This window comes from Mastigoproctus giganteus, chromosome 8 (assembly GCF_048544385.1).
Source record: "Mastigoproctus giganteus isolate SK-2022 chromosome 8, ASM4854438v1, whole genome shotgun sequence".
NCBI lineage: Eukaryota > Metazoa > Arthropoda > Arachnida > Uropygi > Thelyphonidae > Mastigoproctus > Mastigoproctus giganteus.
Window position 1 is genome coordinate 222,478,307 of NC_143582.1, and position 144,179 is coordinate 222,622,485.

The 144,179-nt window shown below is 35.8% G+C and overlaps 1 protein-coding gene, 2 non-coding genes and 1 pseudogene across 3 annotated transcripts; 1 reads left to right on the forward strand and 3 right to left on the reverse strand.

Annotated features, from left to right (window-relative positions):
• Positions 1 to 231: 231 nt before the first annotated feature.
• On the forward strand, positions 232 to 105,231 carry LOC150082356 (protein CIP2A-like). Its single transcript, XM_090380494.1, has 23 exons — positions 232 to 299; positions 8,293 to 8,394; positions 15,335 to 15,494; positions 17,592 to 17,704; positions 20,897 to 20,991; positions 25,011 to 25,104; positions 28,416 to 28,538; positions 33,154 to 33,296; positions 33,583 to 33,661; positions 36,051 to 36,263; positions 47,847 to 48,000; positions 60,763 to 60,889; positions 67,398 to 67,497; positions 72,272 to 72,390; positions 74,100 to 74,307; positions 78,202 to 78,264; positions 85,382 to 85,492; positions 89,318 to 89,389; positions 92,633 to 92,748; positions 93,184 to 93,297; positions 99,343 to 99,425; positions 102,053 to 102,192; positions 105,061 to 105,231. Exons 2-23 carry the CDS (start codon positions 8,293 to 8,295, stop codon positions 105,229 to 105,231), a joined length of 2,700 nt encoding a protein of 899 aa, XP_090236620.1. The 5' UTR covers positions 232 to 299.
• Positions 105,232 to 115,980: 10,749 nt separating this feature from the next.
• Positions 115,981 to 116,188, reverse strand: LOC150082357 (U2 spliceosomal RNA; annotated as a pseudogene).
• Positions 116,189 to 116,480: 292 nt separating this feature from the next.
• Positions 116,481 to 116,672, reverse strand: LOC150082358 (U2 spliceosomal RNA). The gene has a single exon (XR_016547349.1). It is a non-coding gene; the product is annotated as a U2 spliceosomal RNA (small nuclear RNA).
• A 17,260-nt stretch (positions 116,673 to 133,932) lies between these two features.
• Positions 133,933 to 134,124, reverse strand: LOC150082359 (U2 spliceosomal RNA). The gene has a single exon (XR_016547350.1). It is a non-coding gene; the product is annotated as a U2 spliceosomal RNA (small nuclear RNA).
• Between the last annotated feature and the right edge of the window lie 10,055 nt (positions 134,125 to 144,179).

Below are 144,179 nucleotides of genomic sequence, written 5' to 3' on the forward strand. Positions count from 1 at the left end.
TTTGTTTAGGTGAAAGGTAGTCAATAACGAATTTGTGAGACTTTTAATTTTTTATTTTGAGTCTACTTTAATAAGATATTATTGTTATGTATATTGTGATCGTGTAATATTTATGTCCTTGTCTGCATAGATCACGAGTATAATTATTTGAAATTTCTTTTTTTAAATTGCGTTGGCCTAAACAACAAATGTAAAGGATTCAAATTGATGAATTAAAGAATTCTTATTTTCCAAGTATAAGAGGAAGTTAAAATCGCCCATAATAGAACCATCATATATCTGAAAAGTTGTCTATCAAGGTGATTATTATTTACGTTCCTTTATTGTTGCACCTTGATTTCATGGGGCACTGCAGTTGGACATTATTATTATTACTATTATTTAAATTACTTGGTTAGTTATTTTTAACGTATATAAATTTTAATGTAAGCGCTAAAACATACAAGTGTTCTAGAGAATTTGATAAAGCAACACAATAATAAAAATAAAATAACACAAAATAAAGTACATGTAAATTGAAATTAGGACCACGTTCTTGATATGTATTTTACATGGAAAGAGAATGAACTTTAGAATGAACAGCATGTGACGCAGCAGTGAGGCACAGGTCTGGAGACAGGAGCGGATTAAGGTCGGTTGAGGCCCCGGGCGCAGAAGAAAATATTGGGCCCTTAAAAAAAAAGAGAGAGAGACAGGGAAAATAGAAATACATGTTAACCATTTTTTTAAATAAATAAAAAATATTATATACTATTAATGTTTTATTTCCAATAAAATTTGAATATAATATATGTATAATATAATTAATAATAGCATAATAATAATCACAAAGTTTTGAACTAATATGTTCAACTAATTTGTTGGGGTTTTGCATGGGCCCTTCAGAAGTCGGGGCCCAGGGCGTGCGCCCACCGTTAAATCCGCCTCTGTCTGGAGACCTCATTTTAGGAAGTGTGTAGATTTTCTTGAGCGTGTAGAGAAGGGCAACAAGATTGGTGAGGAGAATGAAGGGATCCCCTTACCAATAGAGAGTTAAGTTCTGCAAATTGCAGCGGCTGGAGACTAGGCACCTGCGAGGTGATCTGATTGAGATGTATAAGGCCTTGAATGGTTGAGCACGCTGAATCCTGATGGGATTCTTTCACTTCTCAGATTATGAACCTAAGGGGGCATAAATTCAAATTGAGAAAAGACAGTTGTAGAATAGATGTGTGGAAATTTGCCTTTAGCCAGCAGGTGGTTAATTGCTGGACAAACATTTAGAGGGAATGGTTGTGTGAATGTTTTTTTTTTTTTTTGGCTGATTCTACATAAGCTCGTACACTTGCTTTCTTGCATCACATGCTTCTATTACTATTACTATCTCACATGTATAAAAAAATTTCATAAGTATTAACTGGATCAATTTATTACATATGAATAGATCATTATTATTATCCATGTGATGCAAGGAAGCCTGAGGCATATGCCGCACCACCCAAAAATATTTCCTAGTTACCCTGAGAGAGAGAGAGAGACAGAGAGAGTAAAAATAGAAAGGAATCACCAAGAAAGAGAAGAATGATGATTTACATTTCCAAGGCCCATACTCACTGGATGTGAGCTCCTGCTTGATACTAGCATTGTAAAAAGAAAGAAAAAGAAAATTTTAAGGACTTTGTACTTTTTTACTAAAATACATTTTAGCAATGTATTTTATACATCATTGTGAATAGAATTTTACAAAAATTCTATTTCTGTAAAATTCTGTATACAATTCCAACTTTCTAGTGCGGAGAGAAGTCATTCCCACTCCTTTCTGCCCTCTGAAATGCAGATTTGTATTTGTTCTACATATTCATTTCAACTTAATTTATCTGAAAAGACCTGTTATTTGCATTTCTGTGCTGCTGAGGTTCAGAACTTATATTAAAATTCCCATTTATAGAAGGTTACAATGTGTAAAATAACATATGCAAGAGGTATTTGGGATAATTTCTGGCCTACTATAGAAAGAATGAAGCAGTCTGGAAATGAATTGACCTTTATTCAACACAGAAGGCTACACGTGTGGTGCAATATTTTTATTACATCCCTACTGGCTTGGTTCTCTGGCCACCACTTCTTGCAATGCAATCCTTCATTCTGCGGTACTACACTGACAGTGGTGGAGAATGAAAAGGACCTGGGGGTAATTGTGCAGGCAGATATGAAGTTCTCTGAGCAGTGCAGACGAGCTGCAAGAGTAGCTCATGGTGTCTTGTCAATGATATACAGGAATTTTTCTAGCAGGGATAAGGAGGTGATTATTCCATTGTATAAGGCAATGGTTAGGCCACATCTTGAGTACTGTATACAGGTCTGGAGGCCTCATTTCAAGAAGGATGTAGAGCTGCTGGAACGGGTACAGAGAAGGGCAACAAGATTAGTGAATGGAACAAAGGGTTGCTCTTACGAAGAAAGGCTTAAGTTTTGCAAATTACAGTCTGGAGACTAGGCACCGGCGAGGTGATCTGATAGAGGTGTATAAGGCTTTGAATGGTTTGAGCATGCTCAATGCCAATGGGATTCTTCATCTTGCTCAGAATAATCATCTCAGAGGGCATAAATTCAAATTGAAGGACGAATGTCGGATAGATGTGCGGAAATTTGCCTTTGGCCAGCGGGTGGTTGGTTGGTGGAACCGACTTCCATCACTTGTTGTTGAAGTTGATAGCCTAAACAAATTTAAAGCTCAACTGGACAGGTATTTCGAACGAACGGAGGGGTGAAATGGGAGTGGGGTTTTTTTTTTTTTTTTTTTTTTGGCTGATGCTGAATAAGCTTGCTTTCTTGCATCATCATCAGCCATTCTCAATCCACTGCAGGATGAAGGCCTCTCCAGCAACTTTCCAGTTCCTTCTGTTTTGAGCACTGGCCATCCATTTACTACTCAAAAACTCATGAATTTCATCTATCCATCTCCGCCTTTGTCTTCCAGGTTTTCTTCTAGCTCCTCTTGGGTACCATTCTGTTATTTTCTTAGTCCATCTGTCATCATGTCTTCGAGCTATGTGTCCTGCCCAGGACCATTTTAGTTCTTTAGTTTTGATAAGAATGTCCTTTACTTGAGTTTGCTGCCTAATCCATGTGTTTCTCTTCTTATCTAACAGTCTGATTCCCAATATAATTCGTTCCATTCTTCGCTGTGTAGTTCTTAGCTTCTCTTCCATTCTTTTGGTGAGTGCCCAAGTTTCACTTCCATAAGTCATGGTGGGGAGTATACATTGGTTCATTATTTTACGTTTCAGTTTCAGACTTGCATCATATGCCTCTACTAATGCTAATGCCACACCATGGACTGTTGTTTGATCTCTGGCTCATAGCAATGAATCTAAGTTTCACTCATGTCACCAGCTGTCTGGAAAACTTTGGCAATTGCTCCCTCTTCTGATCTGCATTTAAATCTTTTGGTACTAATTTTTTTGAAAATTTTTTTTGTGCTCAATTCTTTGTGGGCTAATTTGGACTCATTTACTTGCATATCATTATTATTTTCCCCAAAATATCATCTTTTCAAATGTTTCTTTACAATGTAGGAATAATCTGAAGGCAGGAGGACACAGGTTGAATAGGACGAGCGTGACAGCAAATCATAATCTAAATCATTGATTATCTGCATGGTTATGTAAGCCTTGTGACTGAGAGCAGAGGGACCTTCTAGAGAATTTTCTACTGATTATTTGCCTTTATTTTCTCATGAAATTTCAGCATACAGATTTTAATTTAAACCTATTCTTTCTTATTAAGAATGAATAATATTAAATAAAAATTGTATGCTTTAGCTGTAGTTGATGTTGATTACATAGATTTCTATTCTCACTTAGAGCTGAGTATTCAACTTTGTGGCTTGGGCTTATGTTCAACTTGGATACAAATACCATTATCCATGGTTCTGCCTATTGAAAGTAGGATAACCAGAAATGCAAACCACTCTAGATTTAAAAATCTTTGACTCCTCCAAGGCAGCTGTTTCAAAACTTACTGGCATCTCATTGACTGGGTGGTGTTCTCTATTAGCAAACATGTAAACTGTGAATAATGTATGTTGTCTAACTCAGGGGTCCCCAACCTTTTTTTTACTTGCCGATCCCTCTAAAAAATGCATTTTTCCCTTATTGACTCCTCATCTAAAAAATACATTTTAATTTTAATGGATGGATTATAAGAAAAATCCATTAATAAAAATATAATGTAAAATAATACAATTAATTATTTAATAAAAATATAAAATAATTGTAATAAATAGGTAAGTAACAATCAGTTCATGTTTATTTACCAGTTACTGTAATTTAGTGACAAAAAAAAAAAAAACAGTAAAAATTATTATTTGGTTTTTGTTTTTCTCAGTAAAATTATTAATGTGGCTGAACAACTAGATAAGAACTTGGGAAAGTTCTGCTGTAGTTTTTGTAATTTAGGATAGTTATTTTTATTATTATATAATTTGCCTATTGACCCTGTGGCATGTATTGACTCCTCTTTCAAGACAACTGATCTCCAGGAGTCAATATTGACCTCGTTAGAAATCCCAAGTCTAAATGAACAGCCAAACAGTGTATGGAAATGAAACCTCCATTTAAAGACATCACTGTATGTATACCTTTAACCTTTAGAATTGGGCCACATTTGGCCTACACTGTACAGTACTATAGGATTTCTTGGGTAGCTGAAGTAGTTGAAATCAAATCAAAATTTGTACTTTTCCAGCATTTGATTTCAGTCATAGAGAGATCTTCACTTTCTGCTGATGAGTAGAATTTCCACATCACGGATAAAGTGAATTTTGATTTGATTTCAAGTAAAAATAGAAATATTCCTGCAATCTTCTGTAGAATAATATCTGCCCATAATAGATTTACTCTTTTGATGGTAATCAATGAATATTGTCTTTTTTGTCTTGATAAACTGACCCCATTACCTTCTTAGCTGATAGCATCCTTTGAAATTTCTTGTGGTGAGGTCATTTATGATGCCACACCATGGACTATTTATTGTTTGATCTCTGGATCATAGTAATGATTCCAAGTTTCAGCCATCACCACCAATTATTTGAACTGTGAAAATTTTGAGAATTGTTTTTGCACAATTTGCCTGTTCTCTCCTCAGGACTGTATTTAAATCGTTTGCTACCCATTTTGCTGAAATGTGTTCTTTCTCAATTGTTTTGTGGGCTAATGAATAAATTAGTCTTTTTTATGTATTGAAAATAAATTAGATTATTAATGGCCATAAATGACATTAGTATTTTCTGTAGTTGACATATTCATGGGTTATTTGGAGGGGGAGTTGATCTTTCATGATTCTATTTTCTCATTTGAATTTGGCAACCCATTTCTCGGTGGTGCTATGCAATGGACAATTATTATACATTGTCTCCATCGAATTTGCTTCCTTTCCTTTCAATGAAAAAAAAAAAAAGAAAAAAAGTATTTCATTACTGCATGGCTCCCTTTTTTGAAATTATTGTTTGAGTGGACACATGGCTTTTTTTTAAACCTTAAAAAATAATAATATTTAAGATTATACTATGAAAATTGGATTGCACTTGTATAAATGTTTGCAGTTTAATATTATCGTGCTTGTTTTATTTTCAAATGATGAAATGTATCAAGTAAAGGACTCTAATATATGGTAGGCCAGAAACTTTTAAAATACACTTTGCATAATAGAATGGATATATTTTGTATTGTGGTGAGGAAGTGAAGTGAGACATGCTGCTAGTGCCTATACTGTAGCAAAACACTAGAAACTGATTAAAAGTTGCATGAATGGAATTGATGACACATCCAGTTTACATGGAGAATATAATAAAAATTATCAAGCACACATGATATCCATTTCCCATATTTGGAAGGGAACACAGACACTTCATTTTCTGTTCCACATCATATGGCAAATGGTATTTAGAGAATCCATGAAGTGCAGTACATGATAAATGTCAGTTTGTTTATTGATAGATGGATACTGTGTGCATAAGAGGAAGTATTACATTATTTTTTAATTTCCATGACAGTTATGTACTTTGTCCTGCCAGTTGATCAGGTTGTGAATATCTGCTGTAAAGTAATCTGAGTCATTTGAAGTTGAGTAGTAACTGCTGTAAAATCTTCATTTACAGATTTCTTCCTCTAGCAGATGTCCTTTCAGTGTATTAAAGAGGTAATCCAATAGGGCAAGGTCTGTAAAATGTAGGATGTGCAAAATCTTCTGCCCATACCACCTGAACCATTTCAGTGTGTGTGAGCGAGCTCCTCTATAAATAGTAACCAACAAATTAGGGAAGCCACAAGGGGAAATATTCTTGACTTGTTCTCCACTAAGCACTCTAGACCTGACATAAAACATTTTAAAGTGAGAAAATCACAACCTCTTGGTACAGGAATTTTCAAAGAAGTTGCTTTATCTAAAGAAGATCAGCTTTCTTAAGGGGGATTTGTGATGCTATTAAGAGCTCTTTGAAATCTGTTTGGTGGAATCATTGGAATAGTTGGAACGTGTGTAATAAATGGGAAATGTTTAAGAACATATTCACTTTCACACCTATTTATACCAATGAAAAGGTATAGTTCAAGGCAGTAGTTTTTAACCAGGGTGAAGCGGCACACTAGGGTGCCGCAACAACATTCTTGGGGTGCCGTGTAATTTGGGTTTAAGTTACTTAAAGTTATTATTTTTTAAAATTTGTATGTTTATTTCATTATAAAAAGGTGTATGGTATCTATTGTACCGTATCTTTTTAATTTTGTGGTGATCTTTATTTAGTACCTCTATATAAAGAATAAAATTATTATATAGGTATATATTAAAAGGTCGAAAACCACTGTTAGGTATTTCTTTTGGCCTAGGGGTGCCATGAAAAAATTATTGGGACACTAAGGGTGCTGTGAACCGAGAAAGTTTGGGAACCTCTGGTTCAAGGCAATGTCCTAAATGGCTGACCAATAAACTTTTGAATATAGTGGCAGAAAAGAAAGTAAAAAGGAATGCTGACCAATATAACAAGTATTAATGCCACTAGTGTAGTTCTTAATTTGGAAGAAATTTACTGGAATTGCATTCCGTTACATTCTGGCTTAAATGCAGATCTGTATTAAAAGTTTTATAAATTCAAATTTCTGAAAATTAGCAGGTATGGTAATGTGGCGCCTCCGTAGCCAGGTAGACAGGAGCAGCAGTGCGTAGCACACGCTTCTTGATTAGACCGGGGTTCGAGCCCATGCCCACCAAATACAGAGGATGCGGAAAGGTCAGAGAATGACCACCGCATATCCCCGGAGCAATATGGCCTTAGTTGCTAATGCTCCTAAAAACCAGATAACAACATAACAAACATATGGTAATGTCATTTATTACCCCTCCCCATCTTTTGTATCATCAGAAAAATTTGATATCTAACTTGTTATATCTTCGTCAGTGTCTGAAAATATTAGGAGCATACAGTAGTAGGGAATTAGAAACTGATTAACAGTTGTGTGAATGGAGATAGTTGATGAAGCTTCCTGTTCTACATGGAGAATATAGTAGAAATTATAAACATAACAAAGTTTGGCATATTCATCTTTGAAGTACTGTTGCTCTTGCATTTTATTAAATATTCCCATTTTTACTCTCAGTAAAATTGGCTATGAGATATCACTTATGTGAAAAACAATTATTTTTTTAAGGAAACCAAATGAAAATTAGAAGTCAGCATACTACCCATAATGGAGTTTCACACCTGAAACTCCATTATGGGTATTATGCTCGAACATGAAAGCTGATGTTTGATATTCTCCCACCCCACACACTTTTCTGGCTTCATTATGTGCATTGTGTAACCTTTCAACCTATACACTACTGGCTGAAAATACACTTTAAGGATGCAACCTTTACTACAAAAATGTTGTGTGCATGAGTTGGGTACTGAAGTAGGATGGCCTCACAACAAGATGATTTTTCCATCAGTTCTTTAGTCTTTGTTTATTCTATAACAAGTTTCATGCTAATACTGTTTAGAAAATTTCAGTATGATCCATAACCAAGAAATTTTTAATTTTATTATTGCTTTAGCTACCTTACACATGTTGCATTACTGAAATGATTATTATAACAGTTTTAGAATAAGTGCCATGCATACGATTTGTAATTATCATATGTATGGTTTATTAAAATTTATTTATTAAATGTTAATAAACCATGATGATTTATTAAAATTTACTTATCAGTTGTATAAATAAAATAATTGAGAATAATTGTTTTATAGAAATTCTTTCACGGGTCTTATTTCTGCAGATGGAAACTACTAGTATCTTAAGGGCTTTTGTAATAGCCGCTAATCAGTACATAAACAGTCCATCTGAACATAACGTACTACATTTGCAGAGGAATCTAGATGTAAGTTTCATTATTATGATTTATAGATTTCTCTATTTTCTTAATTTATTTTATTTTAAATTATTCATATGCTACGGAGTTTAGTTTAATTTTGTAATTTAAGGATTTTTTTAGACAAACCGGAAATACCAATTTCCAAAAGAAAATGTATTACGCACTTGATGATAGGTATTCATATGAGTATTTTCCATCATCAAGTAATCCTGAGACATATACCTAGCATTATTATTGTTATGACTTTTTCTACCTGTGGGATTTTTTTCCACCCCATGACAGATACTGGTACCTGGTGCATAGGACAGTTGGTTGTGTCTGGTTACTATTGTTATTATTATTACTGTTGTCAAGGAACTCTCTGACTACCCTATAGATATTCAGGATCATGGCTTTCTGGAGTTGCATGTAAGTGTTCTCTAGGAGGACAATTGATGCTAGGTTCTTATGAAGGCTCATTTGCACCCAATGGTTGACACAGTGATTGGATGGCCATTACTTGTTCCATATGCCACATTTCTTTGACTTTGGTCACCATATCATTCTGCTGTTATGCCACAGTCCCAGTATAGTTTGTGAGTAGGGTCTCTAGTACAGTCTGGGGTTCATACTTGTAATACAGTACACTTTCTTTGATCAACTGGTATCTGATATATTTTGTGAGTACCTATAAATGTATTCCATCTAAGTGATCACCCTGCATCCTGTGATGATGTGCTGGATTGTTTCTGTGGCCAGGTTGCATCGTCAGTGTGAGTTATCTGTGACTCTGGGGTCCTTAGCAATGTATTTCCTGTAGTTCCTGGTGTTCATTACCTGGTCTTGGATGTCAGGCATAAATCCTCCAGTCTTGAGGAAGAGTCTCCTGCTCATGAGCCATGCATTGGAAGCCATCTTATTCACATAAAAAAAAAAAGTAAAGTGCAGCCATTATCAACCCACTGCAGGATGGAAGCCTCCTCAACAATTCATGCTGAGGGAAATGGACCATAATCTGCCACGCTGTTCCAGTGCGGGTTGGCAGATCAACCGTATTCAGCAGTCAGGGGCTTGAACCCCGGTCTACTCAAAGAGCGTGTGCTACTTATTCACGTAATCTGATTAAGGTCATTGTAGTGTCTGCCTTGGAGTGCATTCTTTGATCATCTTTTTCTTTGTTTCTTCTGTCTGTGAGCAGAGTCACCTTGTTGAGGTTGAGCAGTGTATGCCATTTGCCTGTCTTCCTTATGGCTTGATAGATTGGCACTGTGTTTTCGGCACCTCCATAGCCAGGTGGGCAAGAGCAGCAGTGCGTAGCACATGCTTCTTGATTAGACACGGGATTTGAGCCTGTGACCACCAAATACGGAGGATGCGAAAGGTCGGGGAATGACCACTGCATATCCCCGGAGCAATATGGCCTTAGTTGCTAATGCTCCTAAAAACCAAATAACAAACAAAAAACTTGTGTTTTCTTGGAAGAAATCCCTCAGGTCTTAATCACCTTCTTCTGTTGTTCAGTGAGGTCTGTCAAACTCCTCCTTCCTTCTTTCCAGGTTATGGTTGGTCTCTTTATGTCAGACTTCGGGTGGTGTTGATATCTCTTGGTCATTATCTTGGTTTATCTCATAATCTTCGTGAGCTTGGTATTGGTCCAATCTATGATCTCAAAAGGGAGTATTTTTTAGTATTGAGCATATATAGGTGTTTATAGCTGTGACCATGTTCCTACCATTCATCTTTCATTTTAGCAGACTTCTCAGTCTCTGATGGTATTTCTCAGTGAGACAGGCCTTGATCTCTTTGTGTTCTAGTTGTTGAGCTTGCATCATTCCCAGATATTTGTATATCTTTCCTTCTGTCATGGCTTTGATCTCTTCACCCGTCTTCAGCTGGTAGTTTCGGCCAACTGAGTTTTCTTGATACATTCCATGGGTCTTGCATTTCTCTTGATCAAATTTCATCCTGATATCAATGCTAAGCTCTTTGGTGGTCCAGAGTAGCTGTTGGAGTTGATTCTCAGTTGCCACATAGTTTGATGCCATCTGTGTATATCAGGTGTGAGAAGGTGTACAGGTTCTACCTACCTTTTTTTAGGATATATCTGTACTTGCTGTTGTTGAGCAGGGTGGACAGTGGGTTTAGTGCTGGTGGGCTCAGGGCATCTCTCTGGTAGATTTCTCTTCTGTGGGGATCAGTCTGGTCGTGATCTTGACCTTGATAGTGGTCCTCCATTTCACTATCGTTGTTTCTAGGAAGTGTGCTTGGGCATGGTGTTCTGGCCCTCCAACATAGGCGGACTGGGTCAACAATTCTTACTGGGGAAAACTTGCAGCAGCCTCATACTAGTGTTTATGGTCAAAATCACACTGGCCTCCGGCACACCAGGGTTTCCCCAGTAAGTCTTATGGCCAGTCAGTGCCGGATTAAGGCATGGGCTAGTAGAGCCCTTACCCAAGGTGGCAATCTTTAAGGGCACCAAAAAACAGAAGAACAATGAGGCAAGAAATATATATATTCTTAGTAAGAGGGTGCTGAAAAATCTTTCTTCCCCAGGCACGGAAATACCTTGGTCCAGCTCTGTGGCCAGTTCGCCTCTACTCTCTAATCAGTTTGATATCTTCTTGGTTATATAGCATAGCATTCCATGGCCAACCATTTGTCAAGTTCTTCGATTTATCATTCATTAATACCTGTACAAGATCATGTGATATAATAACTAATGTAACTGACCCATCATCAACACAACAGCTTTGCTGTATGGTTTCTGGAAAGAATGGAGACCTATGACATGTGGACAGGAAACGTCTTGTGAACCAGTGAGGTTCATTTCCAGTTAAATAGCAGTTTGAACTCATAATTGTCAAGGTTTTTTAGCAAATATCATAATTGGGCATTTTTCTACAAGAAGGTTTGAGCTAGTGGTCTAGTGATGTATTGTGGCAGCCAAGTGTCACTTTGGTCTTTTCTATCATCGTGTGATTCTTGCTCTTCAGGTGAGAGAGAGAGAGAGAGAGAGTTTAAAAAAAAAAAACAGTTATTTTTATGAGAATTAGTAATACATTTAATGTTAACCATATCATTTCTTGTTCAACATTTGGCCACCTCTGTCTGCAGATCTGTCTTTCTGACTTTTGGTTTTATTGATATCTTAAGGGCACATTAAATACGACCAAGATACATAGTGTATCTTGGTCATATTTAATCTCTAGCTCAGTTGGAGGAAAGAAATATATGCCATGTGATGCTTTTCTTAAAATCATCTAATGTTCCTCGTTATGTGCTTTGGTAATAGTTGACCATGCAATGCTGCACATTCAGCATATAATGGACACAGATGATTACCATAGTGACATCTCAATCTTTGTGCCTACTCTATTAGTTGCATACAGTGCAAATTTCCTCCTGGTGGCAGTTTCGGAACTTTTTTCTTATATCAATAAATCATAAAGATGTTCCAATAATTGTATGGGAAAACATTGGAAGTAATATTAATTTTGGGGGATTAACTTGGGGATGATACAAGGACTAATAGATTAACAGTAGCCACTGGCAGAGGTGAAAGTGATTCTTGCACTGCTACTGGAATAGCAGTGCAATTTCAGAGATTGCTGGGAGTCATTGCGGTACAAGTAAACACATGAGTTGTGTTAGGGTAGCTAAGAATAGGAACAGGTGCATGTATACTTGCGTGCACACCAATACTAGGAGTTTGGTAAATAAATTTGATGAATTTGAGGTATTCCTCAAAACTTCAAAGGCATATATTGTTGGGATATCAGAGACGTGGTGTCACACAGATATAAGGAATGTAGAACTGGAATTTGGGGAGTACAAGGTGTACAGAAAGGATACACAGGATAGGAAGGGAGGAGAGGTTATGCTATTAGTTAAGAAACACAAAATCCAAGGAAGTGAAGCCAGTCGACATCACTGGACAGTGCAGTGTCGAGCCAGTTTGGTGTGACGTAAACATTGGGAGATCAAAATTGAGAGTAGGAGTGTGCTATAAGCTTAATGACTCTGATGAGTATAATAAGAAACTACAGGGAAATAGAGTTGGCCAGTAAACCAGAGAGTCTTATAATGGGGGATTTTAATTTCTCAGATATTGACTGGAATTTGTAGGTTGGTCACTCACACACTAACAAGGCTTTTGTGGATTTATTGGATGATTTTTTCTACATCAGCATGTTTGGGAGGCAACTAGAGGGAGTAATACTCTTCATCTGATTATTAGTAGTGATTCTTCATGCATTAAGAATCTGCAGATAAAGGAACCGCTAGGTGGCAGTGATCACAGTGTGCTGAAGTAGGATTTATTCAAAGAGATAACTACCATCAGGGGTAAAGGGAAGGGTTTTTGCTTTCGTAAAGGTGACTACGATGGTCCGAGACAGTATTTAAATTCTATACAGTGGGACCATCTGATGATGTTACCAACAGCAAATCAAAATGGGAAGCATTCAAAGAACTTATCTTGGAAGCTACTAGATTACATACCAACTAAGAAATATTGTTCAAGGTTTAGGCCTAAATAGATGTCAGATGAACTAATGAGACATATGGCAGAGATGAAAAATGCATGGGATACATATAAATTAATGGGTGACATGGAAGCCTATGATAGATATAAGCTGGTCTGTAACCAAGTCACAAAGGAGATTAGGCAGGCAAAGGCAGATTATGAGAAATCCTTGGCAAAGGATGCAAAGAAAAACAGAAAAGAGTTCTTTACCTATGTAAACTCTAGTAGGAAAGGGATGAATCAGATTGGTCCACTGGATATTGATGGTTCAACAGTTGAGGATCCTGCTCAGGTGGCTAACAAACTAAATGAGTATTTTGCATCTACATTCACACATTCAGCAAGGGGAATGCCAGAGGTGAAGTAAACTCTGGTAGTGAGTTAGATGATTTTGTAATAACTGAGAGGAAAGTGGAGGAGAAATTGTTGAGGGTAAGCATAAAAAAGGCACCTGGGGTAGATGGGATCTATCCAGTTATATTAAAGGAGGCAGCAAAGGAAGTAAGCAAACCCTTAGCCTTAATTATGAGAGCTTGTTTGGACTCAGGGGAGGTACCCATAGACTGGAGATGTGCAAATGAGACCCCAATTCACAAAGGAGCATCAAAGGCTGACACAAGTAATTATAGACCTGTGAGTTTAACTTCCTTTACTGGAAAATTAATGGAGGCACTGGTTAAAGAAGCACTGCAGGATCATCTAGACAAGACTTCAGTTATAGCTCGGACACAGCATGGTTTTGTTAAGGGAAAGTCTTGCCTGACCAATTTAATTGGATACTATGATGCAGGGAATAACTTTGATATTATATATTTGGATCTTAGAAAGGCTTTTGATATTGTTGCACATGGAAGACTGCTGCACAAATTGGAGCAGTGTGGCATTGGAGGCAAATTGCTGCTATGGATAAAGGGATGGTTGAGGGGCCGAAGACAGAGAGTGGTAATCAATGAAGACTGCTCATTGTGGACTAATGTTATTAGTGTAGTCCCTCACGGTTGGGTCCATTGTTCTTTTCTGTTTTTATAAATGATATTGATGATGGTATATCAAGCTTAATGTCCAAGTTTGCAAATGATTCAAAGGTTGGCAGGGTTGTTAAGGACACTACCGATGCTATGCTGCTGCTGCAACAGGATCTGGAAAAGTTGAGTAGATGGGCTGAGAGGTGGCAAATGAAGTTTAACATTGACAAATGTAAAGTACTACATATGGGAATCAGTAACCCCAGAGCAACGTATCAACTCTGTGGTACTACGCTGACAGTAGTAGAGAATGAAAAGGACCTGGGGGTAATTGTGCAGGCATATATGAAGTTTTCTGAGCAGTGCAGACAGGTTGCAAGAGTAGCTCATGTTGTCTTGACAATGATATACAGGAATTTTTCAAGTAGGGATAAGGAGGTGATTATTCCCTTGTATAAGGCAATGGTCAGGCCACACCTTAAGTACTGTATACAGGTCTGGAGGCCTCATTTCAAGAAGGAGCTACTGGAATGAGTGCAGAGAAGGGCGACAAGATTAGTGAATGGAACAAAGGGTTGCTCTTACGATGAAAGGCTTAAGTTTTGCAAATTACAGTGTCTGGAGACTAGGCACCGGTGAGGTGATCTGATAGAGGTGTATAAAGTCTTGAATGGTTTAATCATGCTCAATGCCAATGGGATTCTTCCTCTTGCTCAGAATAATCACCTGAGAGGGCATAAATTCAAATTGAGGAAAGACAGATGTAGGATAGATGTTTGGAAATTTGCCTTTAGCCAGCGGGTAGTTGGTTGGTGGAACAGACTTCCATCCCTTGTTGTGGATGTTGATAGCCTAAATAAATTTAAGGCTCAGCTGGACAGGTATTTTGAATGAACGGAGGGGTGAAATGGGAGTGGTGGTTTTTTTTTTTTTTTTTTTGGCTGATGCTGCATAAGCTTGCTTAAATTAATATAAAAGCATTGTTATCTGCTAACCTGATAAATTTTCATAGTAAAGAAACATTTTTAAAAATTAAATTAATTTTTAATTTTTTAATATGTAAAATTTATAAAATATATAAAATTTGTACATAAAAATAAAGGCAAAAGACTTTAGTTGATCGTGTAAATATTTTCCTTTGCCTACATACGTTATTAAAATAATAGTGTCAGTTGAACATTTTTATGTGTTATTTTCAGGGTTTGATATGCTGAGTAGTAAAATCTTTTGCCATTCTTTTATGGTTTTCAAGGTATTAATTTTTGAGTGAATTAATAGAAGATTTAACATTTAGCAATAGATTTTTCTTGTTCCTGTCATTTTATAACTAACATTTTGTGTATAATTGGTTAGAATAAATAATTATTATCATAATTTATTCAAGGTGTCTGTGTTATATAAAATATTTTTTCTTTCTAACTGTTTTTTTCATTCTATTTGTTAATATAATTGATGGATGTAAAACTTTGCACAGATACTTATTGGCCTAACAGCTGCTACTTCAGATTTTGAGTTCTTTGATCCATGCCAGCTTGCTGTAACAGAATGCATCAATTCCATAGTCAGCATCCTTTTGGAAAGTGATTCAAAGCCCCATTTAATTCAGAAAAGTCTATCCCTTATTCAGAACCTTGGTAAGTGTTGCCATTTAATATTAGCATAATAGTTCAGATAAATACAAGGGGAAGTTGAAAAGTTACTTGCCTCTCATAGAAGGAATGGTGGAAAGTTGCGAAAAACACATTTTTCAACATAGTCTTCCTTAAGTCTACACACTTTCTGGCACAATCCACTAGCTTTTCTAATAACTTTCTCCATCTGTCACTGTGGAAGTTGATAGCTTAAATAAATTCAAAGAAGTCGTCGAGAAACTTTTGGAGCAAATGGATTGAAATGGGAAGGTTTTTTTTTTTTTTTCTGATGCTGTATAAGCTTGCTTTCTTGCATCATATGCCTCTGCTAATGCTAAACAAAATTCAGCAGATTTTGAATCAAACCAGTTGTTAACTGCATCCATCACAGCTTTGTCATTGTTGAATTTCTGCTATTTCAAGACCTTTGAGATTTGGGAATAGAAAATAGTTGGATGGAGCCAAATTTAGTGAATAGAATGGATGCTATAATAGGTGCCTCCGTAGCCAGGTGGGCAGGAGCAGCAGTGCGTAGCACACGCTTCTTGGTTAGACTGGGGTTTGAGCCTGTGACCACCAAATACGGAAAATGTGTGGGAAGGTCAGGGAATGACCACCGCATGTCCCCGGAGCAATATGGCCTTAGTTGCTAATGCTTCTAAAAACCAAATAACAAAACAAACAGATGCTATAATAGCTCAAACACACAGTCACTCAGTGTTGCCTGAGTCAAAAATGCTGTGTGTGCACTGACGCATTGTCTTAATGCAATATGACCTTTGGCCAATTTCCCACCCCCCTCTTGAGCTTATTAGTTTCCTGTGGAAATGTCTGTCAGTTAAAAAATACTCGGCATTGATAGTGGCACCTTGTTTCAGGAAATCCACCTTGGCCACTTCTGCATCTCAGAAGGCGGATGCCATGACTTTCCCAACTGGCTTTGCACTTGAAACGTTTTAGTAACCCTTTTGAAGAAACTGTTTTAGGAGTGAAAAAATTCACCACAATGTCCAACTCCCTCTTGGGAGATGTTGAATATTGTCTCGACGTTATTCAGTGTTATTCTGTAGTCTTGCACTTTCGGGTCATGAATGGCATCCATATTTGCATGTTTCGGCACAGTAACATGCCTTCCACTGTGGGGTGCATCTTCAACACTATCTCATCCACACTTATATTCTGCAACCCACTTTTTTTACCATGGTACATGAAGGACAAGATTCCCCTAATGTTTTCTGCTTGGCTTCATGAATTTCTTTCACTGATATTCCTGTTAAATGAAGGTACTCAGTGACTGCACATGCTTGATTCTCTCAACAATTGAACAATTGACATCTTTATTCACCTTCTGCACTTCAATGCCCTCTGTAAAGGAGAAGAATATAGTTACAAACCTGAAATTTTCTATCAACACACAAGAAGAGGCACAGTATAGATTGACAATATTGTCCTAAAAACTTTGAGCTAAAAACTTTCCAACCTCCCCCATCCGTGTATGTAGTGCATGCATGTGTATATTTCCGTTTTATGCCCACCAGTTGCTTACAGTTATATTTATAGATTGGGGAGATAAGATACTATAATGAAACTCTTTGCTTTCAAAAACTTCTGTGAAAATTTGACTCTTAGTTATAGGTTTTGTTCAATTATAATGTCCTGTAAGGCATTGTAATTGAACAAAACCTATCTAAATTTAATGACCTTGTGATTACATTCTTGGAAATTGTTTGTACCCCCCCTTTTCCTTTCTCATAGGAAACAACTTCAGGAACAGTAATTGTTTTCCCACAATTTTATAACCTTACATTTGAAGAATTTAATATGTAATAAGAATGTAATTTAAGTTGACAATCTAGTTTAAGTTTTTGCATCAGAGTTTTTTTATTTTTAATAACTCCAGGAGTAGAGCAGTGGTGCTTAACAAATAATGATGCATTTGGAATGTTTATTACAAGCAATATTTATTAATTAGAAACTTTTAATAATTATTTGCTTTTAACTTTTACAATCCTTCTTTAAAAATTGATCAGGAAAAACAGTCATATGTGTTAATAATGTAAGGTACATTATTGATTTATTCATTTATATATTTATCCATAGTGAGAAATGGAAACCTGAGAGAGTCCTTGTGTAACACATTTCATCTTTACTCAGCTTTGTCAACTTTTGCTCAGAATTATGGAGTGTTAGAAAAAGACCCTGTGATAATGCAAGTAGGTATTCCTCTTTTTTTTTTTTTCTTACTGATCCATATTTTTAAACAATTGAGAAAATTTCAATAAAGTAATAATTAATACTAATTAATACAGCTGAAATTTATTTGTAAGACATCATAAATTTTTTAAAATGTTAATTTGAAACAGAAACAACACAATATCAAAAAGTAATTTAAACTTTTTCTTCTGTTTTATTAAAATTTGAAATTAAAGAAAATAACAGAAAAATCCTCTCACAAATTCAGGTTAGCTTTACTCCACATCAATCCATTAAATGAAATCCCGCCCAGATTTTTAAAAGAGCAAAACTTCTTATGACATTTTGATGAAAATTCAAAAGATATTTTGTATATCAGCAGACCTGCTCAATTCTAATGCATATACAAACACATTTTTTTAGTCTTTAGTTTTGGATGAGCTAAATATTTGTTCATGATGCATACAATTTTTGTTCATCTCATATGAGTTCTGTATCTTGTTGGTCAATAGCAAAGCTTCTTGTAGTAATCCAAGAATTACAATTGTTGAAATAGTTGATAGGTAGATCTTTCATTGTTGAATCATCTGGGATTTTACCCAGGTGATTCAACTGATGTTGCCGGAATTGTAATAGCAGTCTTCCTCCTTGAGTATTTTGCTGCCATCAATATTTCATTGAAAGAAGATTGTTGGATACATTTGGCAGTATAGTGTGTGTGTGTCTGTGTGTCGTTATATATTATTATTTATCAATTGGGATTAATTATATAATATACAATGGTAAGATGTTGCAATATATTTCTGAAGATTTTTTATACATATTTTTTAACATTGTATTCAGTTGAGAGGCAGTAGTATTTTTACAGGAAATTGATTCTTACAATAAAGCCTATATAACACAATGTATAGGCACAGTGTGCATGAAACATCAGTTGTATTTAAGGTAATCCTCAGCAGAAATAACTGAACGTGGGGTACTTAAATATCATTCATAAATGGGTTGCTAGGAACAAGGAAAAAATTTGCATTGGACTTGAATGTCTTTGGAGGCTGTAATTTCCAGGATATACATAATACAAAGGGTACTAGGAAAGTTTTGCAATATGACGCAACAATGAATCACAGGAAGCTGCTTGTTGCTGCATGTTGAGACACGTTCATACGTGCATAGTAGCCGCCGCGCCAAGTCGATGGGCTCAGTTATTCATTAGTAGTGAGAGTGTAAAGTGCTAGCGATGGCATCGTGGTCACGAAATGAGATAAGGACAGTTTTGCGGTATAATTTTGTGCGTGGTTTAACCATAGACCAGTGCTTAGAAGAAATGACTCTTGCACTAGATGATGATTGTCCACATCGTACAACGATATTCAGGTGGTATAGAGAATTCCAAAGGGGAAATTTCACTCTGGAGGATTCTGAGAGGCCGGAAAGGCCACGAACGTCAGTTATGGAGGAAAACGTTACTGCTGCGAGGAAAATGCTCGACGAAAACAGGCGAGTGACCTACCAACAGATAGAGGATACTTTGGGCCTAAATGCACCAGCAATTCGTTCGATTCTGCAAGATCATTTGCACGTGAAGAAACTTTGTTCTCTCTGGGTGCCGCATCAACTGACTGAAGAGCAGATGACACGACGTGTGACTTGGTGCCGGGAGATGTTAAAAAAGTTTGATAAGGGACAATCTCGGTATGTGAACAACATCGTGACAGGTGACGAGACTTGGCTGTACTATTACGATCTGCCGACCAAGGCTCAAAACAAAGTTTGGGTCTTTGATGATGACGACACACCCGTAATTGTCAGAAAATCCCGATCTGTAAAGAAGAAAATGATAGCTGTATTTTTCAAATCGAGTGGAATTGTGGAACGTGTCGTTTTGGACACGCAGAAGACAGTCACAGCTAAGTGGTATACTGAACAATGCCTGCCTAAAGTCATTGGATCTATGAAGAACCTGCGGCCAAAGTCAAGAATGGACACCTGGTACCTCCATCACGAAAATGCTCCAGCTCACCGCGCCAAAGCCTGCACCAAATATTTGACCACGACAGGACTGAAACTTCTCGAGCACCCTCCCTACAGTCCAGACATTGCTCCCTGCGACTTTGCACTGTTCCCGCATGTGAAAATGAAGCTAAAAGGGAGGCGGTTTTCCAGTGATGAGGACCTTCTACGGGCTTGGGACAACGAGTGTGCTTTACTCCCTAGTGAAACTTGGCAGAACTGGTTTAAAGATTGGTTTCGGAGGATGGAGAGGTGTATTGAATGTAGAGGAAATTACTTTGAAAAAATTAAATAAACAAATGTATTGCAAAACTTTCCTAGTACCCTTTGTAGTGGTTGTTTCAAGGAGTCAAAATATAGGGATGGGAATGAAGATCATGGCCTTGTTTTCTCCTATTCAAAACTAATCAACCAGACAGCCATATAGAACTGATGATGCCTTATAACAGAAAAAGAGATTAAATAAATTGATTAAACTGAAAATACATTACTCTTGCTTTCTGTTAACTGTTTAGTAGGCATCCAAATGTATGGTGCCTTTACTTCACCAATCAGTTTTCTGTGAATAAGGCAAAGTATATTTCAAAATGGGAAACTAAAAATTGATTCTTAATTCTAACATTATAATAAGATCAAATAACATCATTAGTAGCAACAGTATTGTTATCCAAAAACAAAAATACTTCCCAACTGTACAGCATTGGATGATTTTTGACATAAATGATGCTGTAAATAATTTTTTATGACTAAACTTTTCCAATTAAAAAATAACTAATTGTGGAGATCAAAAGTGAATATCACACTGGAGGAATCATACTGATTTAATTCTAATAAATATTTAGATTTATAAGTTTTACTGTTTTTGGTGTAGGAGATATACCATCCACACCAGTTAGAGGGTTAACTGAAAAGTTTGGGGGAGGAGTAAAGCATCTGCTTTGGTACCAAACATTGCTGAATATTTTGGTAATGAGAATTAATCCCTGCTTATTTATAACTTAAGAAGTACTTTTTGATTTTACAATTTCTTTTCTAAATGCTACAGTATAAATTAAAAGAAACTGTGATCACACTTTCTCTTTTATTGAAATATAAACTTTTCTGAAATTAAAATTAAAAGATGAGTGTATAATTACGTTAATATTTGTCTCCCTGATGTTGAGCTCAAAATTGAAATATCAGAATAATTTCATTGTTCTTAGTGTTTCCAGCTGTTAGAAGTTGCAACTTATGGTGTTAAGATACCTCATGCTGAAAGTCATGTGGAAAATTTAATTCTTGCTCTTCTTAGACAGATGTAAGTTGTTAAGAAAAACTTTTTTTCTTCAGATTACTATGTTGGTTTTTGTGTAATATTTGGTTGAAAGAACATCATTTTTCATATTCTAAACTCCTATAATATATATTTTGTATAGCACTTTCAGTAATTTAAATAATTGGTATTATGTTTATTTCCGAATCAAAAATATGTACATAATGGAGTCAAACGCTTCATGGTATTTCCTTACCACTTCTTCAGTAGCAGCTGTTTTTGCAGTATCACTGCCACAAAAGATCACTTCTGTTACAAGAACTTGTGACTGAACCGAACTTTTGTTCTGGAAAGTTCTTGTGACCAAAGCAATCTTTTGTGATGTTGATATTGAAAAGACAGCTGTTACTGAAGAAGTGGTAAGAAACTACCACAAAACGTTTGACTTCATTATGTACATATTTCCAATTTGGAAATAAACTTAATAATACCAACTTATGTTTTGATTGCTTTATTATCTTCAAATAACAAGTTTACCTACACATCCTGCCACTCAAGGAATCCTTAAGATGAAGTTTATTTTGCAATTTAACAGCATATGAAAAATTAGGGACTATTTTACATTCATATAATACAAAATGGACACTACCCGAGTCAGTATTTTTGTATCTATAAGAATACTAGATAGTCAGTGTTTTCTGGATTATCATTGTGGTATTCATTTTTTTCATGAGTAGTTTCACCTCCCTGGCAAAATTGCTAATGTGGTGTCACCTCTTTTATTAGGGTCCATAGTCTAACGAAGGATCCTTATATTGTCACTCGGTTGTCTGTCTGTCACAGCATTGTATCTACGACCTAGATACAGTATTATATAGGACCTAGCAGGGTGCACATAGGGACCTAGCTGTTGACAGCTAGGTCCCCTATGTGCACCCTGCTATGTCACATTAATCTCCAGTGCTGCGGTCTCCTGCCCCAATTAAACGGCATGCTGTCCCAATTAAGTGAAGTAAACCCTGGCTATTTTCTCGATTGGTTTCTGTTTTTTAAGGTTTGCCCCAAATAAACGGCTGCCCCGATTAACCGGTGGCCCAAATAACCAGAATCCACTGTATATATATATTTTTTATATTTTTTTAAACATTTTTAAATATTTAAAATATTAAAAACGACAGCATTTTTTAAATATTTAATTTGTTTTAAAAATTACACAGAATAAGTAATATAATTCATTAAGAAAGAAGAAATATTGATTTACCACAAGCAGAATTAAAAAAAAGAACTTTTTCCGGAAATAAAAAATAAAGTTGAGTACTATCAGGTTCCACACAACTGTGTTTAAAAGAAACTGTGGTGCAACTGCTGATGGGTTAACCTCTTCATAATTACATGCATAGATCTACATGTTTTCAGGTTCATTTCAAGTACATTACAAATAACATGTTTTTTCATATATAAATTGTCTTGAAATTTATGCAGTACATGCTGCCATTTCTTATCTATTTCTGACTGTTAGCAGTCAGAAACAGATAAGAACTGTTGCCATCTATTAAAATTGTGTCTAAATACAGTTTTAATAGATGGAAACATGAAAATTAGCTTTGAAAATCTAATCCAGTTTTGTTTTCAAAAGATAAAATTGAAGACATTATCTGGAATTCTGATCCATAAATTGATTAAATTGAATTCAGTGGTACATAAATAGATGTAGAGGGTATTATTGGTTCTAAAGAAGATAAAAAAGTATCCACTTTCTATGGCATTTAAGCAGCATGGTGCATAGGTAAATTGTGTTGTTTGAAGATAATAAGGCTCTCAAACCTATGTTGGTATCATTATGTTTATTTCCGAATTGGATATATGCACATAGTGAAGTCAAATGTTTTGTGTTGAATCAACAAGGTCTTGTGACCAAAGTGGCCTATTATGAGGGTGACATTGCAAAGACAGTTGTCACTGAACAAGTGGTAAGAAAATACCATGAAACATTTGACTCCATTATGTATATATTTCTAATTCAGAAATAAACATAATTATGCCAGAGTGCTTTATTATTTACAAATTAAATTTTTTCTGTATTTGTTTAATTCTGTTTCTGATTTTTTACTATAATTTTGCTGTAATCAAATCAAATTTGTACAAATATGTACAAATATTTGAATATTAAATATTTTGACCGACATTTGTGCATCTTTTCACTACTGTTTATTATTGATTAGGAAATATCCTATGGCACCGACCGCAACTCACAAATACATATGTTACCTTATGGGAATGTGGTGCTCGCTTAGCACGGATTCACTTAGCGCTCTGTTTTTCCGGAACGGATTGTCAGCATTTAAGCGGGGGTCACCTGTAGTTTTAAAGCTATTTGATTAAGAGATCATGACTTGATCTCTTAATCTGACAAGAAGTGACATCCTCTTAGCATGCATTTTAGTGACAAAAAAAAAAAAAAAAGTCTCAAAGTGTGAAAGCTTTAAAAAAATCATTGTACATGTTCAGGCATAGCTCCTTTTCATACATAGCTATGAGCAAACTGAGTTTTCTGCTTGTTACATCAATTTCATTATTGTGGAAGCACTTCACCATGAATGCTTCCACAATAATATTTTGCCTTGGTATTGCACTACTCTAAATAAAAAGCATGGCACTACTGGAAAAATATATTGCTTTTTATTTAAAGTGTATGTCACTACCAGACCCAGGTTTTGATCCTTTTTGGGATCTCATTGGTGGCCAATTAGGCATTGTGTAGGGCTGAACAACCCAATGACGAGATATTGCACCATCTTGCATCTCAAGATGCAAGATGGTGATATTGTAGATATATCCTGGCTGTTTGTTGTTCAGGTCTTCACATTAGATATCTGTCCACTGATGAAATCCCCAAAAAAGGATTGTAGCCTATGCTTTATATAAAAAGCAATATACGTCTCCATTGGAACAGTGCTTTTTTATTTAGCGTAGTGCAATACTATGGCAGCTCATGGCAAAGTGCCACCACAATATTAGGTTGATGCACTAAGTAACAAACCCACTTTGCTCATAGCTATATACAGAAAGAGGCTGTGCCTGACATGTGCAATGACTATTAGAAATACTTAATAAAGGTAAAAAGTTGCATGAGAGGAGAGTGTATCTATGATCAGTTTATATAGAGTTTTATGTATTCAGTACACTGATTGAGGTGTATAATGCCGTGAATGGGTTCAGCAAGCTGAATGCTGATGGGATTCTTCATCCTGCTCAGACTAAGAACCTGAGGGGGCACAGTTTCAAATTGAAGAAAGATAGTTGTAGAATAGATGTGCGGAAATTTGCCTTTAGCCAGTGGGTAGTTGATTGGTAAAACAGGCTTCCATCTTTTGTTGTGGAAGCTAATAGCCTAAATAAATTTAAGGCTGAGCTGGACAGGCATTTGGAATGAATGGAGGGATGAAATGGGAGGGTTTTTTTTTTTTTTTTTTGGCTGTTGCTGCATAAGCTTGCTTTCTTGCATCATATGCCTCTGCTAATACTATATATAAATCATATTAAGTGGGTATTGTCACAAGCTTAGGCCCTGATGCAACCAGGCCTAAGCTTGTGACTCTCAGCACTAGGATGACATATCAGTGACTATATCTGTAGTATTTCTCTGAAATGTTCTTTAAGTTTAATAAATGCTTAATTATGATCTTAAAATTCATCCCCCTTTTTATTTTATAAAAATTTTTATTTAACCAAAAAATATAACTATGGATTAATTGGCTTTTTTGTTAACTTCCTACTTCTTGGTCCGTCCTAGGCATGCTAATTAAGCAGGAGTCCACTGTATGTATGTGTATGTATAATATATGAAATTTGTAAATAATAGCAATATCAAAAAAAAAAAATATATATATATATATATATATATATTTAAATCACTACTGTTATCATATAAAAAGAAAACTAATTAACAGTTTTATTGTTTTGTTAATTATGTTTTTATATGGTAATAGTAGTTGCAGCAATAACTTTGTATTTTAGAAGAGTGATTAATTCTCTTTCATATGTATCTAAATTTTGTCATTCAGAGAGAAGAGTACTGAACTTCTCCTTCCAAGTTTGAACATTTTGTCCAATGTATGTAGACAGAATCCATCTGTTCAGTCTTATATTAGGAGTTTAGTAAGTGGAGTATTCTATTTTGATGCATATTTTTAAAATTTATTATTAATTTTTTACATTCTATAGTAATTATTATAAATAATATCTGGAAATTTATGATACTGTTTTTTTTTTTAATGTTAACTTTATTTAAATTTGGTGTCATATGATTTGGAAACTTAAATTTTAATAGATATATAAAAATACTCTAGTTATTTAAATATCTTGCACTTTAAATACCTCTCATTACCCTCTATCATTTTTTGATAGAAATAGCTATATTTGGCCATTTCCGCAAAGCCTGTGGCTTCTTGCACTATATGGCTAATATTAATAGAGAGAGAATCCATATTGAAACCTGGAATTAAGATGGTCACAGTACACTTAGTGTTGCAATCTACCTGTCATGGCATGCAGGCCAGGGGTTAACATACTAAGAAACAATGAGGGAAAATTTCATACAAAGTAAAGGGTATTTACAAATAAAAAATCTAAAGTTAATAACAAACAGTAAGAGAGACATTTTTGACAGCTCTGCATACCCCCAGTTTGTAATTTACATGACAGTTAATTCTGTTTTGGGAAGCATCATCACTATACGAGAGTCAAATGTTTGCAAGTCTGACAAAAAAAAAAAAAAGACACATATGCTTGATCCAAGCATATTTGTGTCATTTTTGCTTGATCCAAGCATTGTCGCATGGGTAACACTTCCTTTCTATAGCTTTTTCACATGCAAATTTGTGAAGTTCAGCATCAAGTTTGTAGACCTAAGACAGCATCTGAAAAGGGAGGAAACGATTCATCGGGTAAAGTCTTGTATTCTGTGGGGCCAGCCTTGGAGCAGTCTGCAAGACTGGGAGAGGAACTCTTCAGCAGCATGAGTCCCATATGGATGGTTTAGAAATAAGTCCCCGCAGCCATTTTCACTGTGATGACCAGCAGGAATCAATTAGCAAGGAGAGACGGAGAACCCCCATTGCATTTGCTAATGCTGGCGTTCTGTTTTGCAGTGGCAGAATGGACTTCCAATTGGTCCACTCCAGTAGCCAATATTCAGAGGCAATGAGAGGAATTTTTATGGGATTTTTCACATGATTGTATTAATCGGTCTCAGGCAAGAAATTGCATGGTTTTTTCTCCAAAAACTGGAGTGTTTTAGCTTACCCTAAAAAGTCTGATAGACTTTTTAGGGTACACTTCTGATATTTTCTGGTGAATATTGATAGATATTTCTAGCTCAAATGCAAAAATATGATAATAACACACTGTCCTTTACAAAGAAAAATGATGCACACTTCACAGCCTGTCCCCAATTGGCAAGCTGTACAGTGTGCATAATGCTACCATCTTATGGGAGTCACCTCAAAAAAACAATACACATTATACAAGTAATTCCATTCATATTTACTAAAAAATTGGAGACCACATGACTTCAATGTACCACGTAATTTTAAAATAAAAACACGAATTTGCAATTACACATTACATGATATAATTTGCATACATAGCTAATTTAAAAAAAAAAATACAGTTGATTCTGGTTATTTTTGACATATTGGGTCTAGTGCATTTTGGCCCGATTAAGCAGCTGCTCCAATTATGCGAAGTTTCGTGTAAATAGTTAAAAATACAATGGACCCCCGCTTTAAGATTGATTTTCTGTACAATCAAATCACATTACGATGGACTCACCACAGTAAAGTACTGTTCACTATATGATGCAGTAAAGTGCCGGTCCCCTAAATTGAAGATTGTTCTCATAATTATGACTAAAGGTTTTCTTACTTTTTTTGCTGCTTCTTTCAATATAATCTGATAGATTCCAGGTGCCTTATTTACTTTTAGCTTCAATAAGGAGGGGAAGTGAATTCATATATTTAATTGTGAGTTCTGTATTATGCCTAATGTTTGAGGCAAAATTTGAATGCAAGATTTAATTTGTATATGATACATATTGTGCAAATGATTTAGTAAAATATGTCATTTTATTGTTTTGGTAATATGTTTTTTAAATCAAAATAGAAAACAAATGCAAAACAAATTCAAAAGTTGTGTTTACAATTAAATAATTCAATTTGATACTTTTAAATGTGAAATAGATGGTTGTGCTTCTGCATAGACTGTCCTTTATTAAGATAAGGCATACCCAATTTTTTTTTAGTTTTTGCATGTAATTGTTCCACAAAACTATTAGATTAAGAAATCCTCTGGAGTTTAAAACTCAAGCAAATTAGTGCAAAATCTTCTGACATATTGATAACTATAAAGCATTATTGTATATGATTTGTGAAAGCTTTAGTATGCACACACTAAAGAGCAAACTAAGCTTATGATTTTCTAACTTATTTGAAGTGCATTTGTAATATTTGTAATACATTTCTAGCATACTTAATTTGCTCCCTGCTATATATGCAATTGAGACTTTGCCAGTCCATGAACATTAATATTTTATAGTTCTTTTATGTCTGAAACTTTTGCCCTAAGTTTACTTGAGTTTTAAACTTTTGACTCCATTTAGTCTCTCTCTCTCTCATATTGTGGAAATACTTTATCAGACATGTCATTATAGATGTTATCAACAGCTGTGCCTATTTAGCAACTGATGAGAAGCCAATAAGACTGTAATGGCCACTATGTTATGCGATTAAGGCATTTGCCAACTTATGTATAGAAATCTTCTAGATGGAATTGCACAAAGTATCACATATTTTACCTACAGCATTGTAATGTTTATTTTGACAAAGCACTTCTTGTCAAAAGCTCTTTTTGGCAAGAGAGCTTATACAATAGCAATATAGATAAAAATTCATTGCAAGATGTGCTCATGAAGTCTCTCCTAAACCTCAAAAGAAGGTAACTGTCTTAACTCCAGAATGTTGTCAATAATTATCTTTTGCAACCATCAGAAATCACTACTGCATTGTCTTTCCTGGTTTGTTATATGTGGATCTTGTCAAAGAGCAGCATAAAAAAGTAAAATTTTGCTGCATCAGTACTATCCACTTGAAATCGTGAAAGAACCAGATAAAAGCAAGTAATTAATTTAACGTAGAAATGGTTAAATACAACATAAATGTAAAAATTTTTTGTTACGGTGTCATTATTTTTGTATATTTCTTTATATGGGTTTGTTGCAATATTACCGTTTTGGATAAATAGTTCAAAATTTATTGTGTATGCTGCAATGTTTTTTTTTTTTTTTTTTTTTTCTCCCCCCCCCCCTTTTCAACTGAAATATAAGTATCTAAATATACTATAATTCTCTAATATATCATTGATACCAATGTATATATACATTTTAATAACTTTTTTTTCTCCTCAAAATTTAGAACAACAAAAAACAATTTTATAAGAACTTAGTAACCAAATTGAGCCACACTGATCGCTCCATTGTTGTTTGTGCGCTTTCTATCCTTGCAAGTTTGACAATTAATGAAGAATTAGGCAAAAGGGTAAGTGTGTTTCTGTTATTAAATTTTCCTTCACTGAAATTAGAATTATTTGCTTGAATAGAAGTGAATATTTCAATATCTCAAAAGTCACTAGTTCTAAATAAATGTGCCTTAGAAGTCAAGCACAGTAAAATCCTGTTATAGCAAAAATTTCACTATAATGAAAATATTTCTGTCCTTGTCGACTTCCCTTACCAGTGCCTTTAAGTCTCATTTGAACAAAATAGTTGTGTAGAAACTCAGCATAACAAATTAGTTTCAAAGTCCATATGTGCATCAGATCCATTAGTTTACAATTAAATAAAAACTTTATTGAGAAATTATGAATGAAATCTATGGTAGAATTTGCTTGGAGGAAAAAAAAATTGTAGTTTTAAAAGTTTATAGCAGAAGAATTCAGTTATGTTTTCTACTTTTTTTCAATAAGTATGCATTTCTCCCCCCCCCCCTTCAGTCCTGTTTTATTGCATACCAGCACTGCCTGACATAGCAGAGTGGTCAGGAGTGTGAGTGCAGTAGCATACACTCTTTGAGTGGACCAGGATTCAAGCCTGTGACTGCTAAATACAATTAACGATTGTTTGTATTGATTGATTTATTGTAAACTCCACTGACCTGCTGGCCGTGTTGAAGTATAAAGAACAGTTTTGTTTCATGGAAAAAGAAAAATAATCAGATGATGTCGTGATGACCAATTAAAGTACTGGTAGTTAATAAAAAATGCTCAAATCAAAGAACATAGACAAAAAATAGATATGGGGACGATACTGAAAGAGGCTTTGTTTTCATGATTTGAAGTGTTGTGCTCTAGAAATATTCCCTTAAGCAATTCACTTGAATGGCAAAAACTGAAGTCAGAATAGTAATCAAACTCATAGTGCAACCTGACTCCACGAATTTTCAGTTACACCAAAGATGAATTTTTAAATTGATGCTAGGAAAAAAAAAAGTTAATCATTAAGAAAAAAAAAACTGATGTATTTATATATGAAAGGTAACAATAAGTTGTATCTACCATAATATATTTCTGGATGTGGTAATTCCTAAAAATAAAAAAATTATACTCATGTACAAAATATTTTTACTTTTGTAGTATTTGAATTTCACCATTTTATTATTGATATTATAGTCAATATTTAAGTAAAATGAGTTAGAAATTGCTACTTATATTAGGAGAATTCTGCAGAATTTATTTGAATAAATAACAATTCTTATGAAATAATATACACAAAATTATTTGTGCACCCCTGAGAAGTTCATTGTAGCAGGATTTTATTGTACAAATATCTATAAGTGTTTCCATGCTAATAAGTATCATACAAGATTATAGAACATCACAAGAATATGCATCGAATGTGATGTGGTTAAATCTGATGTATGTATGTAACAGTATTCAGTTTTGTTTCATTCCTTTACTTTCATATATAATATTTCCATTTTAGAATTAATGCATACACTTGCATTTTTATACACTGGTGTGCAAAATTTAAGGACCAGTCAGGTTTTCACCTATAGCTTCTCATAGGAGTGGCCTGGATATGGAAACAGCATACCAAAGGAACCTCGTGAAGTACAGAAATGATGAAGGAAACGACACCGACACAACAATGGAAACAAAATGGTACAGAGGGACTTTATTCAAAAATGGCGACAAAGCACTGGCTGCCATGATACAGATGCATCACTGCAGAAGATGTAACAAAGGGAAGAGGTGGTCCTCAGTAGGAGATATGGAAACCCCTAATGTTGATGCAGACTTTGCACTGCCTGTCCATACTTAGAACAATGTTGTTGATAAGTTCTTGTGGTAACATCATCCATTCCTCTGTCAGCACCATCTTCAGCTGGTGAACATTTTCTGGTGCATGTTGACATGTTGCTAGGTGTCTCCCCAGAGCGTCCCATATGTGTTCGATGGGATTTAGATTGGAGAATGGGCAGGCCAATCCATATGAACAATGTCCTTACTTTCCAAAAGCATTTCAACGGCTGCAATGTAATGGGTTGTGGCGTTATCATGTATGAACATGAACTCAGGGCCAATGGCACCTTGGAACAGATGCACATGGGGAAGGATTACCTCAGTACAGTAGCATGCACCGGTTACAGTACCGCCTTCCAGTATCTGGAGTTGTGTATGCCCATCCAAGATAATGCCTCCCCAGACGAGAACATCTCGACCGCTATATTGATCTCTTTCAGTGATGTTTGCGGGGCGATACCATGTGCCGCCCTTTTGCCAGATTAGCTGACATCCAGAATCACTGTTGAGACTGAATCTACTCTCATCAGTAAAGAATACCTTAAGTAAAGATTTTCTGGTTGTAACCTTTAGAAATAGTGTTGGTCTTTAAGTTTTTAAAAACCAGTGTAGTACCATGATAATAGAAATACTGAATTTTAAAAATGATTTTCTTTCTCGAGGAAAATAATAATCAGGCATGAATAGCAGAATTTCTTGGGTCAGATTGGTTGATGTCTTTTAATATACTATAAAGAAGTATTATAACTTTTTTATGCCTATCATCTTCAATATCAGAAATCCAGAAGAAAAAAAAAAACCAGTATTGGATGGAAATTGAGAAAAATGGATTTAAAACATATTGTGGTGAATCAAAATAACTTGTGATAATGATAATTTACAAACATTTTGTAAATGTTTGTAAATTATCATTATGATTAACATTTTGAAAAAGTTTGTGAACTATCATTACCAACTTTTTCAATAAACTGAAAAAGTTTGCAATGATAGTTTACAAACTTTTTCAATTTATAGCGACTCCACTCATGATCTTTATAAGTTGAAATGTGTGGACTTGAGGAGCCTTTTGATTTGGGCCTAAACTGCTATTATTTCAGATTTATTCCAGTGAAAATTTGGTTGTGCCATGAATTTAAATAAATAAAAATTAATGCATTATTCAGGCCATATTGTGCAGGATATGTTAATTAGTTCATCAGACATTTATTCAAGCTGTACTTTCTGCATATAGAAGCTTAAAAATTTGATAAAAGTAATGTTTCATTGTGATGAAAGTAAGGTGACCATACTACTTTATTTAACTGAAGCAGTCCTAGATTTGGTATACATCTACATCATTGATAGTTCTATACTCCCAATGATACAGCTATTATTCAAGTATGGAGAAAAATGACATTGAGCTTCTTGAAAGGGTCCAAAGATGGGCAACTTGAATGACGAGATTGGCAGAAGGACGACCTTACGAGGAAAGACTCCAGTTGTGTGGGTTACAGAGCTTTGGCAACCAGGCACCTCAGACGTGATCTCATTGAGGTATAAGGCTCTGAGAGGGACTAGTAAAATGAATGAAAGTGGAATTCTCACTTTTAAATGCATATTTACTGTGATCATTATTCCTTGATATATGGAGCAATGTGATGGGTAAATTTGTTAGACAAACTGTTATTAAATCTTCCACTACTCTTTTGGAAGTTGCTATAGTAGAGTAAATCAGAAGGATTAGTTTGACTCAGTCATAGGCAGCTTTCCTGTCAAAGTCATGAAGAGTCTAAAACAAGAAAGAAAGTTGTGATCTTTTTTTTTCGACGAGAAAGTACTTTTTTGCTGCATGGAATTGCATGGTGCACAAGTTTCCACTGAAAAATGTCCTTATAAATGCTGAGGCAGCATAAATTTCATCATTGCATCATTTTAAAATTTAAAATTTTTTTTATATAAGTTTCCATTACTTCTCAGTATCATTAAAGATAATAGATGTTTGGCAGTATCAGTTTTGTTAATTTTAGCATGTGAACCTACCAAAGACTTATGAAGAAAGAAAGAAAGAAAGAAAGAATCGATGTACAGTGGGCCTTGGTTGGGAAATTGGCAAGTGCAGAAGGGAACTTGAAGTATAACACATTATCTCATCATGCCTGGCATTTCAAAAATTCTTTGTGGCATCATAGCTGTGCTTAGCATGAGAGGATATTCATCTAGGTAAAAAAAAAAAAAAAAAAAATCTCAGTTAAGATCTCTTTCTGATGAAAATTTGGTTATTATCTGATGAAAATTTGGGATACTGTAGTTATTCCAGTGACATTACTTCAGCTCTGGTCCTTTAGAAATAATTAAGTTTATCTACAAGACAACTTAAAGTAACTAATATCATTCTTAATCAAATAATATCATCCAATAGGTAAAGCCATTATTTATTAAAAACTCAAAGGCACTGCAGTGACCTGTTTCACAACTATTAGCCTCAATTAGCAATTTTTTTTGTCAAATAGTGAATAAATGTATCAAATCTAGAAAAGCAGCCAGGAGGCATATAGAAGAAAAGTTCTATCCTGGAAATGTAACTTTCATTACATGTACAATAAAAACCTTTATTAGTAGGCTCTGTGGGCCTAATGCAACAATTGAGTGAAGAACTGAAGTACTATTTTGGTGAAGCTAATTAAAACAGTTGTAGAAAATAATGCTATGTTAGTTTCTTTTAGGTTGACTCATGAGTAAACACATTGCTTTTTTAATCATAATTTTAGACTATTTCTATATTTAATAAATGTCACTTTTTCATCAAATTTGTATTTAATTGCATTAATGTCTTTAAAAATTATTTTATAAAAACTAAAATGTTTCTTTTATCAGTTATTTAGCCCAAAGAATATTGATCAGACCTTTGAGCTTGTCATCAATATGATTCTCTCTGGTGATCTGATAGCAAAGCGCCTATCAGCTGACCTCATGCAAGAACTTATGGCATCTTCTTATGTGGCACCCCAGATTATTAAGTAAGTCTCTCTCTCTCTCTCTCTCTCTCTCTCTCTCTCTCTCTCTCTCTCTCTCTCTCTCTCTCTCTCTCTCGTGACTTATGTTTTATGTCTATATTTTGGCAGTTTAAAAGACTGTTTTTATTTGCATTTTATTTAGACTGGAACTGTCCAGTATGATTCAGGATAGTAAAATTGCAATCAGTGACTTTGACAATTCATTTTACTTTAATATGCCATATTACCTTTTAATTTTTCCCTTGTAAGATCACATTTATTAGACTGTCATTTATCGTTATTGCCTTAGATACAAATTTCTGCCTGCTGCACTTCATAAACTAATGAATATGTGGTCTCAGAATGACTGTTCAGAGAGCTCAGCACTGGTAAGAACCTAAAATTCCATTATATATATATATATATATATATTTTTTTTTTTTTTTATTATTTTTTTTTTTTTGTTGTTGTTAAAAAAATTAAGCTGAAATCTGAATAATTTAGAGATAGTGTTTTTTGGTCTAAGTTATGAATTAAAATAAAAATTTAAAGTTATCAAAACATCTATAAATTAGCAAGAAATAAATATGTGGTTAAAGGAAAAATAAAACTAGCTGTTAATAATTGACAATTCTTAATATAGTTCATAGCAATACTATCATTGAACAGGCGCCTCCGTAGCCAGGTGGGCAGGAGCAGCAGTGCATAGCATACGCTTCTTGATTAAACTGGGGTTCGAGCCCATGCCCGCTAGATGCAGAAAGGTCAGGGAATGACCACTGCATATCCCCGGAGTAATATGGCCTTAGTTGCTAATGCTCCTAAAAAAAACCAAATAACAATAATTATCATTGAACATATTTTGCTATGAATGAGTGAGATCTATTAACTGTGGATTGAGTACTATAAACAAGAGTGACTTTTACATTGACTGATATCTGAACATGTGACAGAACAGAAATGCCTTGTGCTTCTTAGAAATTTAGCTTTAACCTTGTAATGTCCTTCACCTTGGGTTCAAACTGAACAGAACTTTGAGTTATATTACAGAGTATCCATAATACACTTCACTTACTGTCCAACATTTTGGTAAGGTAACTAATGATCAGGTCCTTTACTGTTTGCAAAGATTTCATTAATACCTTTCAAAAAGTATAATTGCCATTTATTTTTAACGTTGCTCCTATTGTTAGATAATCTTTTGTTAGATATTGCTTCATGGAATGGCACACATCTAATTGGTGCAGCACTTTACAACCCAGCTATGATTAACTTGCAAGATGAGAAGAGATGATAAACTGTGATCAGAATTTCTAGTTAAAAAGAAAAAAATATATAGTTAAACCTATCCTCTTTCAAAATTGGAATCCTCTTTCAAAATTAAGAATCCAATTTTAAAAAGATCCTCTTTTTAAAATTGGATTCTTAAAATATCTGTGAGCTTTCTGTAGATCATTCTGTATAAAACTCATTGGTTCTTTTTTAGTAAAATGGTCATAAAAGTTAAGAATTTGTTGTTTTCTAATTCACCTCTAAAATTGATATTGGTGTGGCAGTTATTCAGGTACTAGCAGAATTCATATAAACTGTTAAGTCTGTTAACAGTTTTTATATGAATTCTGAAAACAGTTTTTATGAGTTAAGTAACAAGCATATCATGCACAAATCTTGCTCAAAGTTTTGATTTTAGCTGAGCCTAGTGAAATGTAGAAAGCTCAAACTATGATGTGAAAACTCCAAGAAGGGAGTTGAAAAAAGGGTTCCCCACACTGATATTTGGGTATACATTTATACCTGAAAAGTAAAATGAGACTAGTCAAGAAATGTCTTTTATGAACAAAGTTGTTGAAACAACAGAGTGATTGTCATGTTACTTCATCCATATTACATTTCCTCTCTTACTCCTGCAGATTAAAATGTTTGCATTTTATTTTACTCCATAGTGTTTTACTTTGGATTTTATATGCAGTGGTATTGATTTATTAGCTATTTTATACTGTATTTATGGACACATTAGAAGGGCAGGCTCCTACACTTTTGCATGACCCATGTTATCTCTTATATCCTATATGGATAAGACTAAAAAGATTTCATTAATGCCGTGCAAAATTCAGCAGACACAAATGCTGTACAAATGGTCAGCCATCAGAATTCAGTCATCGCCTGAAATGTCAGTAGATTAGGTTATTCATACTAAAAGATCACTAGATTATGTTGCTTTCAGTATTTACTGTTCCAAATGTTTATTCAGCGTGGAAACAAGTTCTCTTCTTATTAGAAGTTTATTCAAGCTGTTCTTATTACTATCTACAGAAGGTGTAACAATACTTTGATCAGGAAGGATCAACGTATTATTGCAGTCTCTGCAGATAGTAATAATGTAGCCACTTTCCAACAAATGTCATTTCCAAGTTTTCTTCTCTGTGAGAAACTGCATTTGCTAGTGGACTAAAAAAGTTTCAGTTGGTGTTGAGGCAAGTGTAATTATTTTGACTATACTTATTTTCAGGCATAATTGGTATATCTTGGACTTTGATATCAAGAATATGACAGTTACTTTGAGCTTTTATTAATTTTTCTATTTGAAATATATATGTAATTAATGAGGAGATAAATAAAACTACATATATTTAATAATATTTTAGAATATCAAAAATGTAGAAGTAAATTGATTTTGGACTCCCAATGTGTGAAAAATGATTTTTAAGAGCATGATGTAGTATTAACAGTTTAAGTAAGTTAACCTTTTTCTTCAATTAAAATGACTTTCTCTTTCAGACATTGAAACTGTTGCTAACATTTGTTGACTATCCTGAGGTTAAGCCATTAATACATTCCTCTCTTATGGAATCTATTACCACAGAAGATTCTAAAGATACATCAAAGAATACCAATATGCTGAATCTCTTGCTTCACTGGGGAAGTCAGACTGTTGATGTTGCTGGAGATACACCAATTTTGGCACTTCAGTTATTGAAATACCATATTCAGGTATACTAAGAAATTAATTTTGTTCATTTCAATGATAAGCTTAATAAATATAACTGAATATCTTTAGCTTAGCTCCAGTGTTTTTGGTAATAAAACTGTATATTTTTGAAAATTACCTTCTGTAAGTAAGTCATACTGCATGACGAAAAGGATTTGGGCACACCTAGGTAGTTGTAAAAGGAGTTTTAATTCAGAAATCTAATGCATAGGGCCATTGAGGCTGTACTGGCCCAACTCTAGCCAGTACAGTCTCAATCTACTTGAATATGCTTTCTACCAATTTCCAGTAGGCATTCACTTCTAGCAGGAATTCATCCCCATTCTCCTACTGAAAAACAGCTGCCAGAGCCAGTTTGGACAAAGGCCATTTTTTATAAAACTTAATATGGTGCTTCGATTTGTCTCATACATATTTAGTGGAGTTGAGGTTCAGGCTCTGAACCAGCCAGCCTGCCCAACTTTTTGGCATCATTGTCCAGAACCCAGTCTAGTATTACATTGATACTTCTCTTGCTGATACTGATGGCCTATTACTGTAGTACTACCACAGTGTAGGTAGTGTGTAATTGTAAAAAATGTCCAGGTCAAGGACTTCATGGTTTCAGATACTATTACCAGTTATCAAGACCATGCTAACTGAAACAGCCAATACTGTCAGATCCCCTGTCACTAAACCTCATGGTTGGGGCCATACCCTCTGGCAGGAAGCACTCTCCAGATAATCTGGATAATCTGATAATCTCCAGAGTGGAGAGACTAATAGAGATGAGTCCTTAATTTGGGGGGGGGGTGCCCAGATGTGAGAACAATATTCCATGGTAGAGCGGAGTTGCGATTTGTACAGAATGAACAGCTGTTTGGAAAAAAAGTAATAGCGAAAGAGAAAACTCAGTTTTTTAGATGCAGAGGAAGAAATATTTTTAATATGCTTATGCCAAGAGAGATTAGAAGTCAGGGTAATCCTCAATAGAAATATATGATTTTTCTTAGAAATCAATATCTAAGAAAAGCATAGGAGCAGAAGAATCCTTTTTGCAAGATGTAACACAGGACTGACTTTTAGAAGGATTGAAATCAACAAAGTTATCTGTACCCAACTGAAGAATTATTTGGTGATCATTTAAGGAATTGGTAGTGGATATTCACTAAGTTGAAAGTTGAAGCTGATGCAGGGCAAGGTTTCTCAAACTGGAAGGTGGAATTCAATGAACTTTCATCAGCAAAACTATGGATAGAATTTCAGTCAATGGAAGAATGTCATTAATATATGAGAGGAAAAGAGTGGGAAAAAGAACTGAACCTTGGGGAACACCAGCATTAGTGGAGAAGTTAAAAGACAGAGCCATCTACCACCACCTGAGAGAAAACTGGATACCCAATTACAAAAACAGTTGGCAAACCATAAAATGGAAGCTTATTTAGAAGACCTTTGTGCCAAACATGATCAGAAGACTTTGAAATGTCAAGAGCAACTGCTTGAGTTTCACCAAACTTTTCCATTGAATTTGTCCATAGATGGGTATCGTAAGTAAGAATATCACCATTGGATTGACACTGATGGAATCCATAGTGGCAATCGTTGATCAGATGGAAGGTTTCTAAATAGTTTAAAAGTTGGGAGTTAATTGATTTCTCCGTTACTTCTACCCTTTCTTTAGAAACTTTTCATTTACTTCATCCCTTTGCACTTATAGTCCCATTACACTTACTTCTACTCTTTCTAAAGAAAGAGTAGAAGTAAGTGTAGTGGGATGATAATGGGATGGGAGGGATTTGTTGCCCTTTTTAGGAACTGACTGGATATTATTAGCAAATTTCCAAGCAGAAGGGAAAACAATTTTGTAATAAAAAAGTGAAAAAAAAGTGACACAGAAGAGGAGTAAATTCAGAAGCATAGGCTTTGAGAAGGGAAGAAATACCATCAGGACCTGAAACTTTTTTAGTACCAAATCCTTCTGACATCCTTTTGACTGAAAACCACAGAAGGCATTGAATGGACTATACTAGGAATGGTAGGAGATGGTTTACCAAGATCATTAATGCACAAGTTGGAAGAAAAAGTAGGGTGCTAGCAGGTCATTTTTATCTTTGGCTGTAGTAGCAATAGACTCATCTGGTTTTGACAGAGATGGGAATAGAAATGGAAAAAAGTTCTGGCCAATAGTTTTGGCAAGAGACCAGAATGCTCAGCTACCATTTGGATAAGAAGCAAGTTTTCTAGTTTTAGCCTATTTGAAATATAGTTTGGACTTCTTTACAATTGTTGCGAGCTTTGGTGTAGGCAGAAAAAAACCTAGAGATTTGGATACAAGCAAATTGTGATATGCAACATTCTTATTTTGAACAGCCTTAGCACATTTATTGGAAAACCAAGATTTAAATAAAGCACGAGATTTTAAGCTGGAATGTGGAGTAAAGGGTTTCATTCCTACAAAAATAATTTTACTGACACAATCTGAGCAAACATTGACATCAGAATATTTGAAACAGTAATCTGACCAAGAAAAAGAAGAAAAGAAATCTTTCTGAACATCCCATTTTGCATTCTTTTAACAACACTAGGTTGAGAATGGCCAGGAGAGAAAGGCTCCATTGTAAAATCACCAAGGAAAATTACCTCACTGTTAGGAAAGTTGGACCGGAAAAAGTCCAGTTTCAATGAGATGAAATCAAAGACTTCCAAGTGATTAGTGTAGTTGAGGGGAACAATAGAGGCAACAGATGAATTTGACATTGTGGTAGAGAGATTTTAAGCCAGAGAAGATTGAAAAGAGGAGATTCCATATTATTAAGTCTCTTACAGGAAATGTCAGAACAGACATATGCACAAGTACCACATTTGAAGTGAAAGGAATCATACAGTGAATAATTCAGACAACTCAGATAGGCAGTCATTGAATCAACAGATAACTGAGATTCTGTCAGAAGAAGTTCATGGGGTTTGGCAGACTAAGTGGAAATAGCATTAGCAGTAGTAGACGCATACATTGCAAGAAAGCAAGCTTATGCAACATCAGCCAAAAAAAAAACCGACTCCCATTTCACCCCTCCATTTGTTCCAATACCTGTCCAGCTGAGCCTTAAAATTTATTTAGGCTATCAACTTCCACAACAAGGGATAGAAGTCTGTTCCACCTGTTAGAAAAATTCCTCGATATCATTGACAAGACACCATGAGCTACTCTTGCAGACAGTCTGTACTGCTCAGAAAACTTCAAATCTGCCTGCACAATTACCCCCAGGTCCTTTTCATTCTCTACCTCTGTCAGTGTAGTACCACAGAGTTGATACGTTACTCTAGGATTACTGCTTCTCATATGTAGTACTTTACATTTGTCAATGTTAAACTTCATTTGCCACCTCTCAGCCCATCTACTCAACTTTTCCAGATCCTGTTGCATCAGTAGTGTCCTTAACAACCCTGCCAACCTTCGTATTGTCTGCAAACATTAAGCCTGATAAACCATCATCAATATCATTATAAATACAGAAAACAACAATGGACCCAATGCTGAACCCTGAGGACTCCACTAATAACATTAGTCAACGAACAGCAGTGTCCATTGATTACCACTCTCTGTCTTCTCCCACTCAACCATCCCTTTATCCATAGCAGCATTTGCCTCAATAGACATCATTGAGATTGGACTGAGACTACGTATATTTTTGAAATGAACAAGGAAGTGCTTTGGAGGGTTAGATCATTTCGCAGATAAGTTTGTTCTTATTAGTTTGACAATTCATGATGTGTTTCAGTAATAAGAAAACGTGGGGAGGACATGCTGTATGAAGTAATGAAATTTTTGGACATGGCGAACATATGGCAAGAATATACCCAACTCCTTGACATAACATGGCCTCAACAATCCCCCATCCCATACGCACGACTCCTCCCAGTCACTATCCGGCAGAGTAGAGGAAATTAGATTATACACCAGCTGATCCAAGAAGCTTCCCAGAGAGTTATAAATAGGTTCAGTCTGGTGAACTATCTAGTGGCTAGCCTGCGACACCATTTAGAGCTGTACCCTCGAAATGTAAGAAAGATTGGATCTTGTCACCATGTCCATCGTAATCATGATGAAAGAGATGGAGTGGTGTTGTCGTAGCTTTGCTCTTGAGACTAAACATGGATTCTACCACTTCAAGCCTGTAAGCAAAGTGGTGGTATAGCACTTCATCTACCACCTAGTATTATCTGGTAACAGAGGGGTGGCATCTCTCCATGTGGTGTGGTCACCACACCTCTAACCCTACTTATGTTGGTTTGCACATGGGTGGTCACCTCCAGTATGCTGGGTGCTGTGTTTCAGAACTTGTAAAGGGATTATACCCTAAGTTACTAACAGTCCCACCAAGAGAGGATTTGGCTGTCACAGACTGACCAGACTTTGCCAAAATTAGGTCCCCTTGTCACCCGAATATCAGTTCCATCAGTGTTTCAGACTCCCAGGTAACAAGCCCAGCTTGGCTTGTTGTTGTTTTTTTTTTTTTTTTTTTGTGGTGTTTTCGGGCACAAGTGCAACTTAGACCATTTTGCACCTCAAAATCAATTGAATTTACATATAAGAATTGCTATTACAGCAGTTAGAAATAGTCATACATTTGAATTTGTTTAAATAGAAAAAGAATCAGAGAGATTTGCTTCTTACCTATGATACTATTGAGAGACAAAAGTTGTAGATCTGAAATAAAACTAAAAGCCGTTCATCGGGCATTGTTAAACAAACTACATTCAAGGAGTATATGTTTTACTGTAAGTGGTTGCAAGCAGTGCACACACTGAGAAGGATCATTCCTTGTAAGCAGATATAGACGTGTAAGGTGAGTGTGACCTATTCGGATTCCCAGCTTGGCATGCCCGAGAGAATGTCTGTGACAGTCTCAAGGACCTGGTTTAATTAAAAAGGGGTACATCAATTGCTAGTCTTAGTCGTGCTTTTCACAATGAAACTAGCACCTAGTATTATCATGATGTGTTCAGTTAAAAGAGATGTGATATACATAAGCTCATTAGTAATCACATAAATATGTCATCAATTAATAAGTTTAGCATAGTAGAGGCATTTGATGCAAGAAAGCAAGCTTATGCAGCATCAGCCAAGAAAAAAAAAAAAAAAAAGTAAAATAAATAAATAAAAAATAACCACTTCCACTTCACCCCTCTGTTCGTTCGAAATACCTGTCCAGCTGAGCTTTAAACTTATTTAGGCTATCAACTTCCACGACAAGGGATGGAAGTCTGTTCCACCTACCAACCACCTGCTGGCTAAAGGCAAATTTCCGCACATCTATCCTACATCTGTCTTTCCTCAATTTGAAACTTATGCCTCTCAGGTGATTATTCTGAGCAAGAGGAAGAATCCCATCAGCATTGAGCATGCTCAAACCATTCAAGGCTTTGTACACCTCTATCAGATCACCTCGCTGGTAGGCGCCTCCGTAGCCAGGTGGGAAGGAGCAGCAGTGCGTAGCACACGCTTCTTGATTAGACCGGGGTTCGAGCCGTCACCACCAAAACGAGGATGCGGAAAGGTCAGGGAATGACCACCGCATATTCACGGAGCAATATGGCCTTAGTTGCTAGTGCTCCTAAAAACCAAATAACTAACTAACTAACCTCGCTGGTGCCTAGTCTCCAGACACTGTAATTCGCAAACGTAAGCCTTTCTTCATAAGAGCACCCCCTTGTTCCATTCACTAATCTTGTTGCTGTTCTCTGTACTCGTTCCAGCAGCTTTACATCCTTCTTGAAATGAGGCCTCCAGGCCTGTATACAGTACTCTAGGTGTGGCCTGACCATTGCCTTATACAAGGGAATAATCACCTCCTTATCCCTGCTAGAAAAATTCCTATATATCATTGACAATACGCCATGAGCTACTCTTGCAGCCCGTCTGCACTGCTCAGGGAACTTCATATCTGCCTGCACAACCACCCCCAGGTCCCTTTCATTCTCTACCACTGTCAGTGTAGTACCACAGAGTTGATACGTTGCTCTGGGGTTGCTGTTTCCCATATGTAGTACTTTATATTTGTCAATGTTAAACTTCATTTGCCACCTCTCAGCCCATCTGCTCAACCTTTCCAGATCCTGTTTGCAGCAGCATAGTGTCAGTAGTGTCCTTGACAACCCTGCCAACCTTCGTATCATCTGCAAACTTGGACATTAAGATTGATATACCATCATCAATATCATTTATGAATACAGAGAACAATAAAGGACCCAATACTGAACCCTGAGGGACTCCACTAATAACATTAGTCCACGATGAGCAGTGTCCATTGATTACCACTCTCTGTCTTCTCCCCCTCAACCACTCCTTTATCCATAGCAGCAATTTGCCTCCAATGCCACACTGCTCCAATTTGTGCAGCAGTCTTCCATGTGCAACAGTATCAAAAGCCTTTCTAAGATCCAAGTATATAATATCAAAGTTATTCCCTGCATCCAGTTCTTTTGTGACTGCATCATAGTATCCAATCAAATTGGGTCAGGCAAGACTTCCCCTTAACAAAATCATGCTGTGTCCGAGCTATAACTGAAGTCCTTGTCTAGATGATCCTGCAGTGCTTCTTTAACCAGTGCCTCCATTAATTTTCCGCGAACAGAAGTTAAACTCACAGGTCTATAATTATGTGTGTCAGCCTTTGATCCTCCCTTGTGAATTGAGGTCACATTTGCACATCTCTGTCCATGGGTACCTCCCCGAGTCCAAGGAAGCTCTCATATTATGGCTAAGGGTTTGTTTACTTCCTTTGCTGCCTCCTTTAATATAACTGGATAGATCCCATCCACCCCAGGTGCCTTTCTTGTGTTTATCTTCAACAATTTCTCCTCCACTTTACTCTCAGTTATTACAAGATTCTCTAGCTTACTGCTAGAGTTGAATACACCTCTGGCATCCCTCGCTGAATAACTCCTCATGTGTGAATGTCGATGCAAAATATTCATTTAGTTTGCTAGCTACCTGAGCAGGGTCATCAACAGTTGACCCATCGATATCAAGTGGACCAATCTGATTCATCCCCTTCCTTCTAGAGTTACATAAGTAAAGAACTCTTTGCTGTTTTTCTTTGCATCCCTTGCCAAGGATCTCTCATAATCTGCCTTCGCCTGCCTAACCTCCTTTGTGACTTGGTTACAGATCAACTTGTATCTATCATAGGCTTCTGTGTCACGTGTTAATTTGTATGTATCCATGCATTTTTCTTCTCTGCCATATGCCTCATTAGTTCATCTAACAATCCATTTAGGCCTAAACCTTGAACAATATTTCTTAGTTGGTATGTAAAGCCTAGTAGCTTGCAAGATAAGTTCTTTGAATGCTTCCCATTTTGAATTTGCTGTTGGTAACATTATCAGTTGATCTCACTGTATAGAATTTAAATAACTGTCTTAGTCCATCGTAGTCGCCTTTACGAAAGCAATACCCCTTCCCTTTACCCCTAATGGTAGTTACCTCTTTGAATAACTCCCACTTCAGAACACTGTGATCACTGCCACCTAGTGGTTCATTTATCTGCAGATTCTTAATGCATGAAGAATCACTACTGATAATCAAATCAAGAGTATTACTCCCTCTAGTTGCCTCCCGAACATGCTGATGTAGAAAAAGTTTATAAGTTCAATAATTGAAAAATAATAAGGGAAGTTTACTTCAGTATAATACATAGAACACTTCTGTATGATTCTCACCAGCAATTAAAACGAAAAATTCAAAAATCTTGCATTACAGTAAAAAATAATTAGAAGAAATTTAATGAAAAAATTGCAAAACAATTTTCCTTCTTGAAGCTGACAACACTTTTAACCGTATGTCGTGATCACAGGAACAAAAATTACCTAATAGTGGTGAGCGTGAAACTTAAATAGGGATTATTTGTCTCTGTGCATGCGTTTTTACACGCATGCACACGCATGTAAAAAGCCCACGAATCGGAGATTAGAAATGGCCGGCGAACATTAACAGAATTTTTGTGTAATTTAATTTCGACCATTTCTGCAATTAACAGTCTGGTATAATTATGTTGGACACTAAGTATTTTGGTCTTGTTAAATAAAAGAGTATGAGGTGACATTTCGTTAACAGCATGAAAGGATAATTCTGACGCTGCTGAACAAAGAAGCACAAACTGAGGCTGCATTTTGATTTACACAAAAATTCAGAGGAAAATGTGTAGAACCTTGGTACAATGAGTTGCAATCCCCACAAGAAATGTTGTATACCAGGTCATTTATTTGTGTTGCAAATGAGGACTGAGCGATTTTTCAGTATGGTGTGTAGTTTCTGTATTGGCCTGGCCACAATTTTAAATTCGATATCTTTTAAAGAAGCTGTTAAAAAGCTGTTTGTGCCACTATTCAACATATGGGACAAAAATAAAGTATTTTTTAATATTATGATTGTTGGTTGATATAATATTTTGTATCCTATCCCTAGCTTGTACCCTAATTCGGTTTATTGTAGCAAGGGGATAACTCCTGTTTAAGAATCTGCTGGTTAATATTTGAATTTCTGATCCCAAAGAAATCTATTATCTTTAATCTATTTCTAAATGCCTATAAATATTCAATGATTCCAACGTTGAATATTTATAGGCATTTAGAAATAGATTAAAGATAATAGATCTCTTGTAGGAGAACGGGTCATAGCTGTTATAATGCAGAAGCATACCGGTGTTTGTAGGTTTTCAATAGATGTTAAATTGGATTTTATTGAAGTCCCAAGTAAACGTGAAATTTAGAAAATTTAATGACTTTGTATCCATTCCCTCCCTTTCCAATGTAATTTTGAGTCTAGAGTGAATATTATTAAATGAATGTAAAATGTCTTGAATAGTACTACTATCAGTAATAACTAGAACATCATCTAAATACCTCCCATAGAATGTGATACAGGGTAGAGAAGGCATCAAATGTATATGCTCAATCGTTGAGAGATAGATCTCTGATATTAAGCCACTCAAGCTTAATCCCATCAGCAAACCAAAAATTTGTTTGTATATTCAAGCAAAATTGCATTCAAGCAAAATTGCATTGATTTCCCCTTCTTTGTAGTTTTGAAATTTAATTAATTTATGAGAATGAATTATTGGAATATAAGATATGGCCAAAGTAATTTTGTTACTACAAGGATGCAAGCAATGCTTTATAAATATTATACATATTTATAAAACATCCATTTTAAGAGCAACTGAAAAGTATTTCATTTAGTTATTTGTTTTATATTATTGTTATAGAATAAGTGCCAATTTTGATTTCATTTCATTATGCATTACAAAGATTTGCTGTCTAACTGTAAATACTTGATTCTTGATTAAATACTTCTCTTGTTATTTATAAAAACATTTCATCTCATAACTAATTACATAGAAATGATTACCATCTAAAAAAAAGTAAAGTGCAGCCATTATCAACCCACTGCAGGGTGGAAGCCTCCTCAACAATTCATGCTGAGGGAAAAGGACCATAATCTGCCACGCTGGTCCAGTGCGGGTTGACAGATCGACCGTATTCAGCAGTCAGGGGCTTGAACCCCGGTCTACTCAAAGAGCGTGTGCTACTGCACTCCCGCTCCTGCCCACTCGGCTACGGAGGACATTTCATCTCATAACTAATTACATAGAAATGATTACCATCTCTCAAGCTGATTATTTTGGAATCTGAGTGGAATCTGAGTGACAAGAAGGAAATTGTAAAGCTGGTCTTAAAAAACATGTTAAAGACAACACAACACATGGTGTGTTCCAAAAGTTTAGAAACTGGAATAATATTTGGTAGATAATGTATTGATAAATTGGATTTTACATTCTCCATTGTATAAAGAATTTTTGTACAGAGTGCTCCTTGGCACTCTGTACATAGATTCCAATGTTTCTGCATCTTCTTGAAGCATTCCTGATTTGTTTCATTTGCTGCTAATAGTTCCTGTATTCTATTCTGAATAATTTCCTTAGCCATTGCAAATCTGTGGCCTTTCAATGGGACTTTAAAGTTGAGAAACAAAAAGTCACAGAGCTAAAGTCATTGAGCATGGCAGATGGGGGACCACAGTGAGTGCTTCACAAGAAATTCTTGAATGGAAAATGGCAAGTGTGTAGGAGCATTGGCATAATGCAAATTCCATGAAGCCTACTTTTTTTGGCATTCTTTTTTCTGAAGTACATTACGTAGTTGTCATAGAACTGTTTTGCAGTATTCATGGTTTGCTGCTTGACCATTTTCACATTTGATCAAGATTATCTTGCTTTTATTTTTGGGCCTTGAAGAAGATAGTCTTCCATTGAGAGAACAAGATCTTTGTTTCTGGGCCATATACTCACAGTTCATCACCAGTAATGATGGAAAAATGAAGTGTGGGTCAGGAGCAGCACACTGACAATGATCTTGATTCTGACTTGTGAGAACTGGCTGCTCTTTGATCTTCAATGAAGATGCAAGGCAAAAACTTGGCTGAAATGCATCACAATTCCCATATCTTGTGTTAAAATTGATTGGCATGTCTGATAAGAAATACCAGTTTCACTAGCAACTTTACAGATAATTAAACTTCAGTTTCTCTTGATCAGCTCATAAACACAAGTGATGAAATCATGGGTTTTTAATTGTGCAGGGTGGCTAAACCAATAAAATCATCTTTTATGGACAATAAATCCTCTTTAAACTTGAAAACCACTGAAAAGTCTTCAAACAATACATAGCATTTTCTCTTGTTATTGTTATTTGGTTTTTTTTAGGAGCATTAGCAACTAAGGCCATATTGCTCCAAGAATATGCGGTGGTCATTCCCCGACCTTTCCGCATCCTCCGTATTTGGTGGTGATGGGCTCGAACCCCGGTCTAATCAAGAAGCGTGTGTTACACACTGCTTCTCCTTCCCACCTGGCTACAGAGGCGCCGCATTTTCTCTTAAAGCTGTTTTTAACATTGTGGGTGATACCGTGTTTCTTAAATTTAAAACAAAATTTGATGCAAATTTGTTGCTCAGTAAAATTTAACATTAAATTTAAAATGCTTTGAAACAAGTAAAACACACCTATTCAATGTACATTGAGACTGACTGCAGATAAAAGACAACATGCTATGACAAGTTAACTTGTTACAGTGCCACAATTTCAAGATACCAAGGTGAATCCTTAAAAACGTTTTGGTCACACCTCATACACCTCTGTATTTCTTTAAAATTAAAATGTATAGTCCAGCAAGTTTGTTCAAACTTTGCAGTTCTCAATCTATCTTTGATATTACCAGCTTCTGTCTTTTTTTTTTTTTTAAATTGAATTTAAAAAATTTCTAAAATTAATAAAAATGTTTGGAAATAAAATAATTAATTTTTAAAAGTAACAGTAACAATTTACCATGATTTTTTGGAGTATTGTATTTCTTTATGACTTTGCTGCCTTCAGGTGAGTATACTACAATTCCTAATGTAGACACCCCATATAATATATGTAGATGAAAAATTTATTACAATTTTTTTCTTTGCTTCTCTTATTCTCTGCATGCTTTCTTAGTCTAATATTGTGTTTTTTTTATCCCTTAAAACACCACTTATCAAATCCTCTTTCCTTAATGTATAGGAACTGGCAAAAGAGAATTGGCATCTTTTGAGCAGACACACAGAAAACATCCTTGTTAACATAAAATCTCATTTAATTAAAAACTTGAATTTTGATACTTACCTTCTGAAGAAGCATCTCCAGAACCAAGTTGCTATACTTGATTTCTTTGTAGGTAGGTGACATGCCTTTTTTGAATTTTGCTAAGAATAGTCTTTATTTATAAATCCGCAGAGGAGCCATTTTTGACAGTCTCCCAGTCACAGTTTTTGTTTATTCAGATGTTTTTCTTTATAGTTTGGCTGTTTGAAAACTGCTGCTGCAGGTGTTGAGGTTCAATAAATTATTTAATGAGTAGAGTTTTTGAAAAGTTCATGTGAACCAGGAGAGAAAAAAAAAAAAAAAACAGTGGGAAATATTGAACAATTACTGCACTATAAGCATTTGATTCAATGAACAACTTAAGTTATACTTTTTTTTGCAAGACAATGGCTCAACTACTTAAGGGTTACAGAGTAGATGCAATTAACCTGGAGGATGTAATTTTAAATACAAATAAAAATCATAGAACCAAATATTCATCATTTTACAATCTCTCTCTGGCCCTGTAAACACAAGTTGTGCACAACAGTAGTGAAATTATAGTAACCTTATAATACCGTGATAAATCTGACTAAAAAATGAATAGCAAATGCTTAGAAAACGGTACTCACCTTTGTACAAATCTGCAATAAAATTTTTTTGGTAGATGGTGGTTAAATTTAGGTTGGAAGAAGCGTTAAAAAGAACTAAGGTGGGGGAATGGGGTGAAAATATTTTAAACAGATTTTAAAATGAGCGCAAGGAAGTAGAAATGCAGGTCTCCAATCCTTGGTTGTCATAAAGAGGTTAAAAAACGTAAATGAAAAAAAAGAGAGAAGACCGGTGGTGCCAATAGTCGTTACGAGGGACTTTCGTGAGTAAACCGTCATCAGTTGGCAAATGGAAGAGAAGTGAGCGCGTGTTGTATTTAAAGTTTATCTAAACTCCCATGATGCTCTTTTTGACACGTGGGAACTTTAGCCGCGAGAGGTTCCAAGCCGGTGAAAGGTTGAAGGGAAGTTTAGCGTTAACAATGTTGAGATCGGAATGGTGTTGGTACCATTCGATGGTGAGGGCTTCATATTGAAGAATTCTGTAGCTCGATCTAAGTTTAATAATAGTGATGGCAGAGTCAACAAGGGGGGGGTGTGGTTGTGGGTTTGAGCATGGGTTGTTAACTCAGTGCAGGATTGACTTGTCTTGAAACTGTTGAAGTAGTAGTATGCGCACATACTACCACTGTTGAAGTGGTAGTATGCGTGGGTATTGGAAGTTGTGGAGGAACCGAATTTGGTGGTAGTGCTGCCGATGTAACAGGTGTCGCAGTTCGGTTGGCATTTTATGAGATATATTAAGTTATTGAGATCATTGATGGGATATTTGTGTGTATCTTTGTAAGAATTAAATAGGGAACCTAGTTTATTGTAAGTGGAGAAGGTGAGGGAGATGTCGGTATCTTTGAATGTACGTCGGAATTGTGATTATTTAAATTTGTGTCTGTTGTATAAATAGTAAGATTAAGAAAATTAATCTGGTTGCCCGTTGCGATTTCGAGGGCAAGGTTTAGCCTGTCATATATTGTATTGAATTTTAAAAAAAGATTGTCTATGGTTGTTCTGTTGCCTATTATTAGGATATCATCAGCGTAGTGGATGTATAATTTAATTTCAGAGGGGAAAGGTTGTAAAATTTGGTTTTCAATAATGGTGAGATAAATTTCAGAAAGGGGGTAGAAATGCCTAAACCCATTGGTAAACCAAATGTTTGTCGATAAATTTTATTGTTGAATCTAAAATATCTAGTGTCTAGTAAAAGAATGGTAAGTTCAAGGATGTGGTCAACAGACACAAATTTAAATACCAAGATTTTCAGAAAAAATACGCACACCGGTAAATATCTACATTTCACTTCACATCATCCCCTTAATACCAAAAAAGCTGTCCTACACAACCAAATCTACAATGCTATCAAATTCACCTCTTCACAAAACGATCTACACAATGAACTTCAATACCTTACTGATAAATTCATAGCCAGGAGCTATCCCCCTCAACTCATCCAACACACAATATCCACCGTTAAAAACAGTATTAATAACCCCACCAGACACAGTCACAAGACAAATACTCGCATAGTTCTCCCTTACCATAGTGAACTCGCAGCACAATTCCGACGTACATTCAAAGATACCGACATCTCCCTCACCTTCTACACTTACAATAAACTAAGGTTCCCTATTTAATTCTTACAAAGATACACACAAATATCCCATCAATGATCTCAATAACTTAATATATCTCATAAAATGCCAACCAAACTGCAACACCTGTTACATCGGCAGCACTACCACCAAATTCGGTTCCTCTACAACTTTCAATACCCGTGCATACTACCACTTCAACAGTTTCAAGACAAGTCAATCCTGCACTGAGTTAACAACCCATGCTCAAACCCACAACCACACCCCCCTTGTTGACTCTGCCATCACTATTATTAAACTTAGATCGAGATACAGAATTCTTCAATATGAAGCCCTCACCATCGAATGGTACCGACACCATTCCGATCTCAACATTATTAACGCTAAACTTCCCTTCAACCTTTCACCGACTTGGAACCTCTCGCGGCTAAAGTTCCCACATGTCAAAAAGAGCATCATGGGAGTTTAGATAAACTTTAAATACAACATGCGCTCGCCTCCCATTCCAGTACAGGTTAAAAGGTATATTATGATCTCACAGAGCTCTCCTAGCGAACTGCTATCTTCTGAGGATACAACAGACCCCCCATCCCCAATCTAATAGAGATCTCTGGATCTACTAGGAATAGAGTTGCAAGTCACCACTCCCTCCCCCACTACCAGAAATCTCACCAAATCTTTATTCCATACTGCTACTTAATACCTCCAACATTACTTAACAGGTGTTTTCTTGGATATGCTTCTGTATTGACTTATTACAGTACACAACCCTCCAAAAGAGTATGTAGACACCTCTGTTTTCATAAACCATTGGACCTTCCCGGATAAACAAATGACTCAGACTTATATATAAGGAAAACATATAAGTCACAGAAGTAAGTTAGTTATTCTGATCATGGAATATAGAGTTGAGCTGACTGATTTTGAGAGGAGTTATTGTTATCTCATAGTGTATTCATGCAGACTCAACTTATGTTTGGTTCTGGATATCTTTTAGAAGGTATTGTTTCCATGGATTATTGGCACACCATATTTGGTCATACATGAACTCTTTCATATGTCTATAATTTCGGATTGAAATGTGTCAAATCTTTGGCATTATTAATACACATTAAAATAATTTCAACTTTTTTTTCAATGTAATTACAGATTTTTTATTTATTTATGTTTATTCCTTAATGTTTGAGCACCAATTTAGTTTACTGTGAACTATGTAATACATAATTCACAGTAAACTTTAATATGCTTTCTACCAATTTCCGGGTGGTTATAAAATAAGTTTCCCCACTCAGGAGATCCTAGTGTTAAAATGGTTAGAGACAGCACTGTGAAAATTGGTGGGTATGTCATTTAGGGTATGGGAAAGCGATTTGTAGAAGAAACAAAATTTGTTAAAATTTCTGCCACCAGGGGAGAAATTGGCACTGTAAACATGAGGTAGAATACTTAACTTCGGATTAGATTTTAATATCAGAACTTATAAATCTACAGATATTGTTCTATGTGCTTTCACTTGATGACATTCTGAAAACGGAGGACTGCGTGTGACCCAGTTTCACGTAGATCTCATTGGGGATGTTGGCTACATGCTGTTTAATGCTTTCTTTCAAATTGACGAGCGTCTGTATGCCGCCACGTTAAACTGTCTTTCAGGTATCCCCATAGCCAGAAATCACAGGGATTGAGGTCTTGTGATTGGGCTGGACAGAACTGCAGAAGGTCTCTAGAAATGATGCTATCATTTCCAAATGTTGAACGGAGCAGTTCCTTCACTTGTCGACCAACGTGGGGAGGGGCACCATCTTGCATGAACACTACTGTCTCCAAGCATAGCCTTTCTTGCAGAGCAGGAATAATACACTCTCTTAGAAGAGCGCAGTACCCTGCACTAGTTACTGTACACCTTACAGGGCCACAAGGTGTAGACTCTTCAAAGAAAAATGGCCCGATTATAAACTCTGCTGTGAATCCACACCATACTGTAACATATGGACTTTGTAGTGGTCTTTCATGCACAGCAGATGGATGAGAAGTTCCCCATATTCGGCAGTTTTGTGCATTTACTGCCCCATGAAGAGTGAAACGTGCCTCACCAGACCACAAGATCATTTGAGCCCATGTATCATCAATTTCCATATGAGCCAGAAATTGTAGAGCAAAGTCTGTTCATTGTTGCTGATCACAAGACTTTAGTTCTTGCACTACGTGAATCTTGCAAGGGAACTAGCGTAAAATTATTTGAAGCACTTTATGTACAGTAGACCAAGGAAGGTTCAAGTCTCTTGACACACCTCTGGCATTACTGACTGTTAGTGTTTCGCATTCTGACCTGGAGGCCATTGCAACTGCCACTTCATCCACTACTTACATCCTGATATGTGGTCATCCCCTGCCTGAAATTACACCTATCTCCCAGGTCGCTTCAAATTTATTTATTTATTAGTTTTCGAAGCCCCACTGACAATGTCAAAGGTCTTTTATGTAAATCTTTAAGTTTCCGATATTCACATAGTGCTGCATTAGCGTTACTATTATTCTGATAGAACAGTTTTACTAAAAGAGCACATTCCTTTTTTGTAAAAGCCATAATGGTTGTTGATGATGGCATTGCCGTTTCTGCTTTTATCTAACAGGATGTCATTTGTGTAATTAGCGTGTCTTGAAGTAAATGACAACTTTTACATATGTGCAGCGCTGTTTTACCCCCGGTGGTGGAATTTTGAACTTTTTTTTTTTTCTTCTACAAATCACTTTCTCAAACCAAAAATGATATGCCCACCAATTTTCACAGCACTGACTAACTGTTTTGACACTAGGGTCTCCTGAATAGGAAAACTTATTTTATAACCACCCGGTATATGCAGGTCAATGTATAATACAATATGCAAACTAATTTACTCTTAAAGAACTTTTCTAGCATCTCTTGGAGATTCTGTCACTGTTCAGGATGTGTAGAACTTCAAATAAAGAGGAGGGCTGTTCGATAAAAAAATGAACATAATTTTGTTTTCGTAACATACCAAAGTAGTCCCCATTTGATGAAATGCGCTTACACAACATTTCTCCTATTCTTCAAAAACATGGTGGAAGCTATTTTTTTCAATGCATTTGAAAATCACCTCCAATGTCTTTACAACCTCTTCTAGTAACTAGAAATGTTTCTTTGCAACTCCTTTAACTTTAGAAATAAATAAAAAAAAATCACAGGATGCAAGGTGTGGGGCAGATGAGGAACACATTTGATATTAATGCTGGGCTAAGCACTCAATGACAGTATGACCAATGTGAGGCCTCACATTGTCGTAATTGCGGAATCCACTCACCTACATACAGTTGCAGCCGTTTGAAATGAATGCGATCCTGCAAAGTGTGCAGTAAAGTTCTGTAATAAGGTCCTGTAGCATTTGTATGACCTGGCACAACATGCTGGTAAACCATTCCTTGAATGTAAAAAAAAAAAAAAAAATGTGACCATAACCTTTCCTGCAGAACTCGCAACTTTTGCTTTTTTTGGTGTTGGTGATGAAATGACTTCCAAACAGAGCTTTGTTGCTTACTGTCTGGGTCGAAATTATGAAGCCATATCTCATCAGCCTTTATTACCTTGTGCAGAAGCTCACCATCTTCAGCAACCATCCATTGCAATTCCTGATAAACCTCTATGCAAACTTGCTGTTGGTTAGGTGTGAGTAGTCTTGGAACCCAGCATGCACAACATGTGTCGTGGAGAATACCATGCATGCTTTCTACTGATATTCTCAACATCTTTTTATTGCTTTACTGTTATACTATGATCTTCTCTCATGATTACAGAAGCAGTGTTTATAGTTTCTGTGGTGACAGCAGTGGTTGGAGCTCCAGGACCAATGATTTTTTGATTGAATCATGTCCATCTTTAAACTTCCTGCAGGTTTGTGAGTTGTGCTGTATGGGAGCATAGATTCACCATACGCCCCTTTTTAACATTTCACATGCTGTAGCTGATGTTTTCTTGAGATGGAAACAGAATTTGAGAGCAGCATACTGTTCCTCACATGTCACGTTCATTGTTATGTATGCAAAACTTAACAGGCATAAACTTTACTGACTGCCAGGGTCAACTGTGCAGTTGCTATGTGATGCAGCTTGGTTTGGTCTTAAATTCTGCAGCTCAGCTAGGAATAGCAAGCAGTATGGTTGTTCATGAAAAATTATGATCATTCTTTATTGTATATCCCTCATAGCACTTCTCTATATTTATTAGCTGTGATAGAAGTTCAAGGGACAATCACTATGATTTCCACAGCTGTTTAATATTTCCTAAAATATAATTAATGTAAATTGTGTTTATGCAGCATTTTGTTTGTTGGATATTGGGTTTATACACCAAAAACTCTGAGTTTTTGAAAAACTCTCATTGAAAACTCTGTTGCGTATGCATGACTACATGACACGATGATGGCATGAAATAGTTGACCAAATAAGCAGAGCGCAGCAGGGAACATATTGAAGCAGCACATGACAAATCTGTACATGAAATCTGCCTATCCTTATGCTTACATACCCCTCTTGATAGACAGTCTCTGTCGCTGAAAACATTTTTACATGGTTAAATCCATGAGAAAACAATGAAAAATATATATTAAAAAAGCTATGCCACAAGTGACCAGAATTATTGAGGGGTGTGGGAAACAACCATTGCAAAAAGATAAAAGACTGACTTGTGATGAGATTGCATGTGTTGTTAGTATCAGTCTTGGTACAGTTTATACCATTTATGCCATTTTAATGAGAAAAAAAAAAATTGCATTTTGTACAGTACTCCACTTTCTGTCCAAAGGTGAAAAGACATCTGTTGGTAAATCGCATCTTTGTTGTTACCCAAGTGGAAAAGAGAAGGGGTCTCTTTTATACAAGAAATCCTTATGATTGGTGACCTATGGTCACGGAATTTTGAACTTGAATTAAAATGAAAATTACTGGTGCTAGTCTTTAGTGTGATATTGAGTATAGACCTAGAGAATTTCCTATGACCATTCCACTCAACTTTGAGTTAGCCATCTTCAAGTGGAGGCATTAATTCCTCCCTCCATGCAGCCAAGCAAATTGGCATTGAAGACCACTATGGCCATAGTTTCTGATGCGCTTAATAAATCTCTAAACCAACAACAACAATGGCATTGAACACACATGGGTACAAACCTATATACATGTACTCAATGACAATTTCCCAGGAGTTAAATGTCTTCAGTAACACTCACAATGGAGTGTTCTGCCTGAAGGCATTAAGGAAAAAATCCAATTAAAGTGGTATGGATGTATAGAAAGGGTGGGAGAAGGAAGATTATCTAAACATATTCGAAGAAAGAACAGATCAATATAAAAACTTGTTGGGCACTGAATATAATTCATTTACAAGGCAAGTTTATGAGATAATTTACAAGATCAACTACTTGACAACTCTGCTCTTCTTAATGACAAATTTCAAGCCCAGATGTTGGTTTATATTCAGCACCCAATAAAGATTTAATTTAATATCAAAATTTATGTGAAGTTCAGTGTCCATTACTTAAAATCATTCTAAATAATACATCTTATGTACATCACATAAAAAAAAGAAAAATGAAGATTATTTTTAACTAATGTGTAATTATATAATTGTTTCTGTGAAGTTTTGAAGTCATATAGTACTTATCCACATAAAAATAAGGAATTTGATATACACGTAAGTTAGTTATAAACCAGTTATACAAATATATTAACAAAAGTCAGTAGCTTTCGGGACGCGTGTCCCTTTGTCAACTGACAAATTAAATACAAAATTAAATACAATACAACGAGCTGAGTGAGGCACGTTAATCATGCGTCATTGTTGTTGCGCGGACGTGTGCTGCTTTCTACGCCACTGATCATCCAGCAATAAAACGGTTGTCTCCAGGATGGGATGTAGACGTATGCCTTTCTGGCAATTTAATGCCTTTGGATTGTTTACTATGTTGAGTGACTCTAGCCATAGGTGGTGGCGAGAGTGCCATGAGTGGTCTACTATTTCAAAGTCATGTTTGGGGTCAAGATCGTGGTTGGTGGCCCAAAAATGTTCCGCGACCGCGGACTGGTCAGTTTCGGCAAGCCGGATTGCTCTGTCGTGTTCCGTGAGGCGATCCTGGAGATGCCTTGATGTTTCTCTTATGTAGCAACTGTTACAGTCTCTACAGGTGATGCGATATACCACATTGCTGCGTAAGACAGGTGTGACAGGGGTCTTCACGCTGGAGACAAGTGAACGTAGGTTCCTGCAGGGTAATTGCACACATTTGATGTTGTAACTTCTAAGGACCTTCGAGATCCGTCCTGACACGCCTGGATAATAGGGAATGTAGGCGGACGATATACCGACTTGGTTCGGTGGTCTTGGGTTGGATGTGAGTTCTTCTGCCTGTAATAGGCATCTGCTTAGTAAACCACATTTGGTTAGGTCCGCCTTCACACGGGAGATCTCATTACGCCTAATTGTGTCTGTGCTGGAATGGCTCCAAGCCCTGGAGAATAGGGTGCGGGCAGTGCTACTGATTTTTGTTAATATATTTGTATAACTGGTTTATAACTAACTTACGTGTATATTAAACTATGGACTCCAGTACTCCAGGCCCATTCGTTACTATAAGGAATTTGTTTTGCTGTAGCATTGGTTCTTTCTGTCACATGAGATACTTAGAGTTAAAAGTGCCATATTCACATCATCCCTTTGTAGTTTTCTTTTAAATTTGCTGAATGGACTAGATGAATGAATGAATGCATATTTGTTTCCAATATGAAGGAAAACTCCTTTGGGGCTTTGCTCTGATGAGTCAATAAATAGCCTCCACTCTGTTGGTTGGTAGAAAATTCCAAAAAATTTCATAACTGCAGGAATATTGTTGCAATATATCATTGAGTGTTCTTCAGAAAAATGAGGGAACCAATTCTTTTTCATAATGTCTATACTATGAAAAGACTTTTTAGGGTCAGCAGATTCTTGGATTTCAGTCTTGACCCTAAAAGCTCTACAAACCCTCGTGTAGATTTAAATCTCTCACAACTTCATTAAATTTACTTTGTGTAAACTGCTGTGGCCCACAGTTGGAAATATCTTTGTTACAATAACTTATTTCATCCTCTGGATCACAAATGTCAGATTCCAGATCTGACACCATACATTCAAGAACAGTGGGCAAAAGTGATACCAGTAGTTTAGGTCCATGGAGTACTGATCTTGCAGCTGAAATACTGTTGTTGAGATAAACAACTTGTTATTTTGCATTATAACCTGCTACATTTATGGAACAAAAGTAGCAGTTATTAATATGATCCGAATGTTGTCTCCACACCATGGGAATGGCAAATGTCATGGCTTTCTTTTTTACCATAATCACAACCACCTCAATGAATGTGTGGCACACTCTGGGGGGGGGGGACAACTTATCTTGGTAACCTAATATAATTCCAAAATGTGCATCACAAATGATGTTATCTCCTGCCTTTGTTTTACCACAACATAGTTACTGCAGATGTAACAAAATATGTTTCACACAACCACAACTTGCTGTTGTCTAAAGCAGATACTGGTTAGCATGGCTGTACCAGAAAACAATGCAGAAGAAATGCTTTGCAGGTTTATATACCTCTGACATGTCTAAACACATCTAGGCACACCTGTACCTGGCAATTACAAAGGAAGTAGAATGCATATCGTGTTGTATGCATGGAATGTGGCGCCTCCGTAGCCAGGTGGGAAGGAGCAGCAGTGTGTAACACACGCTTCTTGATTAGACTGGGGTTCGAGCCCGTCAACACCAAATACGGAGGATGCGGAAAGGTCAGGGAATGACCACCACATATTCTCGGAGCAATATGACCTTCGTTGCTAATGCTCCTAAAAACCAAACAACAACAACAGCATGGAATGTGTGTATCTAATAAAACATTTCTTACTGTTTGTAAAAATATCTGATAGGTAAAAACAATTGGGATTTTTAGAATTAGTATTAAAAATACACCCAAAAACACCATGAATTTTGAAAATATCAAGTGTCCACCCCACCTTCTAGTTCTGATTGTTGAAGGGATGTGTAACATCTGCCACTCTTTATTTATTTTTATATTTTTCTGTAGTGTTTATTAGTTTCATTATATCCATCTATTCACATGCACATAACATAACTGTCCTAACTTTATTTTAATGCCATTTGATATTGGAAAGCCTAAATAAATTTTGTTGACCAAGTCCAGTTTTGGGTAAATTTGACTGCATCTTTACATGAAACACCTTTACCCCAATTCACAAAGGAGGATCAAAGGGCGACACAAGTAATTAGACCTGATAGTTTAACTTCTGTTCCAGGAAAATTAATGGAGGCAATGGTTAAAGAAGAGCTGCAGGATCATCTAGACGAGACTTCAGTTATAGCTCGCACACAGCATGGTGGCGCCTCCGTAGCCAGGTGGGCAGGAGCAGCAGTGCGTAGCATATGCTTCTTGATTAGACCGGGGTTCGAGCCCTTGAGGCACCAAATACGGAGGATGCGGAAAAGTCGGGAATGACCACCGCATATCCCCAGAGCAATATGGCCTTAGTTGCTAATGCTCCTAAAAACCAAATAACAACAACACAGCATGGTTTTGTTAAGGGAAAGTCTTACCTGACCAATTTGATTGGATACTATGATGTGGTCACAAAGGAACTGGATGCAGGAAAAAGCTTTGATATCATATATTTGGATCTTAGAAAGGCTTTTGATACTGTTGCCCATGGAAGACTGCTGAACAAATTGGAGCAATGTGGCATTGAAGGCAAATTGCTGCTATGGATAAAGGGATGGTTGAGTGGGAGAAGACAGAGTGGTAATCAATGGATACTGCTCATCGTGGACTAATGTTATTAGTGGAGTCCCTCAGGGTTCAGTATTGGTCCATTGTTGTTTTCTGTATTTATAAATGATATTGATGATGGTATATCAAGCTTAATGTCCAAGTTTGCAGACGATACAAAGGTTGGCAGGGTTGTTAAGGATGCTAATGACAGTACACTGCTGAAACAGGAGCTAGAAAAGTTGAGCAGATGGGCTGAGAGGTGGCAAATGAAGTTTAGCATTGACAAATGTAAAGTACTACATATGGGAAACAATAACCCCAGAGTGACGTATCAACTATGTGGTACTACACTGACAATGGTAGAGAACGAAAAGGACCTGCGGGTAATTTTGCAGGCAGATATGAAGTTTTCTGAGCAGTGCAGATGGCCTGCAAGAGTAGCTCATAGTGTCTTGTCAACGATATACAGGAATTTTTCTAGCAGCGATAAGGAGGTGATTATCCCCTTGTATAAGGCAATGGTCGGGCCACACCTTGAATACTGTATACAGGTCTGGAGGCCTCATTTTAAGAAGGATGTAGAGCTTTTGGAACGAGTACAGAGAAGGGCAACAAGATTTGTGAATGGAACAAAGGGTTGCTCTCATGAAGAAAGGCTTAAATTTTGCAAATTACGGTGTCTGGTGACTAGGCACCTGTGAGGTGATCTGATTGAGGTGTATAAAGCTTTGAATGGTTTGAGCATGCTCAACGCTGATGGGATTGTTCCTCTTGCTCAGAATAATCACCTGAGAGGGCATAAATTCAAATTGAGGAAAGACAGATGTAGGATAGATGTGCAGATGTAGGATAGATGTGCGGAAGTTTGCCTTTAGCCAGCGGGTAGTTGGTTGGTGGAACAGACTTCCATCCTCTGTTGTGGAAGTTGATAGCCTTTACGGCTGAGCTGGACAGGTATTTGGAACGAATGGAGGGGTGAAATGGGAGCAGTGTTTTTTTTTTTTTTTTTTGCTGATGCTGCATAAGCTTGCTTTCTTGCATCATATGCCTCTATTAATGCTAATGAAATCCCCAAGTTTGGACTTGGGGACTGTAATAGTGCTGTTCTGGCGAAACCAAATTTTGATAAAATTTGGTTACAGTTTGAAAAACTATTATGGTATCTGTATATGAAGTGCACATATATCCATTCTTCTTAGATTAAAAATCGAACAATGCAATGATAGGAATTATATTTAGTATATAAAGTTCTGTTACTGCTTCATTGTTCCCTCATTTGCCATGCCCAAATTCTGTCAGTGGGCCTGTGTTACTCACGTTTGCAGTATCTCTTGTTGAAGACATTCTGTTTAGATTGAGAGAGTGTGCACATAAAAGTGATTGGTGTTATCCATGAAATTATGGTATGGAGCCTAACAGGCTACTGGAGTGGCATATTGGTTAATTTGGAAGTTCTGGTTTTGAATTCATACAAAGTAAATTTAATAATCAGCATAAAGAAGGAATTAAACAGTTAAATCTTAAATTTAATGGAATTCTTTTAGTAAAAAATTTATATTAAAAAATGTTATTATTTTCATCACAAACAAAACTTTAATTCCATACAATAAAAAAATTTCATTTTCATTTTCTGTAATCAATTGAAACAAAAAATAAACAACATTCACTTGTTACTATTTAATTACTAATTAATTATTCTTTGAGCTTTTATTTTAATTCTTTATTGATTTCAGTTGGGCCTGTTAGGCTCCATACCATAATTGCCAAGTTAATAGAAAATTTAAACTTACTTTAATTTATTCAGTTTAAGTTTGTTTCTTTTTCTAGGCATATGCACAGAGGGTGAGATAAAGAAAACTGTTGCAAAATATATAAATGCTGAAGACTGTACAGCAATAATAAAAACCCAGCTAGAAAACAATCCCCTCTCTGTTTATAAAGAATTAGATTGGAGGTAGGATTATTATTTTTACCATTTGGATAAAAGTTTATTTTCAGAAATGTTTTAGAAAACTTACATTTCTTTTAATCAATCAGGATGCTGCTTTGTTTAACCATTAATTGAATAAATTAAGAATTCAAAAATTTAGAGCTTATTAATTAATTCAGATATCCATGAGAAACAACACATTCATCAAATCTGTTTGAAAGCACTTCAAAAAGCCGAAAAACAACTGCAGATCTCTTTGCATCTAGCACACACACAAAGACATCCTCCTTGGTTTGATCATGTCCTGTTCCAGAAAGATCTGAAAACATTTCGCACATTATTTTAGACTGTGATGTGTTGGAGAATTGACCCCTTCTGTTCTCCCCCGAGCTACTGCACTCCCACTACTTTGTGCCCATTGCTTTGCTGCTCTAGTCTGGGTTATAATTCCATTTAAGTCCAATTTAATTAACAATGAAATTTAATAACATTTAATAAATTTTATTGATTAATTGATAATACTATACTAAGCTAACAGATTCCTAATACAGTGCTACGTATTATGCTATCAAGTTTGGGATAAACGTTACGCTATTCTGTATCAATCTAATATACTATAACAATGGAGGCAAGTATCTTATAATTATATTACTCATAATTTTAATATTAGAACCTTTATTGTGTATGTAACAGGTTGCACCAAGAGAAGGTAAGGAGTTGACAATGGCCAGGGTTCTAGTCAGTCCTCCCTCTTCTCCACAAGCTCAGCTTAATTAAGAGGTATGAGAGGTCTCTTCTTGGTTAGAAGAAGAGACCTCTCATACCTCTTAATTAAATAATTACATCTACCCCTTGTATTAAAATTTATGGATAATAAAATGTCTGATATTTATTAATCAGACTCAATGCACATTTAAAACAGAACTTCTGAGTTGCCTTATACATCAGTTCTATCAGCTTCATAATATTCCACTTGGCCAGTAATGGCTGGCTGCAAAGTGCCATTAAACCATAGCATTACCACAGTAATACTGAAAAAATTAAAGTAAATACCTTTCTGTATATTTGCATTTATTACTGATTTATATTTATTTTTTTTTATTACTGATTTATATTCAGTTCATATTTGTAACTGATATTATAAATGATTAAATGTTATATAATGTAGTCATAGTCATAAGTGAACAAAACAAAGCGATGTCAGTTTTAAAACTGACTTGCATTGTTTACATCTGAGGGGCTTTTGAAAAGTTTGTGGCATGAGTATGAAAGGTTTATTTGAGGAGTCTGGTAACGTGTTACTTTTTAGCATACAGTCAGTCCTCATATAACACGTGTTTACACTACACGAATTCGATCATACACGATTTATAAATAGGGGAACGATATCTCATATAACACGAACCGAATTCGTTTATGCACGATTCGCCTTTGTGTTTACAAGAAATGGCAGTCGAACGCGGAATCACCCCAACTGAACGCAACACGATAGGAATGAAGTGGTGATTCTGAAAATATATTTGTTTTTTATATCAGTGAAGGGGAAACACATTTCACCATAATAACGTAAAAAGCAACACAATTCCAGCTATCGGTATAATCGCAAATGCAATTAGATCGAGTTTACTACCAGTTTATAACAGATTCCATTAGCAGAAAGGCAACTGGAAATTGTTTTTATTGTTTTATGGTAGTAACCCCTAGAAATGTGCTTTAGTAAAATGTGAGGTGTTAATAGTATATCTCTGCCTTTACGGTGTTGTTTATTCAGTTGCTTCACGCGCGCAGCTTTGTTTATGTGTATCAAGTGTGCGTCCTCCTTTTGTAATTGTGCTTTATTCCCTAAAAATGAGTAAAATACTTAAAAGGTGTGAAAAGGAAGCGTCCTGGTGAAGACACTGCAGATTCACAGAGAAAAACAAAAGCAATATCGATAAACAGAGGCGGACTGGGTCAAAAATTCTTACCCGCGAAAATTTATAGTGGCCTCATACTATGGTTTATGGCCAAAATCACACTGGCCTCCGGCCCACCGCGGTTTCCCCAGTAAGGCTAATGGCCAGTCTGCCTCTGTTGATAGAGAAAAAATATGAAATTATGAAACGCTTTGAGCGAAATGAAAGACCATGTGATATTGCACGTGCTACAGATCTAAATGAGGCAACGCTGAGAATTACAAAGAATGCAGAGAAAATAAAAACAACTTTCATAGCAGGAACAACTCAAAATGTAATTAAAATCCATTAGATTAAGACACAAAGAATTTTAAGAGATGGAACGGGTATCATCTGTTTGGATAGAAAATCAAACAAAAAACAAGTTTGCTTACAATAGAAGCAAAAGCATTAGCAATATTTTATTATGTAATAGTCGTAATAAAATACTTACGTATTACTTAAAATACTTAAGTAATTAAAATGTTTACGTATTACGTATTTTATTACGTATAATAATAAATAATCGTAATAAAATACTTACGTATTTTATTACGATTATTTGTTGTGTTTGGTAATGTTTTGGTTACAAATGTGTGTTCAATCTTGGGTGGTCGGCACCTAACCCTATTTTTCCCATAGGGCCTGTTGTTTATATTGCACGATTTTGCATTGCACGAGGGTTTCTAGGAACACAACTATCGTGCTATACGAGGACTGACTGTAGTTCCCTTTGTTTGGAGTCAATAGACTTTTGGCACCACTATGGATGCCAGCTCAGTACTTTTTCGGCTTAAGTAATGCATGAAAGTCTGATGCTACTGTTAATCTTTTACTACTGTTAATTGGTGCTAGATCTAGTGAAGATGAGGGATGGTCCAAGATTTGAAAGCTGTAGTCATTCAGTGAAGCTATGGCAGTGACAGACTTGTGAACAGGTGCATTGTCCTGGTGAAACAAGACTCCTTTGCTGAGTTTTCCTTGGCATTTGTCTTTGATGTTTTCACGCAAATGCCTCTCAACATTTGCATAATATGCACTGACTGTCTAGCCCTTCTGAAGGTAATCTGCTAGCAACTCCTTCGACATCCCAAAAAGAAATGATGCCATCACATTGCCAGCAGATGGAATCAGCTTGGCTTTCTTTGGAGGAGGAGGAGGAGAAGTGCTGTGTTTCCACTGTTTAGACTACCTTGTTTATGGCTGAAAATGGTCATGTTTGTGACCCGTGTCACAGACATCATCACAAATCTTGCAAGGAAATTTGCTGGATCTGCTTGAAAATGATACAAATGTTCACTTGACATGACAACTCCTGTGTGTGTTTTTGATCTGCTGTCAATAACTTTGATACCCATCGTGCTGACACCGTTTTCACAGTGAGAACTTTCTGTTATTATGTTTTGCATGCATTCAGATGAGATGCCTAAAACACTGTAATTATACCAAACTGTCTCTCATTGATCACTCATCATGAGATCGTCCACTGTCAAAAAAATCTGGAGTGCTGGACATTGCAGGTCTTCCGCAGTGTGTCATCTTCCATACTCTACTTAACCATTAGATAGTATGAATCAGAGCTGTAATACTTAATACGTTCTACGTTGATATTAATATTTGCAAATAATAAGAGGAGTTTACCTCAATATAGTACGTAGAACGCTTCCGTATGAACCATGGAATAGGAATGGACACCCCCCTCCCCCACTATTATAACCATATCCTCAAATTTTTTTTTGGCATTGGTCCCCTTATCCCAAGTATTGGATGACTGTACAGTGACTGATTTTTTTTCCATCTTTCCTCATTCACATTTGATTGGCTTCAGAACCTGTAATTAAAAAAAATACATTATTGAAACTGCATGAAGTTTGGTGGGGTACTGTTTGAAATGTTATACATTTATTACAGAAATTTTTAACACTGTGCCACTACCCTTTCACACTAAGACCACAAACTTTTTTTGAAACCCATTCATATAGCAAATGATTCTCAAGTGCCACATGTGCATCGTGATGCTTTGAAATTCTTCTCTACTGGATAAGTGAATGTGCCAGAGCAGTACTGACTCCACTTTCTTTCTCTGATGTGCTTTTTTTTTCTTTTTTTTTTTTTTTATATAGAATAAGATAATTCATTCATTAAAATAAAAATCTTTTTGATACTATTATATGATGATAAACTTGAAATTAAATGATTAGGCAAACCTCTAAATAATTTAAATACTGTGGAAAAGTAATGTTCCAATAAAGAAAATATATAAATATATACACTGAGTGATCACTGAATTATGGCCACCCCTATGAAAACTGAATACGACCCATTGACCATGTCTGTTAATATTTGCAGAGAAATCTAGCAGTTTCAATTAGCTGTCATTATGCCTACTTGTCTTTTTTAAAATAACTATTGCCAGTATGAGTTTTGGTATTAGAATGTTTATACAATTCTGGTTTGGGGGGAAGAGAATGATTCAATGAGAAATGTTCATAAATTCCAGTGCTGTGAGCTTTTTTTGATTTTAGGAGTAAAGTAACAGATCACTGTGTAAACAATAACTTTGCAGAACCTAAACTAACTAAACTAAACTATTGGGTTTGTTAAGTTAGTTTAGCATATGCATATGTACATGTGAAATGTATCAAATGATATCAAAAGTATTCTTTGCATCCAGTGGTTTAGTGATATTTTCATAGTAGCTAATTATATTAGCCAGACTTCATCTGCCCCTAAAAAATCCTGTGATTCCTTTATAATTCCATTCCTGTCCATTTGATCCTGTATTACATATTTAACTAAAAACTCCATATTCTTCCCTGACAGAAAAGTCAAACTTACAGGTCTACAGCTTCTCATTAATAAAATAAAAAATCTCTGTTGCTAGTACGCTATGAGTACCTGTATATTGTCAGAAATTAATTAATTAACAAGGAGTCATAGATGTAAAATATGGAAGAGCCTATTCCCATGGAGGCAACTTATTCCAATAATTGGAATAAGTTGCCTCCATGGAAATAGGGGAAGCTTATTCCAGTAATTAACGACTCTTTTAAGCCTGATTGCTTGAAGAAATTCAAAAGTCAGATAGATCAGTATCTACATCAGTGGTTCCCAACCGGTGTGCCTTGGTATGCTGTGACCCTTTTCAAGTGCCCTGAGATTACGAAAAATTCCATTGAGTTCGATGGCAATCACTATTTCGATGTGCTGTTATTATTCGTCTTTTAACTTAAAGTGTGACTTGAATGACAAAAGATTGGGAACCACTGATTTACATGAAGAAGGAATCACATAGATACTTTATTTATTTATTTTTATTTTTTTTTTTTTTGCTAGTGTCAAAAAAGCCTTTTAATTTACGTTAGCTAATGATTTTTTTAATAGTAGCTATTGCCATTATGACCACAGTATTTATATTTATGATAGTCTTCATATGATTAGTGTGCCCCCAACTCAAAAAAGAAAAAAAAATTGCAAATATGAATGTGCCACTGCTGTAAACTTTGAATTTTGAAAATTTATCAGATCCTCACAAACAATAACTTTATGAAATGTAATCCAACTAACTGATTACCAACTCTCTTTTACCTAAGATGAAAATTATATAATTAATACATAATTCTTCAATTATATAATATCGGTGTAAATACACCATAGTTTACCCATAAATTTAACCTAATAAATTAAAGTAGTGCAATACCTGGTATCTCGTTGTGAAGGTAGCCACAATATGAGATAAAATCAAACAGTGCTGTTACACTACTTATGTAGTTAAATTTATGGGTAAACTATGGTGTATTTACACTGATATTATATAGTTAATTTTAACCCATAATGTATAATGCCTTGTGCATTTAGTCTTCAAAGTATTATCATTAACTTCACCATTTAGTATCTCTCATATTGTGGAATTAACTTCGCAACTGTGATGGCATGTCTGCATTATTAGGGTACTTGCCTGCCCACCAATGAGTGAGCCAACAAGCTCCGAAAGACGTCTGGGTGGTGGTGCCCACTGAGAATAAATAACAGTAGTCTCCTCTACTAGAGAAGCATTACTTATTTGAAGTAGTGCAATACCTGGTATCTCGTGAAGGTATCCACAATATGAGATAAAATCAAACGATGCCGTTACACTACTTATGTAGTTAAATTTATGGGTAAACAATGGTGGGTAAAATGTTTTTACCCACCATAGTTTACCCATAATGCATTATTGTCTTGTGCATTTAGTCTTCAAAATAATTCTCAATATATATTTGACCAGATAAAAACAATTCAAACAGAAATCTTTTGGTAAATACTTGCTAAGATATAAGCACTAAATTTAATGTACAAAAATTAAAAGTTTTTTTTTTTTAAAGTTCTGTTAGAAAAAAAAATTTTAAAACAATGATCATTACCATTTTGAATAAGATATTCTAACATTATAGCATCAATATAATTGTTAACAACGGGGAGTGAATCAATGCAGGACATTCGTAAATGCCTTTTTTTTCTCTAAGCTATCAACTTAGGGGCCTACCAGATGCCCGTGTGACTTCTGACATTACAAAATTTTATGTGATTACTAACTGTTTAATTTTTTTATTTCTCAGTGGCTGTGGTGTTAATCTTCTACTCCTAGTTTTGGAATTTATGATACAAATGAAAGATGTAATACCTGAAGTAGATGTAAAACTTCAGCAGATTTTTATGGTAAGTATGAAATTCTTGTTTTTTTTTCTTTTTTTTTTTTAAATGGAAATGCAATTTTTTTCACTGAACTGTAAAATTGTATTTTGTCCTTAAATCTTTGTCAAATCATCTCATTTAGCAAAAGGTAAAAATTTTATTCATATTAACCATTGCTGTGTATTAAATCTTTTTATGCCAGTCTTAGATGAAATTAATATTCAGACTATTTCATTCAAGATAAAGGTTGATGTCAACAAAAATTAAATTTTTTGTTTACATCATCATGCATTGTTGCATATGTAAATACATACTGTGCATTGGTTGTTTAAAAATGTTTCTTTAATGGCACAGTCCACTAACATACAACACATGAACTGTGAACAGATCTTGCCCACAGACTGAGATTGGTGAGCTTTGTCACCCATATTTCATCCAAATAATACCAGATAGATTTGAATTTTAGAACTTTGGCATGTATTTACTTTAATTAGCATTAGCATTAGCATTAGTAGAGGCATTTGATGCAAGAAAGCAAGCTTATGCAGCATCAGCCAAAAAAAAAAAAAAAAAAACACTTCCACTTCACCCCTCCGTTCGTTCAAAATACCTGTCCAGCTGAGCCTTAAACTTATTTAGGCTATCAGCCTCCACCACAAGGGATGGAAGTCTGTTCCACCAACCAACCACCCGCTGGCTAAAGGCAAATTTCCGCACGTCTATCCTACATCTGTCTTTCCTCAATTTGAATTTATGCCCTCTCAGGTGATTATTCTGAGCTAGAGGAAGAATCCCATCAGCATTGAGCATGCTTAAACCATTCAAGGCTTTATACACCTCTATCAGATCACCTCGCTGGTGCCTAGTCTCCAGACACTGTAATTTGCAAAACTTAAGCCGTTCTTCGTAAGAGCACCCCTTTGTTCCATTCACTAATCTTGTTGCCCTTCTCTGTACTCGTTCCAGCAGCTCTACATCCTTCTTGAAATGAGGCCTCCAGACCTGTATACAGTACTCTAGGTGTGGCCTGACCATCGCCTTATACAATGGAATAATCACCTCCTTATCCCTGCTGGAAAAATTCCTGTATATCATTGACAATACTCCATGAGCTACTCTTGCAGCCCGTCTGCACTGCTCAGAGAACTTCATATCTGCCTGCACAACCACCCCCAAGTCCCTTTCATTCTCTACCACTGTCAGTGTTGTACCACAGAGTTGATACGTTGCTCTGGGGTTGCTGTTTCCCATGTGTAGTACTTTACATTTGTCAATGTTAAACTTCATTTGCCACCTCTCAGCCCATCTGCTCAACCTTTCCAGATCCTGTTGCAGCAGCATAGTGTCAGTAGTGTCCTTGACAACCCTGCCAACCTTTGTATCGTCTGCAAACTTGGACATTAATCCCGATATACCATCATCAATATCATTTATAAATACAGAAAACAATAATGGACCCAACACTGAGCCCTGAGGGACTCCACTAATAACATCAGTCCACGATGAGCAGTGTCCATTGATTACCACTCTCTGTCTTCTCCCCCTCAACCACCCCTTTATCCATAGCAGTAATTTGCCTCCAATGTCACACTGCTCCAATTTGTGTAGCAGTCTTCCATGTGCAACAGTATCAAAAGCCTTTCTAAGATCCAAGTATATAATATCAAAGTTATTCCCTGCATCCAGTTCTTTTGTGACTGCATCATAGTATCCAATCAAGTTGGTCAGGCAAGACTTCCCCTTAACAAAACCATGCTGTGTCTGAGCTATAACTGAAGTCTTGTCTAAATGATCCTGCAGTGCTTCTTTAACCAGTGCCTCCATTAATTTTCCTGGAACAGAAGTTAAGCTCACAGGTCTATAATTACTTGTGTCAGCCTTTGATCCTCCTTTGTGAATTGGGGTCACATTTGCACATTTCCAGTCTATGGGTACCTCCCCTGAGTCCAAGGAAGCTCTCATAATTATGGCTAAGGGTTTGCTTACTTCCTTTGCTGCCTCCTTTAATATAACTGGATAGATCCCATCCACCCCGGGTGCCTTTCTTGTGTTTATCTTCAACAGTTTCTCCTCCACTTTACTCCCAGTTATTTCAAGATTCTGTAACTTACTGCTAGAGTTGAATACACCTCTGGCATTCCCCTCGCTGAATAACTCCTCATGTGTGAATGTCGATGCAAAATATTCATTTAGTTTGTTAGCTACCTGAGCAGGATCATCAACACTTGACCCATCAATATCAAGAGGACCAATCTGATTCATCCCTCTCCTTCTAGAGTTTACATAAGTAAAGAACTCTTTGCTGTTTTTCTTTGCATCCCTTGCCAAGGATTTCTCGTAATCTGCCTTCGCCTGCCTAACCTCCTTTGTAACTTGGTTGCATATCAACTTGTATCTATCATAGGCTTCTGTGTCATGTGTTAATTTGTAAGTATCCCATGCATTTTTCTTCTCTGCCATATGCCTCATTAGTTCATCTGACATCCATTTTGGCCTAAACCTTGAACAATATTTCTTAGTTGGTATGTAAAGCCTAGTAGCTTCCAAGATAAGTTCTTTGAATGCTTCCCATTTTGAATTTGCTGTTGGTAACATCATCAGTTGGTCCCACTGTATAGAATTTAAATACTGTCTCAGTCCATCGTAGTCGCCTTTACGGAAGCAATAACCCTTCCCTTTGCCCCTAATGGTAGTTACCTCTTTGAGTAAATCCCACTTCAGCACACTGTGATCACTGCCACCTAGTGGTTCATTTATCTGCAGATTCTTAATGCATGAAGAATCACTGCTGATAATCAAATCAAGAGTATTGCTCCCTCTAGTTGCCTCCCGAACATGCTGATGTAGAAAACAATCATCCAATAAATCCACAAAAGCCCTGCTAGTGTGTGAGTATCCAGTCCCCAAATTCCAGTCAATATCTGGGAAATTAAAATCTCCCATTATAAGACACTCTGATTTACTGGCCCATTCTATTTCCCTGTACAGTTCCTTATTATACTCATCAGAGTCATTAGCCCTATAGCACACTCCTACTCTCAATTTTGATCTCCCAATGTTTATGTCACACCAAACTGACTCCACACTGCACTGTCCAGCGATGTCGACTGGCTTCACTTCCTTGGTTTTTATGTGTTTCTTAACTAATAGCATAACACCTCCCCCCTTCCTATCCTGTCTATCCTTTCTGTAGACGTTGTACTCCCCAAATTGCAGTTCCGCATCCTTTATATCTGTGTGACACCACGTCTCTGATATCCCAACAATATCTGCCTTCGATGTTTTGAGCAATACCTCAAATTCATCAAATTTATTTACTAAACTCCTAGCATTGGTGTACACGCAAGTATACCTGCACCTGTTTCTATTCTTAGCTACCCTAACACAACCCATGTGTTTACTTGTACCACAATGGCTCCCAGCAGTCTCTGAAATACCATGCATCTTGTTTTTCAGGCTTCTGCTCATTCTAATAGAAGCAGTGCAAGAATCTCTTTCACCTCTGCCAGTGGCTACTGTCAATCTATTGGTCTTTGTCTCCCCCCAAGCTAGCAGTTTATCTTAATTGATATGGTATTTCACACCACACTTCTTTTTGAAGTGTGCTTCTCTGCCGTTTGTCTTCTGCTGAGTGAAAAATGTTTAAACTATAACTAAATAACAGCATACCTTTTCAATTATCATAAAATCATTCAATTAGCATTAGCTAGATAACCAGTATCCTCAAGTTTAAAAACTTCCTCACAATGTGAATATGGATGAAAAATATTTATTCAGCTTATCAGCAACCAGTCATCAGTACTGTTACTATAGATGTAAAGTAGACCTTTACATCAATGGTATATTGTTAATTTCTTTGCTTTTACTGCTGTCATGAGCAAAAAAATACTTTGTTATTGTTCTTTGCATTTTTAGCCAAGGACTTTTCATAATCTGTTGTAGCATATTTGTTAAAATTTCCATTTGGTGCCACTCTCGTATACTGAGAATTTTCAAATAAATAAACTACTAGAAAGAAGTGATCATAGTGTATTAATATGGGATCTATTTAAAGAAATAAAAATCCTCCTTTTTGTCAAAGGAAAGGGAAAGGATTTTTGTTTTTAAAGAGACAAATTACAATGATCGTTGAAATCTTCAAAGTTCACCCAAAGTGGTAAAAATATACCATGAAACATCTGATTTCCATCCCATATATAATTTCCAATGTGGATAAACAGTTTGAATTTATATTTGTTAAAATTGCCATTGATATATAGATCTTACATAAGCTAAAAGTGCTTCATTCCTCTTTTTAATATATTTACCTACACACTATGCCACTCGAGCAACATCAAAATGTTTTCTCATTAAGTATCGCTCAATCAAAAAAAAAATAAAAAATACAGAACAGTAGAATAGAATCTCTGTTTTCTTAACTGGAATTTAGAATCTCTGTTTTCTTAACTGGGATTTGTATATATTACTTTAACAGTAAATCAGTGATTTGCTTAGTAATAACTGTTTTTGACATTCTTTTATATTAAAATTAGTCAGAAATCATTAAGCTTTTTCTATCAGTTGGTTGGAATGAAAGCTATAGCAATGAAACCATACATTGAACACTTAGCATATGAAGTTTTGAAAATTTATTAACTTAGCTAGTCATCTTTCCAAAAAAGGAAGTTTTTGCCTTGCCTGTGCTTATGCTGACATGTCTCACCTGTTTTTGAATTCTCATCAGGAGTAAATAGAGGAACTGTCTTCATTTCTTTTCATTCAGCTAAAATAATTTTTTTTAATTTGTTGTTTCTTTCAGGATGATAGGATCCAGCCATTCCTTGCCTTTGCTTTAGTATCTATAATACCAGAATTTGTACAGAGAGGACTAAAAATAATTTCTCTAGTGTCAGACTACCCTGGATTTTCACGCATTTTGTAAGTTTTGCATCATGATAATTAGTCTTTTTATTTTGTAGTATATTTATACAAAAGCAGGTTGTCAGAATAATAATAAAATTTGATTATAAATAAACATTCACTGTGTAATTGATGCTTTACAAAATTGCCTTGAGGTTGCACCCACAGTAAAAGTTCTTTTTGATTATTCAATATAACTGCTTTGTAGAGGCTACCATTGAATATGACAGCACTACAAAAAAGACTTGTTTAATTGAATCATTTAGTCAAATTTCTAATGCATTGTATTATCCTTGGTTTTTTTTTTTTTTTAATAAAAAATGAGGGTTGTTCAAAAAGTTAATGTTTTGACTACTAAGGCAAAATTTGGTATAATTTAATAAATATGATCTTTATTGTAAGGTGCAAAGATGCATGCAGGTACCCAGACTTTACAAAACCCTTCATGGCACTAAGCCATGGGTTAAAAAAATTTGTTCTTTTTTATACTCCAGCACAACCACCAGGTCATTGTAGTTTACAATAAATTATCAATGCAAACATTAATCGTATTTAGCAGTCATGTGCTTGAATCCTGGTCCACTCAAAGAATGCATGCTATTGCACTCTCACTTGTGACTATACCTGCAATAGATGTTTGGAGCCAAAATATAATAGTTTGCATGGCATAGAGGCAAAAAATTAAAATTAGTAAAAATTTTATTAATAATTTGAACAATACTTAAGTTTCTTCATAATTTTTCATATACACAAAAGTAGATATTCACTATTTATGGTTGACTTTGTCCACAAAGACAGTCTGGATAAATTCATTTGCAGCAAGGAATGGAGTGAGGTGCCTCATTGCCACTGTTATAACACTAGAATAGTAACAATTGTAACAACTGTAGAATAGTAATTGCCATCACTGTTCTTACTAATTTCTGTTTCCAAGTTTCAAATAGTAATTTATCAAGATTTAATTACTAAATATTATTCTTCTCTTCATAATCTCACCTTGGCTAAAAGCTCATGGTATGTCAGTTGAGAACAACTGGGTATGGTGTGGTAGTATAAAGTAAACATCTAAGATCTTTTTAATGTGAGAGATTAGTTGTGAACACACACACAAGTTAATTTATGATTATTTGTTTATTTTTTTATATACAATAATATTTGACAAGTTAATGAAGATATTTTGTTTAAAAAAAAAATAGAAAATATGAGATTTCAGTCTAGTACAGTTGAAATAAAGTAAATTCAAAATGTTCATTGTTAAAATATTTTCTTATATTTATGATTTTTTTATTCTAAATAGCTAATCCTTTAGATCAGAGATCTTAGAGGGCATGGTATCCTCTAGTGGGGTATTAAGTGGTGGCATCTCATGGCATGTTAACTGTAATACTGAGGATGGGAGAGGGGGAGCTGAACCTCATTAAGTCTGAAGCACAATGAACACATTAGGTGTATTTAAATGGGCACTTGAGAGAGATTATTGTATCTAATAATGCATAGGAGGTAACAGTATTTCCCTTCAGAGCCACAAGGCCAGGGGTAATATTTGTTGCAACAAACAAAACATATTTAATTTTTGTACATCTCTTGACCATTGATAATATCAAAGATGGCCAGAGGTTGAAGACAGCCTCTGCTATAGATGGTTAAGGAATTTAAGTGGATTTCATTGATACTGATCATTTTCAAATGATTTTTTTTTTTTAACCCAAAAAATTGCCTTCTTACAGATTGGGAAAAAGTCTTGTGGCCACCAATTCAAATCGACAGCAATACCAAAAATCACATGCATTCTCAGATTCTGCTATACCTAATCATTCAGTAGATTATACAGGTACTCCATTATCTTCTTCATCTGACTCTAGCATATATAACAGAAGACAGTCTGTTGATAGAAATGTTCAAACATTGATACAGAGGATAGAAAGTGGATTGGATGTAAGTTTCATAAATGTTTAATCAACTTAATAATGTTTATATTTTATTTTATGCTTTGAAGACTGATATAACACAATAATAAGGCAGAATATTATTATTTTGTGATTTATAAGTTTCTTCCTAATTTTAAACTAATTCCTAAAATTGATTTACCTCCTGAATAGATGGCAGAAAATAAGATATGACTACTTTTTATTGTGTACTAAACCTTTACTGTGTAGGTATGATCACTGCCCTTCCACACCATGTGTTAAAATCTTGGTGAGAACTTTTATGGGCTTCTTTTTTAACACCATGGCCACGATGGTTGGTGTTTGTGAAGGTTGCACAGTTTTTCTGCACACAAACTAGTTTTTCATCAATTAAAACAGGCACACCAAAAATCATTTAATTTTTGGCTAACTAGAATAAACAATTTAGCGGCATAACATGCCAATGTCTTATATCCCTAGTTATTTCTACAAAAAAATAATAATAATAATAATAAATAAAAAATATTGTGTATTAGCTAACTTTTTAATTTTTATCATGTGTTATGTAGTGACTGATCAGTCCTGATTCAAACACAGTAACTGTGGAATTACTGACTCAAAAAAAAAAAGTTTGACTGCATAAGGAAACTAACTACTAGAACAAAATAAAATATTACTAAGAAATATTCATAAATGACTATACTATAAGGCTATGGCTCCATCACAATTTTAACATTTCTTTGGCATTTACAACCAGTCTTTCCTGATAAGAATATTTCTTTGTTGCCCCTCAACTAATCTTGGTGCTCTGTTTTGCCTTTTCAATGGATCTGTGTCCTTCCTAAAGTGATGTTTTCAAACCAACCTGTATGCAGTATTTCATCTACATCTGCCGTTTTTCTATGATATTTGATATTTTCCATGGGGCCTGTTCTACTTCAACAACTGAGATAGCATTCCTCCATTTCACTATTTTCCTCTTCTCCAGTGATGTATTCTTCTCCTTCATTTAACAATTCAAAGCATTTACTCAATATTTCTAAAATATTCTCACCCCACCTCACCTCACCTCACTTTTGATTATTTTAGCTTTGATATTCCCCCTTCCCCCAAATTGTGATACTTTTAACTAAAAGCCAAAACTTTTTCTGGTTTCCTGATACTTGTTTTCCATATGCCAAATCATCCCAATATTCTATTTTAGCCACTTTCGACACATATCTTTGTATTCTTACACTTTTTTTATATTCTAGTAAAGACTTAGACTTGTAAGCTTCATTTGTCAAAAATTTTCTTAAAATATTTTTTATTTTCTCTAACTTCTTGGGTACACCATGGTGTTTTAATTTCCTGTCTACAGATCTTCTTGCATGCTTCCTTTAGAACTTCCATAAAAGTTCTCTTTAAACTTTTGCAACCTTTATCTAAATCAGTGGTCATAAATTTTTTAATTATTTTTTTTAATGACTGGCTCAGTCTGTGGTTTCTGTAACATCTGAGGTGTCAATTTAAAGTTTTGAATGAAAATTTAAAAAAAAAAAAAAATCTTCTGGTCACCTAGACCCACCCACCAGTATTGCACTAACTCCGGTGGGTGCATGATTTTGTGCACATAAGCAAATATAAGATAGTATACCCAGGCAGTTTCATCGTGCCTGGGGATGGGCACCAGGCAGCAGCTGCCCAGGTGTTGGCTGCTCCCTGGTGGCAAAGTGGCCTAGAGTTTCTACGCCATCAAAGAGAACAAAGGTAGAGATGGGCTATTGCCTTGGAGCCACCATGATACATGTACACACATACAAACACACACACAAGTACACATGCCCTGAATGATGTGAATGGAAATGTATATATAATTGTATATAAATCTATGTAAGTTTTGTATATATATGACCATATGTAAACTGTGTGTGTTAATAAATGGAAATGGAATGGAATGGCCACCTAGACCAGAAGTTATACAATTGGTGCTCTATGTTTAACAAATAATTTTCTTTTAATACTCAGTACAGCCATCTGCAGCCAGATGCATTTACAACTCTGTCATAACTGTTTATTGTAGCCAATATACCGGGACCAAAGAAATCCGAAACATGCACATAGCTCATGGATTATGATACATCTGTTTATTTATATACATTCTTAAATAAATTCATACATTCGTAAACTCTGGTGATAACCATAACACTCTCATCAGCTTATGGAGCATCTCAAGTAATCAACAACTTTTCTTTACTGAAAACCATTGTGGGAGATTTAAGAATAGCCTAAATTTTTTGATATCCAAATTCAGTTAAAAATTTATTTGAAGTGTATTTTATTTCTATTATTTATTTTTATTATTATTTATTTTTTTTTTTTTTTGGAGTCTAATTGGTGAGTCAGAACTTGCAGCAGAGATAAAAAGGTTTTTATTATATCACTGTATAAGGCAAGGTTTGGCCACATCTTGAGTACTGCATATAGGTCTGGAAGTTTTAATATCTAATATTAAAACTATTAAATCTAATATTAAGCTATCTAATATTAAATATATTAAAACTCCACATGGTATAAGAGTGGAAATTTAGATATATAATTTATCTGGAAGTTTCATTTTAGGAAGGATCTGGACTTGTTGGAATGAGTGCAAAAAGAGACTATTGAAGGGTATCCTTCCCAAGTAGGACATCAGCTGCAAATTGTAGCACCCTGGAAATTAGACTTGCAAGGAGATCTGATTATAGTGTTTAAGGCTTTGAATGAGTAGGCAAAATTGTGATGGGATCCTTATGCTTGCTCAGACAACATATATAAATTGGGGCTAAATTTAAATTGAGGAAGGATGCCATCTGGTTTTGTTGGAAGTGATTAGTTTGAATAAATTTATTAGACAAATTATTAGAGGGGATGGACAGGTGATGTTGAAAGAAGTGTTGTTGTTTTTTTTTTTTTGTTTTATAAGCTTGCTTCCTTGTATCATTTACCACTACAAATACTAATATTAAATATTTAAAATATACTAGATTAAAAGCACTAAAAATTACCATCTATACATCTGATAGATGAGAGAGTGACTATTACTGAGTAAATAAGGTCTACCAACTGCATACTCTGACTTCCTTTGTTTTTCTCGGCAACGGGGGGGGTCTTACTTGCTCTCTTCCCTAAATGTTTCATGCCTTCCTTTTCCGCTCATCTTAGTGTGATTGGGCAAATGAAATAAACTAAGTGATATAAACAGGATCTCCATTTCCATTGTGGTAGTCTTCTGCTTTCTACTTGTATCTTTCATCTATACTGCTGCCACCCTTCTGCTTTCACCCTTGTCTTTTTTGGCCAAAACTATCAAGTACTTACCGTCCAAGACTCTAAAGTAGTGGAAAGAAGCCTGCAATCAAGCTTTATTTACTAGTAGATGGTCCATCTACTCATAGAAAGGATGGGAATCAGACAACAACCTTCCTGGTGATAGCTGCTCACTTGTTTGTTAAGAAGCAAGCCATGCAAACAACACACAACTGGCTATGTAGTGATGCTCATGGAGACAAAACACAGGTTATAAGGGAATCCTTAACTACTGCCATAAGACTGCATATCATAGTGACAAACCCACACTGGCTATAACAGTTTGTACGATGAGATGATGTTATTGAACTGATGAGCAAACAAGTTATTGAAAAGTTGCAAAAAAAAAAAAATGAAGATAAATCTTTTACATTTAAATTACATTTAATTTTTTTTTCTATTTTCTTTTGTAGAACCTGAATGCTTGATTTTCACTTATCCATATTGTAAATAGTTTTATCTGTGTTTGATGTTGTTTTCCCAATGCTTATTAAAATATTGTGAAAAAAAAAATTAAAGTGTACATCTGAAACAGTTTTTCTACAAAATTAGTTCTTAAATCCTTTGTAATTTTTAAATATGTATAATTTTTCAGATTAAGGAATTGAAGTCCTCAGAAATCATGGATATGTATGAACATAAAATTGCAGCTCTAGGTGTAAGTTACTGGTGATTTAATTTCAGTTTCTAATATATTATTAAGTTTTATTCTTTTAATAACTATCTTAATAGTATATGTTTAGTAATTAGCCTGCCAGCCCAGAATTTCAGGAATATAGTAATTACTGTATTCCAAAAGTCACAGTTATTGTGATATTGATTTTTTGGCTGATTTTGGTCAGTAATGTGGAGTGATATCTGTGAAAAGGCAATACAGTGATTACAGAGACCAATAAAATCCAATTATCTACTATATATGAGTGTGAGGAGATACCAGTTACAAATATTCTCCTATACAGGTCTAACATTCACAATTCACTGTAGTAATCTGAAAACATTTTAATAATTTTAATAAATCTATTGTATATGTTTCTCATTTGTGTATTGTTTGGATCACCAGCTCTTTTTGGACTTGTTTCAAGTTCTCTTTGAACTTGTTTCAAATGATGAAGGGACACCTCTCTCTGAAAGCTAATATTTTATTCCTTTATGTTTAATGCTTTTATCTTGTTTTATATCTGATTTAATGTTTTATTTATGTATATTTCATATTATATCTAATTTACTTTATTTTATTTTAACGAAGTTTCTAATAGTTTGTCGGTTGTGACAAGAAATTATACTTGTGTTGTTTAGTGAACACATTATATCAGCCTAATACTTTGGGTAAGATCCACAGGACTGAGAAACTACAAGTTCTCCACTGCTAATTTTCAGTCAGTTACTAATCTTGCTCTTGAGTAGCAATAGACAATCTCTTATCTTTCCCATGCCATAAATTAATTGTCATTTTGAAGTCCTTAATAACTTTCATGGCTCTGATGTACTATGCATTTCTTATTGAATTTTATCAATTACTATTAAAAAAAGTAATAATTGATAAAATAATAATAAAAATAAGTATTATTATTATAATCCAAATTTTGGAACATAATGTATTCCAAAATTGTGTTTATAAATTAAGGTCTTCCTATAGTACAAAAGAAATAAAATGCATTTTCTATAATGGAAATAGTGCATTGTTCTGCATTCACAACTACATTGGTATTGCATTATTTAAAACTCTGAATAACAAATATAATGAAATGTGATAAGTATAGCGTAAATTTCAAAGAAACAGTATTTCCTTGACATTTTTATGACAAGATACATGCATAGTTATATATGTATAAGCAATCAGCAAAAATTTGATTTGTGTGAGGCTGGATTTAGGTTTTTACTGTATAACAAAAATGGTAAGAGAACGGGAAAGAGTGTAGTCATGCATTTGTTAACCCTAAATTTAAATTTAGTAGTTATCTTTTGAAATCTAAGGATGAGAAAGTTATATTTCAATTTAATGAGATGACATAATGATCCTGCAAAATTGAAGAAAAATTTTTTACTGCGAGTAGTAGAATTATTGGCTGAAAGATAAGCATCAGAGCCATGTAAATAGAAATTGGAATGTTGAGCTAGGATTAAAGATAACACTGAATGATAAATACCATATTTCCTGGATGACAAGATGCACAGATTATAAGAAGTAACCATGTTATAAGGAAAATTTTGGGGAAAAAGCATTTTATTGCATATATTTGAAACACATTCACAACTGATTATGAAACAAAATGTCAGTGTAGAGTATCACTAGTGTTGCCCTTGTCATTGCTGATTTCACATTTCTTGAAAGATGCGGCAACTGTCACACTTTCTAACTCCCACTTATTTTACACTCATTCTTACACTTGAGAAATGATTTTCTTCGTTTGGCATCTCCATCCATTTCGTCCACTCCTCATGCATGAATACTTTAAAGGGGATTGTTAATTGAGATATACAATGACTGAAGTTGGCTAAGCCTCCTGGAATTACACCTAACCCATATTTAATTCTGCAACTATTCTTTTTGTTGCATCTCTTATGTGCAATCTGAATGGTAACAGAATAAAATAACTTTTTTTTTTCAGAAGTCTGCTGGCATTTTTGATCTTATGGGTTCGATGTAGTGAAAGACATCACTGCCTGCACCTATTATACCTTTTAGCCATAAGGCCAGGGAAAATGAGTGGATTGAGTGGCATCCACTCAAATGGCAGTGATTTTTCCAGTAATTCTCATAGATTATGCCCCCCATCTTCATGACTAGGGGAGGGATGATACAAAATAAATAAGTAAGCACAGAGCTGTAACTGTTGCTGTAACTCTTCTGTGTTCATTTTTAAACCATCCCACTAATGTGGGATTAGGGGCAACTCAATTAGAAATAATTGGAAAACAGTATATATATATACAGTGTTATTAATGTTTATCTTTCCCATGCTTAGATCAATCATCATTAATTTGATGATACACATTAGAATTAGAAATGCAAAATCATGGTCTTTGAAACCTGCTTGCAGTCAAATTCCACTTTATTTAGAATACAAGTTTTGTAATTTTATTGTTTCTTTTGTTTTGATGTTTTTCTTTAAATTATATTTTATATTGGATTTTATTTAAAAATTTAAAAATATAAAAATGGCAGCGAAAAACATCCAAATTCTGTAGCAGATGTATTTTATTATTATTTATTTTATTTGACGAATATCTGCAGTTGAGTGCCCAAAACTACTCTTAAATTTGTGGATGCTGCCAAAAAGGGGGCAGTCAGCTTAATTAACGATTCTTCACTTACAAATTCATTCCCCTTCCTATGACACAGACATTGTTTCTACTGCATTTGTTACTACTTTTTTCCTTTGGAACAACTTTCTTTCATGTGTATTTCCTGAAAATTATGTAGTCACCCAAATTCAAGTTCACTATTAACAAGTGTTTTCTGTCTTCTTGATCTTCAACCTGTATTTCATATAGTTTCAAAGTGCGGAGAAGCTGGTTCTGTGAAGAACAATAATGCAGACCACTCTGGATATCTGTTCTCAAGTAATTCCCTTATAGTATTCAATTAACACGAATATTTTATGATGCTATTGAGGCAGTATTAGGTGGGTTGGAAAACTGCTAGCTTGGGGGGATACAATGACTAACAGATTAACAGTAGCCACTGGCAGAGGTGAAAGTGATTCTTGCACTGCTTCTATTGGAATGACAGCAGCCTGGAAAACAAGATGCAGGATATTTCAGAGACTGCTGGGAGTCATTGCGGTACAAGTAAACACATGGGTTGTGTCAGAGTAGCTAAGAATAGGAACAGGTGCATGTATACTTGCTTGTACATCAATGCTAGGAGTTTGGTAAATAAATTTGATGAATTTGAGGTATTGCTCAAAACATCAAAGGCAGAATTGTTGTGATGTCAGAGACGTGGTGTCACGCAGATATAAGGAATGCAGAACTGGAATTTGGGGAGTACAATATGGATAGACTGGATAGGAAGGGAGGAGGGGTTATACTATTAGTTAAGAAACACATAAAATCCAAGGAAGTGAAGCCAGTCAACATCGCTGGACAGTGCAGTCGAGTCAGTTTGGTGTGATATAAGCATTGGGAGATCAAAATTGAGAGTAGGAGTGTGTTATAGGCCTAATGACTATGATAAGTATAATAAGGAACTGTACAGGGAAATGGAGTGGGCCAGTAAATCAGAGTCTTATAGTTGGGGATTTTAATTTCCCAGATATTGACTGGAATTTGTGAGTTGGTCTCACACACTAGCAAGGCTTTTGTGGATTTATTGGATGATTGTTTTCTACATCAGCATATCGGGAGGCAACTAGAGGGAGTAATACCCTTGATTTGATTATCAGTAGTGATTCTTCATGCGTTAAGAATCTGCAGATAAAGTGATCACAGTGTACTGAAGTGGGATTTACTCAAAGAGGTAACTACCATCAGGGGTAAAGGGAAGGGTTTTTGCTTTCATAAAGGCGACTACGATGGTCTGAGACAATATTTAAATTCTATACATTGGGACCAACTGATAATGTTGCCAACAGCAAATTCAAAATGGGAAGCATTCAAAGAATTAATCTTGGAAGCTACTAGGCTTTACATACCAACTAAGAAATATTGTTCAAAGTTTAGACCTAAATGGATGAACTAATGAGACATATGGCAGAGAAGAAAAATGCATGGGATACATATAAATTAATGGGGGACATGGAAGCTTATGATAGATATAAGCTGGTCTGTAACCAAGTCACAAAGGAGATTAGGCAGGCAAAGGCAGATTATGAGAAATCCTTGGCAAAGGATGCAAAGAAAAATAACAAAGAGTTCTTTACCTATGTAAACTCTAGAAGGAAAGGGGTGAATCAGATTGGTTCACGGGATATTGATGGTTCAACTGTTGATGATCCTGCCCAGTTGGCTAACAAACTAAATGAGTATTTTGCATCTACATTCACCCATGAGGAATTATTCGGGGAGGGTAATGCCAGAGGTGAGTTAAACTGTAGCAGTCAGCTAGATGATTTTGTAATAACTGAGAGGAAAGTGGAGGAGAAATTGTTGAAGATAAACATAAAAAAAGGCACCAGCAGTGGATGGGATATATCCAGTTATATTAAAGGTAGTAAGCTTCCAGCAAAGGAAGTAAGCAAACCCTTAACCATAATTATGAGAGCTTCTTTGGACTCAGGAAGGTACCCATGGACTGGAGATGTGCAAATGTGACCCCAATTCACAAAGGAGGATCAAAGGGCAACACAAGTAATTATAGACCCGTTAGTTTAACTTCTGTTCCAGGAAAATTAATGGCGGCACTGGTTAAAGAAGCACTGCAGGATCATCTAGACAAGACTTTAGTTATAGCTTGGACACAGCATGGTTTTGTTAAGGGAAAGTCTTATCTGACCAATTTGATTGTATACTATGATGTGGTCACAAAGGAACTGGATGCAGGAAACAGCTTTGATATCATATATTTGGATGATCTTAGAAAGGCTTTTGATACTGTTGCACATGGAAGACTGCTGAACAAATTGGAGCAGTGTGGCATTGGAGGCAAATTGCTGCTATGGATAAAGGGATGGTTGAGTGGGAGAAGACAGAGTGGTAATCAATGGACTGCTCATTGTGGGCTAATGTTATTAGTGTAGTCCCTCAGGGTTCTGTGTTGGGTCCATTGTTGTTTTCTGTATTTATAAATGATATTGATGATGGTATATCAAGCTTAATGTCCAAGTTTGCAGACGATACGAAGGTTGGCAGGGTTGTTAAGGACACTAATGACAGTAAGCTGCTGCAACAGGATGTAGAAAAGTTGAGCAGATGGGCTGAGAGGGGGCAAATAAAGTTTAACATTGACAAATGTAAAGTACTACATATGGGAAGCAGTAACCCCAGATTGATGTATCAACTGTGTGGTACTACACTGACAGTGGTGGAGAATGAAAAGGACCTGGGGGTAATTGTGCAGGCAGATATGAAGTTTTCTGAGCAGTGCAGATGGTCTGCAAGAGTAGCTCATAGCGTCTTGTCAATGATATACAGGAATGTTTCTAGCAGGGATAAGGAGGTAATTATTCCTTTGTATAAGGCAATGGTCAGGCCACACCTTGAGTACTGTATACACGTCTGGAGGCCTCATTTTAAGAAGGATGTAGAGCTGTTGGAACGAGTACAGAGAAGGGCAACAAGATTAGTGAATGGAACAAAGGGCTGCTCTTACAACTAAAGGCTTAAATTTTGCAAATTACAGTGTCTGGAGGCTAGGCACCTGTGAGATGATCTGATTGAGATGTATAAGGCTGTGAATGGTTTGAGCATGCTCAATGCTGATGGGATTCTTCCTCTTGCTCAGAATAATCACCTGAGAGGGCATAAATTCAAATTGAGGAAAGACAGTTGTAAGATAGATGTGCAGAAGTTTGCCTTTAGCCAGTGGGTAGTTGGTTGGTGGAACAGACTTCCATCCTTTGTTGTGGAAGTTGATAGTCTAATTAAATTTATGGCTGAGCTGGACAGGTATTTGGAACGAAAGGAGGGGTGAAATGGGAGCAGTTTGTTTGTTTTTTTGCTGATGCTGCATAAGCTTGCTTTCTTGCATCATATGCATCTACTAATGCTAAATACAATGGTTAAATCCAAATGAAGGGATAAGAAGGGCAATGAGACGGCTCAACTACTAAGTTTGTTGAGCTGTTTCATCACTCTCCAAAAATTATGATTTGCTGTAGTCTAGGTAATCATTGAATTCATGAGGGGAAAGAATTTTTCTCCATTAGAAAGAACTTAGTTATCTGTTGCACACCTAAAAATTCTGATATAAGTCCAAATATTTCTTCCCTATATTTCATAGTAGCAAGCATCTTTTCTCAAAGTTGCAAAGTTGCATTCATGCAATGCACATTATAGCTGCACAGGCTATCACATTACATCTTTTGTAGCAGCCACATTATCATCAGTCCAGTTCTTGAAATCTGAATATCTACAGTCTACTTCTTGACATTCTTGCCTTGTTATAAATGAAGTCAAAAATTGGGCAATCCAACACAATTTACAATGAATCTGAATAGGTCAAGATTTCAGTATGTAGGCTCATCACATAAGACCACTGCTTCTTGGTCCAGTTGACATGTTCACAACACCAACTGAAGCAGGCTTTTCTCTATAATAAGGTTAAAAGGATACAAATTATGGGTTTTCTTGCCAGACTTGTTTAGCATCCATATACAACTGAGCTGGGTGACATAGTAAGACTGTTTTGTTATTTATAATCACCCATATTTAAATATCAGACTGAAGTGCACAATTTCACTTCATTTGCAAAGGGAAGTATGCCAACTGAACTGCGCATTAATCCACCAATACACCAATATTATGTATGATTCTTTATTAAAATGTTTATCCACCAATGTTATGTCATGATACTTTGTTAAAATGTTTATCCACCAATATTATGTCTTGATCCTTTATTAAAAATAAAAGGTTTAATAAATATTTATAATAGGGCACTCATTTGTGCGAAACACTGTATTCACCTCTAATTATTTTAAATGATTTTTTTTTTCTTTTTTTTTTGCAAGTTTGTATGCCACCTCTTTAACAACTGTATTTATCTCTCATTTGTGTATGGTAATAGTTTTTCCTGTTGTGCATAAAAGTTGTAAATAAATAGATTAAGTATGATTTGCAATAGAAATTTTTTAAATCAAGAAATGGTTCTAAAAATATCAGTTGCTGATGTATAGGTTAAAGAACAACAGCTTCAAGATCTTGTGGAAGCCAAATCAGCAGCATTACAACAAGCTGACCGTCTTATTAGTCAGTACAAGTGTCGACAAGTCCAGCAAGAAGCAGAGGTATTCAGTCTAATTATTTTGCTAGTGAATCCTAAATTAATAACCTTGACAATAACCTTTCCATATTTCTTTCCTGCTTCTATTTAAAAAATACATCTTAAATGAAAACCGATTAGATGCGTCTGTTAAGCCAGATGGTCCTGCACTTCCCTTTCATATGAGCAGGAAACTGTTTGGATTATTTTAAAGAGGTAGTTTTAATGTAATTTTATGGTTTGTATTTAAATGTGTGAATAATGCTAATTTTCTCTGCTTGATCTTATTTAGTAATTTGTACTTGCCATACTACAATTAAAACTAACAAGTGTACTTTGACAATTATGATCTATACAAGGAAAAGTCAGGGCAGCTTTTAATGTTTTCTTTTATACTCTTCAGTAGCCACTGGCCAGAGAAGTATACAACTTCATTGTTATGCAACTAAATTGAATAGCACTCAATTAACTGTGCATTTTTAATGTTATTATTTGCAAAATAATGATGCAAGCAAAGAATACAGCATCATCCAAAAAAAAAAATCATTTTTGTAGCACTGTACCAGTTGAGTCACAGGACATTTGTATAATGACTGTGTTTCTCAGATCCATTGAAATTGATCTTGTTCAAGAGATAATCTGACAGGACCAAAGAGTAATGTCTTTATTTACAAAGACATTAATATGTATCATGCCTGTGGTTATGTGATACCTCGAAATTTGACAACAGATCAGATTGTAATTCTTCTTGAAGCATCAGAACACGCCCACATCAGTAGGGAGTTAATCAACATTCTATATGGATCCATATCTTCTGAACAGGGTCATTGCAGGAGATGAAACATGGTACTGTGTGTACATTCTGAAAAACAAAACATCAAGGCATGCACTGGAAATCTTCATTATACACAGTGTCTTTTCAGGTGACCTCTCAAAGGGCAAATGATGCTGTAGGTGTTCCTCAGCTACCAAGGCATTCACCCACATGCTCATAGTTTTATTCATTTATTTGTACAATTAAACCTTAATAATTTAGACTAACAGGGAGTAGCAAATTAGTGAAAAGTTTGAATTTATAGAATATAATTATATTTCAAAAGTGTGTGAGTGAAGGAAACAAATATCCAAGGATTACAATATTTTCACAAAACATGACATTGAAATAAAAAGAATTGATTTGTGGAATTGCTTAAACAAGGTCTTTTCAGCAAGCCATGTACACAGATCTTGTCTTTTTTGCAGCACATACTTTCAATTCACCGGACTTTTAAACTAAAATAACAAAAGATAAACAGTTGAAAAGTGATTCCAAAAATCATTTCTTTTTGTTTCAACACAGTATAGTGTTGTGAGTAGGCTGTAATCCCTGAATATTTGTTCCCTTCACTTCCTGCTACTTTTGAAATAGTTTCTGGTGGGCAGCACAGTTCTCTTAGAAGGCTCTTCTTCTCTCCCCAATCCCACCTATATCTCTTTGTGAGATATCCAAATGGCACTTCTCTAAACATTATTATAATTATGATAGTTCACTGGTATTTCTTGTGGAGGAGGGGGTGAATTTCCTCATCCCAGATCAGCATTTTATTGTATTTCTCAGAGTTCCAAATGACCTGGAGTCATTTACCATCTAGCCAATTGTGAATATTCCACTTGTGGATATAAAAATAGAAAAAGAACTCCCTTGTGCTGTAATTTTCATTTCAATCTTTTTAGCTACATAAACATACATGCATAATACAGCTATTGTTTTCACCATGTCCATCCATTTGTTATTCCAACTAAATGTAACGGCTCAATTCCCAGCAGATGGATTTTTGTGAAATTTTATATTCAGGCCTTTTACAAAGGTTTGTCAAGCCGTTCTAAATTTTATTAAATTTGGACTAATAGATGTCTGGCAGTTATTTCTTTTCAAGATATTGAATCAGAGTACACTGATATTCCTTATCATAGCCAAATTCGATGGCTTAGCTTAGGAAAAGTTCTTCGGCGAGTATGGGATCTGAAAGATTGACATCATTCTATTTTTAAAACTGAAAAATATTATGGACTTACTCGAATTAACTGATAATAACTGGATTTGTGATTTTGCATTTACCCTGGACATCGTGACACACTTAAATACTTTCAACACCGTGTTACAAGGGAAAATTTTATACGCCTTAAGGATATGGTAAAAAGTTTGGATGGATTTCAATTAAAATTCCAGTTGTTCCTTCGACATTTATTGATTAACAAGATAGAACACTTTCCAACCATGAAGTTGCTGAAGATTACAGAAAATAAATTTGAAAAATATTGAAATTATCAACGCTTTGAATGACGAATTTTCACAAAGATTTGGCGACTTCCGAAAATTTGAGACAAGTTTGGAAATAGTGCGCGACCCGTTTTCAATAGAAATTGATAGTGCACCGAGTGAACTACAACTTCAGATTATAGATCTGCAGTGTGATACCGATTTAAGGGAATTGCACCGTCGTGAGGAAATCTGTAAATTTTACAATACTCTTAATTTGGACAAATTCGACGAACTTAAAGATTTTGCCCGAAAAATGTTGGTTATTTTTGGATCAACCTACATATGTGAACAAACATTTTCCATCATGAATCTAAATAAAAATTCTTTACGATCAAGCATCACCGATGAACATTTACAAGCAGTTTTAAGAATCTCAACTACAAAATTAACACCCAAAATTAAAAAAATGTTAAAAGATGTAAAACAGTTCCATTCATCTCATTAAATTCTTGGTTGTTAGAGAATAATTTTTTTTTATGTTATATTTCTTCTTCATGATAACAAATAATATATATATAAAAATAGTATTTTACGTGTGGCCCACTTTCTTTTCGAATTCTTAATGTGGTCCTTCAGCCAAAAAGTTTGCCCAGGCCTGGTCAAAACTGACTCACCAGTAGAGCAGCTTTTGAATGTACTTATTACTTATATGTGAAGTTATTCAGAAAACTTCCTTGGCATGGTGGGGAAGGGTATATTTCATTCTTAGTTGGATTTTTTGTTGTTACTGTCAGTGTCAAGTACATTTGATGCCAGTACCAATCATTTCCCCTTCTTTTCCCGATGGGTGGTTTTTTTTTTTTTTTTTTTTTTGAAATTCCTGATATTTTGTAGTATCTGCTGTTTTGGAATATCCAGGTCCATTTATGAACTAGGTTATTTTTAATAATTTTCCATGTATATTTTAATTTGATTTAATTTCCTTTTCCATACATTTTTCCATCTCTGCTTGCCCCATTTCAACTTTTTCATTTGAAGGTGCTATATGGAGATGATCTTTGAAGAAGTCTACCTAAGCTGTGTGTGTGTAGGCATCCAAAAATACTATAATAATATTATGGATAATCTTTAGTTCCAAGGTTGAAATGACAGTAAAAAGATTGGAAACCTAAAATACTAGAACTTAACTCTCAATTGCTTGTGTTAATGGATAAGATTAATTAAAAACCTGTTTAAAATTAAATCACATAGAGGAAAGTGCACCTTTCTCAATGCTCATCATATGGATTTCACTATATTTTGTCAATTCTTCACTTATAAAATTATACAAAACGTCTGAATATTAAGTTTATTTTTACTGGCCTTATTAACTAACAGTTTATACCTATATCAGTGATTTAAAAAAAAAAAAAAAATATATATATATATATATATATATATATATATAAATCAGAGAGTGCTTTTTCTCCTTTAGTATATGAAGTTTTTAATTTGATATATCCGTCTCTCTGTAAAATCAAATACCCAGTGAAGTTTTAAAGAAAGCCACTCTTTATAAATTGTATTTCTTTTGTGTTCTTTCTTAAATTTTAAGTCAATTGTTTTCAGGGACTAAGGTTGAGAAGTCTTTTAAAAGAATCAGAACGGCGTAGTGAAGCAGCAGAGGACCAAACAAACAAGGTAATTTAATTGTTAAAGAAAGTAATTTAACTCTTGCATCTGTTTAATAAAATAAATTATATCTAAAAAAACAATAAAAAATTGATTTTTAGATTTTTGTTGAATTGAAAATGGTGTTTTATTAATTATGATTTATAAAATTTATCCATCTTTCCTATTGTTTGAAATTTCTTGTGCTATATGCATTTCTTTACTTTTCTGTTATATCAACCCCCCCCCTTTCCTGGCAAACTTCCCCTTGGAAAAAAAAAATTTCCAAAAGATCACATGTAAGTACAAAGAGACAAACTATATGTCACTGGTGCAGATATATTACCCATGATTCATACAACCCTCCCAACCATGCTAAAAAGTGTTTGAGGAGGGGGAATGAATTATGGGTAGAATAAAAAAAAATTTCATCAGTTAACCATTTAAAGAAAATTGTTGGGGAAAGGTATATGGGGGGATAGTTTTAAATTCCCAAATTTTAAAAAGTGGCTTTTGTTAGGATCCAACTGATGGTCAAAGGATAAAATTAACACTCACACTATATTTAGTATTCTCATCAAATAAGGTGTGGATATTAAATAACAAGACTGTTGAAAAAAAAAAAAAAAAAAAAAAAGTTATTAAAGAAGTACAGAGTTGTTAAAATTAAAGTATCCCTATGTAGAGGGCTCTGGAGCGAGTTCTAAAGCTCATGCTGAAGAGTAATTTGGACAACAGGTACGATAAAGAAAGCACTCGCCATTTATTGGAAAAAAAAATTAGTTACAAAATTTGTCACTATATGGTGCTGTGGCAATGCAAATCACTTGAACGGCGCTACAATTGTTCAATGTGTCCTCCATTTTGGTCAACAGCAGTTTCCATTCGAAGAGCAGCATTTTCTACAGCAGAACGTAACATGTCAACTGGAATAGCCAGCACATGACATCTAATGCTGTCTTTCAGATCTGCCAGAGTTTGACATCCTTCCCGATACACCTGTTTCTTCAAAAAAACCCACAGCCAGAAGTCGCAAACATCTACTGTATGGGGGTGAGGTCCGGTGATCAGGGCGGCCAGGATGTTTGGAAACAACGACTGATGATCCGTTCATCTGTAAAGTGTTGCCTTAGCAATCTTTTGACACAACGGTAGATGTGGGGTGGCGCACCATCTTGCATGAATGTGGTATCCTGAAGGCACTGTTGTTGCAGCTCTGGTATTGCGAAATTTGCCAACATTTTATAATATCACTGTCCAGTGACAAATAAGTGCGGGATCCAGTCGGTGTTACCTGTTCAAAAAAAAATGGCCCAATCATGAATGTGGCTGCAAATCCACACCACACTGTCACTTTTGGAGAATGCCAAGGGTTTTCTGTTGCCAAAATGCGACAGTTGTGCGTATTCACTTGTCCATTTAAGCAGAAGTGGACTTCATCACTCCAAAGGATGTTCCATGGCCAAGTGATATCCACTGTCGTTCATGCCAGAAATTGAAGTGCGTATGTGAAACAAATATCTGCATCACCGTGCTTTAGCTGCTGTAGCATGTGCATCTTGTAAGGATAGTACCGCAACATCTGATACGTTACTAGCCTTACAAGTGCCTCCATAGCCAGGTGGGCAGGAGCAGCAGTGCGTAGCACACGCTTCTTGATTAGACCGGGGTTCGAGCCCATGCCCACCAAATACTGAGGATGCGGAAAGGTCAGGGAATGACCACCGCATATCCCCGGAGCAATATGGCCTTAGTTGCTAATGCTCCTAAAAACCAAATAACAAACAACAAGTAGCCTTACAGTGGAATCCGGCATGTCCACTTCACGAGAAACAGCTGGCACACTTGCACTACCACATGGAGATTGACTTGATAAATCCACGACAGACATGACCACATCTTCAACACAGGAGGAGTCCACTTGTTTTCGACTTCTACCTGGTTAAACACCAAGATGTCCTGTCACTTCAAATTTTGCAATCATTTTGCAGACAGAATAAACAGTCATAGGTCCACGCCTTCTGATGCCAGAATTCTCTGCTAGCTGCAGCTGCGTTATTGCTATTCTGATAGTACAACTTCACTAATAGCACCTTTTCCTGCAACATTGTTAGCATTGCTGCTGTAGTACAGGCAAACATCTACTTTATGATTTTGAAGAGACTGCTTTGCTTTTATACAGTACAGTAGAGCTGAGTAGTGGCGCTGTGGCAATAACGTAAGTTATTTGCATAATCGTAACTAAGATAGTTACGCGCCATACAGTGACAAATTTTGTGACTATTTTTTTCTTTTTTTTTCCAGTACATGGCGAGCACATTCTTTATTGTATCTGTTGTCCAAATTTCTCTTCAGTATGAGCCTTAGAACTCACTCCAGAGCCCTCTACATAGGGATACTTTAATTTTAAGAACCCTATACTTCATACCTTACAAATTATCCCCTTCAAAATGATGCCTTGGGCTTACACTCACTATTCCTTACATTTCTATAAGCACTTTAAACACTTTGGTCAGTTTTTTTTCCTGAATGTTTTCTATAGATTTAAAATGGGCTCCGTTAAGTACACTTTTCAGTTTAGAGAAGAGAAAAAGTCATAAGGGGCTAGGTCTGGCAAATAGAATGCATGGTCACATGCAAGTTTATTTGTGATTTTTCCAGCAAACACTGCAAAAACACATGGTAATGAAAATCTGTCTCGCTGCAAAGTGATCGAACTTGTTGGAATGTGACTTCACAAACAACTAGGGAAGGATTCAAGGTCAACTGCTGTTCTTTTTTTTTTTCCACAGGTGGTGCTTGGTTTGTTAGCAGCTGATCGGCAGTGCGTTTACGCTCTTTTAACATGACAGAGATGTAGACAATCCAAATAATTGATGCTGGGATTATTAATCAAACCAGGGTTGACCACAATACTGTTTTGACATCAGGGGAAAAACTACTGTGTAAATAGAAACGTACCAGATGGCAAAAAGAACACTTACAAGAAGAAATATTTCCAAAGTTTTTAAATCTAAAAAATGATTTAATCAAATAACAGAACCAAAAACTAGGGCAGTGCAGTGAGACTTAATGAAACTAGGAACACTAGAATAGCAAAATACAAATGTATAACAGAAACCTTCAGTTATACATTGACATGTCTATTTTTCACCATTAAATATAAAAATAATATTTTACATTAGAAATGTTGAGGGAAAAAAAAAATTTAAAATGATATTTACCATAGCAATAATAAATCATTGAATGAAATTTTTTTTTATTATTACACAGGCTACTTTGCAACAAATGCAGCTACAAAGGAAACTAGAAATGGCACATCAAGAAATAAGTTCTTTGGAGCAGCAAAATGAAGAGCAAAAAGAAACAATTGTGGAACAGACACAAAAGTAAGAATTGTTTTATTCTAAAATATGATAATAATAATAATAATAACCATATTAATAACTATATTTATCACTGAATCACTGAATTATACAAAATTAGGAAACTCTGTTTGAACATTGTTTTCATTATCTTTCATGATAAATAATAGTTAATTTAAGATCTTAAAATGGTACTAAAAGTGCTCTTTAATAAAATATTTAAAACATTTGTCTTATATCCACAATCACCTTTGTCCTGGACAACAAATCTTACCTTATTCTCTTCCAATGAAGATATGTTACAAACACGCCAAGATGAGTTAATGTAAAAGTTACTTATTAATTATTTATTTTAATTTTTGTCTATCCTATATTTGTAATTTTAAATTGGTACATTTATGGTTGTACTTTTATTTAATAGAAACCTGTATTTAAAAGAAATCCTTTTATTTATTTCAGGCTTCACTCTCTGCAACTTGCTCTAGACAACTTACAAGTGGAATATAATTCGATCTCTGAGATGAATGCCATGTTACAAAGACACAGTGAAACTTTGAAACAAAAACAAGATGTGTGAGTAATTTAAATATGTGAAATTTTGTTCAAATAGCCATAATGAACTCTTTAGGATGTAGAGGGCTATTTCGTAGATCTATTTTTTTTAATCAGCCATTTTAAAATTCTGGTTTGCTCATCCCAGGAAGACCAACAATTGCCATAAGGAAATCAGAGAATTGTTTTTATTTATTTGTTTATATCAACAACTCAGCCTGTGCAGGAAGATCCATGGAGATGTGAAATATTCTAGAAAATAGCATGATTTTTGCAAAAAAAAAAAAAAAAATTCATAAAAATTAACTATTACAGTTATGAACATGAAATCTTATATTTGCAATGCGAAAGATGATATTTTTTGGGAAAAAATAATTGAAAAATATTAATAAGTATATTATAAATCTTTTAAGTCTTTTTAAAAAAATTTATAAATGCAAAGCAAAAAAATCACTACAATTGTAAATATAATATTAAAATTTCCATAAAGCTTATGCAGTCAGACCTCTTTAATGAACTTTCATAGAGCGAATTTTTCTGTGTAGCAAACTTTTTTGATTTCCCTTTGGTCGTTACATTAAAAATAATTGCCATATAATGAAGAAAATTTCCATATAACGAACTGATTTCGAAATACCTGGGTATGCACACCTCTGACCTTTAGGCAATAAAGCTGATGCTGTAGAAAGCACAAATTAAGAGCTAAAAGGATTAAGAATTAATCCCTTTAGCTTTTAAAAGCTAAAGGGAGATTATTTCCACAAATTAAGAGCTAAAACATTCTACTATTTAGTGGTGTCCGTAAAACCCTGCAGGAGGAAACTGGCCAACCACAGCGCTGGATAGAAAAAGATGGAAGGTTTTGGGAGAAGCCTTTGCCCAGCAGTGGGTCAGCATTGGCTAAAAAGAAGTAGGAAAACCTGTACAACTTATACACAACTGTCCCGAAAAGTCGCGCTGGTCAACTGCTATCTATGTGTCCACAGCCATTGGCAAATATTAAGGACATTGACTCTGGTCATCCTATTAGAGAATTAAGAGGGAATGATTTTCTTTTATCCCAGAAATTCATCTGTTGTTTCGAAAAAACAAGTCATTTAGCATTAGTAGAGGCATTTGATGCAAGAAAGCAAGCTTATGCAGCATCAGCCAAAAAAAAAAAAAAAAAAACCCACTTCCACTTCACCCCTCTGTTCGTTCAAAATACATGTCCAGCTGAGCCTTAAACTTATTTAGGCTATCAACCTCCACCACAAGGGATGGAAGTCAGTTCCACCAACCAACCACCCGCTGGCTAAAGGCAAATTTCCGCACGTCTATCCTACATCTGTCGTTCCTCAATTTGAATTTATGCCCTCTCAGGTGATTTTTCTGAGCTAGAGGAAGAATCCCATCAGCATTGAGCATGCTTAAACCATTCAAGGCTTTATACACCTCTATCAGATCACCTCGCTGGTGCCTAGTCTCCAGACACTGTAATTTGCAAAACTTAAGCCTTTCTTCGTAAGAGCACCCCTTTGTTCCATTCACTAATCTTGTTGCCCTTCTCTGTACTCGTTCCAGCAGCTCTACATTCTTCTTGAAATGAGGCCTCCAGACCTGTATACAGTACTCTAGGTGTGGCCTGACCATTGCCTTATACAATGGAATAATCACCTCCTTATCCCTGCTGGAAAAATTCCTGTATATCATTGACAATACTCCATGAGCTACTCTTGCAGCCCATCTGCACTGCTCAGAGAACTTCATATCTGCCTGCACAACCACCCCCAAGTCCCTTTCATTCTCTACCACTGTCAGTGTAGTACCACAGAGTTGATACGTTGCTCTGGGGTTGCTGTTTCCCATGTGTAGTACTTTATATTTGTCAATGTTAAACTTCATTTGCCACCTCTCAGCCCATCTGCTCAACCTTTCCAGATCCTGTTGCAGCAGCATAGTGTCAGTAGTGTCCTTAACAACCCTGCCAACCTTTGTATCATCTGCAAACTTGGACATTAAGCTTGATATACCATCATCAATATCATTTATAAATACAGAAAACAATAATGGACCCAACACTGAGCCCTGAGGGACTCCACCAATAACATTAGTCCACGATGATCAGTGTCCATTGATTACCACTCTCTGTCTTCTCTCCCTCAACCACCCCTTTATCCATAGCAGCAATTTGCCTCCAATGTCACACTGCTCCAATTTGTGTAGCAGTCTTCCATGTGCAACAGTATCAAAAGTCTTTCTAAGATCCAAGTATATAATATCAAAGTTATTCCCTGCATCCAGTTCTTTTGTGACTGCATCATAGTATCCAATCAAGTTGGTCAGGCAAGACTTCCCCTTAACAAAACCATGCTGTGTTTGAGCTATAACTGAAGTCTTGTCTAAATGATCCTGCAGTGCTTCTTTAACCAGTGCCTCCATTAATTTTCCTGGAACAGAAGTTAAGCTCACAGGTCTATAATTACTTGTGTCAGCCTTTGATCCTCCTTTGTGAATTGGGGTCACATTTGCACATTTCGTCTATGGGTACCTCCCCTGAGTCCAAGGAAGCTCTCATAATTATGGCTAAGGGTTTGCTTACTTCCTTTGCTGCCTCCTTTAATATAACTGGATAGATCCCATCCACCCCGGGTGCCTTTCTTGTGTTTATCTTCAACAGTTTCTCCTCCACTTTACTCCCAGTTATTTCAAGATTCTGTAGCTTACTGCTAGAGTTGAATACACCTCTGGCATTCCCCTTGCTGAATAACTCCTCATGTGTGAATGTCGATGCAAAATATTCATTTAGTTTGTTAGCTACCTGAGCAGGATCATCAACAGTTGACCCATCAATATCAAGTGGACCAATCTGATTCATCCCCTTCCTTCTAGAGTTTACATAAGTAAAGAACTCTTTGCTGTTTTTCTTTGCATCCCTTGCCAAGGATTTCTCGTAATCTGCCTTCGCCTGCCTAACCTCCTTTGTAACTTGGTTGCATATCAACTTGTATCTATCATAGGCTTCTGTGTCATGTGTTAATTTGTAAGTATCCCATGCATTTTTCTTCTCTGCCATATGCCTCATTAGTTCATCTGACATCCATTTTGGCCTAAACCTTGAACAATATTTCTTAGTTGGTATGTAAAGCCTAGTAGCTTCCAAGATAAGTTCTTTGAATGCTTCCCATTTTGAATTTGCTGTTGGTAACATCATCAGTTGGTCCTACTGTATAGAATTTAAATACTGTCTCAGTCCATCGTAGTCGCCTTTACGGAAGCAATAACCCTTCCCTTTACCCCTAATGGTAGTTACCTCTTTGAGTAAATCCCACTTCAGCACACTGTGATCACTGCCACCTAGTGGTTCATTTATCTGCAGATTCTTAATGCATGAAGAATCACTGCTGATAATCAAATCAAGAGTATTACTCCCTCTAGTTGCCTCCTGAACATGCTGATGTAGAAAACAATCATCCAATAAATCCACAAAAGCCCTGCTAGTGTGTGAGTAACCAGCCCCCAAATTCCAGTCAATATCTGGGAAATTAAAATCTCCCATTATAAGACTCTCTGATTTACTGGCCCACTCTATTTCCCTGTACAGTTCCTTATTATACTCATCAGAGTCATTAGGCCTATAGCACACTCCTACTCTCAATTTTGATCTCCCAATGCTTATGTCACACCAAACTGACTCAACACTGCACTGTCCAGCGATGTCGACTGGCTTCACTTCCTTGGTTTTTATGTGTTTCTTAGCTAATAGCATAACCCCTCCCCCCCCCTTCCTATCCTGTCTATCCTTTCTGTAGACGTTGTACTCCCCAAATTGCAGTTCTGCATCCCTTATATCTGTGTGACACCACGTCTCTGATATCCCAACAATATCTGCCTTTGATGTTTTGAGCAATACCTCAAATTCATCAAATTTATTTACTAAACTCCTAGCATTGGTGTACACGCAAGTATACCTGCACCTGTCTCTATTCTTAGCTACCCTAACACAACCCATGTGTTTACTTGTACCGCAATGGCTCCCAGCAGTCTCTGAAATACCATGCATCTTGTTTTTCAGGCTTCTGCTCATTCTAATAGAAGCAGTGCAAGAATCTCTTTCACCTCTGCCAGTGGCTACTGTCAATCTATTGGTCTTTGTCTCCCCCCAAGCTAGCAGTTTTCCGACCCACCTAACACTGCCTCGATAGCATCAGCAAATATTCTTGTACCCTTTCTATTTAAGTGTATCCCATCCCTGTAGAAGCAATCTCTCATTTTAACAAGTACAGTCCAGGCTGAAAAAAATTCTACCCCTTGAGCCTTGCACAATCTTTCCAGGGCCGAATTGATCGACAAGGCTCTCATCATATACTCCCTCCTATCGTGTCTGGGCAGAATTGCAGACACTTTCAAATGTGGATGACCTAAAGTCATCCACACTTTCACTAAATTTCACCAGTACCTGTTTACATGGTAGGTACAAGTGGTCCCTAAATCAGTTTTGTTTCAGCTGATGTGCAAGTAACCTTACGCTGTCTAAGAGGAAATCCTTGAGTGTGTTTAGTCTCAAACTGTTTGAGGAAACGGGACCCAGTCGGAAGTGTGTGTTATGCCTTTGTGAAGATGTAGATGAAGTTTTTTAAGTGGATGAAGTCGATTCAAGACCAAAACATGTGGCATCTCCGTAGCCAGGTGAGCAGGAGCAGCAGTGCGTAGCACACGCTTCTTGATTAGACCGGGGTTCGAGCCCCTGACCACCAAATACGGAGGATGCGGAAAGGTCAGAGAATGACCACCGCATATCCCCGGAGCAATATGGCCTTAGTTGCTAATGCTCCTAAAAACCAAATAACAAACAAACAAACAACCAAAATATGCCGATATCAGGGCCATTAATAAAACAAAAGTCTATGGAGTATGCATCTTTTCTGGGTCATAAAACATTCCAAGCCAGTTCTGGTTGGCTGGAAAAATTTAAAGAGCACCATGGGCTTACTCAAAAAAGGTATTTCTGATGAAAGTGGAGTTGCAATCAAAGAAGGCTATACCCATTGGATAGAAACTGTTTTGAAAAATAATTATGGAGGACTATGAGCCCAAAAACATATTCGTTGATGAAACATGTCTGTTTTTTAAATGTTTGCCAAACAAGATGCTGACTTTTAAAGGTGAGGAAATATTTAGGTGGTAAAAATAGTAAGGAGAGAATTACAATCTTGTTTGGTGCAAATATGGCCGGTAGCGAAAAACTGAAGCTTTTGGTAATAGGAAAAGGTAAACAACCCCGATGTTTCTAAGGAGTAAAGTTGTTAGAGTTGGACTTTATAAATAGGCACACTATAAGCACTTAAATTGTTGAAAGCTACCAAATACTTATGTGACAACTTATGCATTTTTTTTTTTTTTTTTTTTTTTTTCATGACCAATCCACAACCTTTCTAGACAAACATTTGGAGCGAGTGGATGGGTGAAATGAGAAGGGTGTGTGTTTTTTTTTTTTTGACTGATGCTATGTAAGCTTGCTTTCTTGCATCATGTGCACAACTGGTAAAGGTGAAATTAATAAAAAAATATTTTCATATCATAATAATCAGTGAATTGAACAGGTTAACCTTTTAAAGGCTAAAAGAAAAAAACTCATGAAATTCAAATCATTACTCACCTCATTTGTCAATGTAATAGTACCAATGTCTACATACATAAATTTCACTATATGCAGAAATATTAAATTGCAATTCCACTGTCATATGGAGAGAATTTCTGTTTCAGAGATTTCTTTAAATTGTGAAAAAAAAATTCTTCATCTTCTATTTCCTTATATCAAATTGAGATTACATTCGAAATTTCAGACATCTAAGCTTATAACCATTCAATATTTTATTCTATTTATCATTATCACAGCAACACCACCAACAAATTTTCAAATTATATTTATTTAAATGAATAAGTGTATTATTTGAGGAACTGCTAAAAACTATGTAAATTAAAACTTGAAATAATTTTGAAGCTATATAGTCATGCAGCCAATGTGAAATGGGTGTATCTTTTAACTTTTTTCCCTTTTATTTTATTTTATTTTTTTTTGTTCAGAATGTCTCAACAAATAACAGATCTAGAATGCGAGAAGACAGGCCTCACAAAACAGTTAAAAGAAAAGGATAATAAACTCAAAGGTAAATAGATAAACTAAATAAAGTATAATGGCCTTTTTTTTTTTTTTTTTAGAATTTGGAAGTAAAATATGAACAGTAATTGACAACATCAGCCAGATAAAATAATTGACATTTGCAAGTTCAATTATTTTATCTTCACTAGAGGTGCTCCCCCTGAATATTTATATTCTGTTCATACATTATCTATTTCACTTTTTCACTGATTCTAGCATGCTGATCAGAACTGTTTGCTTACTAGTTGCCGTAGTGTTGGGGCTACAGTCACTGAACTCGGACCTTTCTGGGTTAAGGTATTATCAAAATGCTATGGTCATCCTTTGCCCAGTGGAGTGCTTTGTAGCTTCCCTTTGAAAAGCAGCAAAATTTCTTCTATTTTTTCCATTTTTCTTCATTAATTTTTTTTCATTTTACTCTTCTTCTCTTGACATATCATATCACTGGTATTCTGGGGTTATCATTTCTGAAAAGAAAAAGGAGTGTATTGAACTATTGAAGTTAATTATGAGGGCATTTTTGGACCCGGGAAAGATGCCTTTGGATTGGACAATTTCCAACGTATCACCAATACATGATCGGTTAGTCTGACTTAAGTGGCAGGGAAAATCTTAGAAACGGTGATTGAGTGCAATCCAGGGACATTTAGCTAGATATGGCATTCCAAATAACACACAATATGGTTTTGTTAAGGGAAAATCATGTTTAACTAACATAGTAAGCTATTTTGACAGAGTTACTCATGAGCTGGATGTAGGGAACAATTTTAACAGTTTATTTGGATTTTAGCAAAGCATTTGACTCATTCCCTCATGAGAGGTTACTGTATAATCTGGAACAGGTTGGGATTACTGGAAAGATTCTAAGATAAATTGCTAGGTGGCTGCAGGACAGAAGACAGAGGGTTGTGATTAATGGATATTTTTCATATTGGTGTGAAGTCAGAAGTGGTGTTCCCCAGGGATTGATTCTTGGACCACTGTTGTTTCTGATTTTCAAAAACAATATCGATGATGCCCATCTATCCCATCAGTGATGCGATTGGTGGGGAGACAACTTGAAGATCGCTTAGTAGTGATCAGCACTCCTTCAGGATGACTTGAACAGGCTGCAAGGATAGTCAGAAAGGTGGCAGCTGTGTTTTAATGCAGCAAAATTCAAGGTCTTAAACTGGGAGAATAGCAACCCCAAAATAAATTATACACTAGGTGGGGTTGAATTAAAACAGTAGAGGAAGAAAGGGATCTGAGAAATACAGTACGGGCAGGTAAGTTTTCTGAGCAGTGTAAACAGGCAGGTAGGAAACCCCATACTGTCCTATCGATGATTTATCGAACATTATCCTGTAGAGATAGGGAGATTTTAGTCCCATAGTAAAAAGCAATTGTAAGATCACTTTTAGAATACTTTGTTCAAGTTATGGAGATGTCATCTGAAAAAAAGACATTTAGCTTCTTGAAAAAGTCCAGAGGCAGGCAACTTGCATGGTGAAATCAGCAAAAGGGTAAGCATATTGGGAAAGATTCCGAATGTGTGGGCTATAGAGCTTGGCAACAAGGCACCTCAGAGATGACCTGATTGAGGTTTACAAGGCCCTCAGAGGGGGGTTAGTAAAATGAACGAAGACTGAATTTTCACTGTTATAGAGAATTCCAGAACTTGTGGGCATATATTCAAATTACAAGGGAAGAGGTTTAAACTAGATTGTAGGAAATTTGCTTTTATCCAGTGAGTCATTGATTGCTGAAACAGGTTGCCTTCACAGGTAATTGATGCGATAGTTTGAATTAATTCAAGGGTCAACTGGATAGTTACCTATGCGAGGAGGGAAGCAAATAATTTATATTTTCTTATCTACTCCTTCCCCTCCTGGCCAATGCAGCAAAAGCCTGTGGTTTCCTTGCACTGTATGGGGGAACAGAGCAATAAAAGCAATAATGGTTACACTGAATTTTCAAACAGATCTATTTGGAAATTTATGCTATACATCAGATGATAAGATTTGGGTGTTTTGATGATTCAGCTCAAGCTGTTGAACTGAGTCATTAATTCACGAACTTGGCAAAAGTCTGAAATGTTAGACTCATTAGATTACTAATATTAATAAAGCATTGTAATGTCATATAGCAATAGAATTTTATTCAAAATTAATCACAGTTCTTCCTGCAAAGCAGAACCTTAATCTAATCTAATCTAATCTAATCTAATCTTTAATCTAAATAGCTATATAAATAAATTCCATTAATATAAATATAATGTATTTCCAGTTAAAATCATAAAAATTCTCAAGTTTTACAATAATAGATGGTTACAGTTAAAAATATTTCAAAATATTAATTTATTTGTATTCATATAATTTTAATAAGAGACATTTATTCTAATTATTATATTCAACTTGTTAGATGTGTAAATATACAAATATATAAATGTGTAAAACTGCATATTTATACATTTGTCATTTCCAAATTTAAAATTTGGATTTAGAATTTCACATTTTTACATTATTCAGGGACATAAAAAAAAAAATTTAATTTCATAATTATTATTTTCTGTATGATAACGAGAAAAATTTTCATTTATATGCTTTTTATATATCATGTATTTTTAATTAATTAATATTTTATTAATTTTAGAATTAAATAAATCATTACAAAGAGTAGAAGAATTGCTAAAGACAAAACAGGAGGAATATGCTGAACTGCAGTCGGAACAAAGTGCCCTAAAGAAATTGGCTGATAGAACTGAGAGAGCCAGGTCTAAACTAGAACAGGAGGTAATTTTTTTTTTTTTTTTTTACTGTATATTTTTTAATATGAGAGAGAGAGAGAGAGAGAGAGAGTTTATTTCTAGTGGAATATGCTAATTTAGTTAATCTTATAAAGAACATAGATACAATATATATCAATTGTATCATTCACAGCCATAAGGCTAGAAATTAATGCATTAAGAAACATTAGAATATTCTTTGAAGAGCACATCACATTTAAACTATTGCTTTGGATATTTATGTTATTATAGTAGTTAGCTACTTGAAATGTGCTTTGCTAGCAGTATTCATGTAGCTGTTACTTTACTTGTTCGTGTTCAGAATAAAATCAAAGAATTGCACTGTGATGATGGCTTTGTAATTAAATAACACCATATTTAATCAGCCATTTGAAAATAATTTTCTACTTTTGTTTGTTTTTACAGCAGTTTGTTAGCAAATAAAAGCAGAATGAAATAGAGTATCTATCCTTCATCATTTTATAGTATGTGTTGTAAATCACAAAACATTTTGCAAACAACCACCTTATGTACTTTTGATGTTTGTAATTTGCCATAAACAATTTAGTACTAATTACAAAAAGCTATGCATCATAAATGTAAATTTAAATCAATCTACCACATAAATTGACAAACGTATGACTACTTCATCATGTAAACAACTATTACTACATTCAAGATGTCTACAAGTGGGGCATTGGTGAAATACAAATTTGTATTAAATTAGAATTCAACATGCCATGCCATGTGTAAGAAATATTCTTTATTTCTTTGAACTATACAATATTGCAGATTCATGTAGATTCATGTGTCACGTTCAATGTTTGACCAGTATACCACTTGCATGTTAGACCAATTACAGATATCACAAACAACATGCTGCAAGAGATATTCAATTTTCAGGAAAATACTTTGAAGAATGTAAAACATTATTTCTTTAGCTAATCCACTCCCTTCAAGGACTGTGCCTCTTAATCTTGAATTAAGATTAAATTATTTATATCTGCTCTTTAAAACCTCCCTATGTCAAACAATTATTCAGCTGATTCACTGAGATGTTGAGTTTATCTCTCACTTTTTCTCTCTGAGGTCTCTAATGCTGTTTTTTCCCAAATTTAAAAAAAATTGAGAAATATGTATTTAAAAGAATATACAATTTGCAAAACAAAACATTTACAATGCATACAAATTTTCTTGCAGGCCATGCTATATGTTATCCCCACATAACATTTCTGACAGTCCAAAATAAAACAGAATCTAGCAGTTTAACACCATTTTCCCAACTTGTTTTTAGTTTGTGTGTATTTTGTTACACATTATTCCCTTTAATTCTCCCAGTCACTACAAATAGTTTATGCATCCTGCTTATCATTACCAATGTATAGAGGATGATGAGATTAATGCTGTGCACTTTGTACAGCTGTGTCTACAAGTTAATATAAAATAACAACAGGATTAATTTTCAAAAGTGTCTGCACTGTGTTACAACTATTGAAGACATATAATAAAAAATATATAACATTCCCTAATAAAAAAAAAAAACACACACACTGAGGTCATTCCATAGTAATATTGCAGAGCATGTGAACATTTCACACGAACTACGTGCAGTAACAGACAAGGCAGTTCTGTACATTCATATTGAGGCAATTATTTTGCATGAAGCAATGGGACTATGCTTAAGATTCACTATTAAACAGTTAGAACAATAAAATATAATTAAAATGATGCCAATTGTCGACTTGAACAGTTCACTACGACAAAACATGGTGCAAAAGCACTGGCCATTCAATAGTGAAACTTAAGCATAGTCCCATTGCTTCATGCAAAATAATTGCCTTAGTTTATACTGTTACACACCATCAGGCATCTCTCATATTGTGGACTTATACTTTATAACTGGGTTTTCACTATTGCAACAACAGGCTACTTGCCCCCACCGATGAGTAAGCCAACAAGCTTTGAAACAGTGCCATCTGGATGGTGGTATCTGCCGAGAATAAGTAACATTAGTCTTCTCCATTGGTGAAGCATTACTTATTCAAAACAGTGCAATACCTCAGCAACTCTTGAAGGGTGATTCACAATATGAGATACAATTAAAACAATGCCAGTTTTAACTGACATTGTTTTTAATTGCGACTTAAACAGTTCACTACAAGCAAAACATGGTGCAAAAGCACTGATCGTTCAATAATAATTCAGTGTACTGAATATAATCAGCATAATGTGACATGTACTCTACTGTATTCTTATCTAAACAGACTTGTATAACAGTTATAGTCTTAAATTTCTGTAGCAATGATCTACCAATTTCATTGTGCCGTCGGTCGTTAGAGCCTTTCCTTTCACCCCACAGCTTTAATTTTTGCATGGTCTGCATGTTGTCCTGTCTAAATTTAGCTTATTAATCTGTGCAGTTAATCATTTTCCATAATCATCCACAGGGATGCAGTTTAACCCTCAAGAATGAATACACTGATTTTGTTAGAATTGAAGAAGTATTGTCCAAGTATATGATTACACTTGTATAAAGTATGTAGTTAATTAAACTGTACTTTATACACATATAAAGTATAGTTTATATCTTTACATTCTCATTTTAAAATATGTATATGCAATTTTTTTTAAAAATTATTATTTAAATGTATATGGCAGTAAAACATTTAGACTGTCTTTTTCCTTTTCCAAAAGAACTAAATGGCATGCTTTATACTATACATGTCTGTTAATATAAATTTTTTGGGCATGCCTGCCTGCTAAGGGTTAGTTATAACCAGCTTTTATTATAAATATTTAGTGATTTTCATTTGTTAAAATTGAGTTTTTAACAATTAGTGCAGAATAGGCACTAATTATTTGTATATATTTTCAGGTATCATCTTTGGAACTAGTCTGTCGTCAGCATGAATCTACTCTTCAAGAGAGGGAAGCAAGTATTAAGACATTAACAGATCAGCTGGAACAACATAAAAACATCACAGAATTCATACACAATCTTAGCAGTGGCAAAGTTAATATTTCTACCATTTTAAATAAAACATGATATTCATTTCTTTTGTTTCTTCATCTAAAGTATAAAACTCTTCTAAAACACTTTTTTTAATTTATTTTTAGCTTTTTTTTTTTTTTTATTTTTCAATAAACCAAAATATACAACACAAACTTGTATACTTTTTGATTATTTTTTCGGAGAAGTTATTTTGAAAATACAAACTTATTAGTGAAAAGTTTGCAGACTGATATCTTTGATTAGGAAAAATATATACAGTGATAACCCAGTTTAATATAATAAAATAAAATATACAATAGCAGAAACAGTTGAAAAAGAGACTATTGTAGTTGACAGTTAAAAAAACTGCTATTGTATATTTTATTGTATTATATTAAACTGGGTTATCGCTGTATATATTTTTCATAACCATGGACCCCAGTACACCAGGCCCATTTGTTACAATCTTTGATTATAATTAAAACTTGAATTATCACTTAATTTTATTTTTAATTAATTTTTTATTAAAAGGAAATAAGAAAATAACAAGAAAATGAAATAAGAAAGAAATGCATTTCCAGATAAAGAACCATTATGTAGCAATGATCATAGTTTATTATTGTGGGATTTAATTAAAAATATAAGTATTTGCAAGAGATTTTTCTTTTGTAAAGTTGACTGCAATGGTCTTAGACAGTTTTTAAATTCTTCTCAGTGTGACCAACTGATGATTCTGTAGAATCTCATTAATACAAAGTTATTTATACAAAACACACATTCCTGCTAAAGGATATGCTTTTTTACCAAACATTGATTTATTACAAAATTCTTTTATATATATATATATATATATATATATATATATATATATATATATATATTGTGAAGTTCATTTGTGTCCCATGAAAAATCAGTTATGTTATTTTGTACAGCTGCCACAAATCTTGGTACAACACTAATTAATTAAAGTTAAATTTATCCCAAAAAAACACTTGCTTTTCAAAGAGAGTCTTGCAATCGTGGAAAATTAAGTGAAGAAAGCCTTACTATTTTATGTTTTCAGACGGTAGTACAAAACTGAACCCAGGTGCGATCAGAAAATTTTTCAAGCCAAGATGTTTTAACGTAGTTAACCAACTTCCATGCAAATATGAGGTCACTAATAGTTGCTTGGCTTGCAGTCAAAATGTTTCAATCTTGATTATTGAGAGTGAATAAAGAATGGCTTCAGAAAAAGGGGGCATTTTGTTGAATTAGATCAGTGGAATGTACAGCACATTCCACTGAGAAGACACTAAGGCTGAAGAACATAATTTACAATACTGCCAGTTTTATGCAAAAACTGGATCAAGGGATTATTTATAACCTGCCTGATAAAAGGTACCTAGGGCCTTTTTAAGTGCAAATATATCCCCAGTGCATAAAGGGGGATCAAAAGGCGACATAATTACAGACCTGTTAGCTTAATGTTCAGGGAAAATAATGGATTCACTGGTTAAAGAAGTAATGCAGGACCATTTGGATGCAATTATATTGCAATCACATGGATTTGTCAGGGGGGGTAGTCTTATCTACCCAATCTGATAGGTTACTATGATGTAGTGACCAAGGAACTGGCTGCAAAAAATAATTTTGACATCATATACTTGGATTTCAGGAAAGCTTTTCATACTGTTGCACATAAGACTTATACAAACTGGAGCAATGTGGCATTAAGGGCAAGTTACTGCTATGGATAAAGGGATGGTTAAGTGGAAGAAGACAAGGTGCTTATCAATGGGCACTGCCCTTCATGGACTAATGTTATTAGTGGAGTACCCTAGGGTTCAGTGCTGAGTCCGTTGTTCTCAATATTTATCAATGATATTAATGAAGGTATATTAGGCTTAATGTCTAAGTTTGCAGTGATACAAAGGTTAGTAGGATGATTAAAGACAGTCATCAGGGTGAGCTGCTGCAACAAGATCTAGGAAAATTGGGTAGATAGGTTGAGAAATGGCAGTTGAATTTTAACATTAACAAATGCAAGGTACTTCACGGGTAGCAGTAAAGCCAGAGTAACTTATCAACTGTGTAGTACTACACTAAAGTGCAAAATTAAAAAAACATGGGGGTTATTGTGCAGTCAGACATGAAATTCTCTGAGCAGTGCAGGAATGCTGCCAGAACAGCTCATGGGGTTTTATCGATGATATACAGAAACTTTGCTAGTAGGGAAAGGAGGTGATTATCTCTTTGAATAAGGCCATAGTTGGTACATATCATGATTACTGTATACAGGTCTGGAGCCCTCACTTTAGGAAGGATGTAAAGCTGCTGGTGTGGGTGCAGAGAAGGCCAACCAGATTGGTGAAGGGAACAGAAGGGTGCTCTTACCTACAAAAGCTTTTCAGTTCTACAAATTGCAGCATCTTGTAACTAGGCACCTGTGGAGAGATCTGATGAGGTGTGTAAAGTCTTGAAGGATTGAGTAAGCTGAATGTTAATGGTATTTTTCCACTTGCTGAGACTACACACAACAGGGGACATAAATTCAAGTTGAGGAAACATGGGTGCAAATTCTTGGTTTTTTTTTTTTTTTTTTTTTGCTGATGCTATATAAGATAAGCTTGCTTTTCTGCATCATTTGCCATTACTACTATCATCCAACAGAAGAATTGCTGACCACCAAACAAAGTTTTGTTACCTGTGGTGAAAGATAAAATGTATGTTCTGCTTAAAAATGTATGCCAGACACTAAAAATGAAATCAGATTCTTGCTTTAAGTTAATTTATTAAAAGTTAATTGGTTTTTGTGTTCTCTTTGTACTATTTTGTGATACTAATTATATATTTTGATTTCAATTATATTGATTTTTTTCATAGCTTCTCTTATAAATAAAAGAAATTCTAAACCAAGTAGTATTTTTATTATTGTTAGCAAATAAGATGAATAAGTTAGTGGAAAGCATCATTTTGGTTTGTAGTAAGTTCCGAGGTTATTCCAAAGCTTAATTTAAGTTAATATGATGAATAGATGTGTACCACTGAAAATGGTCAGACTTTGATATTTTTGGTGAACCTCATCAAAAACCAAGGGACATAAATTTTTGGTTGTTCCAAAAATGTAGAATGCAAGAAAGCTGTGTAATTGAGTGACAGTTTTCTGACACGATGGCTGTGTTTGGGTCTGGCAGATGTTAGGAGAATGTTATTTACCTGAGGTTATCCCAAATATGAAATTCTGCAAAGTGCTGTTGCTGTCAGATTTTCTCTGATAGTTTTTGGCTTGGGCAATTGGCTGTCATTTGTGGAAAATGAATCCACGTGCTATATTGACATTCTGGACAATACTGCCCTTCTTACACTGGAGTAAGCAGTTTAAGGAGAGGCACCTTTTTCCTGTTTGAGCAAAACAATGTGCCATTTCATACTGTACAGCCTGTACTGACTTGTTTTTAAGACATGGCTGTGCAAAAGTTTCATTGGCCTGTCTAGAGCCATTACTTTAACTAAATTTTCAAATGAACTAGAACATCAACTTTGGGATAGGCTGTTACATCTGCAATCAACAGCTAAATGGACAGTCTTCCTTTATCAAAAATTCAGAGTCTACCAACCAGGATGCAGTTTGTAATAAAACCAAAGGTGAGCCACATTATTAAATATTGTATTAACAAAAGGGTCTTTGAAACATGCAAGTGTACAGAGAGGTTGGCAATATCATGCAATACTGAGTATAAAAATGAGGTTCATTGTGAAAAATCGCTCACTTAACAATAATTTTAATATAAATAGAGTTGAACCTCTCTTTAACGAACTTCCATATAGCAAATTTTTATATTTAGGGAATTTTTTTGATTTCCGCTTGGTAAACGTAAACATTGAAAATAGTTTACATATAACAAAGAAAAATTTCCATATAATGAACTGATTTCGAGAGACCTGGGTACGCATTATTCACACATCTGGCCTTTAAGCAATAGAGCTGATGGTGTAGAAAGCATGAATTAAGACATAATATGTTCCACAATTTAGTGATGCCCATAAACCTTATACAACTGCCTCTGCTGCACCAAGAAGTTGTGCTGGCCAACTGCTATGTGTCCACAGCCTAAAGGCATATTCCTGATGCGGACATTGGCTCTGCCAGTCAACCTGTTTTCTACTGTTAGCACCCTATTAGAGAATTCGGAGAGAGTGATTTTCCTTTAACCTGGAAATTCATGTGTTGTTTTGTAAAAATAAGTCATCCATACTTTCACTAAATTTCACCTGTCTCTATTTACATGGTAGGTGCAAGTGGAACCTAAATCAGTTTTGTTTAAGCTGCTTTTCAAGTAACCTTACAATGTCTAAGAGCAAATCCTTGTTTTTTGTAGCAGAAATAGTGGAGTTTGGACTGTTAAAAAAAAAAAAAAACAAGAAATCGCTTTATCCTGACAGTAGTGTCAACCATTCTGAAAAACCATGTTTTGATTTATTCTCAAACTGTTTGAGAACACAGGACTCAGTTGGAATTGTGTGAAATTGTGCCTGTATGAAGATGCAGATAAAGTCGTTTTTAAGTGGGTGAAGTTGATGTGAGACTTAAACATGCCAATATCAGGGCCTTTAATAAAAGAAAAGGCTATGGAGCATGCATCTTTTCTGGGGCATAAAACATTCCAAACCAGTTTCTGGTTGCCTGGGCAAATTTAAAAAGTGCCATGGCTTACTCAAAAAAGTTATTTCTGGTCAAAGTGGAGTTGTAATTGAAGAAGACTGAATGAAACAGTTTTTAAAAAATTATCGAAGACTACAAGCCCAAAGACATTCAACATTGATGAAATGTCTATTTTTTAAATGTTTGCTGAACAAGACACTGACTTTTAAAGGTGATAAATGTTTGGGTGGTAAAAATAGAAAATTACAGCCTTGGTTGGTGAAAATATGGCTGGTAATGGAAAACAAGCTTTTAGTAATAAGCAAAAGTAAGCAAGCCTGATATTTCAGAGGACTACAACAAAAAAAAGCTTTGATAAGTGAAATTTTTGAACAATGGATTTTAAATTACGATAGAAAGATGATGAAAGAAAACAGAAAAATCAAGTTATTTGTTGACAAGTGTCCTGCCAACCTTCACTCGGTAATTTGAAACAAGTGTGAAGCTTGTTTTCTTCCCTCTGATACCTCGTCTGAACTGCAGCCAATGGACCAAGGCAATTATCAAGAATTTGAAATGCACTACCGATGGCACATACTGAGAAAAGAAGCCAACCAACCTATAGATTCTGTTATATGTTTGTTGATATGCATATCAGAGTTGGAAAGTGTGGAGTCAAAATGTGACTGAAACAACGCTTAAGAACTGTTTTGCAAAAGCAGGCTTTGCTAAAATGCCAATTAACAGCGATTAGAGGGATGAACTACTACAAGACGTTGAGAAATCATGAGAAGAACTCCAAGCAAGAGGTTTGTTTGATCAGTGGGGGAAATTGTTTTTGATGAATTTTTAGGAGTTGATAATGATATAGTAGCTGAATATCCAAGTGACTCCAACATTTTGGATAGTATTCAAAGAACTAGTGACAATTTTGACAGTTTGTTGGATGAAAATGAGGGCAGCATTAAGCCTTCCAAACGTGAAATGTTGGCAGCATTTGAGACTTTGCGTTGAGGCCTTTAGTGTGAATAGAATATATTTGAGTGTTCAAAACAAATGCGAACATTTCAATGAACTATGTACAGTAAAATCCAGTGTACAACAAAAAAAGTATTTTATGAAATAATTCTTAAAGGTACTAAATATTGTGCACATCATAATGTCTGTAGTAATTTCTTAATATGTAATAATAAATTAATTGTTTTAAGACATTAAATTTTTATTCATTCTCACTTATTCCTGATTTAGTTCTCAACTTTTACTATATTTCTGAATGTTGAATTCAAGTATTTTTCATTGTTGAAAAGGTTGATAAGCTAATTTAGGGAATCTATTATCTTCCATTCTTTCTACATGTTCTTTCCATCTTTGTCTATATTCTATAATTTTTCCATTAATTGAGTAAATCTTTATAATTGCTTTCTAATATTTACGTTTGGTATTTTATCTAATTTTGTACATCCTTTAACATCTTAAAAATTTCAATTCTGCAGCTTGTATTCTATTAATGTCTCTTTGTTTTGGTATCCATGTTTCAGAACGATAAAGAAGTATTGGTATTGCCATTATTTTGTAAAATTTCAATTGTGTTTCTTTCCTTGTTTTCTTAGCCAGGGTTCTTTTTATTTTTCCACATATATTTTGAAATTTCGCCAATTTCTGGTTCATACCATATCTTTTTCGACTTCATATGTTATATCACATCCTAGATATTTAGAATGTTTTACTTGTTCTAATATTTTATTGTCTATAACTATTTTTGTTCTCACTGTATTTTTCCCTTTAAAAGCCATTGTTCTAGTTTTCATCGTTTTAACGAATTTTTTCAAGTGAATGATCGATTTTGTTATATACAGGTCCCACTGTATATACGATTATTGCCATTGCGAATGGCATATTGTTTATATAATTATTGGGTGAGGAAACAATTCATTGGGAAATAATCATAAATTCCAGAAATGTTTCTCATTCTGTGACTAACAGACTCCAGTGCAAACAGTAACTTTATGAACCAGGTATTCAAATTATAGGGATACCTGCATATCCCTATAAACTGCATTATGAAAACTGTGGGAAGGGTTATAAGAAGGTGATTGGAAAAGAAATTCTGGGGAGCAGAAGAACAATGTGGTTTTACAACAGCCAGATCATGTATTCACACTAAGAAATTCTTGAAAAAGTATGAGAAATGTCAAGATTTTGGGATGACCTTTATAGATCTAGAGAAGGTGTATGATAATGTGCCTAGAAAACTGCTATGAGAAGCTTTGAAGGAGGTGTCTATCAATGAACCACTGATAAATATTAAGACCATGTATAAGGACAACACACGTAGAGTTAAAATGGGGCAAAGACTGTCCCAAGAGTTTACTACTTCAAAAGGCCTTTTGCTAGGCTCCTGTATGTTACCAACTTTTTTTAAGATCTATATCCATATATAAGAGAATGGTCCAGAAAATGCAAGCTGGGTATACCTGTTGAGGACAATGTGTACATATTCAACTTACTATTTGCTGATGATCAGGTGGTGGTAGCACAAGATATGAATGATGCAGAGTATATGTGCAGGAAATTGGAGACATAGAGGATGGGGATTAAGGATCAATTATAAGACAGAATACTTAGCATTGAAAGCAGAAGTTCTGAAAATAGAAGGATATAAACTTAAAACAGTACATAACTTTAAATATTTGAGATTGATAATACAGGCTGATGGATCATCTAAACTGCAAGTTGAGAAGGGAATTAGTGATGGAGGAAAGTGATAGGTATGCTGAATCCAATCCGGAGGAGTAGAAATATACTCGATAAGACAGACTTATCTAGCAAATAATAGCACAGAGCATTATGCTGTATGGGGCAAAAACATGGACAGTTAATAAAACAACAGAAATTTGCTTGTAACAGAAATGGACTACTGGAGAAGAGCAGCAAAAAAATTGAGACTGGAGAAAATGAGATTCTACAAATGATGGAAGTGGAAACTATAATCTGGGTAATTGAAACAAAAAAGCTGAGGTGATATGTACATACCAGAAGAATGGAGAAGGATAGACTTCCAAAAGTGATTATGAATTGGGTGGCACCAGGAAGGAGGAAGATCAAGGGAAGTGGCTGGATGGAGTCTGTGAAGACATGGAAAGACGAGGACAAGAGAGGAAAATACAGAGAACTAGCAAAAAAGACGGGAACGATAGAAGAGTTTTTTTAGGTCGAGGAAAACCCATTGCATAATGGAAAATTCCTAATGAAGTATACTGAGTGACACATTTAGTTGGTGTACCTACCTAATAATGACCAGGTTCCCTTTAGCTCTAATAAGGGCTTACATACATTCATTGTGGAATAGACTTAGTGTCAAAAATATGCCACTGGGATAATGGTCCATGTTGAGTCAATTGTTTCCATAGTTGCAGATCTATGCTCCAAATAGCTCACTCCATTTCATCATAGATGCTGAATTGGATTGAGATCTGTGGCCAGAGTGGCTACTGCAATAGGCTAAATCCACTTTCCTATTCTTTCAAATTGTAGGCCAATATAAAAAAGTTTTGTATTGGTCTGCCATTTGGCCTTTGATATGGTGCATTTCCTTGTTAAGAAAACCCATTTGCAGCTGGGAACACTAAACATGAAAGGATACAACTGATCAGAAACAATTTCCTGATCACCTGTGGCATCCAAATGTTGCTCCTCTTGTATTTGGTTGCCAGTGTTGTACTGGGTTATTTGACTGACCCTTTTGATACCCTACAAAAATCAGCCTCTTGCATCAAGAAGCTGGTTCTGACCACATGATCACTGTTAGCAGGATATTATTTGTTATTGGAACAATCTTCATACATGAATATGCCAGCACTGTTGGATTTGAGACACTAATACTAGTGAATACAGTGCCACGTTCAAAGTTATTTAAATCTTTCACTTTGCCCTTCTAACACTGAATTGTACACATACAGCACCCCTACATATAGCCCATCTATACTGCATAGTACAAATATGTGATACTGTTACAGAACGAGCACTCATTTTCATAAAGAGTATGTATACCTAATAATATGGCCGCTTGCATAAGTAGTAGTAGTAGTAGTGGCATGTGATGCAAGAAAGCAAATGTATGAGCTTGTGCAGCATCAGCCAAAAAAAAAAAAAAAAAAAAATTACAAAACAATTCCCTCTAAATGTTTGTCCCAGTTCCTCCTTAAATTTATTTAACCTATCAACTTCCACAATGATAGATGGAAGTTTGTTCCAGCAATAACCACTCGCTGGCTAAAGGCAAATTTACGTACATCTATTCTACATCTGTCTTCCCTCAATTTGAATTTGTGCCCCCTTAGGTTCGTAATCTGAACAAGTGGAAGAATCCCATCATAATTCAGCATGCTCAACCCATTGAAGGCCTTATACACCTCAATCAGATCACCTCACAGGTGCCTAGTCTCCAGCTGCTGCAATTAGCAGAACTTAAGCCTCTCTTGGTAAGAGGATCCCTTGATTCCCCTCACCAATCTTGTAGCCCTTCTCTGTACACGCTCAATCAAATCTACATCCTTCCTAAAATGAGGCCTCCAGACCTGTACGCAGTACTCAAGCCATGGCCTGACCATTGCCTTATACAGAGGGACAATCACCTCCTTTTCCCTGATAGCAAAATTCCTATATATCATTGACAAAACCCCATGACCTGCCCTGGCAGCCTATCTGCATTGCTCAGAAAACTTCATATCTGACTGCACAATTACTCCCAGGTCTTTTTCATTTTCTACCACCTTAAGTGTAGTACCACAGTTGATACATTTCTCTGGGGTCTAAGTAATTGTTTACTCACCCACGATGACATATTCACAAATAGTGAATTTGATGATTGGCAAAATTGTGTTGGAAATCATGAATCAGATTTAGGCCCAAGTGATTATCACTGATTTGGATCAGTGAAGAAGTACAGATATTGAAAATAGATGAAAAACCCAAGTGTGATACACTGAATTAACTATGTAACCAGTGTACTTCTGTACTTTTCTGGGCCGTTGGCAAAAATGTCATTGTAAAAGGAACAATATTTTGAATAAAGTAATGCTTGATGATGCTGGCACGTGTGATTTTTGTAAAAGAAAAAATTTCAGAAATTGCCCCTTATTTATTTCAGTGCTTTCATTCAAACATTTGCAATAAATTTAATAATCTACCCTCCAAAGTATCTGGATACCCATTTTCATAATCATGTGGACCTTCCCTCATAAATAAATGACAGACTGGTACATAAGGAAGGCACATGAGCTGCCCTATGTATTTTATGGTATGTGGGGTCAAGCTGACCAACTTGTGAGGGCTGTTATTGTCAGATGTCAAATTTCTGACAGCCTAAACCATCCAAAGTCAAGTGTCAGTGACATTATCATAAAATGGAAGCATGGCAGTACTGTCACCATTCAGTATCACTTGTCCAATAATGCACAGGAAGACTTCAAATGACCAGAGCATAATCAGAATGGTATTACTACAATCTTGTCAGATGTCTCTGAAAAATGAGTTTCAGGCTTAAAAGAGAGCTTGAGGTCCATAAAAACTATGTACGAAGCTCCACAGGCTCAATTTTCATGGGAGAGCAACAGTGCAGATATCAGCCAAAAATCGACACATAGTGTAGCATAAAGTGGTTCTGTGGAGTGATAAATCTTACTATATCTATTCTGATCAGATGGACAAATATGGGGGAGGTGGATGCATGGAGACTATATGACACTGGAATGACATTAACTGCAGTAAGCAATCTTGCCTTGCTAGGTGTTCCAAATGCCATAATTGACCCATAGCGCAGCAGGAAGTGGTTCTGTGGAGTGATAAATCTTGCTGAATCTATTCTGATCAGATAGCTAAATGTGGAGGAGGGAGGTGGATGCATGGAGACTGTCTGACACTGGAATGAATTGTGCGGACAAACTTTAGATTAAATTGGGCCAGACTGGCCATATTTCATCTATCATATCTATTGATTTACATTCGAGATGGACCAAATAGAGAATTCAATCTATCATGATTGAATTGATAATCTTGATTGGCCACAATACCATGTGCTATTCAAATACCATGGTGCTGTGCACCACACATATTAACTCCTAACAACCGAGGAAGCATTTATTGCCAATAAACATAAAAATTCACTATTTTTGGATTAATTATGGTGAACTGAGCCTGGATGTAGTGCAAGACCAGGACAACTCGTGGCAAAGGTGGAGCAAGCTCCAAGCTCTTCGCCAGGTTCCAAAAATCAGTTTAATATCTCAGGGCCCTTTGGACCCCGTATCAGATATTAAGCTGATAAGAACAGATCTTGTTTGTGTACCTTTAACTCAGTTTTTTCCTAACAGTACTGTTAGAAGCACTCCTCTGGCCAAGGTATAAGGCAAGTAGCCTCACCAGGGTCGAGAGGAGTTATACACAACTCTATAACTTAGTTATCGAGCTTCAACCATGTCCACTCTTTAACTGTACTTTATATGTTACTTGGTTACCATATTCCTTGAGCAGACGAATGTGTCCTGACTGAATTAATCGATAATTCCTTGATCGGCTGCTATAGAACAATCTTTTGTGTGACACATGGATTTGATCTATGCAGATCAAATCCATGTGTCACACAATACTGATATAGAAATATTCACTATTTTTGGATTAATTGTGGTGAGCTGATCCTGGAAGTAGTGCAAGACCAGGACAACTCGTGGCAAAGGTGGAGCAAGCTCCGAGCTCTTCGCCGGGTTCCAAAAATCAGTTTAACATCTCAGGGCCCGTTGGACCCCGTATCAGATATTAAGCTGATAAGAACAGATACTACACTTTGATCTTAGCCAAAAGGCCGAGAAGCGATACCCTAAATTGGGCCCGAAATTATTTAAACCGAATTCAAGTAGGTAATCATTTGGTGTTTGAGCAAGAGTTTGCTAAATTCTCAATATTTATGAAAGCTATGCAGAAAACGTGGTGATTCTCTTATCAAAAAAAAGAGTTCTTCATACTTACTTAATAAATTACATAAAAAAAAACAAGGAATTAGTTAAAATTAAACTGAATTTTATGTTTCTCTAGGTATAAATTTGGTCCACAGATCAAAAAAGGGGTGGCTAAAGAATCAGCGCCATCTACCCTCCGAATTACTAAAACCCTTCGGCAGGATATTTGTCTCTGTAATTTGGAAATTTAATTAATGCTCTATTTTCAGTGGTTGGTACGATATGATATCCAAAATAAATTATGAAAACTGAAAATTTAATCAAAAGATTCCTTATTAATAAGGAAATAGCTTAACCTTCGATTTGTAAACTTTTCTTAAAAATATCGAACCTGAAAATTTAATCAAAAGATTCCTTGTTGCGGTAATAGCTGAATAGCCTTTGATTTGTAAACTTTTCTTAAAAATATCGAACTTAAAATTTAAATTATAAATAAATGAAATAAAATACAGTTTGATTATCTTCTATTTTCTTCTTTTTTTTTTAGCAAATAAAATGATACAAATCAGTTTTTCATTTATTCAAAATTCCATACCGGTAGAGATTTTCCCAAACGTTTTTCTTACAAATATTGTATTTTCTTCTATAGTTTGGAAAAGGTTCAGTTTTGAATCTCTAACAGAAGGAACTCCATTTTCAAATGTGACAGTTTGCTGTTTTCTGGCGGGCGCGAAATAAATTTTAAGAAATTTTTGTTTAGTTATTAGGCAATGCTTTTTTTCTTTTGTATACATTTAAGTGTGATGTGCTGCCATCTATATACAATTTATATTAAATTTGAATCATTGCCATAAAATCATAAAAAATGAATACAGTATTTGAATTTTTTTTATTGCTCCTTTTTTTTTCAAAATTAGGACAGAAAAATTAGTATTACGCAATGTTTAATATCGTTGTTAACGAGATAATTTATCTATAAATGCCTAATATCAATTTCAAAGCCAAAAGAATATGCTGCCATCGATACATTATTTATATAAAATTCGACGCTTTTCAATATTCGAACCATAAAATTATAATGAATGATTATTTGCATTCTTTTCGCTCCTTAGTTTTTTTAGCAAGAACAAACAAAGTAGAAAAATTTAGTTTAAAATTAGTGTTACGCAATGCGAATACTGATTTTAAAGCCAAAACTGCAGTACAGTACTTCAAAAATTTAACTGTGATGTGCTATCATCTGTACTGCCATCTCTTATAATTTTATGCAGCTGTCATAAAATTATATTATAAGATTATAAGATTATTTGAATATTTGTTTTTATACCTTACTTTCTTTTGTTGAATGATTATTTATATTATTATTTTCTCCTTTACTCTCTTTTAGCAAAGATAAAATCGGTAAAAATTTTAAAATTGGTTTAAAATTCTTTTTTTTTTTTTTTTTTTTTACGAAAACCCCAAGCACAAGAGGTATTGTAACCTACACTGCAGGGGGTGGCCAACAAGTCGATCGCGGTTTTAATTTCGGTCGATCACGACGAATTTTAGATATATATAAAAAAGATCCCCACGGGCTCACATTTGGTGAGTATGGGCTTGGCACACCCAGGATCCTGAGCTGGATATCATCATTCTTCTCTCTGACTCTTGATTTCTCTCTCAGGGTAATTCAGAAAGTTTTTCTTTTTTGCCTGGTGCAGCAGAAGCCTCAAGCTTCCTTGCACCATATGGCTAATAATAATAATAATAATAAATAGATTAGTCGAAATCTAAAGGTTTTATTATTATTAAGGGCCCCACTCAGTGGAGTAGAAACGCCTTGGCATTGGGGAAGGTGCCAAGGGCGCCGACAGGAGAAGGGCGCCACTGACAGACTACATCAATACAGTACAGTGTCAAGCTATTTCGATATCCGAGACTAGCTGACGAAATGGCGCCCCTCGATGATGTCGGATCAAGATGACAGCACAGGGAGGGTGAAAATTTTCACATGGTGATTCAAGCCTGCATTCATCCTTATATCTGAGTACATACTGCATAGCATCATAGATCTACAGTATTTGTTGTCCAGAATGTAACTTTGAAGGGACCAATCAGGTGATCGCTTCATCAGCGCATGCTCGAATGCATAGTAGTTCGCAATTCACGCATTGTGTACAAACTGAATAAGTTATGTTATTGTTAAACAGGTAATCGTGAATATTGTGATTTATAATTTAAATAAAACAATAAAGGTCAAATTAATTTTAGACATGCCACCAAAGAAAAAAAAAGTGGAAAGACTGCATAAAGAGGAAATTAGAAAAAAACATTCTGCTAGTTTACAAAACTGGCTTACAATAAGCCACTCCAAACCTGAAAGTGACGAAGAAAACGAACATGATTCGAATGAAGATGAAACAAATGATGATGTCACTGAAATGGAAGTCCAAGAAAAGCCTCAAACAGTTGAAGTCATTTTAAAAGAATTAGAAAGTGTGGACAATACCAACAACAGTTGGCAGAAGAAAATGATGGCAGCAATAATATTAACATGGAATATGTAAGTCTGAATTTTAATGATCCGACCACATGGAACTTTAATGCCCACAAAAACAAATCTTTTATGGTGCAACACGGTCCCGAACATATAGTCTTAAATACGTATCCTGTCACTAATGGCAGATGTTTCAATAATTCGTTGAAATACAAAAATGAAGGTATTGAAAAAAAAAAAAAAAAGAGGGGAAATGGTTATTTTATTGCAAAAACAAAGATGCAATATATTGTTTTCCGTGCCTCTTATTTGTATCTGACACTAATAATGTTCCATTTTGCAGCTCAGATGGATTTAAGGATTGGAAACATCTAAATACAAACGTTCTTTTTCATGAGAATTCATTAGAACACAAACAATTTCACAAAATGGAAATTATTAGAAAAGGGTGGACTAATTGACGATGCTGCACAAGAAGCGAAATTTCGAAATGGTGTCATATATTAAAAATAATATTGAAATGTATATTGTTCTGTGCTGAAAATAATTTGGCATTTCGTGGACATGCTAGTAATATCGATACGGAAGAAAAAAATTGTGGCGTATTTTTAAACTTGATAAAATGTCAGTCAATTTGAGGTTGGTATGAAAAATGCTCTCGAATCGCACCACACTAATTATTTATCTCCAGAAATTCAGAATGAATTTATTAATTTGTTAGCAACAAAAATACAAAGTGAAATAACTGGCTATGGATACACAGAAAGTAGTTGACCAGCTCGACTTCTCGGTATGTGGGACAGGTAGTCGGATAGATTTTAGGGGTTCCACTGAGTTGCAGATGGTAAACTCTTCATGACACCTAATTTACAATCTAAAGCAGTAACTGTAGCGTCATTTAAAGTGAGTCATCTTCTTGCAAAAAAAATGCAAACCATTTTCTGATGGTCAATTCATCAAAGTAGCATTTTTAGAAATAACAGATTCTTTTTTTTTGAAAATTTCAAGAACAAAAATGAAAGTAAAAGTGCTCTTCAAGATCTGCACTTATCTCGAAATACTGTGATGCGACGCATCGAAAGAATTAGTAAAAATGTGAGCGAACAACTGCGTGCTCATATTGCTCATTGTGTATCCTTTTCTTTACAACTGGATGAATCTACAGACGCCAGTGATACAGCCCAATTGCTCGTTTTCTTTCGTATGGGTTTCGATGATTCTGCTACTAGAGAAGAACTGCTGGGTATAGTTTCGTTAAAAGAAAGAACTAGATGTCCAGATGGAGCTAAAGCAATTACGGAGCATCTTACCTGATTCATCACATTGTGCGGAAGGATGATGAATTCCCAGTTTTTTGAGTTACCACCGTATCATCCACCAAGTGTTAACCAGCAAAAGATTAAATACTAAAAGTGTTTATGGACAAAGCTTTCAAAATCGTGAATTCCATCAGAGGACAATCTCTTCAAAGGAGACTTTTCAAAATGCAACTCGATGAAAATGAACCGGATCTGATTTTACCCACAGATGTGAGGTGGCTGAGTCGGAGTAAATCTGCAGAGCTTTCGAAATTTGCTGAATGAAATTAAAAAAAAAATTTGATCAAACTCTTTTGGGGAGATGATTATCAGCAGCTACAAGATACGGAGTGATTGTGTGATCTGGCTTTTTTTGGCAGATTTACCAGTAAATTAAGAGATCTGAATTTGAAATTACAATGAAAAAATAAAAATGTGGGTGACATGATTCGTGGTATTTCTGCATATAAAATCAATTTTTGGCAATGGCTAAGGATCTAAAAGAAAAAAAATTCGATAATTTTGCAAATATGAAAGATCATTTGCAAAAATATTGATTTTGAATTTAAAAGTGAGAAATATGTTTCTGAAATTGAGAAAGTTGTGGACGATTTTGATACCAGATTCAGTGATTTTAAAACAATTGAAGACATCGTTCAATATATTTCTTATCCATTTAATGTCGACTTAGATACGAAACAAATTACAGAAAAAATCGCTGAGATGTTTCACATGGAGAAAAAAATATATTACTTGAAAATGAAAATTATTACATTGCGAAACGATATCTTCCTAAAAGCCAGATAATCAGAAAAAGACTTTTGGAAATATGTTTGCCAAATATAAAGTACTTTTATGGACTTGAATACAGAAGATTCTTTATGGTTGGACTTATCACAGTATATCCTCGATTTTGAAAGCTTGGCAAATGACATGAAGACACAAAATTCGCATAAATTAAAAATTTAAATATATGTTAATTTAAAATAAGAATCCTGAATTGCATTAAATTTTAAAATTTATAAACAACATTTTTTAATATGTGTTGATTAACTTTTTTAACCCTGTGCAATGAAATTTTTCAGATGGTAGATCGCGGCACATTTTGAAGAAAAAAAGTAGATCGCATCACATTTTAAGTTGGCCACCCTGACCAACTTAAAATATAGGACTTATTACAGTGCAGGGAGTGCAGTTTGAGAAGCTGAAAGAAGATACTTGTTGACATTAGACTTGAATTTCTGTAGATTGTAATATTCAGGAAATACACTGGTGTGCAAAACTTAAGGACCAACACTATTTCTAAAGGTTACAACCACAAAATCTTTACTTAAGGTACTCTTTACTGATAAGAGTAGATTCAGTCTCAGCAGCGATTCTGGACGTCAGCTAATCTGGCGAGATGTTGCACACGGTATCACCCGGCAAACATCATTGAAAGGGATCGATTTGGCGGTCGAGGTGTTCTCGTCTGGGGAGTTGTTATCTTGGATGGACGTACACAACTCCAGATACTGGAAGGCGGTACTCTAACCGGTGCACGCTACTGAGGTAATCCTTCCCCATGTGCGTCTGTTGCGAGGTGCCATTGGCCCCGAGTTCGTGTTTATGGATGATAACGCCATATCCCATCGCACTGCTGCTGTTGATATGCTTTTGGAAAGTGAGGACATTGTTTGTATGGATTTGCCTGCCCATTCCTACCGATCTAAATCCCATCGAACACATATGGGACGCTCTGGGAAGACGCCTAGCGACACACCCGCCAGAAAATGTTCACCAGCTGAAGATGGCGCTGACAGAGGAATGGACGATGTTACCGCAAGAACTAATCAAAAACATTGTTCTAAGTATAGACAGGCGGTGCAAAGCCTACATCGACATTAGGGGTGGCCATATCTCGTACTGAGGACCACCTCTTCCCTTTGTTCCATCTTTGGCATTGATGCATTTGTATCATGGCAGCCAATGCTATGTTGCCATTTTTGAATAAAGTCCCTCTGTACCGTTTTTTTCTGTTGTTGTGTCGGTGTTGTTTCCTTCATCATTTCTGTACTTCACGAGGTTCCTTTGGTATGCTTTTCCCATATCCAGGCCACTCCTGGAGGCTGCAAGATCTGCTTTTTCATTTCCTGCTATCCCAGAATGCTCTGGTATCCAGCAGAATGTCACAGTTTGGTTTGACTCATTACACGCAAATAATATACACTGAGTGAGTCAGTGTATATTAAAGCAGACGGAATTAGATGTTCAATAATGTGATCCAGAGCTAAGTTCATAGCATAAACTCAGCAGTGAAGATACTGCATTCTACTGGTAATGAGACAGAAGTGGTAAATGACGGGAATATTACCGCATCACCTACTTGGGTCTCATTATTTGATCCATCTGTGTAGATTTCACAGGCCTATGAATGAGAAAGAGCGAAAGTTGCATGTGACTGTGCGATATTGGGAGGAGATAAAGTGTTCTTTCCCCACTCTTGAAAATAGTCATCATATATTGCAGATATTTGTCCAGAGTGGATCTGGTGGTGTCATGTAATACATGACACCACCAGATTACATGATTGAGTCTGTTCCTTAAGTCCATGTGGACCAGGTAGGTTTTCATTTGGTTCACTATTGTAAAATGACTCCTATTCGGTTTTGTATAGACATCTCCAACTAGGGTGAGAGGGTAGACTGCTAATTTTTGCGCCATACAGCAGAAGTAATGTTTTTCTGCGAAGATGTAAGGCTTCGATGTAAAGACTCTGAACTGGGAAGGTTCTGAAAGCCCCTAGAGCAACTCTCAGAGCACTGTGCTGGGTGGTGTTTAATCGCTCATACGCTGGAGAACCATAGTCCAAGCGAGACCTGATGAGAGCTCTATAAAGATGGATAAGTGTATGTCGATCAGCACCCAAGGATTACACACACCAGAGGATATTCAACTTCTTCAAAGAGCTCGAAGATAGCCACAGGTGTTTGAAAGTTTAGTTTCCTATCTAGTATCAGGCCAAGAAATCGGACAGTGTGAGCAAGAGGAACTGGCACATTATTTTTAGCTCTGGATCAGGATGAAGTGGCCAAAGTTTGCAGAAACGAGTGGTAGTGGATTTCAGTTCAGCAAGATGGTATCCATTGCATAAGGTCCAGGATTGAATTCTAGTTAGAGCAATTTGTAGCTGTCTTTCGATAGTATTCATTCTTTGCGATTGGTAGGATATGGTGAGGTCGTCAGCATACATGTATACACCGATGAGCCAAAACATTATGACCACCTACCTATTATGATGTTGGTCCTCCATGCGCAGCCAAAATAACTCGTACCCGGCGAGGCATGGACGCTACAAGATTTCTAAATGTGTCCTGTGATATCTGGTACCACAAGTAACCAGCAGATCCTTTAACTCCTGTAAGGTCCGTGGTTGAGACGCGGCAGATCGGAGTTGCTGTTCCAACACAAACCACAGATGCTCGATGGGATTGATGTCTGGGGAATTTGGAGGCCAGGGCAATACCTGAAAGTGTTCCTCATGTTCCGCGTACCAGTCTCGAACAATCCGGGCGGTGTGGCATGGTACATTATCCTGCTAAAAGACGGCACCGCCTGAGGAAAAGACCGTTGCCATGAAAGGGTGTACCTGGTCAGAAATAATGTTTAGGTGATGATGATATGATACATTATGAAATATTAGGGTCCCCTATAAATGATTACATCTACCCATTGAGACGCCGCAGATCGGAGTTGCTATTCCAACACAAACCACAGATAGATGCTCGATGGGATTGATGACTGGGGAATTTGGAGGCCAGGACAATACTTGAAAGTGTTCCTCATGTTCCGCGTACCAGTTTCGAACAATCCGGGCGGTGTGGCATGGCACATTATCCTGCTAAAAGACGGCACCGCCTGAGGAAAAGACAGTTGCCATGAAAGGGTGTACCTGGTCAGAAATGATGTTTAGGTATGATGATATGATACATTATGAAATATTAGGGTCCCCTATAAATGATTACATCTACCCATATATTTATTTTGTCTGTAAATTGAGTGTGTTTTCTGGTCGATTTGCCTGTTTTGCTGGATGAAAAATCTCCAGTTTCTGGAGCAGAAAACCTTGCTATCTACGGCGGAGTGAAAAAAGCTCACTAAAGTTCCTCGCGTCATCGACGGTATTCGAACCCGGGCTTTTTCCACCCAGTGTGGGAAGGACGGTGACAATACCACTGTGCGACCCGCGCAGACATGATGTTTTGGTAAAGTGCAAAGTGTATTTAGGGTCAGACGTAGGAACAGAGGTTTCTCCCATCTCCGCGTAGTTTACATTGTGTGGTGATACAGTTAACTGTAACGGCCAGAGATTTAAAAATGTATGGATCTTCAGGTGTGCGGTGTCGTGTACCGTTGTTCTTCTGGCCATTTAGCCACCAGGTCCCTGCTGAGGCCCGACATTGTCCCACTTTCGCTCTGTGGAGGCAGACAAAGTACCTAGTAGTTTGCATTTACTCTGGCAGGTCCTGCCACCTAATTTTATGAGATTTAAGTGGCGAGGACCAGTAAAAAAAATAAAATAAAGTGTATATATCGCGTCCATTGATATGTTAAATACATACTCTAATGTATTAAGGGCTTATGCCTCAAGCTGCGACAGAGTTAGACTATGTATATCTTAGTGCACATGCATCATTTATACACAGCCAATCATAGATTAGCAAATTTGCAATAGCGGCATCGTTTAAGTTACAACTCATATTGCGAATACCTTCACGACGAGTTGCCATGACATTGCACTACTTCGAATAAGTAACGCTTCACCAGAAGAAGAAGACTTGTTACTTATTCTCAGTGGATACCACCACCAAATAGGACCAAGAAGGGCCAAATAGCCCTGAAACGGTGCCGTTTGGGTAGTGGTATCCACTGAGAATAAGTAACAACAGTCTTCTCCTTCGGGTGAAACGTTACTTATTCGAAGTAGTGCAATATCATGGCAACTCGTCGTGAAGGTATTCACAATATGAGATGTAACTTAAACGATGCCGCTATTGCAAATTTGCTAATCTAGAATTGGCTGTGTATAAATGATGCAAGTGCACTAAGATATACATAGTTAAATACATACATACTGTATTTTTCCGGTTAGATGGGGGTGCATTGGAGATTTAGTCCAGGATATGCTTTTGTATAGGTCGTGCGCTGGGTGCAGATAGAGGGAGGGAAGGCTGAAGACTGGGAGAAGAAAGGTAGAAAGAACTGGGGTCAATAGAGAAGACCACAGGCAAATGTCAGTGGGGCATGCCCATGCCCTACCAGAAGGAAAAGAGGAGGTTGAAAGGGGGAAGACAGGCGTCGCCCCACGGCTCCCTAGTTGAACAGTGAGCTCAACTAGGGAGCCGACTCAGATCGCCAGTAAGTCTCTGCAGCAGTTTATCTGCTGTTTGTCCTGTCATTGGTGTTGCTGTACCCGCTGGTTCTGGCACTAAAGTTGTTGTTTCGGTGCGTATGCCATTTTCGGGATGATGTCTCTCAGTGGTGACTTGCTCGACTGCGTTGCAAGCGGCGTCTAGTTTCCGCTCTTCGTTTGGTAGGTGAACTGTCACACGCGGTTTCTGCGGGTTAGCGCGTCAGCGATTTCTACCTAGTAGCACCGTCTTGGGTGGTTGTCGCTTCCAGGTGAGTGGAGAGTGTCTCTATGTGTTGCACTCGATGGATTTGTCTAGTCCAGGTGAGAGGCTTCGCCCTCGGAGTTTGAGTAATGAGGTGGGGTTTCTTCCAGGTAGTTATGTTTTTTCGGTCGGAAAGTTTATGTAGGCAAGAGCGTTCTTTGGGCTGGTGAGTCAACGGGGTTAGCATTAGCAGAGGCATACGATGCAAGAAAGCAAGCTTATGCAACATCAGCCAAAAAAAAAAAAAAAAAAAAACCTCCCATTTGACGCCTCCATTCGTTCCAAATGCCTGTCCAGCTCAGCCTTAAATTTATTTAGACTATTAGCTTTCACAACAAAAGATGGAAGTCTGTTCCACCAATCAACTACCCGCTGGCTAAAGGCAAATTTCCGCACATCTATTCTACAACTGTCTTTCCTCAATTTGAATTTATGCCCACTCAGGTTCTTAATCTGAGCAAGAAGAAGAATCCCACCAGAATATCAGCTTGCTCAACCCATTCAAAGCCTTATACACCTCAATCAGATCACCTCGCAGGTGCCTACTCTCCAGGTGCTGCAATTTGCAGACCTCAAGCCTTTCTTGGTAAGAGAACCCCTTTGTTCCCTCACCAATCTTGTTGCCCTTCTTTGTACTCGTTCTAGCAACTCTACATCCTTCCTAAAATGAGGCTTTCAGACCTGTACACAGTACTGAAGGCGTGACCTGACCTTTTTTTTTTTTTTTTCTTTGTGTGTGTGTTTTTGTATGGGCGGCTCCTAGCACAAAAGTTGTCTCTGCCTCGTTTATTCAGTTTTTACAGACTCTGTCAAGGTAAAGCCAGTGTGTGTCGTGTAAAAAAAAAATTCATCCTGCATAGGAATATCCCATGCTGGATGATAAATCGAGAGAGAGAGAGAGAGAGAAAGAAGCTTTTCATCCCGCACGGGAGAAAGTGACAGGAAATAAAAACTGTGTTTGTGAGCTTATGTGTGTGTTCTGCGGTGTTTTGGCCTTTTGGCTACCTCGAAGCAGTGATCACCTGGACAACCGTCCATAGGTACTCGTCGTTAGCAGTGGGAGGGCAAGGCCTCCCTTACTTCACCTTACGCTCTCCTCTCTGGGGAGGAGGGCGAAAGGTGAAGAGAGGAGAGGAGAAGAACTTCCCCGGCCAGGAAGCCCCAATCCAGAATTTGCTAGAACAACACAAATAAATAAATAATATTTAAAAAAAAAAAAAAAATATATATATATATATATAGGGTGAGAGAGAGGAACTGGCCTGGTCTGGGGAGCCCCAGCTCAGGGCAGAACGCGAGAAAAAAAAAAAAAAAAAAAAGAAAAGGAAAAAAAAAAGAGAGAAAGTTAAATCCCGCAACCTGGTCAAGGAAAGGAAGAGAGCGTGACCATTGCTTTATACAAAGGAATCATTACCTCCTTTTCCCTACTAGCAAAATTCCGGTGTATCATTGACAATACCCCGTGACCTGCTCTGGCAGCCTGTCTGCACTGCTCAGAAAACTTCATATCTGACTGTACAATTACCCCCAGTTCTTTTTCATTTTCTACCACCCTAAGTGAAGTGTAGTACCACACACTTGGTACCTTTTTATGGGGTTGCTGCTCATACACAATACTTTGCATTTGTAAATGTTAAACTTCAGTTGCCACTTCTCAGCCCATCTGCCCAACTTTTCTAGATCCTGTTGCAGTAGCGCACTGCCATTAACAACCCTGCAAACCTCGGTATCGTCTGCAAACTTCGACATTAAGCCTGATATACCTTCATCAATATCATTGATAAATATACAGAACAACAGCGGGCCAAAGATTTTGATTTTGATTTTTTTGGCGGCAGGGGGACTAAGGACATGATGCGGGACCCAAGACTCAACCCTGGGGCACTCCACAGTTTTTGATTTTAATGAGTATAAGAAACCTAAACGAACGAGTGTAAGAACATTAAATATTGAGTGAAAGAAGAATACGGAGAGCTGAATATTTAAAGCTCTCCGTGTTCTTCTGTCACTCAATATTTAATGTTTATTGAGCCCTCTTTTTCTTTAGATAGTGCCTCCAAATTCCATTTTTCCTTGGACCCCATGAAACACTGCTGTGTATCCATAGCCAGTGAGCAAATTAAGACATATTACTGAGGCGGGCAATAAATAAGAATGCCATGTTCATCACACGTCTAACCACCAGAGCTGTAGTCAGTGGCGTAGCTACCATGTAGGCAGGCAAGGCAATTGCATCCGAGCACAGGTCCTTTAGGGGCCCGGCGTCTTTGGCTGTCTCCTGTTTTTGCAATTTTCATTAATTAAGTAGGGGCCCGAACATGTTCTTTGCCTCCGGGCCCGAAAAAGGGTAGCTATGCTACTAGCTGTAGTGGAGGGTATATGCCCTTTGGATTTTTTTAGGTGAATAGCGTGTACCTTCTGGTTTTTGAAAGACTTGAAAAAACAAATATTATTACAATATTTACTGAAAATTAAAACATATTTAAGAGCTAAAGGAAATAATTCCACGAACTAAGAGCAAAAACATTTTACAATTTAGTGCTGCCCGTTAAACCCTGCAGAAAGAAACTGGCCAACCAAGGCGCGGGATGTCCAGCAGAGGTCAGCAATGGCTAACAAGAAGTACTATAACTTAAACGTCATATACACTAGTGTACCGAGAAGTCGCCTCAACTGCTATCTATATGTCCACAGTCATTGGCAAAGATTAAGGCAGATTCCCGACGTGGACATTAGCTGCTGTGCAAGTAACCTTAAAATATCTAAGAAGAAATCCTTGAGCGTAGTCGAAAAAGTGGAAGTGTTTAATAGTGTAGATCGCGGCGTAAAAAAATGACGAAATCGCTTTAAAATTTGGTGCCCCTGCCAATTGTGTGTCAACCATTCTGAAGAACCGTGTTTCCATTCTCAAACTGTTTGAGGAAACGGAACCCAGTTGGAAGCGTGCGAAATTATGCCTCTGCAAAGATGTAGATGAAGCAGTTTTTAAGTGGATGAAATGAATTCGAGACCAATTCGAGAATAATAAAATTAATAAAAGAAAAGGCTACGGAGTACGCATGTCATCAAGGGCATAAAACATTCCAAGCCAGTTCTGCTTGTTCGGACAAATTTAAAGAGCACCATGGCTTACTCGAAAATGTTATCTCTTATGAAAGTGGAGTTGCAATCGAAAAAGACTGTACCCATTAGAAAGAAATAGTTTTCAAAAAAAAAAAAAAAATGTTTGAACATTGGATTTTAAATTTCGATAGAAAGATGACGAAAGAGAACAGAAAAATCGCGTTGACTGTCCACAACTGCCCTGCTCACTTTCACTCGGTAATTTCGAAATTTAAAAGCGTGTAGCTTCTTTTCTTCCCTCTGAATACCTCGTCTATACTGCAGCCAATGGGCTAAGGATTTGAAAATCACCACCGAAGGTGCATACTGAAATTTTTTTACTGAGAATAGAAACCAACCAACCTATAGATTGTGTTATAGATTTGCGGATGTGCATATCAGAGTTGGCGAAAGTGCGGATTCAAAAACTCCAAGCGAGAGGTTTGATCAGTGGAGAAATTGTTCTTGAAGAATATTTAGGAGTTGAAAATGATGCCAAAGTAGCTGAATGTCAGAGTAACTCGAACATTAATTGTTTATTTTAAAACAATTAATTGAACAAAGAAATTTTCTAACATTTTAGTTATAAAATGTATTCATTGATACTTATTTCTAATTTATTTCCTATCTTTTACTATATTTCTGAATTTACAGCATTTTTCACTGTTGAAAAAGTCATATTTCTTTATAACGAAATTTTTGTTTACCTGATTTTTAAAAGGAACGATCGATTTCGATTTCGGGTCTTTTCCAGCCGGTGTTGGGAGGATGGTGAGGGGTTAATGCAGTGGTTTTCAACCTTTTTTTAATAACGGCACCCCTAAGTAATTTATTTTATTTTGCGGCACCCCTACTCAATTTTCTGCCTGTTATATCTTCTCTCTCTCTCTCTGTATACAGTATATCCTTGACATGATGACCTAAGTAATTAGTTCAGTGAAAATTTAAATTTTTTACATATCACCTGAGTTTGGCGCATTATAGCCTTAGGTGCTAATGCGCCAATAAAAACCAAACAAACAGTATATCCGTGTATATATATAATTATAAAAATTACATTTCATAATACAAATTATATATATACAGTATATAATTTTATTCTTTATATAGAGGTACTAAGTAAACATCAATTAGAGATCACCACAAAATGAAAAAGATACTGTACACCTTTCTATAATGAAATAAACATAAATTAAAAAATAATAATAAATTTAAGTAACTTAAGCCCAAATTACGTGGCACCCCAGTTGAACATTCCAGGGTTGCCACGGCACCCTAAGGTGCCACAGCACCCCGGTTGAAAACCACTGTGTTAATGGGATACGAACCCCTGGCTTCCTTGCGTCTTGAATTGAGCTTTCTTAATGCAGTCAGGTTGGAAATGTTTTTACCTCTCGCAGCAGCAACCTCAAGTCAGTTGATGATAGGATATCGTAGGGTTCCGTCTTGCTCTTAGAGCCAAATAGCGGTCTGTTCTGGTTGACGTAGCCCTCGGGCGACCCTGGCCAGCTGTTCTTGTAATGGTTACTGTCTCCTGAAACTGCTTCCATAGTATCGAGACGAGACGGCGTGACACTCTAAGCCAACTTGCCACCTTCGCCAGCGACAGTCCGTCTTCAAGTCGTCCAACGGCCTTCCATCAAAAGTTCTAAATGATGATGACTCCTGAGGAGGAGAGATGTGGCGATCCCACTGATCATAGAGTAGTAAGGTACAGAGTGGACACTCCCATAGATCAGTTTCTCAAAGGGTGTGCCGCGTCACATTAGTGTGCCGCAAAATTTTCCATGTGTGCCGCGAAATCTTAAAAAACAACTAGCGTCGTTTTTATTTTAACATCATTGTCCGAATTTACGTACAATACCATTAATAAGCATAAAGTACACGAATGATCTTTTTATGACGAATTGAAATTGCATTCAGACGCCAACACTATTTGAATAAAGACCAATTATCTGTCGCCGGCAGACCACGTGAATCGGACCGACGCGATACTCTATAAGTGCGCAGCGCCCCTGAATTACCTCAGAAAGTCAAAATACGGGATCCCATCTCTAGTCTCTCTAGTTCTCTGGGAGTTGTACACGTAGGCATGCGGCGTATTACGTGTTTATATATACTGTATCGTGTTTTTAATATTGTCATATTAAACTGTGTTTGTGTTGTAAAGTAAATAATTCAGGGTTAGCGATTTCTTAAGGTAATTTAAATGTATATAAAAATTAAAAATTCTACAAAACCGTTTTTTGTTTATTAGAAAAAACTGAAAATGGATATACGAAAATTTTTAAATAAAAAAACTATTGATATCGGCGACAGTAGTTCTGCAGCAGATACAAATACTGTATATCCATTGAAAATAGTGATAATATGAACAATACCAGCGCCGATGAATCTCAGCCAAAAAGATCGAAAATTAGTACAAGAAAATATAATGAAGATTACTTAAATTTTGGTTTTACGTGCACAGGGGACATAAATTTCCCCTTACCTTTATGTGTTGTATGTGGACATAAAAAAGCAAACAGTGCAATGGTTCCTAGCAAGCTAAAACGCCATATGGAAAAAGTTCATCAAAATTTGATGTCTAAAGACAAAAGGTATTTTGAACGATTAATGACAAATAGTTCCAAACAAATACAAAAATTGGAAAACACAATAAAAGTGTCCGACAAAGCACAAATTGCCTCCTATGAAGTAGCGCAACTTATTGCACAAAAAGGGAAACCTCATTCGATTGGAGAAACGTTGATCGGTCCTGCTTGTCGTATAATGGTGAAATGTATGTTTGGCAGCTGAAATAAATAAAATTCCTCTTTCCAACGATACTATAAGTCGAAGAATAATCGATATGTCGGAAAATATAGTAGAAAATGTTCAACCAAAACTTGATGGTCAAATTTTTGCTCCGCAAGTAGATGAGTCAACAGATATCAGCGGGAAAGCACAATTAATGGGATTTTTTCGATTCATTAACGGAGATTTAATTATGAACCAATTTTTATTTTGTCAAGAATTGCCAGGAAGAACGACAGGAAGGGAAATATTTAATTGTGTAGATAACTTTTTCGAAAAGACAAAGTTATCATGGAATTTTTGTACATGCATTTGTACAGATGGTGTTGCATCAATGATCGGACCTACTATAGGTTCTAATACCTCTCGTGTTTGGGGTTCACATAACAAAAAAAAAAAAAAAAAAACCTGAAAAAGATTTTTTGGCGTTTGCAAAACAAAAAAATTAAAATCTTATTTCTACACATTGCATTATTCATCGAGAAGCTTTAGTAGGCAAAACTCTCCCGACAGAATTAAGCATTGTACTAGATGACGTAATAAAAATTGTTAACTATATTAAAAGTAGACCTTTAAAATCACGAATTTTCAAAGAATTATGCGACAGCATGGAATCTAACTACAATTGTAATTGTTTATTACTACATAATGATATTTGTTGGCTTTCTAGAGGAAAAGTTTTAGCCCGTGTATTTGAATTGCGAGCAGAACTTTGTGCATTTTTTAAAAATGAAATAAGTACCGCAGGAAAACAAAAGAATCGTATGAAAATACAAAAATTTTATGATTGTTTTAACAATGTATTGTGGTGTGCAAAACTGGCTTACATAGAACATATATTTGCACAACTTAATATTTTAAATACTAGTTTACAAGGGCGAAACAAAAATATCTTAACATCAACAGGTAAGTTAATTGCTTTTGATAAAAAATTATGCTTGTGGATGAAAATAATTTAGCTATGTTTCCTAAGATTCCTGAACAGATGAGAAATTTTCTTGCACCAATGGTGAAAACCATTTGGATTTGCTTCAAAAGGCAACGAAAACATATTTTCCCTCTATTAAATCGGAAAAATATCACTGGATTCGAAATCCTTTTATTAATGATACATCAAACTGGAATCTTTGTCTTGAAGAAGAGGAAGAACTGATTTCCCTTTCATCCGATCGAACATTAAAAATCAAACATTCGGAATTTCATTTGGATACTTTTGGATTTCAGTCAGAGATGAATATCCAAAGTTATCTAAAAGAGCAATAAATATTTTACTCCAATTTTCTACGTCGTATTTATATGAGTTAGGATTTTCAACTCTCACTAACATGAAAAATAAAAAACGATCAAGATTGGAAAATGTCAAAGATGACCTGCGAGTTGCTCTGTCTGAAATAAGACCTGATGTAGCAGAAATAACAAAACATCGTCAATCACATATTTCACATTGACTATAATTTTTTAAATAAAAATTCATTTGATCTCTATCAAATATTTGAATAATTTAAAGCTTTGCTGAAGGCATACATATTTTCTTTTTGTAATTATCTATTTAATTATTTTTATATTTTATTTTGATTGTAAGAATTGTTTGCATAACACAGATATAAGTATAAATAAAAGAATTGTTAATATTATTTTTCGTTCTATTTATTTATTTTAGAAATTTCTTCTTCTATGACTACGTAGGTGTGCCACGAGAGTAAAAAGATTGAGAAACACTGCCATAGATGACAATGGCAATTCTGGCTACATGTTACACAACCACACGTATAGACTCCTAACAACTGAGAAGGCAGTTGTTTCTAGTAAAGCAGGACTGAACCCTAAAAATTCACTATTTTTGGATTAATTGTGGTGAGCTGATCCTGGAGATAGTGCAAGACCAGGACAACTCGTGGCAAAGGTGGAGCAAGCTCCAAGCTCTTCGCCGGGTTTCAAAAATCAGTTTAACATCTCAGGGCCCGTTGGACCCCGTATCAGATATTAAGCTGATAAGAACAGATACTACACTTTGATCTTAGCCAAAAGGCCGAGAAGCGATACCCTAAATTGGGCCCGAAATTATTTCAACCGAATTCAAGTAGGTAATCATTTGGTGGTTGCGGAAGGGTTTACTAAAATCTCAATATTGATGAAAGCTATACAGAAATTATGGTGTTTCTCTATTAAAAAAAAATAGTTCTTTATACATATTTAATAAATTATTTAGAAAAGAAGGCAAATTTTAAAATTAAAAAGGATATTAGGTTTCTCCTGGTATAAATTTAGGCCACAGGTCTGAAAAGGGGTGGCTAAACAATCAGTGCCATCTACCGTCGAATTCCTAAAACCTTCAACAGGAAGGTTGTCTGTTGAATTTGGATGAAATTTTAATTAATTAATTAATTTAAAATAATTAAATGCACATGGCATAATACTTTAAGAGTTTAGTATCTATATAATATCGGTGTTTTGATACACCATAGACACTCTTAAAAAAACTACAAAGTAGTTGTTGTGGGCATCATTTGCTCTTTCTCATATTGTGCTCTGCCTTCACGACGAGTTGCCATGATACTGCACTACCTCAAATAAGTAACGCTTCACTAATAGAGAAGACTATTGTTACTTATTCTCAGTGAGTACCACCACACTACCTCAAATAAGTAACGCTTCACTAATAGAGAAGACTATTGTTACTTATTCTCAGTGAGTACCAGCACCCAGACATGTTTCAAGGCTATTGGCCTATCATCAGTGGGTGGGCAGGTACCCTAGTATTGCAGACATGACGACCCAGTTGTGAAGTTAATCGCACAATACTTTAAGAGTTTAGTATCTATATAATATCGGTGTTTTGATACACCATAGACACTCTTAAAAAAACTACAAAGTAGTTGTTGTGGGCATCATTTGCTCTTTCTCATATTGTGCTCTGCCTTCACGACGAGTTGCCATGATACTGCACTACCTCAAATAAGTAACGCTTCACTAATAGAGAAGACTATTGTTACTTATTCTCAGTGAGTACCACCACTTATTTGAGGTAGTGCAGTATCATGGCAACTCGTCGTGAAGGCAAAGCACAATATGAGAAAGAGCAAATGATGTCCACAACAACTACTTTGTAGTTTTTTTAAGAGTGTCTATGGTGTATCAAAACACCGATATTATATTAATTAATTAATGAAAAGCCACTGAATAATGCTCCATTTTCAGTGGTTGGCACGATATGATATCCAAAATAAATTATGAAAATTGAAAAAGTTAATCCAAAGATTCCCTGTTGTGGTAATAACTTAAGAGCCTTTGATTTGATGCTTTTCTTAAAAATATTGAACTTCAAATTTAAATTATAAATGAATGAAATAAAATACAGTTTCATTGTCTTTTATCTTATTCTTTTTGTTTTAGCAAATAAAATGTTACAAAGCACTTTTTCATTTATTCAAAATTCCATACTGGTAAAGATTTTTCGAAACGTTTTTCTTACAAACATTGTATTGTCTTGTGTATTGCACAACAGTGGTTACTTCACTTTCATTTTGAAGAGGTTCGGTTCTGAATCACTAAGAGAATGAACTCCCTTTTCAAATGTGACAATTGGCTATCTGCTGGAGGGCGCCAAATTAATTTTAAGATATTTTTGTTGAATTATTAGGCAATGCTTTAATTTTGAATTAATTTACATATGATGTGCTGCCATCTATACGTAATTCATATTAAATTTAAAGCATTTCCATATTGAAACCATAAAATTATAACGAATTATTATTTGGATTTTCTTTACTCCATAGTTTTGCTTTTTTTTTTTTTTTTTTAGCAAGCAGAAACTGAGTAGAAAAATATAGTTTAAATTAGTATTACGCAATGGGAATACCGATTTTAAACCAAATTTACAATTCCGTATCAGTCGTAGCTTACTTTTAAGTACAGTACAGTACTTCAAATACAGTGGTACCTTGGATTACGAGTAACTTGGTATGCGAGTGTTTTGCAAGACGAGCAAAAATTTTTAATAAATTTTAACTTGATAAACGAGCGAGGTCTTGCAATACGAGTACAGTCAGTCCTCGTATAATACGTGTTTACACTACACGAATTCGATCATACACAATTTATAAATAGGGGAACGATATCTTATATAACACGAACCGAATTCGCTTATGCACAATTAGCCTTTGTGTTTACAAGAAATGGCAGTCGAACGCAGAATCACCCCAACCGAACGCAACCCGATAGGAATGAAGAGAAGATTTTGAAAATGTATTTATGGTTTTTTATATCAGTGAAGGGGAAACACATTTCACCATAATAACGTAAAAACCAACACAATTCCAGCTATCGGTATAATCGCAAAAGCAATTAGATCGAGTTTACTACCAGTTTATAACAGATTCACTCGCAGAAACGCAACTGGAAATTGTTTTTATTGTTTTATTGTAGTAACCCCTAGAAATGTGCTTTAGTAAAATGTGAGGTGTTAATAGAGTTGTCTCTGCCTTTACGGTGTTGTTTATTCAGTTGCTACACGCGCAGCTTTGTTTATGTGATCAAGCGTGCCTCCTCGTTTTGTAATTGTGCTTTATTCCCTAAAAATGAGTAAAATAATTAAAAGGTTTGAAAAGAAAGCATCCTGGCGAAGACACTGCAGATTCAGAGAGAAAAAAAAAAAAGCAATATCGATAAACAGAGGCGGACTGGGTCAAAAATTCTTACCCGGGAAAATTTACAGTGGCCTCATACTATGGTTTATGGCCAAAATCACACCGGCCTCCGGCCCACCGGGCTACACGCGTGCAGCTTTGTTTATGTGTATCAAGCGTGCCTCCTCGTTTTGTAATAGTGCGAGCGATGAATCTGATTTCCGTGAAATCCTCAAAAGGAGGCAAAAGCAAGTGTCATTGGAAAAATTCCTTGTTAAAGTCGCACAAAAAGAAAAAATCAACAGATAGCAGTGATTCCGTTAGAGACAGTGAAAGTCGTCCTACCCAATAATTAATAAATTCGATTGCTTTATGTATATTAAATTTAAATATTAAAAATATAAAAAGGTATGTATTTTGTATTAATCATTTTTACAGTATATGAATATTTTTGAGTTTTGGAACAAATCATCTGGGTTTCCATTATTTCTTATGGGGAAATTCGCTTTGATATACGAGTGCTTTGGATTACGAGCACGTTTCCGGAACGAATTATGCTCGCAAACCAAGGTACCACTGTATTTAACAGTAATGTGCTGCCATCTATACTCAATTTATAATGCATTTCAATTATAAAATGTAATGATTATTTGTATTATTACTTTTCTCCCTTATTTTCTTTTAGCAAAGACACAAATTTATTTTTATTTTTTCACAAAAACCCAAAGCACAAGAAGTAATAGAACCTATAGTACTTATTACCGTGCATGGGTTTAAGGTTGAGAAAATGGAAGATGATACTTGTTGACACTAGACTTGAATTTTTGTAGATTGTAATATTCATGAAATACGTATGAAAGAAGGATGCTTCAGAAAACAGAAGTTGATGAATAAAGGAGGAAGAAGAAAAATTGATTCTGTGAGTTTTAAGTTGAACAGTCAAACGAAGATGACTAGTTCGTTGCCTAAAGTTCGTTTTCTAAAGATACTGCCATGGCAGTATCTTTAGAAAAAGCATGCAGCAGCGACAGAAAGTCTATGAGACTGAGAGGAGAAACTCTGTTAGAGATGAATCATTAATTTGCCTAACAGCCCTCTTTTAAATGGAATCTAGAAGCCTGATAGAGGTTTTGGGGACACGCCTTCCCCACAAACGTGGGAACAAAATTCCATGGTAGGGCGGATTTGCGATTTGTACAGAGTGAACAGCCCTTTGGAAGAAAAGTAACGCTGAGAGCGAAAGAGAAAACAATCAACTGCATAATTATTTTTTTCTAAAATTTTTTGCTGCATACCCTTATATTTACCGGACATGTTGACACCGTTATCATAGGATTGTCCTCTACCCTTGCTAAAATCAATATTACATTAATTTATAATATAATCAAGTATCAAATTCGCTAAATTTTCTCCAGAATGGTTTTCTATTGGCATGAATGTTAAAAATCGTTCAAAGGGATGACCATCGTGAGGACATACATATTTTATAATAACAATTGATCGATCAATATGTGACAGATCACATATTGATCGATACTTTTTAATCCATTAGATCAATAATTTCATTGCATGTTGCTTTCGATAAATATCATGGCTTTCCGCACCCAGAATTCCCATAACGACCAATATGATCAGCGAGAAAAGAATCAAATTGAGCAATTACTTCTAATAACCAGATAAAATTTCCATTTCGAGATGAATTAAATTTCTCGTAATTGCCTCGAAATGGCAATCCTCGTTCTACCAACTGGAACAATACGTTAAAGCACCTGCCTCCAATATTTTTGTTCTTTTATAATTTGTTTATCTCATATTGAATCTGAAGTGGATCCACCTTTTCTTGATAAATATGTGAACAAAGCTCTTCTATGATCAGTTGAATTCTCGTGTTGTTTAATTAAAATGGGGTTTCGCTGATCCTTAAAGCTTAATTGGCTAAAGCGCAATTTGAATTTGAAAAAAGCTTGCATACAAAACAATTGACACGGTTGATGGAGAATATACTAGTAACTCTCAACTGTACTATTCACCATTAATTTTTGTGGTTTGAAAGAGTATTTACGAGCAATACCTACTTGATTTTTAAATATCTGTTCTGATTTTTCAAATGAATCCTTCCAGCGTTGACAGTCAACGGGTCCTTTTTGAACTCAAAACGAGATGGTATCAATCTTAGTTAAAGTACTCCATAGACCCATATCATGGTATTTTGTTGATTCTTTTCTGTATCGTATTCTGAAATATTAGGAACAGATGTAGTTGTCTTAAAAATATCTATAGGAATAGTTTTTGTTTTATTGTCTGCAATATCAGGATTAGATGTCATCTGGAAAAGGTTAACAAATATTCATTCGTTAACCTATTTTTAAATTAATTTTATGAACATAAAATTGTTTTAAAATTTAAATTTTCTGTTGAAATTTAAATTTAAGTTTTAAGTTTCTACTCCAAGATGAACCGGTCAGAGGAATTCACAAGATAGAGAGAATACAAGAAACGGCACCGTATTCAGTAGTCACTAGCTTGAACCCCAGTCACTCAAAGCACGTGTGCTAATGTACCCTAGCGCGTGATCACTTTCATAAGACCATAATTTTTCTTATTTCAAGCGATCAGTATAAAATTCCTTTTTAGGATCTGCCCTACGTAGCACATGACACATTTCCAACATAATATATGGCAGGAAAGTTCTCCCCCACTACGAACAAAGCATTTGACATCAAAGAAACATTTCAACATTGATTTCACTTTTGATTTTTATATGCTTGCAAGACTGATGTGTATGTTTAATGCCAAAGAAACTAACTGTTTGCTGGATGAAAAACCCGAGTTTCAGAGAGATAATACTATGCAACTCTCGCCTGAGACCGACTAACTCAGCCACTTCGTGGAAAAAGGCCATAATTTTTTTTCTTTAAAACTTCTCTTTAAAATCTTGCAATGTATATGTATTTTGTTGCAGTCATCTGTTACCCTGGTGAATGTTGGCAATCTCTAGCTTCCTGCAGAGCATTTCCGTATACGAAGTAATTTGCCAAAACAGGAAATTGTGACGTACCCGTTTTCATTACCACAGTCGAAACAGGTGAATTGCCACTACAGCAGTATATCGGCCATGACCCCATAACCCTACAAGCTACACGAATAAGGGTGATGCGAGCGAATGTAAAGATATTTATAAAAGACTGCATCAGTTGATGAGATAAACTGACGATAGAAATCCAGGGCAAAGGAGGAACTATATTAAGTAAGTCCTACAGTTCAAGTAGAGCAAGGAGACAACAGCTGATTTATCCTTTCTAGATCATCTGACGTCTACATCTCTACCATTCGAAAGTTCATCATTGAAATACAGCAGGTCCGTTGCTCTCGTTGGAAACAAATCTGGTTTGTTACATTGAGTGTACCAACAGGACATATTTGAATATTAGAGGTCACCTATTTTATTAAGGGATTTAAATGGACTCGGTATACGTGTACACTATAGAACAGATTTAAAGGTATATGAAATTTCCTAACTATATCCGGTATGAATATGTTCTATGTGGTTGTGAATCTGTAATGTGAACGAAGGTTTTCATAGGCAGAAGGTACAAGAAGAATACAGATCTTTACAACTTCATTGAAAATTTAAAAATATAAAAAAGTAAACGAGTCTGAGAAAGAGGTTTATCCCATTAAAGGGATTCTGAAAGTTTGTTTATGGGTTAAACAATAAATGAAGCCTCAAATTTTATTAAAAAATTGCGCTTTTATTTACTTTTCTGATCCAACTTTGTCTTGACTCCTAGTCATGTGGACATGCGTTGTCATATGTAAGGCGGCCCCTAAATGTTAGTTCAACTCCGCCATGGTTCTCTGTGACGATATCCAAAACTATATAATGATCAGAAATGAGTGTAGTGCTATGTTTGTGCAGTGTGTGTGGCTGCTTCCCAGTAGCCGCCCATGCTATGAGAAGGCAGGCCACAGCTATACACATACAAAACTAATATGTATTATTGCCAGCACCCATAGGAAGAAGCACAAGTCGTATGGGCGCAGCAGTCTCCTATATTTATGTAGGGTGATGAAGACCACAAAGAATTGCATATCCACTGGAGACAGTGTAATACCAGTGGATGCCAGCAGTTTCCTTACCCGGGAAGCCCAAATACGGGTACAAGCAGGTGAAAATTCCGTCTCTAATAACCTTGAAACCAGAGAATCCTTCCCCCGAAGGGGCTAGCATAGAAAAAAAAAAAAGTGTCCCCAAAGGGACTAGAAAAATTAACAATAACTTAACAATGGCTGCTAGTCAAGAAAAATTTGAATCCGAAACATAAATGAGAATGCAATATTACTTAATACTTAAGTGCTCATGAGTTACACAGTTGATAGATCGCCGTCCTCCCCTTACCGAGTTGGAAGGACCTAAGTTCTAGTACCGTTGATGGTGAAAATGATTTCTTTTTTTTTTTTTTGCTTTTTCACAACAGAAGAGTTAGTCGATCTCAGGCGGGGGTAGCATGTTTTTTTCTCCCTGAAACTCGGGTTTTTCGTCCAGCAAAAGGAAAATCGACCTCTGAACACACGCAATTTACTGACATTATACTCGGAGCAATATAGCCTTAGTCGCTAATGCTCCTAAAACCCCTACTACAACAACAACAACAACAACTTAATACATATTTACCAACAGGTATTCTCCTTTTCGGGAGTGCGTTTTGGTATAAAATGGGTTTAGAGTGTTTGTCTAACTTCCTCTTTTGAGACTCAGCAAACCGCCATTTAAAACCGCATAAATAAATTGGACTCAGGTATTTAATTTTCAATGAAATTTGAGATTTTACTTGGAATATTAGCAAGAAGCTGTCTCCATATTGCAGAAAGTTTAATTGCAACAAATTTTCAGGTTATTGGAAAGTAAACGTAAAGTCAGAGAAACCTCGCTTCAGTAAACTCATTTAGTTGTCCAAACCACGTGACATGCAATGTTTTAGTTTTAGACGTATTTATGTCTGCATGCACACAAGTTACAACTGCTACATGCGATAATGTTTGATGATATAGCAATTTTGGATTGAATAGATAATGAAGATTTTCTCAGACGCACCATGTTTACAAACAAAACTGTTTTTAATTTGTCTGAGAAGGTTAACAGATACACCATGAGGATTTTGATAACAGCCCAAAAGTGAATACGTGGTATTGTCTGTTTCATAACCGAGTAAGCAGCAGGGTGCTTGTTCGAACGTGTTTAGTTTTACAAGTGTCCTAAGGGCAATTAACCACGTGGCATATTCGAATTCGCACTACACATTTCACTGCGCATTGCTATCTGCAGTCTCATTTTAACTGTTATCAGAATATGTTCGAGGTGTATCCGTAATAACTTTCTAACTTCAAGTACTGATACGAAAGTTGATGCGATGTTACGCAGATGATACGAGGATTCAGGGTGCTTAATCATATTAATCAGGGTGTTCTCCTGCAAACGATTAAAGGTCTAGAAAAATTAGGCAGCGTTTGGGGACTAGATACCTGAGAGATCTGACTGAGGTGTTTAAAGTTTTAAAGGGATTGGGTAGGGCCAATGCTGATGGAATCCTCCCTCTATCTTAGACCACATAAATGAGGGAGTGTGAATTCAAGATTGAGGAAGGATGGTTGCTGGAAAGATATGTGGAACTTTTCCTTCAGCCTGTGGATAACTGATTATTGGAATCACACTTTAATCTGATGTTGTAAAAGTTAGACTGAATAAATTCATCGAAGATCTAGACAAATTTATAAGAGGGGATGGACAGATGATATAGGATTTTTTTTTTTTTCTGTGCTAGTTCCTTTGGCGGCCAGGATTCGCTGGTCTTCAGTTTATTACAGACGGGATTTTCACCTGCTCGTACCCAGACATGGCATCCTGGGTATGGGAACTGCTGGCATCCACTGGTATTACACTACCTCCAGTGGATAGGCAATTCTTTGTGGTCTTCACCACCGCACGTGAATATAGGAGACTGCTGCACCCATACGACTTGCGCTTTGTGAGTTACCAACAGCTCCTATGAGTGCTGGTAATAATACATTTGGTTTAGTACGTGTATAGTCGGGCCCACCTCCTCGTAGAGTGGACGGGTACTGGGAAGCAGCCTTCCTGATAGCTAGGTGGCCAGAAACAACTAAACAACGCACACACGCACTGCGCTAACATAGCATTACACTCATTTCTAGTAATATTTACAGTTTTGTATATCATAGACCACTGTGTGGTCTATGATATACAAAGAACCATGGCGGAGTTGAACTAACGTTTAGGGGTCGCCTTACATGAGACACAACACTTGTTCACATCTTCAATTTCAAGATATTCCTCAACCACTTGGGCTCTATGTACAGTGGCGTTGTCGTACCTGAAAAGAAATTTTGGGTCAACCGCACCCTAAAATGTCGCATATAGTGTTCGAAGATCTGTTCTCGGTACCTCTGCGCAGTTATGGTAAGCCTATGAAAAACACGAAGAGGGGTACCGCCGTTGATAATTATTCCGCCCCACACGGGAACACCACCTCCGCTGTAAGTGTCCCTTTCTCTGATGTTGGAGGGATGGCACCGCATCCCCGTTGTCCCTACAGGAAATAACGTCTAGAATCTCTTAGAAGACTAAAATGGGACTCATCAGAGAACTGTACCCCATTTGTCAGGGTTCAAAGTGACATTTTCATGGCACCAGTTTCGACGAGGTCTGCAGTGGTTTGGGGTTAATGGGATTAAAAATATGATTGTATAAATGGCTGTAACGAGGTTTCCCCTATACACCAAAGGGGTTAATGGGATACAAACCACTGGCTTCCTTGGATAGAGTCCACTTGAATTGAGCCTTCTTAACACAGTCCAGTTAGAAATGTTTTCACCTGTGGCCGCAGCAACCTCAAGAGACAGTTGATGATAGGACATCGTAGTGGATAACTGATTATTGCTGTTAGAATCAGATAGCGGTGTCTGTTCTGGTTGACGTAGTCCTAGGGAGACTTTGGCCAGCTCTTCTTGTAGTGGTTCCTCTCTCTCTTGGAACTGTTTCCAGGAGAGAGGAACCACTCTCTCCTGGAAACAGTTCAGGCCTCTAAACGCTAGTTCAACTCCGCCATGGTTCTCTGTGATGATATACAGAACTCTGTACAATGACCAGAAATGAGTGCAGTGCTATGTTTGCGTTGTAGCGTGTGTGTGTGTGCTGTTTAGCTGTTTCCTGCCACTTAGCTACCAGGAAGCAGGAATTGTCTCCATTTCACTATTATTTTTCATTATGTATGTATCTGTCTAAGGTGGCATCGAGACTAATTCATATCCACCTGTACATTCTGTATTCAAGTATTCACAAATGGGCCTGTAGTGTAAAGTGTGTGTTAAAGTGTGTATAATATGTTATATAAAAAATAAATAAAAAAATAAAAAAACAGGCCTTTCTGCCATTAGGGAGCAGGTACCACCT

Excerpts from the sequence above, each read along its gene's own strand:
- LOC150082356 (XM_090380494.1), top strand. The coding sequence starts at position 8,293 with ATGGAAACTACTAGTATCTTAAGGGCTTTTGTAATAGCCGCTAATCAG. Across the intron at positions 60,890-67,397 it reads TATAAAGAATTAGATTGGAG|TGGCTGTGGTGTTAATCTTC; the intron begins GTAGGATTATTA and ends TTTATTTCTCAG. Across the intron at positions 78,265-85,381 it reads ATAAAATTGCAGCTCTAGGT|GTTAAAGAACAACAGCTTCA; the intron begins GTAAGTTACTGG and ends GCTGATGTATAG.